The following is a 144,179-nucleotide window of genomic DNA, read 5'->3' on the forward strand; positions in this document are numbered from 1 at the left end:
ACCATGATTTCAAGGGGTTCTTGAGGGAGAATACTACCATCTCCTGAAACAGAAGCTATATACTAAAGAAGCAGAATGAGACATAACTTTTGGTCAAATTTGAATTTGTTTCATTTGATTATGAGTATATAATACAAGATTTTTGTTTCCAATTTGTGTAGAAAAATGTGAGGGAGAAGAAAATAAATGCATGATAATTTAAAAAAAAATAAGGAGAGGAATGGGGGATGTTAGCGAAAATAACAAATCACAGAAAAAGGGTATGTATTTGTTAGTGCTGAGGCTGTCTGTTCTTGGCCAGGGGTTCAAGGAAAATGTAACATTGAGAAGGTCAGAGCAAGGCTTTTTTCTAGCCTAAGAAAAATTAGGAATTCAGCACAAGGGGTCTGTGACATTACAGTGGGATCCAGCTTAGGCACAACAGCAGCACAAGCACTGGGGTATGAAGGCAGTGACAAAAATAGCAACAGTAAAAACAGCTTCTGGATCCTTCAATCCAGAGAGGAGGAATGATAACTATTGAAAATGAATTACAAGATAACTTTTACTAGCATTGGGTGCAATGAGGTATGCTATGGCAAGCCAATTTACTCATATCAAGTTCTGGGCCACAATTCTAGAGTCAGGAAGAGTACTTGCCATAAGAGGATATCTGGGTCCCATCCTGGGCAAAGACTGGTACATAGACCAGGAGAGCAGGGACCACACCTCTCCGTGGATCACCTTAAAAATTAGGAAGAACCAAAAACTACAAACCACTTGAACTAACTCTGAAAAGAGCAGCACAAAAGCCTGAAACTTTGCACAATTGCTCATACCCAAGATGAGCAGAGGCTAAATTTAACATAAAGTTAAATAGAACAAAGAGGCTAGAAAAATGAGCAAATCACAACAAAACAAAAACAACAATATGAAAAAAATAATTTGACCAACTTCTATGTTGGCAGTGGAGACAAAAACATAAAGTCAGAAGAAGAAAACAAAATGGAAGTGGCTAAAACCAAAGCCCCCAAATTAATGCTAATGAGATATAAATCAAACTATTCCTAGATGAGTTAAAGAAAGAGATGAGAGTGGTGGAGGAAAAATTGAAAAAAAAGAAATTAAATTGATTCAAGAAAACAGAAAAATTTTAAAAAGCTTGGTAAAAGAGACAAAAAAATACCAAAGAAAGAAATATATTTAAAAACACACACAACAACAACATCAACGAATAATAGATTTGGTCTAAAGTAAAAAAGGCACAAAAATTCAGTGAAGAAAAATATGCTTTTGAAAGCAGAATTGGTCAAATACAAGAGAGACATAAAACCTCATTGAAGAACTTGAAAGTAGTTAAACGGAAGCTAATTATATTATGAAGATCAAGAAATAATAAAAAACAGTAAGAGCAATATAAGAAGGGGTAAAGCAGTGTTCTAGTCCAGAATAATGTAGAGACACGTGAAGGAAAACTCTTCTTTCTTGAGTATAAGGAGAGAGTGCTGACCTAGCCTCAGTAGAACTTAGATGTAATATAGAGCAAGCCACAGGGGAAAGAGCACAATTGGTTCAGTCCAGCCTCAGTAGGGGAAGAGTGGAAACCAACTCTGAAGAAAAGGGAGTAGTGGGAGGAAAACCATTTGGAAAGAACTTTGCCCAGAGAGGTCCAACCTTGTGGGATTGGTCAGAACTCATATCAACCCAACTGAACTGTAAACCTCCACACATGAGGCAAACCAGGCTATTTTTGGAAAGTGTTCAAACTGGGACCAAGAAAACTGAGCTGACATCAAACATAGTACAAACACAGGCCAGCACTCCCTCTACTCTAGGAGTGTAGAATGGAAGTAAGCTTTAGTATATAGCCAAAATCAAGTGAGAAACTAATCACAAAATAAGTAAAAGGCACAGAAAAAGCCCATTTCAACAAGAGAAATGATCAAAATGTGACCTCAGAAGAAGCTAACATTACTAAAATGAAATGTATGAAGCCTCAAAGGAGAATATGCAAGGATGTCAAACTCAAAATGAACTTCAGGAAGGAGTTCCAAAAGAGGACAGAAAAATGAATAAGTGACTTACAATGAAAATTAGTAAAAATAATGATAGAAAAATTAACCACCTAGAATAAAAACTTACTAAAATAAATTCCTTTAAAAAAGAAATAAAATCAATCAGGAAAATACTCCTTACAAAAGGAAGTACAAAGCCTGAAAGAAGAAAATGACTCCCTAAAAATTAGAAATTAGCAAAAGGAACTTGATGACTTCATTAGAAAGTAGGGAACAATAAAAAATATTCAAATAAATGAAAAAAAAAAACAGAAGGTAATTTGAAATCTCTCTTTAGAAAAACAATGACCTGGAAAATAGATCTAAAAGGTATAATCTAAAAGCCATGACCAAAAATTAAAAAAAAAATGAATCTTGACACTACATTCAAGAAATTATCAGGAGAAACTGCCCTGATATTCTTGAACAAGAGAGGAAAATGGAAATTAAAATAATCCACCAATCACTTCCTAAAAGAAAGCCCAAATTTAAAAAAATCTCAGGATTATTATAGTTTCCAAGTCAAGGAGAAAATTCTACCAACATCCAGAAAAAAAAAATTAAACTGAGAAACCACAGTCAGGATATGTAAGACCTATCAGCTTCTCAATTAAGGAAATGGAATGTGTAGAATATCATTTTCAATAAGACAAGGGATCTAGAACTACAATAAAAAATCACCTACTCAGCAAAACTAAGGATAATACTCAAGGGGAAGAAATGAACATTTAATAAAATAAAAGAACAGAGGAAAGATTTTAAAACCAAGCAAGATCTGGGAAAAAAATCACAAAATGTAAAATCAATAATTTTGATTACAACAAATTAAAAAGGTTTTATACAAACAAAACCAATGCAACCAAAATTAGAAGGGAAGCAACAAATTGGGAAACAATCTTCATAACAAAAACCTCTGACTAAGGTCTAATTACTCAAATGTATAAAAAGCTAAATCAATTGTACAAAAAATCAAACCATTCTCCAATTGATAAAAGGGCAAAGGACATGAATAGGCAATTTTCAGTTAAAGAAATCAAACCTATTAATAAGCACATGAAAAAGTCTAAATCTCCTATAATCAGAGAGATGCAAATCGAAAAAAACTCTGAGGTACCATCTCACACCTAGCAGATTGGTTAACATGGCAGCAAAGGAAAGTAATGAATGCTGGAGGGGATGTGGCAAAGTAGGGACATTAATTCATTGTTGGTGGAGTTGTGAATTGATCCAACCATTCTGGAGGGTAATTTGGAACTATGCCCAAAGGGCAATAAAAGACTGTCTGCCTTTTGATCCAGCCATAGCATTGCTGGGTTTGTACCCCAAAGAGATAATAAGGAAAAAGTCTTGTACAAAAATATTCATAGCTGTGCTCTTTGAGGTGGCAAAAAACTGAAAAATAAGGGGATGCCTTTCAATTGGGGAATGGCTGAACAAATTTTGGTATATGTTGGTGATGGAATACTATTGTGTTCAAAGGAATAATAAACTGGAGGAATTCCATGTAAACTGGAACAACCTCCAGGAAGTGATGCAGAGTGAAGGGAGCAGAACCAGGAGAACATTGTACACAGAGACTGATACATTGTGGTACAATTGAATGTAATGAACTTCTCCATTAGTGGCAGTGCAATGATCCCAAACAACCTGGAGGGATCTACAAGAAAGAACACTATCCACATTCAGAGGAAAAACTGTGGGAGTAGAACCACAGAAGAAAAACAACTGCTTCAATACATGGGTCAATGGGAATATGGTTGGGGATGTAGACTCTAAATGAATATCCTAATGCAAATACCAACAACATGGAAATAGGTTTTGATCAAGGACACATGTAATACCCAGTGGAATTGCATGTCAGCTATGGGAAGGGTGGGGGAAGGGAAGTGAGGGAAAGAATATAATTCTTGTAACCAAGGAATAATGTTCTAAATTGATTAAATAAATAAATTTTAAAAAAAGGAAAAAAAATATGACTGTTCAAATGGAACTGGAGGGGAAGGACTAAAAAAATGTCATTTTTAAAAATTTTATGGGATAAAGGTACAAATTTTAGCTTGGCCCACATAAGATGATCTGAATGAAGAAAGGGCAGATTAGAGAAAAAGGGAAGGGTACTTTAAAGTTAATTTGCTTCTGTTTGTATAAGTAAATTTTTTCATGGTCACTTGGGATTTATCATATATTTTCATTTTTATTTAAGCATTCCATTTCTTTGCTTCCCAATCCCCTTCCCCTTAGTAGAGGGAAGGAGGTAGGGCAGAAGGGATTGAAGGAAGAAGGAAGGAAAGAAAAAAGGAAAGACTATAAAAAAAGTCTTCATTATAAATATTTATTGTCACGTTAAAGCAACTTCCCACATGGGCTATGACCGAAAATATATTGCTTCTTTCTGCATCTTGAGTCCATCATTTCTTTGGAAGATAGAATGCTTCATCTTGTATCCTTTGTTATTGTTGTTAGTTATTTCACTGATCAGAATTAGCTCTTTATAATTTTGTTTTAATAAGAAATTTTAAACATTTAAATTAATAAAATATTTTAAAAGGCTAAAAAAAAAATAGAACAGATATTCCTGATGAAATGACCAAAGCTAAAATAGACAATTTGAAGAGAGAATTTGACACTGAAGAAAGACATAAAAAATAAACAAAACAAAACCCCTCAAGTTAATCAGTAGGAATAAAACAATCATGTCCCTGGTGTGGGAAGGTGATAACTATAATACTCAAGATTTCTATGGTACAAGAGATTCCTACAGTATGTAGTATATTTAAAGTAACCAAGGGAAACAAAGAGGTTAAACTAATTATATAACCTGCATAGGAAAGTGATAAATAGAATAATTAAGATACTTATGGCACAAGAGATATTTAAGATATTTTAAGATGATAATGGAAAACAATGGGGTTAAACTGATTGCTAATAAGGATAATAACTAAGATGCTTAACATATCTATTATACTTCAAGGATCTAAGAAAAGTAGTTAGTATATTTAAGGATTTGAAGATATTTAAGAACTTCATCATTATTAGGGCAATGAATAGGAAAACATGTCAAAAGAGAATAGAGAGTAAATTGAATATGATGTGATGAAATAAAAAAAATCAAGTGATAAGAACGAAGACTACACTGAGTAAAAGAGGAAAAGAAAGTTTGGAGTGAATTATCTCACATGAGGAGGCATGTACAGTGGGTTTTTTTCCCCTCCTGATGCTCAAGGACCTGACTGCCACCATGAATGACATTGTAACCATCAAAACAAGGAAGTTTAGGAAAAATACAGTCTTTTTTAATGTAAATAAATGGTCATTGATCTTCTAATACCCAAGACTGAAATTTGAGAAAAACTGGCCAAGATGTACAAAACAACTGCAGATGTTATTTTTGTCTTTGGATTCAGAACCTATTTTGGTGTGGAAAAACAACAGACTTTGGCATGATCTATGATTCCCTTGACTATACAAAAAAAAAAAAAGTGAACCAAAGCACAGACTTGCAAGGCACAGCTTGTATGAGAAGAAAAAGACATCAAAAAGTCAGTGAAAGGAGCACAAGAACAGAATGAAGACAGTCAGGGGTACTGCAAAGGCAAACATTGATGCTTGCAAAAAAGGTTCGTGTTAGAGAAAGATGTATATTCATTCATTCAAGATTCAATGTCCTCAGCCACTCTGCAATTGCTCCACAGCTCCTGGGACCACACTGCATCAACAATATAGCTTTAATTCTATGGTCCTATGAAAATCAATATCTCAAAGATTTAATTCAGTTCAAGTCAATAAATATTAAAGACTCAGTATGATCAGGGGGAAAAAAGAATCAATATAGTAGAAGGAGGTTTGGCATAAATTGGGAATAGCAAATCAACTTAGGTATAGAAATCCATCTTATCCAATAGAGAAGTAAGAAAAGGATAGGGAATCATAAAAAAAAAGTTGTAGGACAGAAAAATGGAGGGAGAATATGGGGAGGTAGATAAATAGAAACAAAACCATTTGTGAAAAGGGAAAAGCTAAAAGGAGAGAAAAAGATAGACAGAGAAAATATGATGGAGAGAAACACACAGATAATAATCACAACTGTGAATGTGAATAGAATGAACTTACCCATAAAATGGAAGAGAATTATACAGTGGATTAAAAGACAGAATTCCATAATATATTGTTTACAAAATAAACGCATCATTTTTTAAAAAAGGAGATACATATATAGTAAAAGTAAAGGACGGGAGGAAAATCTATGCTTTAGCTAAAATTTTAAAAAAGCAGGGGTAACAACTATGATCTCAATCAAAACAAAAGTGAAAATTAATTTAAGAGATAAAGAAGGAAATTACATAAACAAAACCATATATGAGGGAGTAATATCAGTACTTCACATATATGTGCCAAATGTCATAGTATTTAAATTCCCAATGGATAAATTACATGATATAAAGAGGAAAGAAGCAATAAAACTTTATTAGTAGGCATCACTGCCCTTCCCCTCTCAGATTAGATAAATCAAACAAAAAAATAATTAAAAAGAATTTAAATAGGTGAACAAAATTTTAGAAAAGTTAGACTTGATAGGCCTTGGGGGGGGGGATTTTGGGAATAGAAAGGCATATACCATTTTTTTTTTCAAGAGTACATAAAACCTTCACAACTTGAGCATATCATAAGATATAAAAGTCTCAAACCAAATGCAAAAGAGCAGAAATATTAAATACATCCTTTTCAGACTGTAATGCTATAAAAATTACATTGAACAAATAGATCTGGAGGGAAAAAAGAATAGAAATTAATCAGAAATAAAATAACTGTATCTTAAATAATGAGTGAAAAAAAAATCATAAAAATAATCAATAATTTCATTAAACAAATTTGTAGTAAGGAGGCAAAATACCCAAAGTTTGTGGATGCAGCCAAAACAGTACTTGGGGGACAATTTATATCTCTAAATGTTCGCATCAATGAAATAGAGAAAGAGCAAAGCAATGAATTAGGTATGCAACTAAAAAAAAAAACAACCTAGAAAAATAATGAATCAAAAATCTCTAAACAGCAACTTAGAAATTCTGAAATGATAGTAAAAATTAATAAAATCTAAAGTAAAAAAGTCATTCAGCTAATCAATAATAAAAGGAGTTGTTTTGTTTTGTTTTTGAGGGCAATAAAATAGATAAATTTGGTTAGTATGATTAAAAAAAAAACAAGAAAACCAAATGATCTGAATTAAAAATAAAAAGTACAAAATTACAACCAGTGAAGAAAAAATTACAGCAATTATTAGGAGTTATTTTGATCAATTATATTCTAGTAAATCTGATAACCCAAGGAAAAAAGTGATTTTTTTCATTTATTCATTTAAAATATTTTCCTTGGTTACATGATTCATGATTTTCCCCACCCCTTTTCTCTCCCCTCTCCCTGAGCTGACAAGTAATTCCACTGGGTTATACATGTATCATTGTTCCAAATCTATTTCCATATTTTTAATAGATCTTTTAGTAATCTTTTAAATACAAAACCCCAATCATATCCCCATCAAACCACATGATCAATCATATGTTTTCCTGCTGCATTTCTACTCCCACAGTTCTTTTCTCTGGATGTGGAGAGCATTCTTTCTCATAAGTTCCTTGTTGTTGTCCTGGTCATTGCATTGCCACTAGTAGAAAAGTCTATTACATTTGATTGTCCCACAATTTTTCAGTCTCAGTATGCAATGTTCTCCTGGTTCTGCTCCTTTCACACCACACCAATTCCTGGAGGACTTTCCAGTTAACATAGAAATCCTCCAGTTCATCATTCTTTTTAGCACAATAGTATTCCATCACCGTCAGATACCACAATTTGTTCAGCCATTCCCCAATCAACTCCCTCATTTTCCAATTTTTTTGCCACCACAAAGAGCACAGCTATAATTATTTTTATACAAGTCTTTTTCCTCATTATCTCTTTAGGGCACAAAACTAGCAGTGCTATATGGTTGGATCAAAGGATAGGCATTCTTTTAAAGCCCTTTGGGCAAAATTCCAAATTGTCCTCCAGAATGGCTGGATTAATTCACAACTCCACCAGCAGTGTATTAGTGTCCCAATTTTGCCACATCCTCTCCAAAATTTATCACACTTCTTCACTGCCATATTGGCCAATTTGCTATCTATGAGGTGGTACTTCAGAATTGTTTTGATTCACATTCCTCTAATCAGGAGGAATTTAGAACACTTTTTCATGTGATTACTGATAGTTTTGATATCTTCATCTGAGAACTGCCTATTCATATCCCTTGACCATTTGTCAATTGGGGAAGAAATAAATGAATTTTTAAAGAAAAACGAATTGTCTGTATATTAACAAAAAAGGAACTAGAGGGGGCAGCTGGGTAGCTCAGTGGATTGAGAGCCAGGCCTAGAGATGGGAGGTCCTAGGTTCAAATCTGGCCTCAGACACTTCCCAGCTGTGTGACCCTGGGCAAGTCACTTGACCCCCATTGCCTAGCCCTTACCACTCTTCTGCCTTGGAGCCAATACACAGTATTGACTCCAAGACGGAAGGTAAGGGTTTAAAAAAAAAAAAGAAAAGAAAAGGAACTAGAATACTTAAGCTTATCTGAGAAAAACAAAATTGGACAAGTTATCAATGAATCCCTTAAGAAAAAAGCCCTAAATCCAGATGGAATCACAAGTGAATTTTACCAAACATTTATAGACCAATTAATTACTCTACTATCTAAATAATTTGGAAAAAATAGCTGATGAAGGATCTCTACAAAATTCCTTTTATGACATAAATATTATTGTGATACTTAAAATAGGAATAATAAAAACAGAGAAAGAAAACTATAGACTAATATTCCTAACAATGTTGGTATAAACATTGTAAATAAAATCATAGGAAAGAAATTACAGCAATGTATCACAGAGATCATGCACTATGACCAGGTGGGTTCCATACCAGAAAAACAGTGATTGTTCAATATAAGGACAATTATTAGCATAATTTACCATATTGATAGCAAAACCAACAGAAATCATATGATTATTTCAAAAGACAGAAAAAGCTTTAGACAAAATACAGCCATTCCTTTTAAAGACCCTAGAAGACATTGGAATAAATGGAACACTATTCAAAATGATAGCATATATCTAAAACCATTCATAAACATCTATTATGGGAATAAGCTAGAAGCCTTCCCAACAAGATCAGGAGTGAAATGAGGGCACACATAATTACCATTGCTATTTAATATTTTTTAAAAAAATTAAAAGGAGAAAGGAAGGAAGGAAGGAAGGAAGAAAGGAAGGAAGAAAGGAAGAAAGAAAAGAATGAAGGAAGAAAAGAAGAATGAAGGAAGAAAAAGAAAGGAAGGAAGGAAGGAAGGAAGGAAGGAAGGAAGGAAGGAAGGAACAAAGAGAAGAATTATTTATGGATATTCTTAATAAATGGCTGAACAAATTGTGGTATATGATGGTGATGGAATACTATTAGCTATAAGGAATGATGAACAGAATGATTTTCAGAAAGAGCTTGAAAGACCTCTTCATGGACTAATGTAGAGGCAAATAAGCAGAACAAGAACAACATTGTACACAGTAACAGCAATATTGTAGAATGATCAATTTGATAGACTTAGCTATTATCATTAATACAATGATTCAGGACAATTCTGAAGGGCTTATGAGAAAGAATGCTATCCATCTTTACAGAAAGAACTGTTAGAGTCAGAATGTGGAAAGAAGCATACAATATTTCAGTTGTTTATTTGGGTTTATATTTGGGGGTTTTGGTTTCATAAGAATCCTCAATCATGAAAAGGAACAACATATGATCTTATGGTTCAATGAGTATGTGATTGAGAATTTTGACTTTAAATAATCACTCTATTGCAGATATTAATCATATGGACATAGGTTTTGAACAATGAAACATGTATAACTCAGCAAAATTGCTCATCAGCTCAGGGAGGGGATAGGGAAGAAGGGAGGGAAAGAACATGAACCATGTAACCATGGAAAAATATTTTTAATTAACTAATTAAAAATAAAAGGGTAAAAAAGTGCATTCTCTTTGATCCAGAAACACCACTACTAGGTTTGTACCGTAAAGAAGTAATAATGAAAAATGTTTGTACAAAAATATTCATAGTCTCATTCTTTGTAGTGGCAAAAAAATGGAAAATGAGAGAGTGTCCCTCAATTGGGGAATGGCTGAACAAATTGTGGTATATGATGGTGATGGAATACTATTGCAGGATAAGGAATGATAAACTGCCTAATTTCCATAAGAGCTGGAAAAAACCTTCAAGAAATGATGCAGAACAAAATGAGCAGAATCAGGAGAACATTGTACACAGAAACAGAAACATTATGGGACAGTCATATGTAATTGACTTTGCTACTAATAGCAATGCAATGATCCAGGACAATCCCGAGGGACTTATGAGAAAAATTACTATCCACTTCCAGAGAAAGAACTGTGAGAGAAGGAATGCAGAAGGAAAATATTTGATTCATCACTTGTTTATATTCATATAGAATGTGGAGTTTTGGTTTTTAAAAGATTATTACAAAAATGAATAATATAGAAATAGATATTGAGTGATAATACATGTATAACCCAGTGGAACTGTTTGTCAGCTTTGGGAGGGAAGAGGGAAAGAGGGAGGGAAAGAACATGAATCATGTAACTATGGGAAAATATTTAAATAAAAAGGAAAAAAAAAGAAAATGAACAATATGGGAAAAAATAACTCTGAGGTACCATCTCTCACTTATCAGAAATGGAAAATCCTAGAAAGGATAGTGGAAAATAGGTCCAATGATGGATTTTTGATGCAGTATTGAAATTGTTCAAACATCATGAAGGACAATTTGGAACTATGCCCAGAGGACTATAAAACCATGCATATATCCACTAGGTCCATACACCAAAGAGCTTAAAGAAAAAGGAAAGTGACTTATGTAATTATATACATATATATAGATATATTGTATATTTACATATATATAGAGGGGGGGAGCCTTTTGTCATTGAAAAATATTGACAATCATTTGACCAATGGCTGAATGTGATTTGGAATATAATTTGGATGGAGTAATATTTTACTATAAGACATTATAAAGGAGTGGTTTCAGAAAAAAATACAATTCAAGACCTTTATGAACTGATGCAAAGTCAAGTAAGAATAAATAGGAGATTCCTGTGCACAGTAATAGCAATCTTGTGCTGGTGGTCAATTGTGCAAGACTTGGCTACTCTGATCAAAACAATGATCCAAGACAATCCAAAGGATTCATGGTGAGAAAACACTGTCCTTCTCTAGAGAGTGAACTCATTAACATGGAATTTTAAATTGAAGTAAATATTTCTTGCTTTTTTTTCTTCTTTATGGTTAGTATGGAAATATGTTTTGCAAGATTTCACATGTATAATCACTATCATTTTGCTTTCCATCTTAATGATTGGAGGAATGGTGATGAAGAAAGAGAGAAAGTACTACTCAAAATTTAAAAAATGCTAAAACAAATTAGGAGGGGACAAAACCAAATACACACACATGCACACATACAAGACAAATTTATACACAACCCAGTTAACATGCAGCTTAAGAATATTAAGATGGCTAATAGAAATATAAACTACCCAATGAAAACTCCAATGCAGTATTAGTGAAACACTGGCTTAATATTCCAGGGTAGCTCTATAAAGATTAATACTTCCTTGTCAAAGACAGAGAGGTAATGATAGATATTAACCCATATGACAAACCATCCAAAATGGGTGGGACATGCAAATCAAAACAACACTGAGGTACCACCTCAAACCTAGAAGTTTGGCCAATTAGATAGTGAAGAAAGATAATAAATGGTGGAGGGGTTGTAGCAAAATCAGGACACTAATGCACTGCTCATGGAGTTGTGGATTAATCCAGCATTCTGGAAGGCAATTTGGAACTATGCCCAATGGGCGCTAAAAGACTGTCTGCCCTTTGATCTATCCATGTGACTGCTGGGTTTATATCCCAAAGAGACAATAAGGAAAATACTTGTAAAAAATTATGTATAGCTATGCTCTTTGTGGTAGGAAAAAAATTGGAAAATGAAGGGCTGTCTCTTGACTGGGAAATGGCTGAACAAATTATGGTATATGACGATGATGGAATATTATTACTGTGCTGTAAGGAATGATGATTGGGAAGATTTCCATATGGATTGGGATAATCTCAGTGAGCTGATGCAGAGACGAAGGAGCAGAACCAGGAGAACATTGTATACAGAAAGTAAAACATTGTGGAAAAATCCAATGTAATGGCTGTTGCTGCTAGTAGCAATGCAGTAAGCCAGGACCCTGCTGAAGGACTTATGGGAAAGAACTCTAACCACATTGAGAGAAAGAACTATGGGAGTAGAAATGCAAAAGAAAGATATTACATCACTTATCACATGCTCTATACAAAATATGAATAATATGGAAATAGGTATCAAGTGAAAACATTTGTACAATCCATTGGAATTGCTTGTTGGCTCTGGGAGGAGGGAGGGAAAGCAAATAAATCATGGAAACATGGAAAAATAATTAAAAATAAAAATTAATTTAAAAAATTAATACTGGGACTGAAAGCAGGAGGTTTTTAAATTTTTTAATTGAAAGATTAATAGGAAAAATATGTGGAACAAACATCACTTCAGAAAAAAAAAAGAGTAAAGAATTGAAATAGCATGTATCTATACATGCCACTCAACTTGGTTTACTATTGCAGATTCAACCAAAATATCACAGTGGAGGTAATAAAATGGTTAAGATAAAATAGTTGAAACAAAAGGTCCTTTATTTGTGGCATCCACATAAATGTAATCCCACAATATACTGACAAAAATATCATAGAATTTCTAAGCAATACCTATGTATTTAGAGGGGGAAACTGGTTTATGATAGTAATATAATCCATTGCTAAATGAAATAATAGTTATGTCATCCTTGCCTAGGCATTGCATGGTATAGATTTTATAAAGGAATATTAGAAAATATATAGTGATATAATTTATATATATTATATACATATATTATATATAAAATATAAAAAATAAAAAAACAATAGTGATATAATAAATATCACTATAACTGGCAAAAAATAGCACCAAATGAATATCTAGAAACACAGTCATGTATCAAGAATTCTAAACCAGAACTCTCTATCAATTAAAACATTAGGCATACAACAATAACAGCATAGCAATTTGTCCCAAGATTGTTTGTATTTAAATGCCATAAAATATCATGATGATAAAATAATAATAAATGATTATCCCTATAAGCTCTTTAAAGTTTAAAAATTGATAAATTCTTTTTCATTTAATAAACACTTATTAAGTAACTAGTATGTGCCAGACATTACTTAGAGTACTGTTGTTTCTTGTTCTTTACTTGCCTCTGTATATGGGAGACTTTTTTCCCCCATCTTTCATTCCCTCTTTCCAAACTCTGCAGTAATAAATTCTCTTCTAAAGACAGTAGTACTTGGGTGAGTGAATAATTCATCAAGTGTGTAAATAGAATTACATCAAACCAATACAAGAAAATCTCTCTAGGTAGTCTCTGAGATAATTATCATTACTATTTAAGTTTTTGCAATGAATTTCACAGTGCTTACCGTGACTCTCAGTGTTTCCAGACAGTCTTTATAATCATTGGTGATTCAAAACTCAAGATCCATAACATCATTGAATTTAAAAAGGAGGGATACAACAGGAGAAGGAAAGGGGAAGGGGAAAAGAGAGAGAAGGAGGAAAGAAGATCAATTTATATGTTAGCTATTTGGATCAATCAATAGGGTAATTAGGTGAAACAGTGGATAGAGTGCCATCTTCCTGAGTTCAAATCCAGCCTCAGATACTTATGAGCTGCGTGCTCCTGAGCAAGTCACTTAATTCTATTTGCCCGTTTCCTCATCTGTGAAAACTGAACTCAAGGAAATACCCCTATTCAAGCATATTTGCCAAGAAAACCCCCCAAAAGGCCATGAAGAGATATTCATGACTGAAAAATGACTAAAACAGAATAGCTAAATAGATAGCTAGACAGATGTACATAGATATAGATATATACATATATTTAGTTAAAATATGTAATCTACACTGCAGAAATATATATAACTTTTTATACACCTTGCCTTAAAAGTCTTTCATTAAAAGGAAACACATATTATGATCACCTCAATTTATCCGTTCCAGTTTTAAGCACAGCTCTAACCCCAGTGCCCGTTTAATTTGATTTTGAGGTTGGGATAAAATGAAGCATTTGTGAAATCATTGAACAAAGAAGGTTTACTTTATCCAAACGTAAAAATAATTTAAAAAAAAAAGCAAGGATACAATGGCACTTAGCTTCTTTGAATGTGGCCTTTCCCATATCCATTTGAAAATGTCTTGGGTTAGTATTTTATCAGTGCATAGTGACTTATGTGATCTTAGGGAACTACAAGTTTGGGAGATGCAGAGTACATGAGTTTGAGGCCCCAATGTCAGGAAAGGAAGTTGGAGTCATTCAGATTCTATAAGGTTGGAAAGAAGACATGGAAAAATCCTGGTGCTAGCACATACCACACCTTCCTGGCAAGATCCAAAGGATCATCTAGAGGAACTTTCATCATTTAAATAAAAGGGAACTCACTCAATTATGGATAATATTAAAGGAGGAAAAAAGGCACTAGGGAAATAAAAATAAGAAACACAACAACAAAAACGTAGGAAGGACAAAAGCCAGAAATCATAAGCAACTGAATTCTCAAGGGTCAGTATGTCTTAATTCTTAAGCTAGTTTTTGAAAAAAGGAAATCTAAACTAATCAACTGACTTCCTCAGAATCTATGCCAAGGGGTATGAGTAGGGCAAAAGAGAGAGTTGTTGTGACTCAGAGAAATATATACCACTCTTGACTTCATTACTAAGTGCTTGCCCTGAACATCCCAAGACATTTCTGATTGGCAGTCACTGAGGAGGTGGACCAAGAGACCTCATCTCCCCCGCCTTACTTCATCTTGGGAAGAGATACATCTTTACTATGATCTGGAAGATGCCAAGACATTCTGCCAAATGGCTGGGTCAGCAGGGCTGCTTACCATACTTTTAATCAGGGTTCATCATTCTTCCCAACATGGCAGCTATAGCTTGTTATTTTAATTTTTCAAATGGGTCAAGTGGCTGCTCAGCAGAATCCTATCCTCCACAATCTTATTATCTTTCTAGAATCTAAATAAAAGAAGGGAGATCCCAACCCAGCTCCCTAGCCTAGGGGAAAAACTGTAACTCCAGGCTAGAATCAGATGGTTTTTCAGGGAGGAGTAAAGAGAAATTTATTTCACAATATATCTCAATTCAATATTAATTTTTCACACATTCCTTTTCAGTTTGGAAAGAGTAAGTATCAAAGTGCCATTGTCTCACTCATATATGATGGTGATGGCACATCTTTGAAGTTCCCACTTTGTCTCCTAAAACAAAATAGTGATGAGCCAGAGTAGTAGCTACGACATTGGAACCAGAGCAAAGATGTTATATTTTGTGTTTAGCCACAGATTCCGTCTCCTAATATAACTTGGTGATGAGAAGCAATAACACCTCTGGCATCATCAACAGTTCTTCCTGCATTAGAATTATATGTAGTAAAGTGAAAGAATAGGAAAGAATATAGTTTAGTTTTATGTGCTTCTTTAGAACCAAATGGAACCATCAGTTCACCAAGAATAATAGGATTCCTCAAGGGCCAGTTACTTATAAGAGGGAACCCACCAGACCAGGGGAGAGGCAGAGTGCCAGGGTTTAGGCTAGAGGCCTCATTCCCTGACTTAGTCAATACCTGTTTGAGAAATACCAGAGAAACTCAGGCAAATATGATTTCTAAAGTATTATTTTGATTTTAGCAATAGAAGCCTCTTGTTCTCTACCCATTTTTTTCTAGCGAAACTATCTTGTATCACCCAATCCATAATGAACAACTTTGGACAAAGGGTGATTTTTATAACCTTGTGTGATCTGTTCACAACTAGTACCCAGTAAGAGTTAAATAACTGCATTTCAAAAGCAGTATAATGGTTGTGGCTGCTCTGGGGAACTTGGAGCTCCAAAAACCCAACATTGTTTTATTCTAACCACTTTGGTTTATACCAAAGGCTCTGATTCTGATCTTTGTGGATAGAGATCTTTGGAAACATAGGCTTTACAAGGGCCATCAGGGTCCAAAAAGAAAGACTGCTTTATAGCTTGTTTTACATATTCTAGGACTGTAACCTGTTCTGGACCTCACTGGAAAGGAAGACCTGTCAGTGATTATATAAGTAGGGGCCATCAGATTATCCAGGTGGAATATAAGATTTTTTCAAAACCTAAAAAGTCCAATAAAAGTTTTGTGCTTCCTTCTTACATCATTGGGAAGCAAGTACTGGTAGCTTAGAAATCTTAGTAGCTAGAACCATATTGGCATGTGTGCCCTGGTGACATGGAGGGGGCTGTTCCATTCCCCCTCTCCATTGCACCTGAAGCCATTTTTGCTCTGCCCCTCTATCCAGCAGACCAATGCAAACACTTCCTCCCTCCACTCTCTGGAATAATGTGGGGGAGCTCACAGACATCTTGAAGGTTCAGTTTGGTCACACAATCTCTAAAAGGTTCACCAATGCTGACCTAAAATCTTCTGGACTTTCCCTGTCCATTGTATTTTCCAAAATTTGACTAAATGGCCTAAATTCACTATTTCTTAGGTTTGATTTCTCCCCTGCTCCCTTGACTTTCATATTGGCCACCATCAGATCTAGAACCTCTGCTACTTTAACTGTAAAAATTAAAATTAGATCTCAAATAAAAATATTATATTTAAGGAGGTTTATTAATGATCATTAGAAATTAAGGAATAAAGAGGATACAAAATAAAAACCAAGTGCCCATGGCTGATTAGCTATTTCAAAATCCCCACCTTACCATACCACCATGATTGCTGCATCATGCCAAAGAGGCAGAGCAGGACTAACCCTGGATATTTATTCTCTGTCGACAGGAATTACATGAGAGGAAGTCTGTGCGCTCTCGGGAAATGTAGCTCCCCTTTAGGGTAACAGATTTTCAATTATACACAACTTCATCTGGACCAATCAACATTATGCCATTAATTGTCATCATGAGGTAGTTAGATCACCAATCTAACTATGTCTCCTATATCCTTAGGAAAGGAAAACTCATTTAAATTTCTGCCCTCTATAATGTGGCAATATGAAGGAAAGTTCAGGTAGCCTTGAAGTAGGATTTAAAGATCTAATAAATTCCTTCCCAAGTGAAAACAAACTGATTCTAAAGGAACAATAGCAACAACAAAAAAATGGCAAAGTTGATACTGCCAACCCATTTATCTTAGGGTTAGTCTACATGGTTTACAACCATGACAAAATCAGGAATAGCTTTGAAGATAGGCATATCAGACTTTATGTAGCTATCTAAAGTTCACTTTAAGTTGTCAGGTCTTCCTCATAGTTAATACATAGTTATTGTAAAGGGATCTGGTATAAAGAATACACCAACCTCCTCCAACATCATCATTAGAAAAGACACGTCTTTCACTCCCCTGGGACTCATTATTATATGATGTTAAGTCTGGAAAGCTATAGTTAACACTCCAAGGCTTTCCATTTAGTTCTCTCTATAATAATATACCTAGAAGTTGCTGAAAAGATCCACACAAAAATTGAGCATATAACATTATTATTATTATTATTATTATTGTTATTGTTATAATAACTTGCCTTCTGTAACCTCCTTGAATGATCCATATGTGACAAGGGCTTTGGAGGATACTCATTTTTGAGTGACATGGAAGTGTCTTTAGTTCCCTGGTATTTAATTTCAGAATACAGTTTTATTAGCACCCTCGTGAACTACATCCTCCTGTTTTAGGGGCCATATCCAAAGCTCATTTTCAGAAATGGGATCATCATCATCTAACCACCTAGCATCTTTACCCATAATTGATGTGATTTCTCACATGAATATCTTCAGTCATATCTTCCCTATATGTGCAGACTTCATTCATTGGAATATAAGTTACTTGAGGATAGAAATTATCTTACTTTTTTTTGTTTTTACCCCCAGGTTTAGCATAGATCAGTGATGGTAAACTTATGACATATGTGCCAAAGACATTTCTCACTTCACCTGACTCTCACCCCTAGAGTTTGTTACTAGAAAGGCAGAAGGATGAACATTTTTCACATCCCTCTGCCCATCAGTCTAATGTGTAATAGTTACAGGGATTGTTGAGGATTTTGAAGAGGGACAGGAGATAAGGAAGATTTTGTAATGGGGAAATGAAGAGTTGAAGGAACAGAGGGAATATGGCTGCCAGTGAGGTAAAAGGAGATACTCCCTGCTGAAAGGCTATCTTTGAAAATTGGGTTTCCTAAAAAAATGGGCCACCTATGATAGCCTGAGGGGATGTCTTTTCTATTGATCGATGTGGAAGATATTCCAGAGCAGATAAGCACAGACTCTCCTGAGGGACAAGCTTCCCCCTGGACCAAGGTTGCCCAGCAGGGTTCCAATAAAGACCATCTATGGTTGAATGGCTGTTCTTAGGTTCAGCTCCCTCTAGGTCCCCCTGCAATGAAAGTCCTCTTATCTGACTGTGGTTATTTAAAACAAGTTTGGATTAGGAAGGTATCAGGGAAGAGGGAATCGGGATTTCCCTAGATTGGATTTGAGTCTCTCTCAGCTTTTGAGCTGAGACCAGGTCTCACAGGCTGGTGGAGGGTTTCTTTTATTCCTGTCTAAGCTAATCTGTGCTGGTTTTCTTAAGTTCAAAGCCTTTAGCAATAGACAGCAAGAGGAAGAAAAGATCCTGACTTTCAGAGCTGGTTGGGCCTGTCTCTTTGGGCTAACACCCCTAAAGACCGGCCTTACAGTTCAAACCACTCCCCTTTAATCCTTTTGTTCCATGACAGGGTCACAGGAATTCAGGTAGAGCTCACAGTTGGAAAAATCAGAGAAAGAGGCTCCTTCTAATCCAAGGGCCAGAAGAGAGAGAGTCATGAGACCAACTGTCCCTCTAAGTTCCCCTTCCCCCAACCTCATTCTTGTCAATATCTTCTCTCTAACATTCCAATTTCTGTTGGTTCCACCTGATTGGCAGAAAGTCCAAAACTTGTTTCAGTTTTCCTTTCCACAAATGGGAGCACACAGGAGGTAAGATGGCCAGCTCACAGAGCACTCAGGCCACTCCCCCCCTCCCCCCTCCCCCCCCCCCCCCCGCCCCTTAACCTGTGCTGAGGACATTTTTCACATCACCTGACCCTCTGCCTAGAAACCCAATGGGAGTGCTTCTTCCCTCCCCTGTCTGGGGTAAATTTGGTGGCTCACAGATGGCAGAGCTGGAGGGAAGTGGTGCACTTGGGTTACTCTCCTCCCCCTTTACCTGCACTGAAGACATTCCTTACTTTACCTACCCCTCCACCCAGTAGTATAATGGGAGAGCTTTCTCCCTTCCCTATGTGGGGTAAGAGGGGGGTTGGGATGGTGCTCAACACTTGGGGGGAGGTGGCATAGCACATGGTTTGGGGAGGGTGGGACATGACATGTGGTCTCTAAAAGGTTTGCCATTGGGGGCAACTGGGTGGCTCAGTGAATTGAGAGTCAGGCCTAGAGATGGGAGGTCCTTTATTCAAATCTGGCCTCAGACACTTCCTAGCTGCGTGATCCTGGGCAAGTCACTTAACCCCTAATTGCCTAGCCCTTCCTGATCTTCTGCTTTGGAACAAATACACAGTATTGATTCTAAGATTGAAGGTAAGGGCTTAAAAATAAACAAATGAATGAATGAATGAATGAATGAACAAACAAATAAAATATAAAAGTTTTGCCATCATGGGCATTGAGCCTGGAATATAATTAATACTTAATAAATGCCTTTTCAAGCATTTATTAATTCATTCAACAGGAGGGGAGTTCTAGTAGTTGGAGTATTAGAAAAGGCTTCTTGAATATTGTAGCTCCTGAATGGGTTCTTGAAGGAGATCAGAAAGTCTAAGGGGAAAAATAATTGAAGAAAAAATGCAATCCAGACATGGGTGAAAGCAGGTGAAAGGCACCTAGATTGTAGATGGAGTATTAGATGTTAGGAAATGTAAGGAAATGCCATGAGGACTGCTTTTCAGATTCCATCCTTGCTCAAGTAAACTGCCCATATCAATATCTCTCTAATCTGCTTCTACAGCCTTCAAAACTTCTTCCTCTAGATCCTTTGAAATAATCATGAGTGAATGTCATAGAACTGAAGACTGAGTCTCAGATTTTGTTTTCATTGTTTCTCTAGAAGCCTAAAATCTTTTTAAGATGGAAATTTGAACGATTAGATTAATACACTGAGGTCTTTTTAACAGGTACTTAAAGGACAAAAGTATGCCCAGAGGTGTCTGTCAAAGATATGCAATAACTGCTTTTCAAAGAAATTTCATGAAGAGTTTTACAATGAGCATGCAAAGTGTAGGGGCGATGAACAGTGTGCCAAAGTACACATTCACACAATAGGCATTAATAGTTCCTGAGGAACCATAAAGATCTATTGAGTGATAAATCCACCTTTTAAGTGTCTCACAAGCTGCCTGCTTAACTGTGGAAAATCTATGATAAACCACAGAAGAGTTCTGATCGGGCTAATAATGGGTAGTATAAAGAATATCTGGAAGCTTTTTGAGCCTAGTGAAAGGAATAGGCTGACCAGAATTCCTGAAGTGTACTTGCATCTTGATTCTCTATAGCAGTAATGGCAAACCTTTTAGAGACTGAGTGCCCAAACTGCAACCCTCATGCCACATGTGAGTTGCTGCCTTACACCAGACAGGAGAGTGAGAAAGTGCTCCCATTGGGCTGCTGGGCAGAGGGGTGGGTCATATGAGAAATGTCCTTAGGCACAGTGGAAAGAGGGAGGTGAACAGCCCAGCCCTGGGTCCTTCTGGCTTTCTAGTGATGAACTCTGGTGAGCTCTGTGCTGAGGTGAAGGCAGCCATGCCCAAGGAGAGGGCTCAGAGTGCCCTCTCTGGCATACATGCCATGGGTTCACCACCATGACTCTATTGTAATATGATTCTTTATGGACATATATATTCATATACGTTTATATGTTCATCATGAATGTCTACTGTTTAAAGAACTTTCATTCCCTTTTCATTTTAATCCATTGACATTTATTTACCAATTAAACTCACTCCTCACATTCCTTGAACCTGCATTTTTAAGGGCCAAGACACTTCTGAAACACCAAGGGATACAGCCAACATGACTGATTCTGCATATTGCATTGCATATTCAAAGTTTTCAACTCTCTGGAAAGGAAAAAGACATATTTACTTATTTGTAGTACCTCAAAAACTGAGGCTTTTTAATTATAATCATTACTATGAATGCTTTTGAGCATTATTCTTGTTTATGCTATTATGGTCATTGTATGTAGTGTTTTCTTGGCCTTCCTTTTTTCATACCACTTCATATAAATCTCAGGATTCTCTGAATTCCTCATATTCCTTATAAATAAATAAATAAATAAATATATATATATATATATATATATATATTTGGTGGGGGAGTAGTCTGGGAAAAGCTCTATAATTTCTTTAATGCAGTAAATTCTATTTATTCACTGATGTAACTCTTTAATTGCCATATCTAGAATATTTCAGAATGAGAAGTTAAGCTTTTATCTTCTTTACTCTTAACATCTGTCCTCTAACTCTTCCTTCTGTATAATTTCTTATTGTACAACAATATTCTGTTATATTCATTCTATACAATTTGGACTTTTCTTTATTTAAATATTATTTTTTGTTTTTATGTTACCTTCTTTTATAAATATATACTTTCCTCCTCTCATTACTAAGCACAGATTCCTTTGTAACAAAGATTTTTTTAAATTCAACAAAATTAATCAATATACAACCTTAGTCTTACTTCCACATTCTACTAATCTTAAATTTCTCCCTATCTACAAATTGTTTCTCTGATGCCTACAAACATACCCATGTACCCCTTCTTCCCTCTTCCCCCCAAAAAAAATCTCTCTTGAGCTATCATTCTATATTTCTCTTCCCTTCCTTGGCTAAATTCATCGAGAAAGACATTTGCAATCAGTGCTTACATTTCCTTTCTTTTCACTGGTTTCTTAACTTCCTACTTTTTGGCTTCCAAGTTTATCATTTAATTCTAACATCTTTCCAATATACCAAGACTTTCTTAACTGTCAAATTTGCATCTTTTTTGAGCATGAGCAAATGAGAGAATGGAAGTTTATCTGTCAGACATAAAGATAAGGGAAAAACTTAAGACCAAAGAAGACATACAGAAATTATGAGATATAAAATGAATAATTTTGATTATATTAAATTAAAGAGGTTTTGTACAAACAAAACCAATGCAATCAAGAATTGAAAGGAAATAACAAAATGGATGAAAATTTTACAGCAAATTTCTCTGATAAAGGTCTCATTTTTCAAATATATAAAGAACTAAGCCAAATTTATTTTTTTTATTAAAACCCTTACCTTCCATCTTGGAGCCAATACACAGTATGGCTCCAAGGCAGAAGAGTGGTAAGGGCTAGGCAATGGGGGGTCAAGTGACTTGCCCAGCATCGCACAGCTGGGAAGTGTCTGAAGCCAGATTTGAACCTAGGACCTCCTGTCTCTAGGCCTGGCTCACAATCCACTGAGCCACCCAGCTTCCCCCCCCTAAGCCAAATTTATAAGAACACAAATCATTCACAAACTGAAAAATGATAAAAGAATATGAACAATCAATTTTCAGATAATGAAATCAAAGCTCTTAATAGTCATAAAATATGTATAAAAGCACTATTGATTTGAGAAATGCAAATTATAACAACTCTGAGTTATTTATCTTATGCCTATCAGATTGGCTGATATGATAGTAAAGGAAAATGATAACTGTTGGAAAGGATGTGGCAAATGTGGAGGGGATACTAATGTTTTGCTGCTGGGCTCATGAACTGGTCAGATCATTTTGGATAATTTGGATCCATGCCAAAACTTCTATAAAACAGGGCAAACCCTTTGATTCAGTTATACCATTATTAGGTCTGTATCCCAAAGAAATAAAAATGTGAGGAAAGGGCCTTTTTTTGTACAAAAATATTTATAGTAGCCTCTTCTGGAGTGGTAGAGACATGGAAACTGAGGGAATGTTCATCATTTAGGGAATGGATGAGGAAATTGTAGTACATTATGGTGATGGAATACTATTTAAGAAATGGTGTATAGGACAATTTCAGGAAAAAAAAAAACAACTGGAAAGATCAACATGAATTAATGGAGAGTGAAATAAGCCGAACAGAGAGGACATTGTACATAGTTATAGCAATATTATACAATGATAAACTGTGAAAGACAGCTATTTTCTGCAATACAATGATCTAGGACAGTGATGGTGAACTTTTTAGAGACCAAGTACCCAAAATGCAATCCTCATGCCACATGTGAACTGCCTCCTTACCCCAGACAGGGGAGGAAGTGCTCGCATTAGGCTCGTGGGCAGAGAAGCGGATTATGTGAGAAATGTCCTGAGGTACATATGGAGGGGGGAAGGGAGCACTTCTCCTCTAGCATGGGTGCCATAGGTTTGCCAACACAGATCTAGGTCAGTTCTGAAGAATTTATAACAAAGAAGGCTATCCACATCCAGAGAAATAACTGTGGGTATCAGAATGCAAATAAAAGCATACTATTTTTTATTTTACTTTCTGTTTTTATTTGAGGGTTATGGTTTTAAATAATATTCTCTTACAATAATAACCAATGTGGGAATGTAGTTTGCATGACTATACATGTATAATGCAGATCAAATTGCTTACCATATCTGGGAGGGCAAAAGATAGGTAGGAAGGGGGACAAACAGATATTATAATTTTGGGAAACATATGTTGAAAATTATTATTACATATAATTGGGAAAATATGCTTAATTAAACAATAAAAATAAAATAAAAACCTGCATCCTTTTTGACCTGACTATAGATTTTGGTACTATTATAATTACCCTTCTTGATAGTCTTCTTTTTAGTTTGTTTGCTTTTTTTTATGACACAGATTCTCTTCTTATCCAAATATTCCTTTTCAGTCTTCTTTGCTGGATATCCAGTGTTTGTTAATGATAGCTGTCCTGTGCTCTATCCTGAGTCACATTTTTTTCTTCGTCTATTTGGTTTTGCTTGGTGATCTCATAAGCTCCTATGAATTAAATTATTGACTATGTAGATGAGATAATTTTCAGAACTTACCCTCTTTACCTTCAGTTTTGCATATCCCACTTTTTATTGGAAATTTCAAACTGGATTTCCCATAGTATTCTTAAATTCAATGAATTAAAAACTGAAATTAGCTATCCCTACCCCCTGCCCTGTACTCCAACTCTTCCATTTTCTAACTTTCTAATTACTCTCAAGGGAACCACTATTGTCGAAGTTACCTGTTATCATAACTTTTGTAATCATATTTCAGTCTTCCTTCTCTCTTACCTCCTTTATCAAATGAATTGCCAAGTTCTTTTGATTCTCCCTTCATTGCATCTCTTTATATCCTTTCTTTTCTCTTCTCACTTAGCCATGATCTAATAGAAGTTTTTATCACTTTACATCTAGACAAAATCCTATAACAGCCTCCAACTTATCTCCCTGCCTTATGTCTCTTCCACTCAATTTCATTCTCTATTTTTCAGCGATTTAAAAACTATATTTAATTTTTAAAAGAATATATACATATAGGTAAAACAATGAATTTTTTTGACAAAACAAATGAATTTTTAACAAAACAAGTGAATTTTTAACCAAACAAATGAATTTTTAACCCCCCCCCCCAATGTTCAATTTTTGTGCATCCAGGTTTTTCTCTCAGGAACTCCTGGAATGGTGTGACATCTCCATGTGGTCTCTGCAGGCATCTTCATCTGGATTCTGGGAGGCAGCAAATCTCTTTCGCTAAAATAACTTAAACTTTTTTTCATATGAAATAAAAACACATTTCCCCCTGAGGAGGATATCAAGAAAAACAAGGAAATCATACAGGGAAATATGTCTGAGGCATGAGGAATATGAATGACTGCCAGTTAAAATCATCAGAAAAATAGCACAAAAAATGCCAAATAACTATAGGATGAAATTTCTAAACATCCAATCCTAAATTTTATATGAAAAAATTCTAAATTATAAAAAACACAAAATTACAACAGGACTGTGAATAGTGCCCAATTAAAGTAATCCATATCCAATATCATACACTTACCCACTCAGCATCCAGGACCACAGTCAACTACAAGAAAGTTAGGGAAAGGGACTAGATTTTTATTCCTTGGTCTGATATATTTCTTCTTTTCTTGTTTCTTCTTTCATTGTTTCTTCTCAGGGATAGAATATGGAGACAGAAGAGCCAATTATTAGGTGCTTGATATAAATTTCACAAGGAATATGGTACAAGGAGTCCTGTATCTTAACATGTTAAGAGCCTCAACCTCGAGTCTCACACTAGGTTCAAGTCCTTTTTTTTAATTGGTATAGAAGTTTCAACAAGTCTCAGCAATCCTAGCAGGTTTCTCTATTTGAGCCTTTTGACACCGTTTGTCTTTTGCCTTTTGTCTTTTGACACCATTCAGGTTAAATATGTAGTTCTGTGGCACTGTGTAGATATCCATGCTTCTTTGGCACTGTAGATCAGGTTTGTGCTCCTTCTTTGTTCCCATTTCTTTGAATCAGACATATTGTGAACCTTAAAAATTCTCGGACCCTACTTCATAAAGTTTGGTTAAGATCATTCCCCATTTTAAACAATGAAGGAACTTAGATCAGGAATGTGAGACCTCTACTTAGATCAGGAATGTGAGAACTCTACTCCACCCTTACTTAAGCATACTTTAGGGGAAGATAAAGTTGTAAACTCTTTGCTGAACAATGAAAAGTACTTAAACCCATACTTATAATAAGGCAAAAAACTCTTAAGCTGTGTCTATTTTTAGATCTAATACAAAAGGGTGCTAAGTACCTATAAAGGTCAAGCAACTTGTGAATTTAGAAGGAGCAAAGAGGTGAGAAACTTACTCAGAGGTTTTCTGGTGTGAACTTAATCAAAAATTTAAGCCTTCTTAGGTGTGAACTAAGAATGGACTGTCCTTTGGAAAACGTCTACTGTGATTGGTAGATATGAGAACTTAGGGGAAGTGACATAGGAGAAAATTCCCTTTAAAAGGAGATGAGAAACTGAGTCTGAGGGCAGTCTCAGAAGGACTCTCTCGCTGGAGCTCCCTCTGAGGAGACTCTGTCCCTCTGGACTCTCTCTCTCGGGACTATCTCAGAAGTACTCTCTCTGGAGATGGCAGCTGGCCAAAGCTGAGCTAGTCTCTCTCTGAACACTAGAATCTTGCTTGGGACAAATCTTGTGGTGAGTGGATAAAAAACTGACTGATCTCTCTCTCTCTCTCTCTCTCTCTCTCTCTCTCTCTCTCTCTCTCTCTCTCTCTCTCTCTCTCACCTCTTCCTTAATTTTATATTAATTAAAATTTCTATAAAACTCAGCTGACTTGGGTATATTTTAATAATTGGGAATTTTCCCCTGGTGACCACATTATATATTGATTTAAAAACAAGACACTGTCTTGAAACCATAGTTTCTACAGTCACAATTTAAGGCAACCACTCTATTATCTGCCTCAGTTTATGTCTTCCATTATTTCATTTATTACAATATGCACTATGTCCCATAATATTTAAATACTAATGGTAGTTTCAGTAGACTAAGGCTTTTTGGGCAGGTGGTTACAGCTAGAACTAATGGACATAGGAAACCTATATTAGTGTAATAATATAGAATAATCTAGAATCTTTCAATTTAGATACATGACATGTGCTTGAGAAAATTTAAATTGTAGCTACAATTATTTAAAAATTTGCTAAAATTCAAATATATATATCTGCTATGATCAGTGACAATCAAAAAAAAATTCTTACAATCAATGTCATTTAAGGAGGGGTAGAATATAAAGGATCTTACCCAAGAGTATAGATGCATTTCCTCTTAACTTAGCCATGGTCTACAGTGTGAGTGCAAATGAGGTATAAAACGAATAATACATTGAAAAAAAATACAAAAATTTCCACAAAAAGGCACAAAATACAAATCAAGTCAATACGGGTTACTAATATAGTTTTTCTGCAAGGTAATATAGGTACAAAGAAAATACCAAATACAAGTTTTCCAAATACAAGTTGTTATGGACTTCCATAAAGGCACAAATCTAGGGTCAAATACAGAATGGCACAAATAAAGTAAGGGGTAGACAGGTTCTTCTAACAATTCCTGGAAGTATTCCTGTTATTCTGACAGTTGTTGTTCTTGAAATTATTGTTTCTATAGTTGTTGTTCCTGAAATCATTATTAGTATTATTATTATTCTAGTAGGTATTATTTCTGATTGCCTGGAATAGATTTGTACAATTCATTTTTATGTGGCCCTTCTTACAGAAGTGGCAGGTCAAAGATCAAAAATTAGATTCTCAGAGAAGTGCAAATTCTATTGGTGGAGTATCTTGTCCTCTTTGCTGTTTATTTTATCATATAAAGATTTCAGATCCTTTTACGTTATGTCCAATAAATCATTAGTTTCTGCTGTTTTCTCTGCATATCCTTTTGAGACATTTACAGCAGTCCTCAACTCTCTGGCCATTTTGAACAATGTGTTTTAAAATAGTCTTGGACCACTCTGCAAGAATTATTAACACATTGACACCATATTTGTCTCAATATCCTTTTTGGTAGAAAGGTCTAGATCCAGGTACCAACCTCCCAGCTCAATGAACCAATCCAAAAGTTGGGAGAGTGTTTTGTCATCATATTGTGTAAATTGGTCAAATTTTGTTCAAGTATCTGGTCTTTCAGCACATTCTCACATTGCCTTGGTAATGGATTTCCTAGTATTGTTTAATTTTAAGTATTCTGTGTAAACATTATAGTCCCAATGAGGATCTTATGATGTTATTCCTCTCACATTCTTGAAGTAATTTTTCAACATCCTTATAAGAAGGATCTATTGCAAGAAAATATCGGCCATCTTTTTCATTATAGCAATTGGTTTGTCTTCAAAGCTAGGCTAATCACTTAAATTCTTTTATATCCTTTGGTGTGAAAGGAGTTTGTTGCCTTAAGTTTACCACATCCCCAGTTCATCCTATTGTGGGCTCTTCCCTTAAGGGCAAAAGATAATCAGAGGAATAAGTCTGTGGTCTTGGTTTCTACAGGTAGGAACCATTATGGTAGGAGTACAAGGTTTTCTCGGTATTGGGATTGGTCGTGCACTGGGAGAAGAGACAAGTGAGGACGGGGCATTGGGAGAGGGAGCAGAGAAGTCAGGAGAAGGAGCAGGGGAGGGAGGGTTGGCCAGGAGGAGCACAACATGAGACAGGAGTTTCTCCATCTGAGACATATGAGAAGGGTCCATCTCTATTTCCGGAGAAATAGGATCTTCTCTCAGTAACTTGGGAACAGGTTCACAAAAATTTGAGTTAGAATTAGACAGTTCAATAGGATTCTCTTTTTTCACTGGGCCATGCAAGTAGTGTTTGAAATTTTCCAGTTGAATTTGTACTGCTGCTTGTATTTTTTATTGTATTTTCCGATTTGCAGCCTTTTGTGTCTTAATATTAAAAATTAGGAAAAGAAGCTTTCCTAGCAGCATTAGGAAAAGCAGGCAATCAGAAACCTTCAAAGTTTCCAGTTTTGCAAAAGCTAAAATGCTTTCTTGTAGGGTAACAATCGTGTTGCATTCATTTATTTAACTGTCTATTTATTTGTAATGGTGTAGTAATTGTTTTTTTGCTATATATATTTTATTGGTACTTCCCTCCAGTGGCATAAAGGCAGCCCTGCAACTCAGCAGAAAGGGGGGAAAAACTTAGAGCTCAGTGTTGGCCTCTAGTGGCAAGAAGAGCAAATTGGTAATGGGGGATGGGTGTTGGAAAGGGAATTGTGGGTAAAGGGGTGGAGTTATGGCACTGCAGGGTGGGAACCAGAATGGAGGAAGGGGGTGGAGTTAAAGCACTCTAGGGTACCTTGCTCTAAAGGTAAGTTGTTTTTTTTTAGGTTTGGGTTTACATTATTGTCTATTTAAAGGTACTTTTGTCCCAGAGGGAGAGGAGCTAGACAGTTAAAGTTGGAGGCAGTCAGGGAGATTTTTTTTTTTTTTTAAGCAGGCCGGGGTGGGCAGGACAGGGAGAGACACTTGAATTTTTTTCATTCCTGGACCCCTGCTGGGTCCTTTAGTCATAGGAGGATTAGGGTACGGCTTCTGGGCTGAGTGTAGGGGCAAAGAATACCAGGAACTCTTGTTGAGGCAGAGGAGCCTGGCAGTGGTTGAAATTGCTTAGTAGGGAAAGGGACCCCTGTTGGGCTGGGTTTTTGGGGAAGTTTTACCTAAAGACTGTGAGGCAGAGCAGCAAGCAGGTTGAGAAGACTGTAGCATCAGCTCCTTCTGTAGATGAGAATATTGGAGGGAAAAGGTAGGGAAATTGACAAGGTTTTTCTTTTTTCTTATAATGATGCTAGGGAATTAAATTAAATCAAGCCAGACTCTAGGGATAGTTAGATAGGTGTATTTGGGTCAGGAAAATAAAGGTTTGGGAAAGTTAGAGAAACTGTGATCTCCAACCCAGGGGTAAAAGCGTCTCAAGGAAAAAGACACTTCTCCAGAAAAGGGCCAAAACCCATGCTTCTCTCTACTTTTATATCTTCTCAGACACCTCCCACAAAGGAAGTGGGAGGTGTCTGAGGAAGCTGAGATAGAGAGTTCAGAGCCATTTTAAAACACACAGTTACAAGTAAAGCATTTTTTAACCTTCTTCTTTTATAATTTTTGAGTTTCAAATTTCCTTCTTCCTATCCTACTGGATGAGGCAAGCCCTTTGATATAGATTATATCTGTGTAGTAACACACACAAAAAAATCCATATTAGCCATGTTGCAAAAGAGAAAACATTTAAGAAGTAGATTTTTAAAAGAAAAAATGAAACTAAAAAAGTATCATTGAATCTGCTTTCATATTTAGTCATTCTTTTTCAAGAAGTGGATATAATTTTTCATTATATGTCTTTTAGAATTAACTTGTATTATTGCATTGGTAAGATTAGCTAAGTCAGTCACAGTTGATCATCATACAATATTAATGTTACTGTGTTCAATGATCTCTTGGGGTTGCTCATTTCACTTTGCATCAGTTCATATAAGTTTTCCCAGTTTTTTCTGAAAGCATCTTGCTCACCATTTCTTATTATTCCACCACATTCATATACTTCAATTTGTTAAGTCATTCTCTAACTGATGGTCATCTCTTACATTTCCAATGTCTAGCTACTAAAAATAAAAACAAACTGCTGTGAGTATTTTTGTTCACATACGACCTTTCCCTTTGTCTTTGACCTCTTTTGCATACACAACTAGTAATAGTAATAGTAATACTGAGTCAAAGGGTATACATAGTTTTATAGCCCTTTGGAAAAATTCTAAATTTGTTCTTCATAACAGTTGGATCAGTTCATAACTCCAACAATAATAGTATATTAGTGTATTGATTTTTCCACATCCTTTCTAACATTTGCCAATTTTTTATTCTCTCGTTAGCCAATCTCATAGGTTTGAGATGGTACCTCAGAGTTCTTTTAATTTGAATTTCTCTAATCAATAGTGATTTAGAGTTTTTTTCACATGACTACAGATAGTTTTGTTTCCTTCTGAAAATTGCCTGTTCATATTCTTAGCCTCTTTATTAATAGGGGAATGACTCACATTCTTATAATTTTGAGTTAAGTCTTCATATAGTTGAGAAAGGAGGTCCTTATGAGAGAAACTTAATGTATCTTTCCCGGTTTCCTATTTTCCTTTGAAAATTGGCAACATTTACTTTGTTCATGCAAAAACTTTTAAACAATTCAATACAATGGCACACTGGAATACTAGACCTGAAGACAGAAAGACTCATCTTATTGAGTTGAAATTTGGCCTTAGACACTTCCTTTGTAACAGAGTATGAGAACTGGTGTTGTGAGGCCATTTTCCTTTTTACCCCCCCTTTTTTTTTACTGATTCCCTGGATAGTCTTGATCTTTTGTTTTTCCAGATTAATTTTATGATTTTTTCTAACTCTTTAAAATCACTTTTTGTAGTTTATTTGTTATGGCACTGAATAAGTAAATGAATTTAGGTAAAATAAACATATTTATTATATTGACTCATGGTCCCTTGAACAATAAATATGTCTATAATTGTTTAGATATGAATTGAATTGTGTGAAACTTGTGTTTTGTAATTGGTCTATCCTGGGTTAGTCTTGGAAGGCAAACTCTGAAATATTTTCTATTGTCTGTACTTATTTTAAATGTAATTTCTCTTTGCATTTCCTTTTGGGGCAGTTAGGTAGTAGAGTGGATAGAGTGTCAGGCCTGAAATCTTGAAGACTCCCCCTGTTGAGTTCAATCTGTCCTGAGCCACTTTCTAGTTGTGTAACTCTGGAGATGTCACTTAACCCTACTTGCTTCAATTCCTCATTTATAAAATGTTCTGGAAAAAGAAATGGCAAATGATCATAGTAACTTTGCCAAGAAAAGTCCAAATTAGTTAAAAAGAGTCAGGCACAACTACAGTGAATGAACAACAACCACACTCATTTGCTCATGGACTTATGTGGATTTATTTTATATTCTGGAAATTTGCTGATGTTGCTGATTATTTCAAGTAGTTCTTAGTTGATTTTCTACAGTTCTCTAAGTATACCATCTTATCAGTAGCAAGGAGTGATAACTTTGTTTCCTCATTGCCTCATTTTTATCCTTTCAATTTTTTCTTGTCTTATTATTTTTGCTAGAATTTCTAGTATAATGTTTAATAATAGTGATGATAATGGACATCTTTCCTTCACCTCATATTTTTGTCATAGCTTGTATTTATATTGCGTATCATTTAAGTATTAACATTTTTATTAACTTTTACTCATTCATATGCTTTCTAGGGATTTTAATAGGACTGACTCTTATTTTATCAAAAGATTTTTCTGTAACTATTGAGATAATGGTATAATTTTATTGGTTTTGTTATTGATAGGGTCAATTAATGCTCATAGTTTTCCTAATATTGTAGCAACTCTGCATTCTTAGTATAAATTCCATCTAACAACAATGTGTGATATTCCTGATATATTGCTATAATATTCTTGCTAGTATTTTAGTTAAAATATTTGTATTAATATTAATTAAGGGAATTAGCCTATAGTTTTTTCTCAGTTTTTGCTTTTATCTGGTTAAATTATTAGTACCATATTGGTTTCAGAGAAGGAATTTGATATCATTCTGTATTTCCCTATTTTTCCAAAGAGTTTATATAGTATTTGATTTAATTATTCTTTAGTAGAATTCACTTATGAATGTATTAAATCTTGGTAATTTTTTTCTTAGTGAGCAAATTTATAATTGGATTAATTAATTTTTTAAAGAAAGGTCTACTTACTCTGTTTTCTCTTTTGTTAAAATTGGTCAATTTATATATCTGTAAATATTTATCCATTTCACTTAGGATTTTAGATTTATTGGCAAATAAATGGGCAAAATAGCTCCTAATAATTGCTTCATATTTCCTTTTATTGGTGGTAAAAGTATTCCTTTTTAGATGATATCTCCTATTTTTAAAAAATCAACACAAAACAAAAACTTGCTGTAGAAAATGGTTCCCTAAAGAAAGGAAATAGAATATCTCAAACAAGAAAATAACTCCTTAAGAAAGGAAGTAAAAAAAAGCCACCAAGAAGAAAATGGCTCCCTAAAAATTAATAGAAGCTAATGACTTTAGGTTTAGATAGCAGAAAACAATTTTAAAAATTTGAAATAGAAGAAAATATGAACTACATCACTTGAAACACAACAGATCACAAAAATAGATTCAGGAAAGATTGTCTAAGAATCATGGACTACCAGAAAGTCATGATAAAAAAAAAAAACCTAGAAAGAAATTACGGAAAAACTGCCCCGATGTTTTTGACAAGAAATAAAAATAGAAGTTGAAAGAATCCACCACTAACTTCCTGAAAGAAATCCCAAATTTAAAAAATCTCATGATTATCATAGCCAAATTCCAGAACTCCAAAGTCAAGGAGAAAATACTACAAACACCAAAAAAAAACAACCCGAAAACAAAAAAGCACAATTCAAACATGGTGGAACCAAAGTGCAAGGGGTAAATTTAGGGTTGAGACTGAATATATATATATATATATATATATATATATATATATATATATATATATATATATATATTTTTTTTTTAGTTGGTTGCCAGGGATTTTAAATTCTAAATCCTAATGAAATACTCAAGTCAGAATGGAACTTTATGGTTGTTTGTTTACAATACAAGGAACAAATTAAGAAAGAGAGAGAGAGAGAGGGAAAAGATCTGTGCCAGCCTGGTCTGAGCCAGGCATGAGTTCAAAGGCCTCAGCCAAGGGTTCTCTCTAGAAAAACCAAGGAAAAAAAGGAGTCCCAAGAGATGGACCTTTCCAGAGGCTATTGCCTCCAGGAAAAGCCAAGGAAAAGGGGATTCAGCCTTATAACTCACCATGTGATCATCTAAAAGGAAAGCAGTCTGTGGTCTCCCCCACAATCTCCTCCAGAGTCGAGTTCCACAGCCAAATCCCTCTCACGGGAAGTGACACAAAATATAAAGGCAGTTCTTTACATCACATCCTGTGTCTTAAATGTACCAATGGTGGCTTAGACTTGGCTTTGGACAGTCCAAGGGTTAGTCAATTATTTCAGATTTGTCACTTGCTAGCACACACGAGTCATAGACCTTCCTCCCCCACACTTAATCCTTAAGTGGGGGTATATACATTCCTGGTTGTTTGAATTCCAAAGACTAAGCAGGGTGGAGTAAAACTAAAATTCACAATAGTCAGGTTTATAAAGTACTTAGAAGCTTCAGGAACAGAAGGTGTAAAATACGATATTCCACAAGAGAAAGGATCTAGGCCTATAACCAAAAATCACCTGTGAGCAAATTTGAGGCCATTACTCCAAGGGAAGAAATGGACATTTAATAAAATAAAAGACTTGGGGGTATTTCTGACAAAAGAGTCAGATCTATAAAGAAAATATAATGAGCAAATTTGACACTCAAGAGAGGCATGAAAGGGTATAAAGATTAATGTTAATAATTAATAACTAGGAAAAATGTTCCCAATACTGTTGACATGTGCTTCAAATATAAAAAGGAGAAAAAATAAAAACTCAAATGCTATATTGCACATGCAAGGAAAAACAATAATAAAAACGTGTTATAAAAATTAAAAATACATAGCTTACAATCAGTGACACACTATGTCAGATAAGAAAGGTAGAATACAAAGGATCCTCACTAAAAAAGGTCCATTTCCTTTTTTACTTGGCCATTAATCACAATATGGGTACATTTATGATTTTCAGAATAAAGCAGTAATACAGTAAATGATGTACATTCAAAGAAGTACCAAAGACCCCAAAATTCACAGTATGCCAGTTAATTACATTAGCAAATAAAGCCACTATAACATTTCATATAAATTGCCATATGACAAAAAAAATCTATGAACTGATGGACATTTGTCATAATTTTTATAGATGTAGCAAATCTTTCAACCTTGGCAAATATATTTTTAAACAAAGTAAAACTTAGTTGGGTCCAGAACATTACTAAGAAATCTAGATTGTTCTGGTGGAAGTAAATTAAACTGAAGGGTTTTTGCAGGAGCTCTTTTTGGCTTCTTGCTTCATAGAAACACCTTGGTAGGAACATTTTTGGTTTCTCTACCTTTAATACAACATTCTTTATAATATAGATATTTTAAAAATCATCCATTCAGAAACCACTAGTTAATTAAAATTATTTCTGAACACCCCTTAGAATTACCATTTAAGTTCTTAGCTCATGAAATTCTCCAAAGGTTGCATACAATTTAATCAGTTTTGTTGAAATCCATCCATCATCATCTATGAGACAATTTTAAAAAAGCAAAAAAGGCTTTTTAAGGCAACATGTGATCTTTAATGGATCTAGGTTTGAGTATGGGCTTATACAATATTTTCTTCTTCACTAGAGGTAAAGTTACAAATTAAAGATCGATATAGGCAAAGCATAGTAGTTTTAAATGATTCAGTATTACAGAAAGATCTCAATTAGATTGATACAGATTAACTTAAAAAATTTAAACATTTAAGCAATCAGTAAATACAATAATAGAAACAAGTGAGAAGGTACAGGTGGGCAGTGCAGTCAAAATCCTTTTTAACAATTTCAATAGATTTGTTCTATATTATAGGAGGAGAATAAACTCAAAATATTTAGCAATAAACTTCAAGATCTCTTAAAGTTTCCTGTCTCTCCCCCTGTATTTGTTATCCATTTAGATTTCTTTTGTCAGAGCTCTGAAGTTTCTGATAGAAGCACTGGGCAGAATCTCCACTCTACATGTTAAGAGTAGATAAGACTTTTAGAACTTTGTAAAAATATTTCCATTTGGTTTGTAGTTTAAGCAGCCTAAATTGTGGCATATTCTTGAGGAGAAGGAAATAAAGTGGGAAATCTCCAATGAAAATAAAAAATTCCCAGTAAAAGAATTAAGCAGATCCAAACAGCACTTTTTAGTTCTACCAACTCAAACTGTTGTTTCAGAGTTTCAAGCATACTTTTCAATAACATTTTCCCAGAGAGATACTGAATGGAAAAATGGCTAATACAGGCTCCCACTTGGAAGGGGAAAGGGATCAAAGGATTGGGAGGTCTCACGGAATGGCAGGCTGCCAGCTGGGTCAGGATGCTAACAGTCACAGAGCAGTGGCCCTGATATAGTGAAGGCAGGAGGGCTGGAGCACAGGGAGACCTGACCATTGACTGTCTGTGAATGGGCAAACTTATTATCTTTACTGCAAGGATATCTGCTCAAAATATCTGAGAATTTGTATCCCAAAGTGGTCAACCATAAATGTAAAGATTAAAATTAATAATCAATAACTAAGAATTTTATTTTAAATTTTTTATTAATAATAACTAATGTAAAAGGAAATACCTGAACTCAGCCTGGTCATGTGAAAAAGAGAGTGTGGGAGGAGTTACATACAGTTAAATACCAGTAACTTGAACTTGCCAACATGGAGACACAGGAGAGATGATAGGGAATTTTGGGGAATGAAGTCAAAGGTTCAAAATCTCCATTTATACAAAGGTAAACAGAAAACAAAACAAAAAATGATCAAGCGAATAAGTGGGCTTAAACTAATTGCATCTTTGTATAGGAAAAATGATAATAGGATACTTAGGATTTCTATTGTATAGGAGATACCTAAAGTACTTCATCTGCTTAATACAACCAAGAGAAACAATGGAATTAAACTGATTCTGTTCCTTCTATGAGAAATAACTAGAACATTTCAAATATTTATCATATAAAATATTTGAATTATTTTAGATATTTTAAGATAGTAAAGGATAATAATGGGGTTAAACTAGCAAGAAGGTGATAACTAAGATGATTAAGATATCCTTGATTCTTTGAGTAGTAAGATATCTAAAGTACTTTGAATACTTATGGCACTAAAAATATTTCAGAATTTTCATACTATATTAGGGCAGTAAATATGAGCATAAATAAAGAGTACAGAGAGTAAACTGAGTAATATTGGATGATGGAAAACAATTTACAAAATTAAGCTACTACTGTATGCTATGAACTAGTTTAGGTGCTAAAGATACAAGTACAGAAAATGAAATTTAGTCCCAATGAGCACATATTTTAATGTCAAGAGAAACCAAGGAAAGCATATAGCACATATAAATAGATTCACAGAGAAAAGGAAGGCATGGATAATTTGTAACTTATATCATTGTAGAGAATTCATACATTAAGGACATTACAATACCATTTGACTATTATTTTCAAATACTAATAGAAATGAAATACAGTACAAAGCACATTGACTTGGAAATCAGCAGACTAATTCTTCCATTAACCTGTTTTATGATCTTCATAAAGAAATTTGATCTGTCTAGGTGAAGTATGAATTAGTTCAAGACCTCTGATTAACTGGAGATTGTCTTCAGTATTAGAAATAGATTTTAAAAGTGTGAAAAAATAACTTTCCAAGCTTTTTAATACTAGAGGAAGTATAGGACAGCTAAGAATTTAGTAATTTACATGAAGTATTAGCTTCAGTGAACTACCATCTAGCCAGAGTGCTTTGAAGATTGATTAGAGATTGTTTGGTAGTATCTTTGAGTACAACTTTTGTAATTTTAACAAATATGTAGAAGTAGTCATACAACTGAAATATATCATTTTATTAAATACTATGCTTAGCTAGGTATTCGATTTGGTAACAGAGTTGGACTTAAAGTCAGGGAGATCTAAGTTCAATTATTAGACACTTAACCTTCAGACACTTAGCAGTGGAATGACTGGACAAGTTTTTTAAATTCTTACCTAATCAGTTTCCTGATATATAAATTGAGAAGGATTTAGATTTAATAAGAATAAATTTTGTTAGAATAAAATGAGCTCGTACTTTGTTTTTATTTTTTTTATTTTGAGTTCCTTATTCTCTCCCTTATCTTCTCCCCCCACCTGAGATATCAAATAATATGATGAGAATTAGCACTTTAAAGTATTTTACAAACCTTAAGGTACTATACAAATAAAAGCTATTATTAAATTTTATTAAATATTAAATTCTTTTAAATTTGATATCAATATCATTTTAAAGTGGAATTCCAAATATGGAAAGAATATTAGAAATCATTTAATCTAATTACAACTTAATGCTAATTAATTTTCTATTTGAATTTGAATTTTAGAAAGTAACAGAGAAAGAAAAGATATAGTGTATGACTACACATATTTATAAGGTAATGTGAAAGGGAGAAAGAATAGAAAAGGCCTTAAGACTATTCTTTTTTTAAGAGTACTGAGAGACTGACTACAACAAGTGAAGAGAGTGAATTAAGAGTCTAAAAATGCTTTCTGGAGTCTAAAATTAGTAGTAATTTTCACTGATTTATTCATTTTTATAGATCATGACACTGAGGACTAGAGAGGTTAAATATTTGGCAGAAGGATCAAAAATTAGAAGTTTCAAGAAATAAACCACACTAGAAAGGATATAAATAAGGACAGAGGTGCTATGGTGTTGAATATAAATAGACTGAGGAAACCCCAGGTTAATTCTGAAGATAAAGTTAAATTAATTGGAGGCCGTTTCTTTTTATTAAAGCAGAATAATAAAGACATGCTTAATTTTTGCATTTTAAATTCATTCCTCTTTCATATCATCTGCATGTCTTTTTCATTACAAAAGAAAACTGACAATGAATAATAGCCTTTAGAAGTCTTAATTTGAAATCATTTTATAAAATTATATTTGCTTTCACATTTGGGAAGCACATAATAGGGGTTTTTTCCCCCCTACATTGTTCCTTTTGCCATAACCTCTTTCATAGAAAATGCAGAGGTAGTCTTTTGGGTTATAATTTATGTGTATTATGCAGATATTATTTTATTCTGTAAAGTAGGATATAGTGGCCCAGGAATAGTCACAGTGCTCCAAAACAAACCCCAAATGTGCTACCTTCAATTTGTTAAAAATAAAGTTGCACAAATTCTTATTTTTCCTTTTTGGGAAAAAATACAGCATCAACAACAAAAAAACAGGAACAAAACTTAACAATGAACCAAGAATGTAATCAGAAATCCAAAATTCCAGTCTTTGCAATCAGACTAGTGGAAGACTTGGCATCCTTATGATATTTTTCACTTTCCAAATTATTTCCTTTTTTCCGACAATTATAAATGTCAGTGAACTATTACTACAAGTGTTGGCAATGAGTGCCCCTAAATATGTTATCTAATGCTTCTGGGTTATTATTTATATTTATTGTTTGTGTTGCTTTATTTATCTTAAGCCCAGTGCTTATTTTTATTATCTGTTCTTTTCATCTCTCTCTTATTTGGAGCCATGCTTATTCTTTATAATTTAGAAACTATTCACTTTTGGTTGTTTTATTATTGTTATTGTTAATGTTTTTTCTTTCTATTAACAAATGTTTGTTTTTGATGATGATAACCATCTGCATCTATGGTCCAGGACCAGATTGCCTGAAGGACATAGAAATGTATTATGGTCTCTACCAACAACCACATTCAGTAAAAGGCCTTGTAGACTCTATCTCTCAGCTATAGAGTCATTATATTTTATATTCATAATGTTTAAATAAATGAGAGTATTCCTTCATATCCATGAAGTGAGAGATCCAGGTTGCTAGGAGATATTTAAATGTTTTTCTCCTGAAATTTTGGGATTTTCATTTTGAGAATCATTATTACAAAATTCTATTACTCTTATCTTAAACACTATCTTATTGGCATCAAACAAAAGTTGTTTGGACATTTGTACAATCCATACTTAAACACAAATTCTCTCAACAATATTTAGTCTAGCCGTTCCTTAAAGATATAAAGGATAAAGAATTATAATTTCCTAAAGGAGACTGATTTACTCAATTTTTAAAGTCTGGATCTGAATGCTTGGCCTTAAGTAGATCTGATAATGTTAATACTTAATTTTTCTGTAAATGTTTAATTATATTTTCCCCAATTACATATTAAAACATTCTTTAATATTTGTTTTCAAGATTTTGAGTTTCAAAATTTCTTCAGCCTTTCTTTTGCTCCCCTCCTTTAACTGAGAAAGCAATTTGATATAGTTGTGTATTTTCTGCCATGTAAAACATATTTCCGTATTTGCTATGCTATGAAAGGAAATGCAGACCAATTAAACCAAAAAATGAAAAATGAAGTTTAAAAAGTATGCTTCAGTCTATATTCAACCTCTATCAGTTCTTTCTTTGGAGATGGATAGTATTTTTCATTGTATGTACTTTTAAAAATAGCTTAATTGCCAAGAATAACATTCACAGTTGATCATTGTACAATATATTGTTACTGTGTACACTTTTCTCTAGGTTCTGCTCACTTCATTTTGCTTCAGTTCATATTAGTCTATTTTTCTCTAAAAGTGCCCTATTCTTCATTTCTCTTTTTTAAATTTTCATTTAAAATAGTTTTCCATGGTTACATGATTTATTATCCACTCACTTTTTCATTCCCCCTCCCAGAGCTGACAGGCAGTTCCAATGGGTTATACATGTATCATTGTTCAAAACCTATTTGCATGTTATTCATATTTGTAGTAGCATGATCTGTTAACATCAAAACCCCAATCATATCCCCATTGCACTAAGTGGTAGACCATATATTTTTCTAATGCATTTCTGGTTCCACAGTTCTTTCTCTGGATGTAGATAGCATTCTTCCTCATAAATTCTTCTGGGTTGTCCTGGATCATTGCATTGGTACTGGTAGAAAAGTCCATTGCATTTGATTGTACCACAGTGTATTAGTTTCTGTGTACAAAGTTTTCCTGATTCTGCTCCTTTCACTCTGCATCAATTCCTGGAATTCTTTCCAGTTCATGTGAAATTCCTTCAGTTCATTATTCCTTTTAGCACAATAGTATTCCATCACCAACATATACCACAAATTATTCAGCCATTTCCCAGTTAATGAACACCTCCTCGTTTTCCAAATTTTGCCACCACAAAGAATGAGGCTATGAATATTTTTGTACAAGCCTTTTTCTTTATTATTTCTTTGGGGTAAAAACCCAACAATGGTATGAGTGGATCAAAGGACAGGCATTCATTTAAAGCCCTTTGTACATAGTCCCAAATTTCCCTCCAAAATGGTTGGACCAATTTACAACTCCACCAGCAAGGCTATAATGTCCCAACTTTGCCACATCCCCTCCAACATTTATCACCTTCCTTTGCTGTCATATGGGCCAAACTGCAAGATGTGAGGTGATACCCCAGAGTTGTTTTAACTTGCATTTCTTCAATCAGGAAGAAATTAGAACGCTTTTTCATGTGCTTATTGATAGTTTTTATTTCATTCTGTGAAAACTGTCTATTCATGTCCCTTGACCATTTGTTGATTGGGGAATGACTTGATTTTTTTTTTGTAAATTTGACTTAGTTCCTCATATGTTTTGGAAATTAAACCTTTATCAGAGAGTTTTGTTATAAAAATGCTCTTTAAAAAAAAGCTTTCTCAGTTTGTTGCTTTCCTTCTAACTTTGGTTGCATTTGTTTGGTTTGTACAAAACCTTTTTAATTTGATATAATCAAAATCATTCATTTTATATTTTGCAATGTTCTCTATATATTGCTTGGTCTTAAATTCCTTTTTCCACAGATCTAACAGGTATATTGATCTATGTTCACCCAATTTCCTTATGATTTTACTCTTTATAGTTAAGTCATTTACTCATTTTGAATTTATCTTGATATAGGGTATAAGATGTTGATCTAAACCTAATTTTCCCCATATTCTTTTCCAATTTTCCTAGCAGTTTTTATCAAATACTGAGATCTTGTCCCCAAAACTGGGGTAGTTAGGTTTGTGTTTGTTTTGGCAGATAGATTCCTAAATATTTTATATTGTCTAGAGTCATTTTAGATGGAGTTTCTCATTCTAACTCCTGCTGCTGAGTTGGAAACATATTGAAATTTTAATGATTGCTGTGGGTTTATTTTGTGCCTTGCAATTTTATTAAAGTTGTTAATTATTTCATCTAGCCCTTTTGTTGATTTTCTAGGGTTCTATAAGTATACCATCATATTATCTGCAAAGAGTGAGAATTTAGTGTCACTAAACATGTTGGCTAACATGATAGCAAAGGAAAGTAATGAATGCTGGAGAGGATGAGGCAAAGTCAGGACATTAATGCATTGCTGGTGGAGTTGTGAATTAATCCAACCATTCTGAAGGACAATTTGGAACTCTGCCCAAAGGGCACTAAAAGACTGTCTGCCCTTTGATCCAGCCATAGCCCTGCTGGGTTTATACCCCAAAGAGATAATAAGGAAAAAGACTTGTACAAGAATATTTATAGCTACACTCTTTGTGGTGGCAAAAAGTTGGAAAATGAGGGGGTGTCCATAGATTGGAGAATGGCTGAAAAATTGTGGTATCTGTTGGTGATGGAATACTATTGTGCTCAAAGGAATAATGAACTGGAGGAATTCCATGGGAACTGGAATGACCTCCAGGAATTGATGCAGAGTGAAAGGAGCAGAACCAGGAGAACATTATATACAGAGACTGATAAACTGTGGTGCAGTCGAAAGTAATGGACTTCTCCATTAGTGGCAATACAGTGATCCTTAACAACTCCGAGGGATTTACAAGAAAGAGCACTATCCACATTCAGAGGAAAAACTGTGGGAGCAAAAACACAGAAGAAAAACAACTGCTTGATTACATGGGTCAATGGGAATATGATTGGGGATGGACTCCAAATGATACATGTAATACTGTAATTATCAACGACATGAAAAATATTTTTGACCAAAGACACATATAAAATACAGTGGAATTGTGTGTCAGTTTCGAGAAGAGGTGGGGTGAGAGGAGGGAAAGAATATGATTCTTGTAACCAAGGAATAATGTTCTAAATTGACTAATTAAATAAAACATAAAAAAAGGGAGTGACAACTTCCTGAGTTGAATTCTACTCACAGTTCTTTCTTTCCTTGGAGCGGAGACTAGTGGAGAATCTGTTGACTGAACCTGAGATGTGGTGAGTGAAAGACTGACTCCTTTCACATTGGATTTTCTGAAGAGATCAGCCTCAGGAGAGACTTCCCCAGGTTCTAGGCTTTGGGGAAACCTAAGTACTAACTCTCCCTGCCCTGGTTGAGCCAGGGGCCAGGAGTCAATTACTTAGTGTTGAGGCTAGATATTTTACCCTATTCTGTCTCTGATTTTCTTACTTTACTCGTTTCTATATTTTGTAAATAAATTGTAAATAAATCCCTTTTGGAATAAATTAATTTCCTGGAGCCCCTGTTTTAAAAATAATTCAATTCAACATTTTTATATAATAATCCCCTTTTTCCCTTTACATGGTAAGATTGCCCCTTTCATCTCTGATACTGTTCATTTGATTTTCTTCTTTATTTTTTTTATTAGATTGAATAGTACTTTTATCTATTTTATTTGTTTTTTTCAAAGTACCAGCTCCTAGACTTATTATTAGGTCAATAATTTTTTTTTTACTTTTAATTTGAATTAATTTACCATTTAATTTTTAGGATTTCCAATTGAGTTTTTATCCGGGGATTTTTAATTTTTTCTTTTTCTAATTTTTTAAGTTTCAAGCCTAATTCATTGATCTCCACCCTCTCTAGTAGTAGTCTCTTGGTAACCGAGGATGACTATTGTCTTTGTGTGTTTTCATCTGTGGTGTATAGATGAGTGTGCACAAAGACAGTTGTGCGTGAAGGAGATTTAAGTGGAAAAGTCGATGCACAGAGACAGTCCCACTCTCTCGGCTTTGGAAGCCTGGGTCCAATGGCACAAAAAATCATTACACCTGGAGACTTCCTCAGCTGCATTGGATGGCCATGTTGTCCTTTGTGCTCCAACATGCCCTAAGCACTCCACAGTGCTTTGCTGCTTCACCATCTCAGCCTTTGAACCTTCTTATTGGTTTCTTCCGTCTGTTCAGCTGAAGCAGTCTTCACATGCTGGGTGAGCAAAGCCTTGGTTCACCAGGGGTCTACTACCCGATGGCTACCCTCACAAGGTTTAGCCGGCCTGTCGAAGCTGTTGCCCGGGGTATGGCCTCTGCCGCATGCTAGCAGCTACTAGGAGCCACAAGTGAGAGTGGGGTGTCAGGTAAGGGTCAGAGGCTGGAGAGCTGCCCTAAGAGGGCACAACAAGCCCTCCATACCAGAGATACTACCCCTCCCTGAGCACCCCATACACTCCTCCACCCTCTCCATTTTCTTAGTATAGGCAAACAGTGATATAAAATTTCCCCTGTTTTTTGTGTTGACTGTATCCCATAGATTTTGATCTGATGTCTCCTCATTGTCATTCTTTTTAATGAATTTGATAATTATTTCTATGATTTCTTCTTTGACAGGCCTGTTTTTAAAAAATAATAATTTATTTAGTCAGTTTAGAACATTATTCCTTGGTTACAAGAATCATATTATTTCCCTCCCTCTACTCCCCCCACCATTCCTGTAGCCAACATGCAATTCCACTGGGTATTACATGTGTCCTTGATCAGAACCCATTTCCATGTTGTTGGTGTTTGCACTAGGATGTTCATTTAGAGTCTACATCCCCAACCACATCCCCTTGACCCCATGTAATCAAGCAGTTGTTTTTCTTCAGTGTTTCTACTCCCACAGTTTTTCCTCTGAATGTGGATAGTGTTTTTTCTCATAGATCCCTCCAAGTTATTCAGAATCACTGCATTTCTACTAATGGAGAAGTCCATTACAATTCTATTTTACCACAGTGTATCAGTCTCTTTTTTTTCCATTGTTCTCCTGGTTCTGCTTGTTTCATTCCGCATCACTTCCTGGAGGTTGTTCCAGTCCCCATGGAATTCCTCCACTTTATTATTCCTTTGAGCACAATAATATTCCATCACCAACATATAACACAATTTGTTCAGACATTCCCTAATTGAAGGGCATCCCCTCATTTTCCAACTTTTTGCCACCACAAAGAGTGCAGCTATAAATATTCTTGTACAAGTCTTTTTCCTTATTATCTCTTTGGGGTATAAACTCAGCAGTGCTAAGGCTGGATCAAAGGGTAGACAGTCTTTTTAGCACCCTATGGGCAGAGTTCCAAATTGCCCTCCAGAATGGCTGGATTAATTCACAACTCCACCAGCAATGCATTAATGTACTGACTTTGCCACATCCCCTCCAGTATTCATTACTTTCCATTGCTGTCATGTTAGCCAATCTGCTAGGTGTGAGGTGATACCTCAGAGTTGTTTTGATTTGTATCTCTCTGATTATAAGACATTTAGAACACTTTTTCAGGTGCTTATTAATAGTTTTGATTTTTTAAACTGAAAATTGCCTATTGATGTCCCTTGTACATTTATCGATTAGAGAATGGCTTGATTTTTTGTACAATTGTACAATTTTGTACAATTGGTTTAGCTTTTGTTATGTAGATGGTTTCCCAATTTGTTGCTTCTCTTCTCATTTTGGTTGCATTAGTTTTGTTTGTACAAAACCTTTTTAAATTGATGTAATTAAAATTATTGATTTTACATTTTGTGATTTTTTTTTCTAGCTCTTTCTTAGTTTTAAAGTCTTTCCTTTTCCACAGATCTGACATGTATACTATTCTGTGTTCACCTAATTTGCTTATAGTTTCCTTTTTTATATTCAAGTCATTCACCCATTCTGAGTTTATCTTGGTGTAGGGTATGAGATGTTGATCCAAACCTAATCTCTCCCATATTGTCTTCCAATTTTCCCAGCAGTTTTTATCAAATAGTGGGTTTTGGTCCCAAAGCTAGATCTTTGGGCCTATCATAGACGCTCTTGCTGAGGTCACTTAACCCAAGTCTATTCCACTGATCCTCCTTTCTGTCTCTTAGCCAGTACCAAATTGTTTTGGTGACCACTGCTTTATAGTATAGTTTGAGATCTGGGACTGCAAGTCCTCCTTCCTTAGCATTTTTTTTTCATGATTTCCCTGGATATTCTTGATCTTTTGTTCTTCCAAATAAACTTTGTTATGTTTTTTTTTTTTTAATTCAGTAAAAAAGTTTTTTGATAGTTCAATGGGCATGGCTCTAAATAAGTAAATAAGTTTGGGTAGGATTGTCATTTTTATTCTAATAGCTTGTCCTACCCATGAGCAATCAATGTTTTTCCAATTGTTTAGATCTATTTTTAATTGTGTGGAGAGTATTTTGTAGTTGTGTTCATATAGTTCCTGTGTTTGTCTTAGCAGATAGATTCCTAAGTATTTTATATTGTCTAAGGTGATTTTAAATGGCATTTTTCTTTCTAATTCTTGCTGCTGAGATGTGTTGTAAATATATAGAAATGCTGATGACTTGTGTGGGTTTATTTTGTATCCTACAGCTTTGATAAAGTTGTTCATTATCTTGACTAGCTTTTTGGTTGATTCTTTAGGTATTGTTAAGTAGACCATCATATCATCTGCAAAGAGTGATAGCTTGGTCTCCTCCTTTCCTATTTTAATACCTTCAATTTCTTTTTCTTCTCTAATTGCTACAGCTAATGTTTCTAGTACAATGTTAAATAACAGAGGTGATAATGGGCATTCTTGTTTCACTCTTGATCTTATTGGGAAGGCTGGTAGTTTGTCTTCATTGCATTTGATGTTTGCTGATGGTTTTAGATTTATACTATTCATTATTTTTAGGAAAGGCCCTTCTATTCTTATGCTTTCTAGTGTTTTCAATAGGAATGAGTGTTGTGTTTTGTCAAAGGCTTTTCCTGCATCTATTGAGATAATCATGTGATTTTTGTCGGTTTGCTTATTAATATAGTCAATTATGTGGGTTTTCCTAATATTTGACCTGTTTTGAAGAAATAGATTATTTAATTTCCAATTAACTTTAAATTTGCCTTTCCATGGACCCTTGTTAATTATAATTCTTACCTCATTATAATCTAAAAATGTGGAATTTATTATTTCTGCTTTTCTGCATTTGTTTACAATATTTCTATGGCCTATTTCTTGGTCGATCTTTGTATATCTCCCATGTAGTACTGAGAAGAAGGTATATTCCTTTTTATCCCTGTTCAGTTTTCTCCAGATATCTATTAACTCAAATTTTTCTAGTATTTCATTTACTTCCCTTAGTTCTTTCTCATTTATTTTTTGTTTTGATTTATCTAGTTCTGAGAGGGGAAGGTTAAGATCTCCAGTTAGTATGGTTTTACTATGTATTTCTTCCTTGAGCTCCTTCAATTTTTCCTTTAGATATCTAGATGCTATACCATTTGGGGCATAGATGTTGAGTAATGATATTACTTAATTATATTACCTTTTAAAAATTTCCTTCCTTCTCTCTTTTAATCAGAAAAATTTCTACTTTGGCTTTGTTTGGTATCATTATTGCTACAGATGATGCATAATATATTCTGCTTCACCCTTTTACCTTGAATCTGTGTGTGTCATCCTGTCTCAAATGTGTTTCTTGTAAACAACATAGAGTAGGAGTCTAGTTTTTAATCCACTCTGCTATCTGCTTCCATTTAATGGGTAAGTTCCTGCAATTCACATTAAGCTTTATGATTACTAACTATGTATTCCCCTCCATCTTATTATCCCCTCTATTGCTTATCCTGCTCTATTTCTTCTCACCAGTATTTTAATTTTTGTCATCCCTTTATTCCCTCTCCCTTCTTTTACCCGCCCCCCTTTGTTCTTGTTCTTCTTCTGCTTCTTTTTATAAGGTAGAATTCTATGCCCCACTAAGTATACTTCTTTTTCCATCTCTGAGCCAGTTACAAAGAGAGTAATGTTTAAGCATTGTGCACCAATACCCTTATTCTTCCCTTTCTGTACTGATTTTTCTCCCCTCTTTATGTTATATATTTTGTTCCATTCTATGTCTCCTTTCCCTTTTCTCTCAGTGCAACCCTTTCAGCCCTTGATTGATTTTTACATGTCATACATACATGTACATATCATAACATATATATACATCATTCCATATTATCATATTTACATATACATAATATCATCATATACATATTATCATAATCAGCTTACTTTTCTACCCTCTTTCTGAGTAAATTCCTTCTATTTTCTCTACTACTTAGAGTAATTTTTGAGAGTTAGAGAAATCCTTTTTCCATGTGGACATATAAACATTTTTCCCTTAATGATTCCCTTAAATTTTCCCTTTCTTATTTCCCTTTCTGGTCTTCTCTTGTGTCTCATATTTGACTTTCAAATTTTTTTATTTAGGTCTGTCTTATTCCTTAGGAATGCTTGGAAATCTTCTATTTTATTGAATGACCATTTATTTCCCTGAAAGAGTATACTCAGTTTTGCTCCAGGTGACTGGGTTGTAAATCTAAATCTTTTGCCTTTCTGCATATCATATTCTATGCATTCAGATCCTTAAATGTAGAAGTTGCTAGGTCCTGAGTGATCCTGATTAAAGCTCCATGGTATTTGAATGTTTTATTTATGGCTTCTTAAAGTAATTTACTTTGCTTGGTGGCTCTTGAATTTCGCTATGACATTCCTGGAAGTTGTCAATTGAGGATGTCTTTTTGGAGTTGATCTGCGAATTCTTTCAATTTCAATTTTATTTTCTTGTTCAAGGATCTCTGGGCAGTTTTCTTTGATTATATCTTATAATATTATATCCAAGTTTTTTTTCTTCATCTCAGCTTTCAGGTAATACAATAATTTTCAGATTGTCTCTCCTAGACCTGCTTTCTATATCAGTTGTTTTATTCAATAAGATATTTGAAGTTTTCCTCTGTTTTTTCATTCCTTTGCTTCTACTTCATCGTTTTTTTGATTTCTCATGAAATTATTAGTTTCTAGATGGTTAATTCTGATTTTTAAGGCCTGGCTTTCCTCTGTCAGTTTTTGGTTCTCCTCTTTAAATTGGCTTATTTCTTTTTGCATCACTTTCATTTCTCTTCCCCACTTTTTCTCCACCTCTCTTAATTGGTTTTTGAAGTCTTTTTTGAGTTCTTCCAGAATATGTATCCAATTCATATTTTTCTTTTGGACTTTGGATGCGTTTCCTTTGTTTTCACTGTCCCCTTCTGTGTCTTTATCTTGCTCTTTGTCTCCATAAAAAGTCTTTAGAATTATGTGCTTTTTTGATTATTTTCTCATTTTCCCCATATAATTATTGGTAAATTCTTTATTATGGGGAGTTGAGGTACCCTCTTGAACTTCCGTCCTTCCTTAATATTATTTTTTACTTATTTTCTGGGTTGTTACTAGTTTACCAAATGGTCTGAGGGCTGAGAGCTCTGAGAATCCCTTCCCCCTGATGATTCAATTAACCCTTGAGATGCTGATAGCTTAATAACTTTTCTCAGGCTTGAGTATAAGCTTTTGATCTCAGTCTGAACTTGATCAGGCCAAAGGATGACCTTGATTCAATCAGGCACACTCTTTATTACCCTGTCCTGGAGCTCTACCCTTAGTTTTGGGCAAAAAGATCCTGGAGACCTCCCCTGAGAACTGTGTCTTTACCCCAAACCATGGATTATGTGCTCATTCCAAGCCCAGAGTGGGATTCCTGGGTTTGTGTTCTGGGTCCACAAGGAATCAGCACCTTCAGTCCAGATTGGCTTGGACTGGGACTCCAGACTTCTCCACAGGTTTGCAATTTCATGGGGTATTAGTTGGCTTGGCCCATTACTTCACAACAGGATCTCAGGTTCTGACTTAGCTTGAGCTGAAGTTTGGAACTTGTGACAGCAGATGTGTGGAGAGGTGGGGGGTGTTGTTTGTTCTTTGCTTGCTCTATTTTCACTCTTATGCCTCCTGCTAGCTCCACTCCCCTCCCACCCTAGTTCCCCAGATGATCTCCACCTACCTTTTGGGTTTTTCTTTTTCAAAGGTTGTTTCCTTCAGTCTTTGTTGGTTATTTCACTCCTGAATTTGTTTTGTGGTGATATTTTACTCTTGGTCGGGGAGGATTTTAGTGGTGAAAAGTGAGCTGCTGCCCTAGTTACTCTTCCATCTTGGCTCAACTCCTGGAACTCTGTCATTTTTTAAAATAATACAATAGTATTCAATCACAATCATATACCACAGCTTGTTTGGCTATTCCCCAATTGATAGGTATTCCTTTAATTTCTAATACTTTTCGACCAAAGAAGAGTCACTATGAATGTTTTTATTCATATGGGCTAATTTCCTTTTTGGAAGTCTATTTGGGATATAGACTGAAAGGGAATTTTTAATCCCTTTATTTTACATTAATCAATTAAGAACTTAGTCACTAACAAAGAAAGTTTAATCCTTAACAGACCACAAGCACTGACCCCCACCTACAGTGCTAGGCAAATTGATTCCTGAGATATGATGAGGAGAGCTGATAGGTGGAGAAAACTATATATAAGCAGGAGCCTGAGAGAGATTCAGGGTCTTCATTCTTGCATGAATTCTTGTAGGCCTTTAGCCTAGGGTGCATGAGCTCTGGTGGGATTCTTGGTGGTTTTGGCCTCGTGTGCACTGAAGGTTCTAGGTGATTTTTCATCATCTTTGGCTATTTGGATTTTGACTTCCTGATCTAGACTTTTGATTCTGGTGAGGTTCAAAGTCAGATTTGAATTTATTGTCTATAAATGGTTACCATGACAATTCTTTATTTTTTTTGTCAAACCAAATTTTAATTATTACAAGACCTAGTAGCAGGGTAAATCGGGTTAAAGAGTATGCATAGTTTTATAACCCTGTGTGCATAGTTCCAAATTGCTCTAAAGAATGGTTAACTGAATCCACAATTCCAATAATAATGTTTAATGGCCTGATTTTCCCACATTCCCTCCAACATTTGTCATTTTCTTTTTCTGTCACATTAACCAATTTGCTAAGTGTGAAGTGATACATAAGATTTGTTTCAATTTGTATTTCTCTAATCAATAGTGATTTAGAGCATCTTTTCATATAACTGGAGATAGTTTCAGTTTCTATACCAAAAAAATACATGTTCATAACCTTTGACTATTAATCAATTTGCAAATGTCTTGTATTCTTAAAACTTTGACTTGTTTCTCTATGTATTTGGGAAATAAGGCTTTTATCAGAGAAATTTGCTGTATCTTTTTGCAGTTATGATTACTGTGCATTTAATTATCATATCTGTCTCTCCTTTCACTGTGTCCTTCCTCAAAAATATTTGCTTTTGGGTACTGACTCCCCAATCCACCCTCCCATCTATTAGTCCCTCCTCCTACTTTCCTGTAGGGTAAAATAGATTTCTATACCAAACCGAGTGTATTATTTCCTGTTTAAGCCAATTCCAATGAGAGTAAATTTCAAACTGTTTCTTTTCCACTCCATCACATCTTCCTTTCCACTGTAGAAGCTCTTTTCCACTTCTGTTATGTGAGACAATTTACTTTATTCTACCTCTCCCTTCCACCTTCTCCCAGAAGTCATTTTTCTCACTCATTTTTTTCTTTTGGAATATCAATCCATTATAGTCAATTAATACCTATGCCTTTTATCTTCTTCGTACTACCTTCTACCTACCTAGTAATGGTAAAGTTCTTGGGAATTACTGGTATCCTCATCCCATGTAGGAATATAAACATTTTGACCTTATTTAACTCCTTATTATTTTTCTTTCCTATTAACCTTTTTTATACTTCTCTTGAATCTTTTATTTGAAAGTCAGATTTTTCTATTCACCTCTGTCCTTTTCATCAGGAATGCTTGAAAGTCCTCTATTTTAATAAATCCATATTTTTCTCTTGAAAAATCATAATCAGCTTTGATAGAGGATTCTTGTTTATAATCCTGATTTTTTTTGTCATCTGAAATATCATGTTCCATAACTTCCAATACTCTAATGCTAAATCTTTTGTTATCCTGACTTTAAATTGTTACTCTCTGGATGCTTGCTACATTTCCTCCTTGACCTGGGAACTCTGGAATTTGGCTATAATATTTCTTGGATTTTTCATTTCATTGAGTTCTTCCAGTTTCTATTTTATGCTCTAGTTCTAGATATTAGAAAAGTTTTCCTGGATAATTTCTTTAAAATTTATATCTAGATATTTTTATAAAATTATGGCTTTCAGTTAGTCTTGTAATTCTTATATTGATGCTTCTCAATCTGTTTTCCAAGTTCATTGTTTTTCCAATGAGATATATCACATTGTCTTCTTCTTCTTTTTTTTTTTCATTTTTTGGTGTTAAATTTTTTTGATGCCTCATAAAGCTTCCAGTTGCATTATATTGAATGTTCTGAAATTATTTTCTTTAGCTTCCCATTTACTCATTTCTAATTGTTAAATAATTATCTTCTGTGATCTTTCATACCAGTTTTCCATTTGGCCATTTCTGCTTTTTCTTCAGTTTTGTTGGTTTTTTTTTGCTCCTTTTTTTATATGTTGCCTCTTTATTTCATTAATTTCTCTCATCACACACTTCTTTCCCAATTTTTCCTCTATATCTTATTTGATATTTTAAAATTATTTTTGAGCTCTTCCAGAATATATATATATATATATATATATATACACATATAAAATTGGTCACAGACTCCTATGTATATACATAATATATATGATTTTTTTTTTGCCATCTGTGATCAATTCACTTGCTTTCATTGAAGCTTAGCATATAGCTCTTCTAATTTTGGTGTCCTCTTTTGATTTTGAGATTTTTTTTCCTGTCATGATTATAACCTCTTTGTGTATTTTTGTTCTCTCTTTTTTGGGGCACAATTTTTACCCTGTTACTTGATTTCTAACTTTATGTTTGAGTTTGGTTCTGCTCTTGTGGTAGAGGGGTACATTTTTCCTAGTTTCTGCTTTTTTTTTCTTAGTGCAGCTGTTTTCAGAGTTGTCCTATATGCAAGTTTTTGTTTTTTCCATAATAGTATGCTGTCCAGGCCTGTACTCTAGTGTGGGAGTGAACACGTGTACTCTTTTCTACCTTGGAACTAGGACCACAGCCCCCCTTCCACTGTGGCCACATGCTCTAATGTGGTAGTGTAAAGATTGGATTTAAGTCTCCCCTGATTATAACAATGAAGATACTTAGCGCTTTCTTGATTGTGAAGATTGAATTGTAATCCCCTATCTATTTGTTGATCTAATCCCCAGCACAGTACTTGAAGTTGAATGGGAAGATCTGCCCATGTTATATCTGATCCCCAAGGGTGTAAATCTCCCATTTAATCATGAGGTGGGAAGTGTGTGACCCACGTGTGCAATAGTGAATAACAAATTGGAATTGACTAACTGCTTTCTGGGCAGTCCTAGAGCAGAGCTTCAGCTGTGATTGGTAGATGTGGAATTAGGGGAAATAATGCAAGAAAAAAAAAAAAAACCTTTAAAAGAAAGAGGCAAGGGCCTGAATGGGGGTTGGTCTTCTGGGAGTTTGAAAGAGACACACTTGGAGTGGAGCCTGCTAGAGTTGAGGCTGATAAAGAATCTGTTGATTGAACTGTCATGGTGAGTGTAAAGGCTGACTTCCTTTCCTTGGCCACCTTTCCCCTGGCTGGGACCTTAGAATTGCTACCTGGCTGAGAGGAAGCTCTCTCTCTTTCTCTCTCTCTCTCTCTCTCTCTCTCTCTCTCTCTCTCTCTCTCTCTCTCTCTCTCTCTCTCTCTCTCTCTCTCTCTCTCTTTCTCTCCCCTTTTCTTCTCTTTCTCTCTTCCTTAATACCTTTCCTCTATTGTAAAATAAACTACCATAAATTCCATTTGACTTTAGTAATTGATTTTGGGATTTAGAAATTAAATCCCTGGCAACCAATTAAATATATTCAGTCCAACCATAAAATTAACAGTAGTCTTCCTCCTCACTCTGGGATTGGGTCCTAGAACTATTCTGAACTTAATGCTGGGAAAGGGTCTTTTCTAATTTCCTTCTGACCAGTTGTCTGACCCTTACATTCTGTGGGCATAGAGCTCCAGAAGCTGCTATTTATGATTCACTCCCCTTTTACCCCATCATCCAAAGTTTGTTACTAGCTTGCTCTGATACAACCTGTATAAAACTATTCCACTCATCCCTGTGAGACAAACTTTTCTTACAGAAGTTTCAAGTTGTAGTGGGGAGGAAAATTGTTTCACTCCATCTTTTTTTGTGGGTTCTGCCACCCCAGAATTCATTCTGAAACATTATCTCAAAGCTGTTTGGGGGGGAATTTGGGAAAAGTCAAGGGAAGGGCTGCCTTAATTCCACCAATTTGACTCCACCCAAGTGCTTAATTTATTTTGAGGGAATTACTAATGCTCTCTTAGATGAGCCATTATCTACAAAAAATTCAGTGCTAAGGTCCAATTCCCTTTCCAAAATGTGGCAACAGACTGACACTGACCTGTTTTGCATCAAAGTAAATTAAATTTTTTAAAAAGGATGTAAATTTTTTACTTAAAATTTTCATTAAAATGTCATGGCAGATTTATTGTTGTGTACCACTTAAAAAACCAATGTGCTAATCTTCTGAATGTAGAAAATTACAAATAATGCATGCTAAACCAAATTACTTTCCCAGTTTTTCACTATATGTATATAAAAGACACAGCATAAATAATTCCAGGGGTTAATCATTGTTTCACTTATCATGTTTTCCAAGTATTAATTCTAGCTATAAAAGCAGATGATTTAGAGGGCTGCCTCAATTAAGTAAAGAGGATAATACAACTAAAATAATATTTTCTCATATTTAGAATAAGGTCCCTTGACATCCACTAGGTTGTGCCAAGGCCATATCATAGAAATAGTCTCATCCTAGCCTGATAAAACCATGTTGTGGTCCCATTACAAATGCTATTTTTCATATTAAGTCTTGGTCAGATAATCTGACCTGGCTTTGCTTTGAAAAGAGAGTTAATCAGGAGAAATGAAAAGGATGAAATATGTCTCTTTGCACATTCAATACTCTATGTATGTAGCAATATATGATATTAATTCTATGTCTAGCAACAACTGTGGTTAACTCCATATCTATGATTATGAACAGTTTGGAAGAAAGATGTTTTTGTGTGCTTATTTCTATAATCCTATTAATTTGGACATTATATATAAGAGAAAACTTCACAGGTTTGAGCTTAAATAAAATGGCATGGAAATAACCATTCTCTCTCCTCACCCTCACACATAGGACATATACATATATGTGATACATATGTATTTACATATAAACATATATACCTGAGTATACATTTGATGTAAAGGTAATATCCCCTTTTGTAGTTGAAGTGTTTGATTTATAGAAAAAACGTGGGGCTGGAGTTGCATGAGAAAAATAAGAAATGGAGTCCTTGTTTAGACAGTTTGGAAAGCAGAAATGAGAAAAAAAAAGACACCTCAATTAAAAAAAATGCCTCATTGAAAGAAAAGATAGTTGAAGCATTTTGTTTCTCAGAATTTTGCTTTATATTCTGTTGTTCAGTCCTTGAGGTTATTAGCTAAAACTATCTTATGTAGAACAATGTGACAATTAATGGCCAATTGTTTTTTATTATCATTTGTATTTCTTGTGGCTTATGTGCCAGATATTGTGATTTTTTTACCTGAATATAGAAATATGCCTTACACCCATAGATCTTGTTTGCAACCAGCGTGAGGGAAAAGAGAGGAGAGGAGAAGAAAAAGGAAAGGAAAAGTGCCAATACCAGGTGAGTGAAGAACAACAGACTTTTGAGTACTAACTGCATCCCTAATATAGAAGAGAAAAGGGAAAAATAAGGTCATTGGATATTTGTAGTTTACAAAAAAAGAACAGATATCAGGTTCTTTGTCAAGAAGATGAAGCTGTACACTTTGAAAAGAAAATAAGGACTCACCCAAGGATTGATCTTGTGTTCCCAAAGCTATTCTCTAGTTAGAGATCATCCAGTAAGATTTCAAAGAAAGGAAGAAGAGTGGTGTTTTGTGACAATCTGCTGAGGTACACAAAAGCATCCCCTCTACCCATTTTTTAACCTGATAACAATAATAGAACAGCATGATACCTACCTGGGTAATACATCCATGACATGCCAGAGTATGCCTCATGCCCCTCACCCAAGATCTTCCAAACAGGAAAACTACTACTCATTTTTGATGGGAACAAATAAGAATTTGAAGCAAAAAAAAAGAAAGAAAGAAAATCACTCACAGAGCATTGATAAAAATGACAAAATGCTAGGCAAGAATCTAAAGAATTTATAGACATAAGTGGCATTTTCATCACTGCTGAACATCAAAGTCAGGGATTTTGTAGGGGGAAGAAAATTTTAATAAATGAACAACTTCTTGATATCTCAGGATGGAATATGAAATTTTGGAACATGGAAATGTAGAAATAATAGCCTTTTCATTAGGAATTTAAGCATTCTGTTGTGTACGAATTCATAAGAATTATCTCATAGGATCTTACAAATCTAAACAAAAGGAATTTAAATGGAAAAGAAGTAGGAAGACAGACATATCCACTGGACTACATACCTTGGGAAGTAATTACACTGAGAGAGAACAAAAGAGACATCTAGAAATTCATAGGAAACCCAATTCAAGAAAATATCCATTAATGAACCTTAAGCTCCCAGACTTCTACAAAGTTATAAACAAAGTGTAGGGAGCAAGCAAAATGAAGTAGTGAGGAGAGATCTATCATGCATATAACTTAAAAGGGTGTGATTTATTCAAAAGAAATCTACTAGATAAAAGTAGATTGTGTTTCCTAGTAAGAAAGATACTCATTTGCAGAAATTCAGGAACCCGACCATCACAGAGCGCATTTAAGTAAAGATCATTAGAGAGAAAAATAAAATGGATATTGTATGCCAGCCACCACCTGGACAAAAAGTGGAAGCATTTAAGGAGTCTGGAAAATAGATCACAAGCCTGGCACAGAGACACACTGTAATAGTTATGGGGTATTTAAATTACCTAGACATCTGCTGGAGTTCTCTCTGTGCCAAAAGCAAAGTATCTAATAATTTCTTGACTCGCTTTAATGATGACTTCATCTTTCAGAATGTGAAGGATCCAATAAAATGAATTTCTGTTTTGGATCTCATTCTTGGCAACAATGGGGAAAATGTTTGCATAGGTATCATAACAAAAATAATATTTGGCATATTGTGGAGGTGGGTTTATATGTGATTTTATCTAAGTGTGATTCATAGTTAGTGTGTCTAGTATGTAGCATATAGTCAGACCCAATCACAAGAGATGTTTTGAATGAGGTTTAAGCTTATTCTTAAAGGGAGCTAAGAAAATCTTAGGGGCAGAAATGAGGAGGAAAGTGTTTCTGTTAAAGGGAACAGTCAGTGCAAAGGCAAGGGGGCAAAAGATGGAGTGTTATATGCAAAGGACAGCAATTCCCTAACACTGGTATAAAATTATTTTATTGATTCAAATCAGCAACTTGTGGTTTTAAAGAATTATAGAGACCAGTGGGAAAAATTGATTTCCTGATGGCACACAGTTATTATGGATCAACAGCAAAACTGGAACACAGGTTTTTCTAACTCCGTAGCTGGTGATTCGTCATTTTCTGACAGTGCTTGTTCAGGGATACTTAAGGAAGATATGCCAAAAGAAGCAGTAATCTCAAAGAGCCAGTGTGGCTTCTTAAAGAACAAGTTGGTCTCGTCTAAACTAAGCTCCATTTTGACAAATTGGTTAGATTGGTGGAATACAGAATTACTTAAGATGTAGGTTATTTAGATTTAAGGAAATCACTTTATAAAGTATGTCATTTAATTCTTGGGTAAATGGAGAGATGTGAGTCAAGGATAATATAATTAACAAGAGTTGGAAGTAGCTGAAAGTTTGAAGTAGCCAAACCCACATAGTAATAATTAGTGTTTTTAAGTCATTTTGGAAGGAGGTCTCCGTTGTAGTGTCCTTTGACCTGTTTTTGACCTCTAATGTTTCACTTTTTGAAAATTAAGGCACATAGAGCATTTTTTTTTCAATTTGACAGATTATTTATGAAAGGGACCACTATCACACTAGATAGTAAAATCATGATATAAAATGAAAAGCTAGAATATAGGACCAAATTCAACTAAGTAAAATATACTAGAGGTAAATATTAAGATTTGTATAGAAGCAAAAACTCAATTCAACTTCAAAAACATTAGGTGGAAAAAGTCTGGCTCTATAGGATGGTATCTAGAGGGAGAAAGAATCAACAGTGTCAAATGACAGCCATGAAAGCTAGTGAAAACTTAGAATACATTAATAGATACATTGTATCCAGGATGAAGTCACTACACTGTCATGATCAAATCACCTCTAAACTATGGTTGTCAATTCTTGGCACCAAATATTAAAGGAGTAAACTATGAAGCGTTGACTTTCTAGGACTGTTGTAGTTGGGAGTCTTATTCAGGTCTACACTTATGAGAAATCAATATATTTACTGATTAGCATTATTTTAAAATTTACTCTGTAATTGCCCAGCCAATCTCATAATTTACTTTGTCTCTCCTTCCCCTATTCCTGACTTTCTGGACTTTAGAACCATTTCCCATTTACTGCTATCTCATCCAGGTCCTTTTGTCAGCTCCTCAGGCATCCCTGCCCTGGAACAGTGCTTTAAGACTATGATCCACTCACAATTGGATATTTCTCCATAAATTCTGCCTCACACCTTCTGCCATTGGTGAGTTTCTCTGCAACCCTCCATTTTGTGGAAAGGTCAAGCCAGTCTGCCTTCCCTCTCCACTAGACTCTGTTCCAGACATTCTGGACTTCAAATCCTTGTCTCTCTGCCAAGTTATCTTCCAATTCATCTGTTATTTCTACAGAGGGTGCCTTTCCTTCTCCCAGAAAGATATATTTAAAACCACATTGTCATGCTTGATATCAGAATGATTGTTGCCATTTTTTTTTTGCCAAATCTTATCAGTTTTATCTTCATATCACTTCTTAAATGTATCTCCTTCTTTTTTCTAATTCAGGTTCTCATCACTTCTCACTTGAACTGTTGAGACAACTTTATAATTGTTTTACCTCATTGCTCCTTTCTCTCCCCTTCTCCCAATCCACCCTCCTATCAACTGTTAATGTTTTTCTTAAACTTTTAGTCTGACTCTGTGACATTTCTCCCCATCATACTTAGGAAAGTCCCCTAGCTTTTTGTTACCTCTTTGATTGATTATAGATAAAGACCTCTATTAATCATTCAAGGTACTTTGGAACATATTCTTTTCCTACCCATTCGAATCTTTGTATATATATATATATTTGTATATTCAAATCGCTCCATACATTTTTCTCTTGAGCCCTGCTACCTACTTGCTTCCTTTGCACACAACATCTCTCACCTCTGGACTTTTGCACTATCTCCTTTGCCAAGATAATTTTTCTTTCTATTTTGCTTCTTACATTCTTTAGTGCTCTTTAGGAATCAGCCTAATTCCCACCTGAAACTTGATTCACAATTAGGCCTGGCTATATTATTTCTAAATATTCAGAATAAGTAACATTCTAATTATGGCCTCTGTTCCTCTGATCTATTCTTCACATTCCCTGGATTTAAAAGAGTTTTGACTCCTTAGTATTTGTCTTCTCCTAGGATTTTCCTATATGGATCTTCTTCATACTCCACACTTAGACTCAGTGCGATGCTTACATTCTAGTGAGCATAATCTCTGGATGTTCTAACTTGACAAGATTGATTTGACTCCTCATTATGACATTCTCTGTGTTAGTTATCCAACCTAACATCATGCTACCTGCAAATCTGATATTCATGGAATCTTTTCCTTTATTGAGGTCACTAAGAAACTTGTTAATGAAATAGAACAAAGCATGTGTCCCCCCAGTACTCCACTAGAAACCCCTACCAAGTTTACCACTTTAAAGAAATAATGCATCAACATACTATTCAACTAGGATTAGTTATTTAATTTAGAGATCAAACCCCACCTCATTTCTTACCTGGTTAAACTACTTAGGGATTTTTCTGACTGATTTCTACACTCCACCCACTCCCAAACAGATGCCTTGTCTTCTTCCTTGAATTTTTAAGCTTTATTTTATTTTTTATTCTTAAGTATAACCTAATTATATTGTGATTTTCTTAAGAAAGGGTCTTTGTTCATATTTTTATTCCCAGTTCTTAATAAAGTGCTTAGCAAAAATTAAGCAAAAGCTTAATAAGTATGTAATGAATTGAATTATGCTGTAAAACAGAGTTCCAAAGAATGGACTGAAAGAAAGACAACTTTAAGTTGTGAGGATGGAACTGGAAATAGGCACATGAAGAGAATTTTCAAAAAAAGGTAGATTTGGTAGCATTGAAGAGAAGGCCCCAGAAGGTACCCTTAAGAGCAAGGAAAATAGAGTTAACCTTTTTAAATCTTGATTCTCTCATCTGTAAAATGTGATAATACTACTGTAGTAGTACTTCATGGAGTAGTTGTAAGGTTTGGAAGGCACAATCTACTCAAAGTATTTTGCAAACTTCATAGCACCATAAAGAGAAATAACAGCAACTATCATATATGATGAAAACAAATTATAATTTTGTCCACAATTTAGTTCCAACCATCTTTTCAAAGTTCTATTTCATCTCTTCACTGATTTGATGATCTAGCTCAAGTTGGATTAGTGCTTAGTTCTCTTAATTCATTGTTCCAAATCCAACTCTTAATATTTGTAGAAGCCATCTATAATATCTGAAATATATTATCTCCTTATCCTCACCTCTTAGAATCTTTTCCTTTCTTTTTTTTTTTTGAAAAAATTATTTAGTTAATTTAGAACATTATTCCTTGGTTACAAGAATCATATTATTTCCCTCCCTCCCCTCCACCCACCATTCCTGCAACCGATGCACAATTTCATTGGGTTTTACATTTGTCCTTGATCAGAACCTATTTCCATGTTGTTGGTGTTGGCATTAGGATGTTCATTTAGAGAATATGTCCCCAACTGTACCCCCTCGAGCCATGTAATCAAGCAGTTGTTTTTTTCCTTGGTGTTTTTATTCCCACAGATCTTCCTCTGAATGTGGAAAGTGTTCTTTCTCGTAAATCCCTCCGGGTTGTTCAGAATCACTGTATTGCCACTAATGGAAAAGTCTATTACAGAATCTTTTCCTTTCTTCAAAGTACAACTGACATACTACCTCCTCTATTTTCCTTTCCTGATCTTCCCATCACCTGTGCTTAACTCTAAATTACCCTCCTCAAATTAACCATATTTACTTATCTCTATACATTGTAATTTCCTCACCAGCAGAAAATATTTTATTTTTATCTTTTATCACCATAACCAATCCCAGTATCTTCTTCCTTCATGTATGTTTATTCAATTGTTGAATTTCACTGCCCTTGTCCTGTGGTTAAGAAACATATTCTCAGTTTCTCTTTCTGATTTTGGTCTCATCATAGTCCCTTCTGGAGCACTAGAATCTGAAAGATACATAGCCACCAATACCTTATTACACACACACACACACACACACACACACACACACACACACACACACACACACACAGATATGTTTCATTCCTTTCCATTTTCCTTTTCTGAGGACAAACCAGATAGTGTTTGTTATATATATAATTATAATCAGCCACTCATTATCTCATGTCTGTAGTACAATGATAGTGTCTGAACTTTTATACCCATATGTAGGCTAAAATTCTAAAACTTTCTAAATTTCTATAATTGCCTTTAAAGTACTGCAAGATGTATCTTCCTAAATCAGTGACCGATGAGGTCAAGGGAGTGATCATGACTAGAAATTAAAAAGGGCATTGCTGTTTCCAGTATCCCAATATTGACTTTCCCAACAGCTTCTAACACTTCAGCTGTGTGGACTCAGTTGGCAAGATCCAACACGAAGATGATTTGGCACTTTCCGTGTGGTAGGAGATAACATTTCTCAGGGCAATACCAATTTGCTTCTTTTCAAAAACAGAGAACAAGAGCTATGATTGCATGGAGACCAATAAATGAAAGACTACTGACAAAATGATTTAATACTGGCCGTGTAAAGTGTCAATTATTAAATGTTTCATACCCAGTGATAAGGACAGGAAAAGATGAATTACCACTTCAGTGACACATTAGAAAATACACTCAGCTGAGATGAGGAACCTGAATTGTCAAGTTAGAAATGACCCCATTAGAGTAGAAAGAATCATTGGAAAAAGAGAAACCACGAACACCATGAGTTACTTTGAATGACAGTGTGAGAGGTTATCCTTGCTGTTCTGGCAGATTTAGTGCAGAACTCATCAGGTATTCTGATATCACACACCTAGAAGATGACATGAAAGTTGTCTGGTGGTCTCTGACACCAAACATTTCTTCCTTACAGTTGTGGGAGAGCCAAATCCAGTCTTCACCAGAGTAAGTGGCACTCTGAGCCTCAACTCCACTCAAGCTAGACGCGGAAGCCTCATCAGGTCATCGCTGTGACCCTAAGTTATAAAAGGCTATGATCAGAGTGAAAATTTTGCTGCAAGGAGTGATAGATTTTTCTACTGTATTGGCATCTTCTGATAGCTCCACTGCTAAGCTGGAAAGAGGTCAGGGATATTGTATGCAAAGTAAGTTCACATAAAGTAAGCATCTGTTAACTCTTTCCTCCCTTGCACTCTTCTCCCAATGTTGTGAGTCAATGCCGAATTTTAAAACATTTTAAGGGATAAGATAAATTTCTCTATAAAAATCATGCCATTTTCTATGTGAGTGTATTTCATATGACAGAGCAAAACGGTTTCATTGAAATTCTTCCTAGACCATAACCTATTCCCATGTGAACTAACACATTTCCCTGCTATTAAATACCTGACTCATTATTTCACCTGAGCTCTATGGAAACAGTAATATATACTTTTGGAAGGATGAGGCATGTATATGTTATTTCTTTTGACCCCCAGCACCCAACACAAGAACAGGCTCATAACTGGGATAAATAAATGCTTCACAAATTGACCTTAAACGAGTCATTGTAAATCTTACAACTTTATAGGTTTTGCCTAAAATTGAAAAAATAATAGTCCTTTTTTCTTTTTTTTACTAAAACTCATTAAAAAAATAAAACCTCACAAGTAAAATGTAGGCAAAACAAAAAGTATAAACATAATGTGAACAGCAAAAGTCTTTTAGTGTGCTTTCCCCCTACCCCCCTTTTCTTTCTCCAGGGCAAGGAGTCCTTGCAAAGAAGATACCTTCAGCTACCTAAATCAAAAATTGCCTGTGAATATAATATACATATGTATTTCCTTGTATTCAATACAGTTTAGCACATCTCCCTTTCGTTTCCTCCGGGAACAATAAGCCTGTCACATCTTAAGGTATTTTAAAATGGGTCCTGTTAGTCTACCCTATTAAATAGCAGCCATATTTCATTTTAGTGTATTTCAGTGATAGCTCTACATATCTTGGTCAACAATTCATTATGAAAAAGAGACTTAGAATATGTCTCCTTGTTCATTTGACAGCACAATATATCACATTGCTGCATTGTATTATGGAAAGTCAAAAAATATGGAGCTTGAATCTAATTCATTTTTCCCTGTATCTTTAGGCAGGGAACCAGAGGCACAGTGTAAGCACAGCAATGAAGTTCTGCCTTTCTGACCATTTAGCACCTCTAAAACTATCCTCAAATATTCTGAGAAAAATGTTGACTTTTGATAAATGAGAATTCTTCCCCAATTCACAGAAAGAAGCAGTTACATGTCGGGTAAATACAGTTCCTTACATTACAGATTTGTACAACCCTGATCCCTGATCATATTAAGGAATATTTTATTATTTGTATGGTTTAAGTTTACAGTGATCAATATTACATTTTAGGATCTTTTCTGAATAGCAACTCTTTTTTTCCTATCCTAATTTTATTTTTAACTAATTAACTTAACTAACTAATTATGTTTCCAAACCAATTTCTAAATTTCAAACTAAATTTCATTTAGCACATTACATTTGGTATAATATTAATTGATCAATATTACAGGACAAACAGTATGAGCAAATAGGGGAGACCAGAAAAAGCTGTTCATAGACAATTGTGCAGGAATTAACTCTAAAGGTAGGGATTTAAAAAGTCAGAAATAAGGAAGTCCAGGTATATGGAAAAGAGCCTATACAATGTTGGGAAGAAGGTAATAAAATATAAATTTACAACAGGATTGGTTCGTGTGTGTGTGGGAGAGAATATATAAATGAGTATAATACACAGCAAATCTTGCAATATAGAAAATAGGTTGGAGCTATTAATGAAGTGTTTCACTTATGAAGTGTCAAATTGAATAGTTTTTGTTTTGTTTTAGTGGTGATAGGGAGTCAGAGAAGATTCTTAAGCAAAGGGAGTAACATAAGTAAACTTGTAATATGGGGATATTCCTTTTGCAGTTTTGTGTAGGATGATTGAAAGATGGAGCGTTTTCTTTTTGCTTAAAATATAATCCCAACTCAAAGTTGTTAAGTATTAGTTTTTATTACAGCATCATATTGAGAATCAGGAATAATCATAGATGCTATTAAGTCAAATCTCCTCATTTTATCACTGAGAAAACAGGCCCAAAGAGGTTAAATGATTTATATATAGTCTTATAAAGTACATTTCTAATGCAGGATTTGAAATTCAACTCAATGAACATTTATTAAGTACTTATTCTCTGTAGGTGTGCTAAGAGCAGAAGATACTAATAAGCAAAAGGGAGAGAGACTACCTTTTCCCTCAAGGAGCTCAAAATTCAAAGGTATAAGACAATTCACAAAAGATAGAAGAAAAGCAGTTTGGGACAGTGTTAGTGTGCTTGGGTGGGGGATTAGATTAGGAAATATGATGAAAAATGGAGAAATTCCTGGAAATCCCAAGCCCTCCATAAAGGAAGGAACCAAGTGGCACAGCGATTAGACTACCAGGTCTGGAGTCAGGAAGACCCATCTTCTTAAGTTAAAGTCTATCTTAAGACACTAAATAGCTATGTGACCTAGGGCAAGTCACATAACCTATTTGATTCCATTTCTTCATCTATAAAATGACTCCCTTATCTTTGCCAAGAAAACCTCAAATGGGGTGAAGAAGAATCCAAGACTACTGGAAGAATTCAACAATTGTATACACTGATGTTGGAGCTGTGAAATAATACAACCATTATGGATAGCAATCTGGAACCATGTCGAAAGGGTCATAAAACTGTACTATTCCTTTGACCCAATAAAATAGTTATTAGAACTGTATCTCAAGAGATGGGAAAATGACCTATTTGTATAAAATATTTATAGCAGCTTTTTTTTTTTTTGTGGTGGCAAAGAACTAGAACTGAAAGGATATCCATCAATTTGGGGAATAGATCAATTAGATGGTTATATAGATCAAATAGATGATTATAAAAGAATACTATTGTGCCATAACAAATGATGAACAGAATAATCTCTCTCTCTCTCTGTCTCTTGCACACGTGTGCGTGTGCACACACACACATAAAAAAAAAACCTAGAAACACTTATATGAAGAGATGTAAAGTGACATGAGTAGAACCAGGAAAACACTATTTATATTAACAATGATAATCTACATTGAACAACTGTAAATGACAACAGTTATCTGCAGTACAAAGTTCCAGGACCATTGCAAGAGATTCATGACAAAAAAGGCTAACTAACATCATAAAAGGAACTAATGGAGTCTGAATGCAGACTGAAGCATACCATTTTTTATGGTATTTCTTCCATGAAATTTTCTCTAGTATAAGTATGTGTCTTCTTTCACAACATGATGAACACAGAAATTTGTATTGCATGATAACACATGTATTTTATATGTGTATATATATATATATATATAAATATGTAATGTTATCTGCCATCATGGGAAGGGAGATATGATGGGAAAGAGGAAGAGAACATGAATTAAGAAATGAAAATTCATGATAAATTGCATAAACATGGAACCGTGGAAACCATTATAAAAAACAACTAATAGTTAAGTAGGTTTTGAGTATGAAAAGTTGAGTCAATTTGCATGGTGATCAGATTTCAAGTGATCAGCTTATCTTGAATGGAGGCATGCTATTCCATGGAGTGGAAGCCAGCAGTCATGAAGCCATGATCCCATGGAAATAGAGTCATGATTTCCTGATCCCAAATCTAGGACTCTTAGAGATTCAAAATAGCTGTCTCCTAGCAGTTTTGTGTTGAAGATCTCTAATTGATAAAATGTGACTTGGCTCTAGTGAACAAAATTACTAGAAAGCCATACTTAAAGGGTTACTTTCAGCAATAAATAGCTATTCATTGTGGACCAGATCCCACAATGCAAGTGAGATTTTTAAAAGTGGCCCCCAAATTGGACCTACCTTTTGAATGCAATGAAAAGTTCTTCTCATTCCCTTGGACTATTGACCTATAGGATTCGATTTTCTAAGGCCTCTGAAATATATATGGTTCTGAAATAAGGCTCTTTTCAGGATGAGTTTTTAATACGTAGTTGGCTACAATGTATTATGGGACAGGGATTGACATAGTACAGATACCAAGTGGTAGAACAAAATCGAATTATGAAAATTGTGATTGAGTCATCAAAGTCATTTGTACAATTTTGCAGAAAAGGGAATGGATTAAATCTCAATTAATTCAGTAGAATAATAATAGGCCTTTTTTTATAAGACTAGGCTTAAGCTGCTTGATGGAAGCAAAACATAAGGAAGCATAGCAATAGTTGTAAAGTTTTATAATTTCAGAAAAACAATGGACTGTGGCAGCAATCAAAATTTATGATTAACAAGAATTTATCCCCTGGTACCTTCATTCTGCATTCACACTTAATCCTTGGAAATAATATGAAAACGTAACTATAGTATTCTTAAGGAAATAGAAATTAAAGCAGAATTAGGGAGATGACTAAAAGAGACACTTAGAGGACATCTGTAAAATATTTATTTTTCACCTTCCAATGTTATTCTTTAAATGGATTCAATAAGAACTGTAGTAGAACCCAGAAATAAAGAGAGGGCTAAATGAAGTAGGATGCAGAAAACCCAGAAGTTTCAGGGGACAAATGAAGGATTCCCCAAAACTGGTCTGTCCAGAAAAGATTATCCCTGATGACCACCAATAATGGGATAAAGATGGTATGCATGTTTCAAAACATATGTTTCACCCTTCTGAAATCTGCCTATCTCCTGATAAACAGATAAACAACTTCTTCAACTTATAGCCCTTCCCCCAGTCACCTGCCCTTGCCAGTCACAATGTCATCCTCAGGCCCCTCCTCTCCAATGTTACCCATCCTTGAGGTAAATCAACCTCAAGCAAAGCCTTCCCAAAGTCAATAGTTACCACCTCCAACCACCCCCCCAGTCACCTAAAAATAGCATGTCTTCTGCCCCCCCCTTGTTTGTCAAGCATTCAACCTTTTCTTAAAATTAATTTTAAAAACTCCATTTTTTGTTTCATTAGGCAGGCAGACTCCCACTGGGGAGCTGCCTCCCAGCTATCAGTCTCCCTAAAGAGCTTTTTTAATTTTATTGGGGCACCTTTGTAATTCTTTAGATGGGAATCCTAACAAATTGGGAAAGATCTCCCCATAACTTGGAGTGATAAGAGATAAAGCATCAGAAGTCAGATCCTACTACTCTTAGTTTTCCCTTTAACTCATTGAACTAGTCATTTGACATTCCCATTTTAAAATATGTATCTATTTCATAGCCTCATACAATAACATGTATAAGATTTTTATTTCATTTTTTTTTCTTGCTATTAGGGAGACAAATGGAATGTTGTATGGAGTGAATTGAGAAGAGAATTGTTGACTGGAAAAATAACAAAAGTCTCCAAACTATTCCTTCTTCTCTTGTTATGGGGTTTGGATGTGTACCCCTGGGGTTCAGGAAGGATACCTTTTGCAAGAATGTAAGACTCCAAAACTTAGCTTAAAAACAAGAGAAATTTATCAATTTAGGAAGTAATGTTGAGAATGGCCAGGAGGATAACAAGATGGGACAGCAAGATGGGGAGCAGTTCCTGGGAGGACAGCATGAAATGAAAGGCTGTTCCTCCATGAGGACAGCATGGATGGAAAAGCTGTCCCCCAGATGACATCAGTTCTGGGGATTTTATACTCTTTACAACAGATGCTATGTCCTGGTGTGGATGTGACTTAGAGAGTGGTAAGCCCTCAGGCATTTGGTGGGATGGGGTGGTCATCTGACTGGGATCTGCCTGGAGGCATAAAGATTCATCTCTTTGTCCATCTTAAATTAAGAGGACAATCAAAGAGGATAAACATCTCAGGACCCTAAGGGGGTCATTGGGTGTTTCTATATTCAGAGTCATGGGGATACAAAGGCAAGGGAGTTTCCCTGATAATAGTTTGCCTGGGTTTCTGGAGGTACAGTGCCCATGTCACTCTAAGCTAGATTATTAAAAGATCTGTATGCTACAAACAGTGAAATATGTTACCATTCCCATTCCAAGTCAAGGCCAATTCAGCCTCATATGACTTCTATATAGAATGACCAGGACTATGAATAATTCACATCCTTTTCCTTTTATTCCTACATATCTTTCTTCTACTTATCTTCCTCTGATTTTATTTCCAGAAAAGAACAAACACTTGAATCCATATTTCAGAGAAGACCCATAATTATTTATATTTTTAATCTAGTCCCATAATGGAGCTCTAGATAATCAGTGAGAAGGTGATCAAGTGTTACTTATGCCAACATGGAATCTAGTAATCCCAAACTTGTGACCTACTGAGATCTGATGAACCCCAAGTTTCAGGACTGTGAATGTTAAAAACTGTAAATGCCAAAATGTAAAGTTTTTGGCTAAAACTGTAATTATAATTTTAGTGTTTTGACTTAAAATCTAAAATAAGTGGTCGCCATGGAAAATTCCCAAATATGAAAATACCCATGTCAGCTGGGATTTTATGAAGATTTTAATTAATATAAGTGAAGAAATTAAGGGGGAGAGAGAGAGAGAGAGAGAGAGAGAGAGAGAGAGAGAGAGAGAGAGAGAGAGAGAGAGAGAGAGAGAGAGAGAGAAAGAGAATAGCCAAGCAGTAGAAAAGGGACTAGGCCAAAAGGGCCTATGCCTGAGCCTAAGGGAGAGTAAGTCAATCTTTATCACTCACCACAAGATCGTCTCCAAGCAAGCTCCAGTCCTCACTTCAACTCTGAACTCCAACTAACTCCAACTCTGAACTCCCACTCAAATTCTATAATCCCCTTCCTTTTAAAGAAATTTTCTCTTATGTCACCTCCCCTAAATTTTCACGTCCACCAATCACAGTAGACACTTTTTCCCAGGACTGCCCATTCTTAGTTCTCATCTGCTTTTGTTCTCACCTTCTCTGGTTAGATTAAATTCTCTGAGTTCTTCACACCTCTTTTTTTAAGCTTGCCTTTTGTAAGTTGCTTAACCTTTCAGGTACTAATTTAACCTTTATAGGTACTTAGAACCCTTTTGTATTAGATTTTAAAATAGACCTAGCTTAAGGTTCTAGCTTTACTATAAGTATGAGTTAGGGACTTTTCATTTTTCAATCAGGAGTTTGCAACTTTATCTTCCCCTAATGCACTGTCTGAGTAGGGTGGAGTAATTTTAAAAGTTCTCAAAACATTCCTGATCAAGTACCTCCATTGTTAAAAATGGGGAATAGCTTAATCATATCTTCAAAAGTAGAGTCTGAGTAGTTTTAAGATTCACAGGACTAGCTTATAGGTTGGAGACCCCAAAGCTTATACTTCTTTTCTTTTCCCATGGATATCTACCCTAAAGGGAATCCAAGGCTGGCAGTTTCAGGTTTGAGTGGGAGACCCTCAGGGGAATGATAATCCTAGTTGGGTGAAATAAGCATATGCTAAGGACCCTCTTTGTTTTAGGTACTCTCCCCTATTGTATCAGAACCTTTCCCAAGAAGATCCACACCTGGGCAGGAACCATCTTTTAGTATCCATTATAATTAGCCCTTTCACTTATACCCTAGCCTGTAGCTATGATTCCTTTCTCAAGCTGGATTGTATCCTGTCAGTGTATTTTTGAACACTCCCATTTTCTTTGTAGCTATAGTGATGTCAGTCATCTTTCCCTGGTCTCTCCAAATGGTATATAGGTTTCCCAAATTCTTTTGTTCATCAGAGCCCATCTTGAGCAGTGGCACTCCCAGGTGTCAGTGACCAGGGGGGCCAGAGTTCAATCCTTGGACTTTGTGCAGCATCTTTGCTGTCAAGGCCTGCTAGAACTGAACCCCTTTTGCCCTTGATTAAAGAGTGATTTTGACTATTTAATAGTTCTGTGTTTTTTCCAGTTGACAATTGTAAATTGGAGATCCCAAAGTTTGTACTTGTTCTCTGTTCCCCTGAGAATCCACCTTGAAGGGAATCTCAAGCTAGCAATTTCAAACTGAATAATGGACCCTGGGGTGTAAAAATATTATTATTTAAATTACAAAGTTTAAATTTCTTTTAGAAGAATTTTAGGTAAAGAAAGATGATACCTCTCTGAATCCACAAACTGAACTGTTGGAGAAGACACCATGAAGAAGCCTCCAGACCACAAGCTGCACAAGAATGAACCTTGGGTGTGGTTGATTGAACATTTATTTGTATGTATACTTCCATGCCAGAAAGGGGAATGCCCCCTAACTGGCTTTTTGTCAATGCGTCCAGCAGTTATTGGTTTTGTTCTTCTCCTCATCCTCAAATTATTGTAATCTTTAATTTGATTATGTTTTCATGATCCTTTTTGGGGAAACCTTTCCCAATAAGAATCAAATGGAGAAATGTAAAAATGGACTTGAATCCAGGACTTCAATCCGCAGAGGTCCTTGGTCCACTTTCCCAGAATGCTTTGTAATATCACTGAATTCTCACCTAGGCCAAGATCGAGATGGGGTATTTAACCTGAATAAGGCTTTTGCAGCTTTTTCCTGTTTCTGCTTGCAAGCAGACGCAGCTCTTTTCATAATGTAGATGAGGATGTCTGGGCCCCTGGGCCTAAGCACGTGCTTTCTAATCCTGTATTTTCTTTAATCCTTAATCTTCAATAAACCTCATAAAAATATAATACTCCTTGCAGAGAGAAACTAATTTCTACCTGCCTCAGCTTCCCCTAAATTTTAATCTTTATAGGGGTAAATGACAATCCTAGTTAGGTGGGACTAAGCATAAGCTAAGTGACTTTTTTTGCTTTAAAAGCTTCCCCATTATACCACATCCCCCTTTCTAGGATTGAACCTTCAAGAAGGTACTGCTAGCCTGAGATTCCCTCTAGGATGGATTCTCACAGGAACATGGAAGAAGTACAAACTTTGGGGTCTCCAATTTACAATCTAGTCCTAAAACTTGGGGTTCATCAGATCTTATGAAGTTACAAGTTTGGGGTTTCTAGACTCCATGTTGATACTTCCTACCTGAGGCCTTTTCTTAATCACTCATATTGCTAATGTCTTCTTTAATACAATTACTTTATATTTAATCTGCATCTTTTTATCATATATGTGCCATTTTGTCCTGTTGAAAGGTAAAGCCCTTGAGAAGAAAGAACTCTTCTTTCCTTTCCTCTATCTCCCCAGTGCCAGCACAGGGAGAACACTTTTTTAATTGTTTACTGAATAAATGGATAAATGAATGAATTTATATCATTAGAGGGTATAAGTAAGATAAAAATCAATCAGTAGCTTGTATTTTTCTTTGTTGTTCCATATTTGAAGTTGGTTTTGTTAAAGGCAATGAAAGGTATGACTGCATCCAACCTGAGAGGCCAGAAGACTTACTATGGTGTTATAGAAGCAATGAATCACTGCCTGCAGAGTGAAGTGGGTGGGTGGCTTTTGTGAAAGAGAAGTGTTTAATTTGGAAATAACAAAACTACTAAAGTAGTCAGAATAAAAAAAAACAAGTCTTTAATCAGGAAAGAGATAGGTCCAGTAATCTACTGCTACAACAGAGCTCAGTGCCAAAAACCACTCAGGGTCAACACCCTGGAATGCAGGTGCTAAATGATTTCTCTAACAAACAGTAGAACTTGGGGAACTTATATACATTTGGGGAAACCAAGGACAGGAATTTTGAATGATTGGCATTATCATGGCTACAAGGAAATGAGAAGCTGAGGACAAGACTATCAAGGAGAAGCTGATACTTTATAATGGAAACAAAAGGGAAAGATCCAGCCAAGGATGGGGCTGCCGGGGAGAGGAATTTGGGAGAAACTACTAGGACAAAAGGGTACTTAACACCTGATTAGGTCTACCTTTAAATCTATTGTTCTGTCTGAAATGGGTGAGTCTAGAACTTCCCTTGGGGTGAGTTCTCAGGGTACAGGGGCAGACTTGGGGTCTCCATATTTCATTTTTACAGAAGAAAACTTTAATCAATGCACCTATACTTCCTGGAGTGTCTTGTGATTATGAAAAAAGGCATTTTCACCCTCCTCCCAATTATAATACTATACAAGTTTGTGAAAGTATCACTGAAGACAAAATGTTCAGGGAAATAATTTTCCATTTATGTGAAATGAAACATTTTCTTATTTGACACAATTGATGCCAGAGGCAAGATGATCAGGAAGAAAATCCAGTAATAAAATAATGAATAATAATGTTAAAATTAAAATGAACTTTAACCAAAGAAACTGTTCTCTCACAGCCAGTTAATATCACATATATGTAAATATGGACTATAAAAATGACTAAATTCTCTGGTTCTAAGTTTTCTAGCAGGAAGTAACTTTCCACCCTTCCTTTCACACATGTAAGATTTCAAATGGTTGAGGTTGTAAACTGTAGTGAGTTAAAATAGTGGAAGACTTAAATTGTGATAAATATAAGAGAGGGTGAGTAAATTTGACCGCAGAAAATATGTTTCACTACAGTGTCTTGGTTTTAAATCAAATATAAGGTGGTTGCCAGGGAAATATTCCCAATTATTCAAATACCCAAGTCAACTGGGTTTTATAGAGATTTTAATTAATACAAATGTGGAATTAAAGAAAAGAGACAAAGAGAGAAAAAGGAAATAAGTTTGAAGGGCCTTAAGCCAACATGGCCTAGACCTGAGTCTTAAGAGAGAGAGATCAGTCAGTCAGTCTTTTATCACTCACCACAAGGTCTGTCTAAGCAAGGATTCTAGTGACACCAGGCCAGCTCCATCTCAGCTGACTTCATCAGAGAGAGTTCCAGCCAGAGTCCTCCTCAAAGAGCCTTCCAGCCAGAGACTGTTTCAAAGGGCCTCTCTCCAGAGCCTCCAGAGGGACAGAGTCCCCTCAGAGGAGCTCCAGCAAGACCTCCTTAGAGATTGTCCTCCAAGAGCTTCCCTTCTCCAGAGCCTCTCTCAAGAGATTCTTCCCAAGGGATCCTCATAAGAGCTTTCTCCAAAAGGATTGCCTCCTCAAGAGATTCTGCTTTTTCTTATATAAGGGTTTTTCTCCTATGTCACCTCCCCTAAGTCCTTACATCTACCAATCACTGTAGACATTTTCCAAAGGACAAATCATTCTAAAAACACTGCTGGGTCAACTTAATCCCCTCAGTAAGTCTGAACCAGAGAAAACACAGCTGAGTCGACTAATCCCCTCAAGAGAAAACCTCTAAGTAAATTTTCACCTCTTTGCTCCTGGCAAGTTTACAAGTTGCCCGACCTTTATAGGTACCTAGCAACCCATTGTATCAATTCTAAAAACAGGCATGGCTCAAAGAACTCCTTGCCTCACTATAAGCATGGGTCCAAGTACTTTCATTGTTTAGCAAGGAGTTTTCTCCCCTAAAGCAGTCTTAAGTACGGGTGGAGTAGAGGTCCTCCCATTTCTGATCCTGGCGAGTTCTCACAGTCAAAATGGGGAATGTTCCTAGTAGGGAATTGTTCCAATTGAGAATTCCCCAATGGGGAAATTTTTAACATTCACAAGTCTGAGAAATTTCAAGATTTACACACACACACACACAAATACTTCTTTTTTTTAGAAGCAACTTTTCTCTTGGGGCCTGTCTCCATCTCCCTCATAGCTAATAGGTAATGAATAATCTTTCAAGGTCTAGTATGGCATTTCTTTTAAATTTATATTAAGAAACTTAGAGCCTTATTAAGTTTTTCTCCCTTAAGAATTTGCTAGTCTTATTTTACTGGTATTGCCATTTAAATCAGGATTCATTTAATATTGTTCCATTTTTAAATGGACTACATTATAATCAAATGAGGTTAAGTTCAGACATGACTGTTCCCAAATGAATTTTTATCCACAGCCAGATAAAATTGTTCCAAACTGCAACTTTGTATTAAGAGACTCCATAATCAGGGATATATTTATTTTGGTTTATTAACGAATTTCACCATTGCTGTCCATTCAAAGTTTTTTTGTTAACTCATCCTTCTTCCTTTACCAGAGGTGCATCTTAAACAAGCAAACCAAAAACAGTGTCCTTTCCTTGAATATTAGTAACTTCCATGTTTATGATTTAATTTTATTATTTATTATTATTTATAATTTATTTTTAGTTACTCATTTTAATTATTTATTGTGTTTATTATTTAATTTCCAAAGATAATTGTTCCCAAGAATCAGACCACAAGAGTGAAATTTGGGGACAAAGAGAGTTTGATTCACTCCTTACAGGTTGGATGGTTTGTTACCTTCTCATCATTAATTTATAATATTTCATATTGATGATAATCAATGACCATGCAACATACCTGCATCATGCATTCCAAATTTAATCCCTAAACTCCCATTCTTCATCACAACATTCTAATAGACTAATACTGATTTTATACATAATACCACCACTCTGCCAAATGTCTTTAATTCTATCATGGTTGCTACTTGTCCCCCAGTTTCACATCCCAGTTCCTCCTCCATTGTCCTACATTAAAGTCCATTCAGCTGACAAATTCCTTCAATGATACATTCAATCACTCAATGAGATGTTCCATTTTCCCCACTGATATGGCTATCACACTTATTCCTGTCTTCATCGCTACCCTGAACTATTGTAAAAGACTACTAAATGATTTCCACTTGCCTTTTGATGTTTTCCCTTTCTGTCATTGTCAAAGTGGATGAAATAATCTTTTCAAAGAACAAATGTGTCCAGGTCATTTAACAAGAAAGAAAGAAAGAAAGGGGGGGGGAGGGAGGGAGGGCGGGAAGAGGGTAGGAAGAGAGGGAGGAAGAAAGAAAGAAAGAAAGAAAAGAAGGGAAAAGAAAAGAAAAAAGAAAAGAAAAGAAAAGAAAAACAGCCTTTCAGTGACTTCCTAATCTCCTTCACAGACTGTCTCCAATCTAAATTGCTGGACTTACTTCCCATTCTTCCTCTTCCTTGAACAAACAAATATTTGCTAATCATTCTTTTATTGTCATTTGATATACATGTGCTAGAGATTCAACGAAAGAAAGAAAGAAAAAAGGAAGTGAAAATATAGTCCCAGCTTTTACATTAAAATTTGAAGACAACATGCAGACTACTATGCAGTACAAGATAGATATAAAAGAGAAATAATCTTAGATGCAAAGGACTAGCAGTATGAGGGTTGGAGAGAGATTTTAACAATGCTGTTTTGCAAAAAAATAGGTTTTGAGCTTATTTCTAAAGGAAGCCAGATTGTTCAAGAGGCAGGGGAATGGAGAAAGAAAAGAAATGGAGCAATAGCAAGTAGGCAATAACTCTCAAATGGGAGTCAAGGATAACAAGGATTGAAAAGTAGCAAGGATCTGATCATATTGTCTATGTTCCAACAAATCTATTGTACTAATTAATATTTGACTAGATAGTTTTCCTGCAGCATCTGTGAATATGCCTGAGAGATCTCCAAGGCATGGAGAAATCATTTCCTTTTTAATTCAACCTCTGAAAATCCCTAACTTCAAGTCTTAGTTCAAGGAAAAACTCTTCCACAAAGATTTTCCTTATCTCCACAATTATTATAGCTGTCTTCTTCCTCAAATCATCTTGTATTTACTAACCTATGTACCTAATGCTAACTAAGAAGTTACTATTAAGTATTCAGAGATATGGCCAAAAATATGTTCAAGTGGTGAATATATATTTATCTGTACATACATACACACACACATATATATGTATATGTATTTGTATAACAATTCACTTTTTTTACTTCTAAATGTGACCCAAGAAGACTTGCATTAGAAACTTGAATTGATTATGAGATTCATGACAAGTCACTTAATATCTCTGAGCTTCAATTTATTCTTTTCTAAAATGGGAATAATATTTGTACCTCATAGCTTTTGTCAGGATCAAATGACATAATATATTTTAAGGACTTTGCAAATGTTAAAATTTCATTTATATAGAGGGAGGGAGAGAGGAGAAAAAAAAGACAGTAAAAATATAACAAAAGGAAGAATATACTTGATTTAAAGGAGAGATTTCTATGAAGTATGGTAGTCCTAAGAAGTGATGAATCTCTCAAACATGAGGAAATGGAAAGGCCTTTTGAAGCAAATGGCACTAAAACTAGATATTGGTAGAATGGTAGGATTGAAGTGTGTCAAAGTACAGTGAGAAAAATTTCAATTAGATAATTAAAAGGTTTGAACAAAGCTAAAAAGAGTAAGAAGTGTGAGTATGACTAGTTTCTTGGGGCTAGAGTGGAAAGGATATTTAGAGAAGCACAAATTCTACTTTCTGAAAAAAGTCTTTCATGATACCCTACTCCTTTGTTGGTGAACCTATGGCACATTTGCTGGAGGGGGTCAAGTAATGAGATTTTGATCTGGGGAATGGCATAACCTGAGCTTTGGTTTAGGTATATAAATATGAAACAGATACTTAGGATGGATTAAAGGAAGAATCAAACGGAGGGCAAGTTAAAGATACTTCATATGCTTCCGCTATGTCACAGATCAAGAGGACTCAGAAAAGGAGATCGATTGTGCCTTTAGGGAATACAATATCTATATAGAGTTTCAGATAGAAACCAGATCTAAGAGTTCAAGGAAATATTAGAAAATGTCAGTAAATTATTTCTAAACATTTTTCAGTAAATTGAAAAATAGATCCATAATATAGGGAGAGTTAGACTTGAGGAGACAACTCAATGTGAGAAGAGGAACAGTGGAATAGTCTTTGGGGGACAGTCATGCTTTTATTTTTAGAAGGATGACAAGGAAGCAAGAAGTTAAAAGAGTAATCAGAGACAAAAGAGCAAAATTTAAAGATAGCAATATTACAGAAAATAAGGAAAGGTTTTGGAAATTAAGAGATTATTGGTCATCTTGGTGAGTGAAATTTTATCAGTGTAAGAATACAAATTGCAAGTATCTGAGGAGAGAACAGGTAGTGATGAAATAAGGGAAATGTATACTATTATTTCCAGAAAAATATCAATGAAGGGGACAGAAAAGAAAAGATGGTAATGAGGGGATATTAAGATCAAAGGAAGGATTATTTAACTTTGTTAATATAAGACATGTGAAAATGTTTGTTTTTAGTTGTGTCCAACTCTTCCAGACTCCATTTGGGTTTTTATTGGTAAAAATAATGGGATGGTTTGTTATTTCCTAACTCATTTTGTAGATGAGGATCTGAGGTAAACAGAGTAAAGTGACTTGCTCAGGTGTAATAACTAACTGTTTGAGGGCAGATCTAAACTCAGGAAGATGAATCTTCCTTAGTCTTGGTCCAGCACTCTATCCATTTTACCACTTAGCTGCCTCAACACATTTGTGGTAAGAGCTAATAGGCACAGAGAGATTTAATGTGAATGAAAAACAGGAAATGATAAATGGTACAATCTCCCAGAATTACTATGGAATAATAGGACCAAAGAAATGTCATATTTTGCCTCCTTCTTTGCTGAGTACTTTTTTATGTCTCAAAAATTAAGATTTTTCTTTTCAAGCTTCTGAGATGATAAAAGAGTGAAGAAGGAAGTGAAATTGTCTGTTTTGAGAATAGTCTTGAATAGAGAGGAACGAAACAGTCGCTGTAGGGAATATGAGAAGTTAATGATGAATAAAAAAGATGATTCTTCAGTGGTTCATGCCTAGTTGAAGTTTAGATAAAATGAATTTATTGTGGACTCAGTAAGTATTGATTCATGAATTTCTTATAGCTTTGTCAAATGTTTAGGCAGTTATGAGATGAAAAAGTATGTGGTATTGGGGCTGAGTGAGACCAATATAGGAATACAAGAATAAGAGAAAGAGTGATTAGAGAGTAGGGAACAAGATACAGTTGAGTAAGATTAGAACAAAGGTGAGAGATTGAGAAAACATACTTAGAATCTAAGGCAGCGGTTCTCAACCTCTTAATTTGTAGCAATGAGAATACATAATGCATATCAGGTATTTACACTCTGAATCATAACTGTAGCAAAATTACAGTTTTGAAGTAGCCACTAAAATAATTTTTTGGTTTGGGGTCACTGCAACATGAGAAACTGTATTGCGGGGTCATGGCATTAGAAAGGTTGAGAACCACTGCTCTAATGAGAAAGCAGTTTGATGTGAATAGGAAGGTAAAGCTAATGATGTTGTAAACCTTAAAATTTCTTAGACTTATGAATGTTGGAAATTTCACCATTGGGAAATTTCATACTTGGAAAAAATTTACTACTGATAGTAAGAACTCTATTGGAATGTGAACCTCATTGGCATGGGAGGATCCTTCTCCTCCCTTCTTAAGACTACTTTAGGACAGAAACCTTTTGCTGAACAATGGAAAGGGCTTTGACCTAAGCTTAAGCATAGAACAGGAAGTTCTTTGAGCCATGATTGATTTTAGAATTGATACAATAGAGATACTTGGAATGACAGAACCAGGTCTTGGAAAATACAATCTGCACCCTACTTAGAGTAACACGATTTAGGAAGGGCAGCAAGATCAAGATTTAATTATTTGAGAATATGACCTTCAACAGACATGCACAGACCTCTGGGCGGTTCTGGGTTAAGCTAGAGCCACCATTGGCACAGGGGAGACATCGACAGTGATTGGTAGATGTGAGAACTGAGGGGAGGGAACTTAGATTTTTGGCTTTAAGATAGCGGGGTCTGAGGACAGAGGGAGGAGAGTTTTTTTGCTCTGAGAGGAGGAGGTTTTGCTCTGAAGGAGGCTGAGAGGAGAGAGCTCCTGGAGAGGTCTTGAAGGAGGCTGTGGAAGGAGAACTCAGGAGGAGTCAGGAGGAGAAGGCTCTGGAAACATTTCTTGAAAGGAGGCTCTCTTGAAGGTGGAGCCTGAGGTTGGCATGAGAAGCCTTACCTAGAGAGATCTTGGGTGAGTGATAAAACCAACTGACTGATTTATTCATTCTTATTCCTTTCTTTCTTTCTCTCTTTTTCTATTGATTAATCAGTGTATTATAAATTAAATTTCTCTATAAAACCCAGTTGGCTTGGACATATTCATAAATTGGGAATATATTCCCTGGCGACCATCTTATATTTATATAAAACCAAGACACAGTAGAAAATATATTTCACTGGTCATAATTGTTATATATTTCCCTTGCTCCCAAAACATTTTAATTATCACAATGTAGAGTGACTCTGGGTTTACTCTCCCAATACTTACATGTATCAGCAGGTGAGGTTCTTAGAGTTAGGTTGACTGCCTCTTATAAAGGGGAAAAAGGGTTTATTTTTAAGAGTTGGACTGGGTTATTTAAGAGTGTGGTTGCCAGGAATTTAATTAATTTCAAAGAGATTTATTTACAAAATGTAGAAAAAGTGAAGTAAGAAATGAGAGAGGGGATAAGGTAAGATATCTGGCCTAAATGCTAAGTAATTTACTCCTGGCCCCTAGGCAGGGAGAGTTAGTTCTTAGCCAAAGGGACCTGGGCCCTTGTAGCTGAGGCCCTGGGGATACAAGGAGCCTCTCTCAAGAGTATAGGTTTATCCTGAGACTAGTTTCTCCAGACAATCCAGCAGTTAAGAGTCAGTTTTTTCACTCACCACATGTCAATCCAGTCAGGAACAGGGTCTCAGGTCCAGTCAGCAGGGTCTCAGTCTGGTCAGTACTCCAAAGAATGAAGAATTTTTTTCCACAGGAAGTAACAGCTCCTTTTAAAGAATTTGCTCTTGTGTCACTTCCTGTGCCTCCCTCTAATTCCACATCTACCAATCACAGTTGAATTCCTGCTCTAGGACTGCCCAGGAGGCATTTAGTTGATTCTGATTTGTCACCCACTATCACACATGTGGGTCACAGACCTCCCACTTCATGATTAAGTGGGATGTTTGCACTTTTGGTGATTAAAATCTAAAAATAGATAGGGGTTACAATTTAATCTTCACAATCAGGGGAGAGTTAAGTATTTTCATTGTTATTTTCATTGTTATAATCAGGGGAGAGTCAAATTTGATCTTCATACTTTCGATCTAAGATTTCTAAAGAATCTCTGAGGGAAAAGATTGATTCTTTATTTTGCTATTGCCTTGATGCCTCCTTGTGGTGCATGTTCCCCAGTGTTGTTATTTACAAAGGATTGGTGCCTATGTTTCATTTCACTAATGGCCTGATAAGATATGGATGATATTATTACAATTCTAATTTTGTATGGTATGTATCTATAAAAAAATAGACTTGAATATAGGACTACAATCCCCACAAACCTTTGCTCCACTTCCCCAGAATGCCTTGTAATCTCACCTGGGCCGAGATCGAGAAGGTATTTAAGCTGATTCAAAGGCTTTTGAGGGCACTTGGACTTCCGTTTTGGGGCAGGCGTGGCTTTTTTTCATAATGTAGGTGAGGTAGTGTCTAGGCCACTCTATGGCCTGGACACGTATTTCTTACCCTGTATTTTCTTTAATCCTTAATCTTCAATAAACCTCTAAAAATATAATAATCCTTGCAGAGAGAAACTAATTTCTACCTGCCTCAGTCTCCCCTTCTCCATATATCTCCAGTCTCCCCTAAATTTTAATCTTTACATATCTAAGGGTCATTTATTTATTTTCCCCCTTCATGTTTGGGGTTTCAGTTCCATGATAGATTCATTGTTTCTTTCTTTCTTTCTTTTTTTTTTGCCAGTACAGGGAAGAGTGGTGTAGAAGTCATTTCATCTATAATTGTTTAAAAAATTAAGGATTCTATTCTTATAGCATCCACAAAAAAATAATCTACTCAAGAGATACAAATAAAATATTACATGTATTTATACTTTACCATTGTAAGGAGTAAAAATTAAGGATTTTTGACTGAATATATCATGCCAGTGGACACCAGGGATTATTTGAATCCCAATAAAATACTCAAGTTAGTTTGGAATGTTTATGGTGGTTTAATTACAATAGAGGGAAGAAATTAAGAAGAAGAGAGAGAAAAGAGAATTTAAACTGTTGCAGACCAGGCTGAGCCAGGCAGGATTTCAGAGGCCTTGACCAAGGGGCCTTCTCAATCTAGCTCGGCTACCAGTTACAAAACCTCCTCTGAGATGAGGGATCTCCTAGGAGGATAGCGTTTTAGGAGGTAAAGGAAAAAGGAATCAGTCACCTCATCAAGGACACTAAGGGAAGATGCCTCACCTAACCCACACTACAGATCTTCTCCCAGCCACGTCACTGCCAAATCACCATGACACCCAGCACGCTGCCACAAGTCACACGATCCAGAGAGGAGAGTGACATCTCCGCAAGAGAGGGCCCAAGAGAGAAAGTAACGTGAAATATATAGACCATTCTTTACATCACTTCCTGCATCTCACATTTACCAATGGTAGCTTAAGCTTAACTTAGGACAGCCCGGGGGGTCTGTCAGTTATTTCTTATTTGTCACTTGCTAGCACATGGCGGTCATAGGCCATCCTTTTCAACACTTAATCCTTAAGTAGGGGTGTATACATTCCTGGTTGCTAGGATTTTTAATCAGGGTGGAGAAAACCTAAAATTCATACCATGTGAAGCATCAATTTTATGAGAATATATGTTTAGCATTGTACTCAGTAACAGCAATATTATATGATGATCAAGTGTGAAAACTTGATTAAACTCAACAATGCAATGATCTGGGACAATTCTGAAAGTCTTATGATATTGAATGCTATCCACCTCCAGAGAAAGAACTGTGAAATTAGGTGGATATGGATCAAAGTATACTATCTATCAAATTAATACACTTTTACACTTTTATTTGGGTTTTGGTTTTGTATGAGTATGCTTATACAACAATGAATGAGTATGCTTTTTACAACATGGAAGTGTGTTTTGCATGAAAATACATGTATGGCTCAGATCAAATGACTTACTATCTCTGAACTGGGGAAGGGATTGGAGGAAACGAGGTGGCTTGGATCTTATAATTTTGGAAAATGTGTTGAAAATTATGATTACATATGACTGGGAAATAAAATCTCTTTGAATTAAGAAAAAGAATATATGTTCAGAAATAATGAATAGGTCTTGTGATAAAAATGTGTTTAAAATGAAACTAATTTTGCTTGGCTTTGATGATTATAGAAATCTTTTAGGGATGTTAATTTGGGTTGTCCCAATTAATGAAACAAAAATGGCCCAAAGAAATGTAAACAGTTCCTTTCCCTTCTGTATAAATTTGATTATAAGAAAGTCAGTCAAAATCACTTAAAATACTGTGCATTTCTAACCTCCTGCCATGCAGTACTATACTCATATATTTGTAAAATGTCAAAAGAGTAAATAAATCTGATGAAAAATAAAGCACAAATCTATTTTAGTCACAATCTAATGAATAAAATTGTACAATGTGAAGTGGTGAAGACTGTCTATAAGCAGTATAGTTAAATCTTAATTATTCAACTCCAGGAAGGTAAATAGAGGAAGTCTAGGTACCATGTATATTTAACTTTAAATTTTGTTCATATAGATATAGATGTGTGTGTGTGTATATACACATATATATGATATAGATTCAGATGATATAGATGTAGAGATCTAAAGAGAAAGATGATATAGATTTAAATGAAGATATATAGATCTATATTAGATATAGGTGATATAGGAGACAAATGTAGATGATGATCTAGATACAGAGAATAGAGACAGAGGTGATAAAGACTTAGATAAAAGTATTTAGATGTAGACAGAACAGATGATATAGATATGGGTGGGGATATATAGATTTTATTTATATGCATGTAGGTCATGATAGAGATTTGGATATAGATGTAGATATAGATAAAAAGTTTACCAAGTATAGTGAAGATCTATCACGTTTGCCTCCAAAATTATAGGGGTTTTTTGTTTGTTCACTTGTTTTTATCCCTAGATCTTGGAACATAGCCTGAATTGGAATTTTAATGTTAATCTGTACCTCCTTTTTTGGCACTCACCAAGACAACTTTTGGATTTTTAAACTGGACAATATTTTGTCTTAATACTGAAGCTACAAAGTGCTTCTTCCCCTTTTGCTACATAAAGGTGAAGACAAGTTTTTTCTTTATCTGCAAACAGGACTTTTGGATAGTGAAGTGACTTAGTAAACTAGAAAAAAGTCAGACAGAGTAAAGAGGACATATTCCCTGTCCAGAAGACCTGCCTATTTTCTGGAGTGAGGTCAAAGTCCTCCAGTCAGAGTCTTTGGAAAGGGATACCATGAAGAGCATAAACTGAAGTTTGTGGGGAGGAAATAGGCCTTTTTCCCTTTGGAATCCTGGACTGAATAGGTACGCTGTTGGACTTAGGGCTGGGACCAGTTTGCCAGGGAATGGAGACAAATAAGGAAGCTGCTCGCCACACATCATGGCTCTAGCCCAATTATAAATTATAAATAAATACAATCTCCGGAAAGTTTTAATTAAAATGAAAAAAAGGAAATCCTTGGTTCATTATCTTTGCTATCCTTATTCTCTATTCTTTGACGAAGTCAGAGAATTATTTTTTAGACTGATACACAGTAGTAGCTAATTTGAAGTTCTGTATTTCTGCCTTCTCTTAGTAGGTAAATTGATTTTTTTCTTTTATATCAGACAAAACAAAGGGAAAAGAAAGGAAAATATAGTGAAATAGGTAAATATAAGATATTTTAATAGGTAGGAACCATGGATAAGTAGAAAGAACTTGAGTTTGGACTTCATTTCCAAGATTGCTCCTGAATACCTGAGAGATAGTGATCAAACTACTTACCATTCCTGGGCCCAAATTTTGTTAATTTGTAATAAAAGGGTTATACCAGGCAGCTTCTAAATTACTTGTAAGTTCTAGATCAATGATCCTATATGGTCCTGTGACCTTGGTTTAGTCACCATCTTTTGGGTTTCAAATTCCTCATTTCTAAAATGAGATAGTAGACAAGATAATCAATAATATCCCTTCCAACTACAAATTGTATTCCTAATTCTAATGATAATTTAAAAGTAAAATTAATGACAAATAATTTCTACTGAACTGTAAGCAAATTAAACATCAGATATTATAAAAGTGAAAATCTAGAATTTGAAACTTCTTCAGAATTGAACTAATGAAAATCATGTTTTCTGTAGTATTTTAAAAAGCACTAGATATGGAGTTATAAGAAATAGGTTTGTTTGGTTACTCTTCATTTTCCACTAGTTTCTCTGCTTGGTTTTGTCTCCACCAACATCTTTCTTCCCCTAGGATAAATTCATCACAAGTTGTATTATCATAAAACATTGCTTCAGCTTTGGTACTCAACCTTTATTCATAGTACCCCCAGTTGTCTCTACCTTCTGATTAGGGAGCTGGAACAAAACAACCGCCCCCTTTAGAGTGTTCACAATTTCCGGCCATATTTTCATTTTACATTGCCTGCTCCTCTAGGGCAGGAACTCTGGGTTCCCTGTGTTGCTCAACTACATTTATAGATTCCTGGATTACTTTCTTCTAGAAGAAGATTGTAAGCTTTTTGCGGGAAAGAACTATTTTGTTTCCTAACCACTTAGTACAGTGTTTGACCCATTATAAGAAATTAGTAAATGTTTATTTGACTTTTGACCATTGGTTCTTTCACTTATTTTTTGTGTAATACTGAGTAAAACACTTCCCTCAATTCATGCTTAGTTTCATTATCTTTTAAGAACATCTATGAGGATGTGGTCATGATTTAGCTCCACATTGATTTTTTTTTTTTTAAGACAGAGAAGAGATAATAAAACCTCAGCTCAAACTTTTTGCACTACAGTGATAGATGAATATGCCTGCTTTGGTAGTTTGGGGATGGATTAAGCTATTGGAAAAGCATTCATTCAATTGAAGCACTGTATGTATGTGAAATTCTACAGTTAATATATCATTAAATAATGTGGTATGCCTGATTTATAGGTGCAATATACTACATAGAACACCATAATAAATGGTTTCACAAAAATATACTATTAAAATTTTTGTTCTGATCAGTCTTTTTGAGTTTTAACATAAAAGGAACAGAAGCATCTTTTTATTTCTTATAACATTTTGGCAAGATACATACCCCAAATCTCTCTGACTTTTTGTATAATTTGTAAGTTATCCAAAGGAGTTTTTAAGAACTTTTTCCATTGTGATAGCAATAATAACATGAAAGATTTGCTTGCACAGGCCCCCAAATATGTGTTCTGCTTTTTGTCAAATGAAAGCCATATTTAATTTCTTAATACATGAATTTGTCAATTGAGGAATAGTAACTTTGGGAAAAAACACAAAAATATTAAGTAGTCAGAAAAAACAGGTCTTTAATCAGAAGAGGAGGGATCTCCACAGTCATGTGCCCCAAACCACACAGAGCTGAAGGTCCTGGCACTCTGGCAAACAGTATCCCTGGGAGTATCACCATGCTAGATGATAGCCACAAAGCACCATAGAATTTGGGGAACTTACATACCTGTTATCGAACTGGGGACAGAGGAGTATGGTTGATTGACTTTACAATGGCCATAAAGAAATAAGAAGTTCAAGATAGGATTATCAGGGAGAGGCTGATGCTTTACAATGGACACAAAAGGGAAAGATCCAGCAAAGGGCTGGACTTACTTGGGAAAAGGACTTTGCTACAATGGGAGGACAATCCTTCTTGGGGATGTTCTGATCTCATGTTGTTACAAATTTGTGGTTTCTAGATTTCAAGTTGACAAAATGATGGGCATTAAATGTTGAAAAGGAAGATATCCCTTGTCAACTTGAAAACACCCAAGTTAAGTTAACTTGAAAGCTGAAGATCCTCCCAGAGGAAAATCCCAGCTCAGGAGTTTCAGACTAACTCTAGACCTTAAAGTACCTTTTGGTAGAGCTAGAAGACTCAGTCAGATGTTAAATACCCTTTTGTCCTAGTAGATTGTGTCAAAGCCCCTTCTCAACTAGCCCAGCTCTTGGAATACTTTCCTTTTTGTGTCCATTGTAAAGCATTCAGCCTCTCCCTGATAATCCTGTCTAGAACTCCTCATTTCTTTGTAGCCATTGTAAATCTAATCAATCATATTCTGCACTTTTCCCCAGGTTTTGTGGTTCCTTGTAGCTATCAGTAAGGGTGGTGATTTCTCCCAGGAATACTGTCCCTAGAGTCCCAGGGTATAGACTCTGTAAAAGTTTTTGGCACTGAGCTCTGGATATGGCTAAAACATTGGACCTATCCCTTTCCTGATTTAAGACTTGGTTTTCCTGACTACTTTTGTAGTTCTGTATTATTTCCAAGTTAAAATCCTATAGTACTAGAAATGCTAGCTATAGGAGCAAGACAAAAAAAAATGAAGAAATAAAAATAGGCAATGAGAAAACAAACCTATCACTCTTAGTAGATGATATGATGGTATACTTAGAGAACCTTAAAGAATCAACTAGAATTTAATCAAAACAATAACTTCAGCTAAGTTTCAGAATATAAAATAAAACATGAATCATCAATATTTCTATATACTACGAACAAAACACAACAGTAAAAGATAGAAAGAGAAATTCAATTTAAAATAATGACAGACAATATGAAACACTGGGAATCTACCATCAAGACAAATGCAGAGATTATATGAATAAAGTTATAAAAGATTTTTCACAGAAAGATAGATTTGAACAACTGGATAAATAGTAATTGCTCATGGGTACAAGCCAAAATAATAAAAATGACAATACTACCTAAGTTAATTTACCTATTCAGTGCCATACCTACCAAAATACTAAGAAAATTAATATTAGATTATCTTATTTAATGGCCAATATTTCTATGTGATCCATCCTTTTCCTAATTCTGAAACACCTCACTTCTAAAAGATAGGCAGTTTCTGAAGGGTGTGATTAAGGGAATTATTTCCAGCTCCCAAGGCATCTGCTTACCAAGGAGACTGGGGATCTTAGCTTTTGTGTACCTTGTAAGCAGAAGACAGCTTATGCTAAGATCTACCCCCAGTGACTCTTGTGTTATTGACCCTCCTAATCAACGTTTGAAATGGCATAATCTAAAAAAATAATGAAAGCCAGTATAAATCTTATTGAGATGGTTTAGTAGTAGTAGTAGTAGTCTCTCGGTAACCAAGGATGATGATTGTCTTTGTGCATTTTCATCTATGATAGATGAGTGTGCACAAAGATACTTGTGCGTGAAGGAGATTTAAGTGGAAGAGTTGATGCACAGAGACAGTCCCACTCTCTTGGCGTTGGAAGCCTGGGTCCAGTGGCACGAAAAGTCGTTACACCTGGAGACTTATTATATATATATATAGCCTAGATTGGGGTAGGGAAGGGTCAAGCTGTCTCTTGTGCAGCATATAACATTCTTTGAGTTTCAGAGGGTGTAATCAGTCATAACTGAAGGTCAATCCACCTATCAATCAGGGTTGACTTACCTTTGTCAAGGCAGGTCCCAATGAAGTACACTCAGGTCAATGAGAAGAAAGGTCCTAAGACCATCAGATGAGATCTTTGGTAACTAAGAGAGAGAAAAATAACCTCAAATTATTGATTACTACTAGTCCAATTAATATATTAATGGTGCTTGAAATGTTGTCTCTTGGAATTTGTATTCTGACAATCCCTTTTAACAGAGATAGGGACACATGAGAGCAACCAGAAACCATTGGTCATGTAAGTTAGCAGTGAATAGAAAATGACTTTTAAATTTCCTGGTAAATTCTCCAATCTGGCCAACTAGACGTTTGAAAAGTTGCTATTTTTTAATCATAAGGATATTTTATTTTGCCAATTGCCTGTAATGCCAATTTTCCAAATAAGTTTTCTGAAGTTAAGCAAACTAAATTGTCTCTCCACCATCTTCCCTCCAAGAGATGATAAACAAGTTGATCTGGGTTATACATATATTATCCTGTAAAACACATTTCCATATTGTTCATTTTTGTAAGAGAAAATAAATATAGAGCCCCAAATGCCCAAATAAGAATACAATTAAACTATGGTAAAAAATACTATGCTTTGATCTGCATTTTGACTCCAACAGCTCTTTCTCTGTAGTGGATAGCATTCTTTGTCATAAGTCCTTTATAATTATCCTAGATCACTGTATTGCTAAGAGTAGTTAAGTCTTTCACAAATGAGCATTCTACATTATTGTTTTTACTGTGCTTCATCCCTGATCTTATTGGGAAAGCTAACTTATCCCCATTACAGATAAGATTTGCTGATGATTTTAGATACATACATATTATTTAAAGTAAAGATCCACTTATTCCTAGGTTTCAAGTGTGTATGTGTTTTCTAATAGGAATGGGTGTTGTATTTTGTTGAAGACTTTTTCTGCATCTTTTATGATAATCATGTGATTTCTGCTAGATTCTTTTTTTTTATTGAAATGGCCAACTATCCTACCTTGTCATAGTGAATACTTATGATATATTACTGTAGTGTCTTTCTAGTATTTTGCTTAAGATTTTTTCATCAATAGTCATTAAAGAAATTGGTCTGTAATTTTCTTTCTCTGTTTTTGGTCTTCCAGGGTTAAAGAGCAACACCACAAAAAATTTTGGTAGAATTCCTTCTTTGTCAACTTAGCCAAATATTTTATATAGTATTGGGATTCATTATTCTTTAAATGTTTGATAAATTTCATTTGTGAATCCATCTGGCCCTGGGGATTTTTTCTTGGGGAGTTCATTGATGGCTTGTTCAATTTCTTTTCCTGAAGTGGGATTATTTAACTATTCCATTTCCTCTTTTATTAAGCTGGGCAATTTATATTTTTTATATTCATCTACATCATCTGGACAGTCTGATTTATTGCCATATAATTGTTCAAAATAGTTCCTAATGACTGCTTTAATTTCCAATTCACTGGTTGGTGAATTCATCCAATTGAGTTTTTATATTAGTAATTTGATTTTCTTTTCACTTTTTAAATTAAGTTAAGTAACACCATACTAATTGTTTTTTTATAAAGCCAACTTTTAATCTTACTTATTTAATTTTACTTATTAATTCAAAGTTCCTATACTTTTAATGTTATTAATTTCTCCTTTAATTTTTAGCCTTTCAAATTTAATCTTTTATTGAGGATTTTTAATTTTTTCTTTTTCATTAATCTCTTAGTTCTTTATTTAATTGGTGTAATCTTAAAAAATATGTAGTAAAGATAATTAGTTTTTTGGATATAACCTATGAATTTAGATATGTTGTTTCCTCATTGTCATTGTTTTTAATGAAATAGTTTATATAATTTGTTCTTTATATAATTTGTTCATTCTAAAGAATTAGAGTATTCAGTTTCTAATTAATTTTTTTATGATTTTAATGGATCTGATTGAAGGTATAATTTTATGACATCATGATCTAAAAATAATAAAATTATTATTTCTCCTCTGTATTTGATTGTGACATTTTTTTTAAATCCCTTACCTTCTGTCTTAGAACCAATACCGTATATTGGTTCCAAGGCAGAAGAGTGGTAAGGCAATGGGAGTTAAGTGACTTGCCCGGGGTCATACAGCTAAGAAGTGTCTGAGGCCATATTTGAACCTAGGACCTTTCATCTCTAGACCTGGCTCTTAATCCACTGAGCTATCCAGCTGCCCCCTGATTGTGAAGTTTTTATGCTTTAGTACATGTTTGTGTTGTATGTGTGTGTGTGTGTGTGTATGTATGTGTATAGATGCCATGTACTGCTGAAAAGAACATATATTCCTTTTATCTTTGTTCAATTTTCTCCAGAGATCTATCAAATCTATCTCTTATAAAATTTCATTTACTTCCTTTACTTCTTTCTTTCTTTTTTTCTTTTTGGTTAGATTAATCTCTTTCTGTGAGGGGCAAGTTGAAGTCTCTCACTAGTCTAGTTGTACTATTTTCTCCTGAAGTTTTTTTTTTTTTTAATTTGTACTTTTAAAATATTGAGGCTATGTCATTTGGCACATATATATTTAATATTGATATTACTGCATTGTCCACAGTATCTTTTTTCAAGATGTAATTTTCTTCCTTATGTCTTTTAATTTGATCTATTTTTGCTTTAACTTTATCTGAGATCATGATTGCTACTCCTGCTTTTTTTATTTCAGCTAAAGCACAATAGGGTTTGCTCTATCCCCTTACCTTCATCCTGTGTGTGGCTCCCTGCCTCAAATGTGTTTCTTGTAAAGAATATATCAAGACAAGATGGTGGCTTTGTAGCAGTGGTAGCTGAAACCACTCTGAGAATCCTCAGAAAACAACCTTAAAATAGCACATCAAAATGATAGGATTCACAAAACCAATAACAAGATGGAGTAAGAGAGTTCTCCTTTGGAAAACAACTCGAAAGGTAGGCAGAGAGAATTGATTTTATTGGGATAAATTGGAATCAGAAGTAAAACTGCACATTGAGGAGTTTAAGCCACCCCACACACATACTGCACCATGTTCTGAGCCAGGGATTACGCCAACTTCTGGATCCCAGGAGCCTTCTGTGAATCTTAAAACTGCTCAAACTCTACCTTCAAACATTTGGTTAAGGCTATTCCCATTTAAACAATGGAGGTACTTGATCAGGAATGTATTGGGAACTTTAAAATTACTCCACCTATACTTAGGCATACTTTAGGGGAAGATAAAGTTGTAAACTTGTTCCTGAGCAATGAAAAAGTACTTAACTCATACTTATAGTGAGGCCCCAATCCTTACACTAGGTCTATTTTTAGATCTAATACAAAAGGGTGCTAAGTACGTATGAAGGTCAAATTAATCACTAAAAAGGTCAGGCAACTTGCAAGGGACAACTTTAGCAAAGAGGTGTGCAATACTCAGAAGTATTAGTCCACTCAGAGAAGGTGATAACAAGATGTGAATTAAGGATGGTCAGTCCTTTGGAAAACATCTACTGTGACTGGTAGATGTGAAAATTTAGGGGAGGTGACAGGAGAAAATTCTCTTTAAAAGGAGGTCAGAGGCCTCTGGACTTAGTTCCACTTAGGAAGCTGAATTTGAGGTCTTTCAGTGGCTGAACTTAGTTGATCTCAGGAGCTGAACTGGAGGGTACCTCTGAACACTAGAGTTTTGCTTGGGACAATCTTGTGGTGAGTGATTAAAGACTGACTTAGTTTTCTCTCTTAAAAGAAAGGCCTAGGACTTCCGGGTAATCATGGCTGCAATCTAGACGCGGCACGTTTCCTCTCCCCAGCACCGAACGAAATAGACTACATCAAAGGAGCATAAAATCACCTTTGGAGGAACAGAAGGACTCCCCAGTACCCCACAGAGGCAAAGGTACGTGGGGCTTGAACATTTCCACACTAAAATAAGAAGGAAAAGCTTGCACAGAAAAGTGAACTGAGCCGCCCTTCCCCCACCACACCTCCCCCACTAAACCAGAGTGAGCTACCTGAGCGCTCACCGGGACAGCGAGTGAGTGGGGAGCGTCTCTGTCTGGGGGGGCACTCCAGGGTCCTTGGGATCTGGGGACTGCCAGGAAAAAACGTCTCAGGGCGCTTTCACTGGAGAAGCCAGCGGACTTCGGGCGGGCTGCGCTGAACAAGGCGCACGGATTATCTGGGCGGAGCTGAATACCTGGGCTCGGAGGCTGGGAAGAACTAGTCTGAAGCAACCTAAATTCACAGAAAAACCACTCTTATAACCCAGACCCCAGACCAAAAAGGAAAGGGAAATAAAACCACCAAAGGGATGGCTCACATGGCCCAAAATCAAGCCTCCAGGAAGAAGGGGAAAAAAGTGACTATTGAAAACTTTTATGGTGGAAGTACCCAAGGGAAAGAGGAGAATGAAGAGGAAATCCAAAAAAATTCAGAACACGCCTCCCAAAATGGAAACTATCAACAAGCTCTGGAAGATCTCAAACTGGAACTTATCCAAAAGATGGAAACCTTCTGGAAAGAAAAATGGGAGAAAGAGATCAGCTGTCTGACAGATAAGACTGCTCAATTGGAAAAAGAACTCGAAGCATCCAATACAAGGGCAGACAAGGCTGAAAAGCAAATCCAGTCCCTAATGACCAGAATTAAGGACCTCGAAGAAAGTGAGATGATAAAACAGCAAGAATCAATAAAGCAAACCCAAACAATTAATGAATTGGAAGAAAACAGAAAATATCTCACTGAGAAGGTCACGGACCTGGAGAACAGAGGAAGACGAGAAAATCTCCGTATCATCGGTCTCCCAGAAAAACCAGAGGTAAACAACAAATTGGATTTTATTCTAGAGGAGATTATAAAAGAAAATTGCCCCCACGTTCTGGAGCAAGGGGGCAAAATAGAAATAGAAAGGATTCATAGAACACCTTCTATACTAAATCCCCAAAAGACAACGCCTAGGAATGTAATTGCCAAATTCAAGAGCTTCCAAGTAAAGGAGAAAATCCTACAAGAAGCCAAGAAGAAGAGCTTCAGATATAAGGGGGCTCCCATAAGGATCACACACGACTTAGCGGCTAACACACTAAGAGACCGCAAAGCATGGAACACGATATTTAGAAAGGCAAGAGAGCTGGGTCTCCAACCAAGAATCAACTACCCAGCAAAACTGACTATATACTTCCAGGGGAAAGTATGGGCATTCAACAAGATAGAAGATTTCCAAGCATTTGCTAAGAAAAGACCAGAGCTCTGTGGAAAGTTCGATATCCAAGCACAGAAAGCAAGAGAAACATGAAAAGGTAAATATGAAAGAAAGGGAAAAGGAGATAAATCTTATCTTTCTCTTTAAGTCAAACTCTCTTCTATAAGGACTACATTTACATCTAATTATATATATTAATATGTGGGGAAAATGTTTTGTGTAACTCTCATAAATTGTATCATCATAAGAGTAGTTAGAAGAAACATGCATAGGGAAAGATTGGGGAATTAAGAAGATTTGGGGAAAGTTGGGGCAAAAAAAGGAAAAGGGAGGGGGGAACCGTGATAATACTAAGATTAACTTCAAGAAATAGGGGGGGAATCAATAGAATAAACTTTCCCATATAAAGATACACATGGGAAGGGGAGGGGAAGAACTCTCATATGAGAAGGAGAGGAAGAGAGCGTGAAGTGGAAGTACTTAAACCTTACTCTCAGTGAAATCAAATCTGAGAGGGAAGAACATCTAGATCCACTGGGATCCTGAATTCTATCTTATCCATTAGGGCAAGAAAGAAAGGAAAATTAAGGAGGGGGAGGGGGGAGAGAGCACAAAAAGGGAGGGAAGGAGAGGGGGGAGGGGAAGGGAGCATAAAAAGGGAGGGGCTAGAAAGGGAAGCATCTCAAGGGAGGGGACTAGGGGGACTGACCTAAAGTAAATCACTGGTTCAAAAGGAGAAAGCTAAAGAAGAAAGGTCAGAACTAGGGGAAGACATCAAAATGCCAGCGAATCCACAAATAACAATCATAACTTTGAACGTGAATGGGATGAACTCACCCATAAAACGCAGACAAATAGCAGATTGGATTAGAACACAAAACCCTACCATATGTTGTCTTCAAGAAACACATATGAGACGGGTTGACACTCACAAGGTTAGAATTAAAGGTTGGAGTAAGACCTTTTGGGCCTCAACCGATAGAAAGAAGGCAGGAGTTGCAATCATGATATCTGACAAAGCCAAAGTACAAATAGACCTGATCAAAAGGGACAGGGAAGGTAAATATATTCTGCTAAAAGGAAGTATAGACAATGAGGAAATATCACTAATCAACATGTATGCACCAAATGGTATAGCATCCAAATTTTTAATAGAGAAACTAGGAGAATTGAAGGAGGAATTAGACAGTAAAACCATATTAGTGGGAGACTTGAACCAACCACTATCAAATTTAGATAAATCAAATCAAAAAATAAATAAGAAAGAGGTAAAAGAGGTGAATGAAATCTTAGAAAAATTAGAATTAATAGACATATGGAGAAAAATAAATAGGGACAAAAAAGAATACACCTTCTTTTCAGCACCACATGGCACATTCACAAAAATAGATCATACACTAGGTCATAGAAACATGGCACTTAAATGCAGAAAAGCAGAAATATTAACTGCAGCCTTTTCAGATCACAAGGCAATTAAAATATTGATCGGCAAGGGTACATGGAGACCCAAATCAAAAATTAATTGGAAATTAAATAACATGATACTCCAAAATCAGATAGTTAGAGAAGAAATCATAGAAACAATTAACAATTTCGTTGAAGAAAATGACAACGGCGAAACATCCTTTCAAACCTTATGGGATGCAGCCAAGGCAGTACTTAGAGGAAAATTCATATCCCTGAGTGCATATATTAACAAATTAGGGAGGACAGAGACCAAGGAATTGGAAATGCAAATCAAAAAACTTGAGAATGAACAAATTAAAAACCCCCAGAAGAAAACCATACTAGAGATCCTAAAAATTAAGGGAGAAATTAATAAAATAGAAAGTGACAGAACTATTGAGCTAATAAACAAGACTAGAAGCTGGTACTTTGAAAAAACAGACAAAATAGACAAAGTACTGGTTAATTTAATTAAAAAAAGGAAAGAAGAAAGGCAAATTAATAGCATCAAGGATGAAAAGGGGGATCTCACCTCAAATGAAGAGGAAATTAAGGCAATCATTAAAAACTACTTTGCCCAACTATATGGCAATAAATTTACCAATCTAGGTGATATGGATGAATATTTACAAAAATATAAATTGCCTAGACTAACAGAAGAAGAAATAGTTTTCTTAAATAATCCCATATCAGAAATTGAAATCCATCAAGCCATCAAAGAACTGCCTAAGAAAAAATCCCCAGGGCCTGATGGATTCACCAGTGAATTCTATCAAACATTCAGAGAACAGTTAACCCCAATATTATACAAACTATTCGACATAATAAGCAAAGAGGGAGTCCTACCAAACTCCTTTTATGACACAAGCATGGTACTAATTCCAAAGCCAGGCAGGCCAAAAACAGAGAAAGAAAACTATAGGCCAATCTCCCTAATGAATATAGATGCAAAAATCTTAAATAGGATACTAGCAAAAAGACTCCAGCAAGTGATTAGAAGGGTCATCCACCATGATCAAGTAGGATTCATACCAGGGATGCAGGGCTGGTTCAACATTAGGAAAACTATCCACATAATTGACCACATCAACAAGCAAACCAACAAGAATCACATGATTATCTCAATAGATGCAGAAAAAGCCTTTGATAAAATACAACACCCATTCCTACTAAAAACACTAGAAAGCATAGGAATAGAAGGGTCATTCCTAAAAATAATAAACAGTATATATCTAAAACCATCAGCTAATATCATCTGCAATGGGGATAAACTAAATCCATTCCCATTAAGATCAGGAGTGAAACAAGGATGCCCATTATCACCTCTATTATTTGACATTGTATTAGAAACACTAGCAGTAGCAATTAGAGAAGAAAAAGAAATTGAAGGCATCAAAATAGGCAAGGAGGAGACCAAATTATCACTCTTTGCAGATGACATGATGGTCTACTTAAAGAATCCTAGAGATTCAACCAAAAAGCTAATTGAAATAATCAACAACTTTAGCAAAGTTGCAGGATACAAAATAAACCCACATAAGTCATCAGCATTTCTATATAATTCCAACACAGCTCAGCAGCAAGAACTAGAAAGAGAAATCCCATTCAAAATTACCCAAGACAAAATAAAATACTTAGGAATCTATCTCCCGAGACAAACACAGGATCTATATGAACACAACTACAAAACACTTTCCACACAACTAAAACTAGACTTGAACAATTGGAAGAACATTAACTGCTCATGGGTAGGACGAGCCAATATAATAAAAATGACCATCCTACCCAAACTCATCTATCTATTTAGTGCCATACCCATGGAACTCCCAAAAATTTTTTTTACTGATTTAGAAAAAAACATAACAAAGTTCATTTGGAAAAACAAAAGATCAAGGATACCCAGGGAATTAATGAAAAAAAATACAAAGGAAGGGGGTCTTGCAGTCCCAGATCTCAGACTATATTATAAAGCAGCGGTCATCAAAACAATTTGGTACTGGCTAAGAGACAGAAAGGAGGATCAGTGGAATAGACTGGGGGCAAGCAACCTCAGCAAGACAGTATATGACAAACCCAAAGATCCCAGCTTTTGGGACAAAAATCCACTATTTCATAAAAACTGTTGGGAAAATTGGAGGACAGTGTGGGAAAGATTAGGCTTAGATCAACACCTCACACCCTACACCAAGATAAATTCAAAATGGATGAATGACTTGAACATAAAGAAGGAAACTATAAGAAAACTAGGCGAACACAGAATAGTATACATGTCAGACCTTTGGGAAGGGAAATACTTCAAAACCAAGCAAGAATTAGAAAGAATTACAAAATGCAAAATAAATAATCTGGATTACATCAAATTAAAAAGTTTTTGTACAAACAAAACCAATGTAACCAAAATCAGAAGGGTAGCAACAAATTGGGAAACAATCTTCATAAAAACCTCTGACAAGGGTTTAATTACTAAAATTTATAAAGAACTAAATCAATTGTACAAAAAATCAAGCCATTCTCCAATTGACAAATGGGCAAGGGACATGAACAGGCAATTCTCAGCCAAAGAAATCAAAACTATTAATAAGCACATGAAAAAGTGCTCTACATCTCTTATAATCAGAGAGATGCAAATCAAAACAACTCTGAGGTATCATCTCACACCTAGCAGATTGGCTAACATGACAGCTATGCAAAGTAATGAATGCTGGAGGGGATGTGGCAAAGTGGGGACATTAATTCATTGCTGGTGGAGTTGTGAATTGATCCAACCATTCTGGAGGGCAATTTGGAACTATGCCCAAAGGGCGATAAAAGACTGTCTGCCCTTTGATCCAGCCATAGCACTGCTGGGCTTGTACCCCAAAGAGATAATGGACAAAAAGACTTGTACAAAAATATTCATAGCTGCGCTCTTTGTGGTGGCCAAAAATTGGAAAATGAGGGGATGCCCCTCAATTGGGGAATGGCTGAACAAATTGTGGTATATGTTGGTGATGGAATATTATTGTGCTAAAAGGAATAATAAAGTGGAGGAATTCCATGTGAACTGGAACAACCTCCAGGAAGTGATGCAGAGCGAAAGGAGCAGAACCAGGAAAACATTATACACAGAGACTGATACATTGTGGTACAATCGAAGGTGATGGACTTCTCCATAAGTATCAATGCAATTTCCCTGAACAATCTGCAGGGATCTAAAAAAAAATACTACCCACAAGCAGAGGATAAACTGTGGGAGTAAAAACACCGCTGAAAAGCAACTGCTCGACCACAGGGTTGGAGGAGATAAGACTGAGGAGAGACTCTAAATGAACACTATAATGCAAACTCCAACAACAGGGAAATGGGTTCGAGTCAAGAACACATGTGATAACCAGTGGAATCATGCGTCGGCTATGGGAGAGGGAAAGGCGGGGGGGGGGGGAGGGGAGGAAAAGAAAACGATCTTTGTTTCCAGTGAATAATGTATGAAAACGACCAAATAAAATAATATTAAAATTAAAAAAAAAAAAAAAAAAAAAGAAAGGCCTAGGCCATAGGCCTAGTCCCTAGCCTTCCTATTATTTCCTCTTACTCTGTCTCTCTCCCTTTCTTTAATTCCTTCATTTGTATTGATTAAAATCTCCATAAAACCCAACTGACTTGGGTATTTCATATTTGGGAATTTTTCCCATGGTGACCACTTATTTTTGATTTAAATCAAGGCACTAAAAATTATCTTTATGCTTTTGGCAATTCAAAGTCTTGAACCCATGTTTTTGTGGTCACAGTTTATGGCAACCACTCTTTTGTCTGTAACACTTCCTAAGCCAATAGCAGAGGCCCCACACTTTCCCCTTGAGGTCCCAAACTCTGCCACCAGCCCATAGTGAGGCCCCAAATTCCACAGCGATTAGACTTTTCAAGCCTGCAGTGAAGATCATAGACCCAGGGAAAAATCATTTAAGGTGATGAGTCATGCAAGCCATCAGCAGAGGAGGCAGAATCAGCAGTTTTCAGAAATCCTAATCCATATACAAAAAAAAAGGCTAGGAAAATGAACAAACAACATATGAAACATCTAAGTATAGAAAATTTCAATGGCAACAAAGAACAAAGTACAAATTCAGCATGGGGAATGTATAAATGGAGATTTTGAACCCTAGACTTCTTTCCCCAGAAGTCCTTGGTATTTCCTAGAATTCCCTATAATCTCTCCTGAGTCTCCACATTGGTGAGATCATGTTTGTGGTATTTAACTGGCAATAACACCTCCCACATCCTTTCTTCCTTTGCAATGATGTAGCAAGTATGATGGTAAACTAAGCACAGTGATTTTGGATGGGCTAATCAGCTATGGGCATATGGTCTTTGTTTTCTATCTTCTTTATTCCTTGATTTCTAATGATCCTTAATAAACCTCATAAAATATAATATTTTTATTGTTAGAAATATAAATTTAATTTTTATAAAAGGTGAGATCAAAGTAACCACCTGCAAAAATTCAAAGAAAAATGAGAATTCAAAGAAAAAAGTATTGGAAGGAACTCAAAAAATAATTCAAAAACTGAATAAGAAGTGCAAGAAAATGGAGAAAAAGACATGAATAATGCAAAAAGAGAATAGCTTAAAAATCAAAATTGGTCAACTAGAAAAAGGCAAAAAAAAAATTCATTGAAGAAAAGAGTGCCATAAAAAGTAGAATGGACAAATGGAAAAGGAGGATCAAAAGATCATGGAAGATATTAAAATCTTGAAAAATTAGAAGTGGGCAAATAGCTAATGACTTAATGAGACATTAAGAATCACTAAAAGAAAAGGAGAAAAATGAAAAATAGAAGAAAATATGAAATATCTCATTAAAAATCAACTGATTTGGAAAACAGATCCAGGAGAGACAATTTAAGAATTATTGACCAACTGTAATTCATGACCACCACCCCCCCCCCTAAAAAATCTTGGACATAATATAAGAAATTATACAATAAAACTGCCCTAGTATTCTTGAATAGGAAGTTAAAATAGACATTTAAACAATTCATACATCAACTCCCAGTAATATTATAACTATATTCAAGAGCTGGTTCAGAACCTTGAGCAGTAGGTGAGGAATGGGCTGCTTATATTCCTTGTTGCATGGCTTTGCTTCTGGTTGCTTCAGGCTGATCTCTCTCTCTCTCCATGAAATAGATGCTCTTTACATAATTTCCAAGTTGTTTTCTGCAAAACAGTTATTTCACTTTGTCCTCTTGTTAGTTCTGTCACTCCAGTATTTGTTTTGAGGCATTGTTTTAAGGTTTAAGAGGATTCTCAGATTGCTTCCAGCTTTCAGTGCTACTCTGAAATCTTGGCTATCTTGTCTCTGCCCACCCCCACCACTTGCTATTGATAAATCAAAATTTAGCCTTCTGTAAATGAGAGAAAAAAAGTGTAAAAATCATTGTTACAACATTGTATCTTTGGGAACAAAAATATTTATTTTATAGAACAAATACTGAAAAAAACTATCTTGAAAAATAATTATTCTTTTAAAATAACTATATTTTAATAGTTATTTCTATGTTAATCAATTTTTGGAAAGTATTTTTGGTTAAGACTAGTGAAATTATTTACATGAACATTTCAATAGAATCACAATAGGTATGTATATATTCACATATATGGAGGGCATTTACATATATAAATGTCCTACATATAAGTGAGGATCATGATCCTTTTGGAGAGAAATAAAATTTTTAGAGATTCTCTAACGTATTTTTTTTCTTGAGTAGAATTGAATTTTTGGAATTTTTGATTATAATTATAGAATTTAGGTTGCTATGATTAAGATAAAGAATAATTCCATGCACACATATATTTAATATACTTACCAAAGTCCTGAGTTTGAATAGTAAATAAGGCTTTAGATATAATATTAACATTTCTTTCACATTAAGTGAAGTAATTTTTGTCATTTACTGTTTCCTTTATTTTCTTAAAATACTCTCTGTTGCTTTATATGATGATCAATTTATAAAACTTGAATAAGGATTAGGAGCAACTGATGAAATTTGTTGGCACTCATAAATTTTCCTTGTCATAATGACATATTTTTGAAGGCTTTTCATGTACCATTTTTATGTGTTCTGCTTTCAGAAATCAGCCTTGTTAGTTTTCTTGTGTAACAGTTTTTTTTTTTAAATTGAAGCTATTTGTATACCAGATAGTTATTTTTATCTACATAAAAGCTTTTTGTCCCATTTATGTATTTTGCATAATTCTACTGAAAGGGTTCTTTCCAAATCTGCCAGTGTGACTCACTTTTGTTTAAAGCATCTGGAGAAACAGCTGTCCAAGTGTCTTTCTTTGATTACCCCTTCTGCTCTCCCCCTTTCTCACATTCTTTTCCTTGCTTCCCATCCCTTTTCTGCATCAATATGTATATTGTTAAAGATCAAATCAGTGTGTAATTTCTCTTTCATAGTAGGAGTTAATGACCACATGGAACACAATATCAGAAAGCATCAGAATTACCAAAAACCATACAGTAAATCCAGCATAAACCCAAACTGAACTTGAATACCCTCTAAATTATATCCAACATTTGATTTTTGGATGGCTCTAATTTTGAGGATGGGTTCTTTACAAGAATCTCTTTTTGACTTCTACTCATTGCTACGAGTCCTTCTCCATTTGGAACCAAACAAGATCATCTTAATATATCAATTAAGTTAGATCTCTTTGATTATTACCATATGTCAGACAAGAAAAACAATGCTTTAAGAGATTCCGAGTGGCCCAAAATAGGAAGATGAATGGTCCGTTAAGGATGTTCTAGTCTTATCATATCTGGATGATTATAGAAGTGTAAAGGAGAGGTCAATCAGGAAAAAAATTTGGACTTCATGAATATATTAACTGATCAAAAAAGTTAGGAAAGTATAAATTGACAAATATAAATTGAAGATTAGAGGAAATGATAAAATAATTATTTTCAAGGATATGATAATCTTTCATTTAAAAAACAAAAACAAAAAACAAAAAATCAGGAATTAAACTTTTTCTCCTGGGCAGTGAAAAGTTTTGTCATAGATGGAAATGTCTAAGAGGAAAATTGAGATTTAGAAATAAGGAAAATTATTTAGAGTTTTATAAATGTCAAATATGATACATGAAAAGGTGTTGGGTTTCCTCATGAAAAGGTATTGGGTTTCCTCTCATTACTGGGTTTCAAGCACATGCTAAATATTCACTTTTCAAATATGTTGAGGAGAGGATCCTTTTAGAAATTATTATTATTATTAAAATATAGTGTTATTCAACTGAGTCAAAATCATCATATCTAATAACTTTCATATTGCTGTATTCAAGAAATATACATGGAACTACATATAGTACAGTTTAGGAAAAGAGTTATCTTTTCTCTTACATTGAAAAAAAATATTCAAGCAGGTTAGATATTTCAGTCTCTTTAGTGAGAAGAGGGGAGAAAGGAAAACATATACTCATAGTTAAGATAACACTTCACCAGTGTGTGAAAATGGAAGTTTTCTGAGTTTACAATATAGAATTGATAAAACTTAACAAGTAATTATGCCCTCCCCAAAAGTAGAGAATTAGCTAAAAAATAATGCTAAAAGCTCAACAAAGAAAATAGTTTTAAGAATAGCTCTATTTCAGTTGACAGAGTTGTGCTCTCCAAAATTCACTTCCCAATGTTAAAATAAATTCTCAAAATGAATTCTTTAGTGGTATAATCAATAGAAGGTTCAGTGAAAATTTATTTTCTTTTATTTAAATTTATTCCTTTTTTTAACTCTTCCTTTTTTATTTGTTGATATAATTTAAAAAATCATGTTCTGACATTTTACAATCTATGTTCTCTACCTCCTTCTCTATCTTCCCTCCTCCCCAAGATAGTATTCAATATGATATGGGTTATACATGTGATATCATACATTACATCAAAAAGATTTTCTATTTCATGACAACTTGGAAGGTTGGGGAGGAAAGGTCTATCTCACTGGAGTGAGGAAGAAATGCAGTCCAGGAAATGTGATACAAGCATAGGTCAAGCTTGGAAATGCATTAGAAGACCTTTGGGGCAAAAGAATCAGGAGCAGTGGCAATTTGTGGATTTCCTCACTTACAGACAGTAAAGTGTTAAGAAAGTTTGTCAAATTGAGATTATAAGAATGTTTTGCTTGTTTTAAGAGAAGGGATCTGTGGCATTAGTCATATGTATTCCTAGGTCCCAATCTTGAGGTTAGGAGAAAGACTAGGAAAAATTCTGATAGTGCTTGTAATTCCAGGGCAGAGACAAGTACTTGTGGTTACTCAGAGAAAAAAGAAAAGGCCTGGAGAGCAGTAAGCATACATACTCCTAACCTCTACTTAGATCCTACTACCTTGAGAGAATTGAGAGTTTTCAGGCTCTGAGAGCTAGCTCTGAAAATAGTATAAACAATCTGAAGCTTCAGATAATGCCACCTCAACCCTTGGAGCAGAATTCAACTTATATATAAATTTAAAAGTCAGAAAAACAATCTGGAAAATGAGCAAAAAACCAAACCAACAAAAAGTAACTGACCATAAAAAAAAGTTACTCCATTGACAGGGTAGATCAAAATACAAATTTGAAAGAAGTAAAAAAAATCAAAGCACTTATATGCAAAGTCTCAAAGACAAATGTGAATTGGTCCCATAACGTGTGAAAGTTCAGAAATATTTTTCATTAAATAAGAGAGGGAAAAGAAAAATTAGGAAAAGAAATGAAAGTAATATAAGAAAAACATGAAAAAAAGCAAAGAGATTGGTAAAAGAAGCAAAAAAAATACTGATGGAAATAATGCCTTAAAAAACAGAATAGTTTAATGAGTAAAGAGGCACACACACACATACACACACACACATACAAAACAACAATAAAAAGAACTACTTAAAAATAGAATTGGCCACAAAGAAAACCAGGTCAAAATTCAAAAAATAGAACTCATTAAAAAATAGACTTGGTCAAATGGAAAAAGAGATACAAAAGTTTGATGTAGAAAATATTTTTTTAAATGAAGCTAATGGACGATTATGGCTTTATGAGAAATCAAGAAACAAAACAAAGTCAAAAATTTTTTTCAAAAATGGAGACAATATGAAACATTTCATTGGAGAAACAACTGACCTGGAAAGCAGATCTAGGAGAGACAGTTTAAGACTTACTGAACCACCAAAAGGCATGATTAAAAAATAAAAAAAGAGCCTAGGCATCACATATTTAGAAATTTATCAAGGAAAACTGCCCTGATTTATGGAACCAGGATATAAATTAGAAATTGAAAGAATCTACTAATAATCTCCTTAAAGAAATTCCACATTGAAAAATCCTAAAAATATTTTACTCAAATTCCAGAGCACCCTGGTCAAGGAGAAAATATGATAAGAATCCAAAAAGAAACAATTCAAATGTCATGGAGGAGCCATAGTCAGGACTATATGTAATCTAGAAGTTTCTACTTTTAGAGGATAGAAGAATTTGGAATATGATATTCCAGAAATGAAAGAAGCTAGGACAAAAACCAAAAATATCCTACCTAATTAAACTGAGTATAATTTTTCAGAGGAGAAGGGATGTTTATTGAAATGAAGGATTTTTGAGCATGTGTGATGAAAAGAACAAAAATGAATAGAAAATCTAATTTCCAAATACAAGATTCAAGAGAATCATAAAATGGAAAACTAGAAAAGGAAATCAAAGAAGATTCATTAATGTCAAGAAGCTTGCATTCCTCTGTGGGAAGATGGTATTTGTAACTCCTAATTACCTTATTATTGGGTCAGTTAGAAAGTGTATATATATACAGAGGGCATGATAGTGTATTGACTAAGTTGAGATGATTTTTAAAAAGTAAAATTTAAGGTTGACAAATTGGGATCTGCTCAAAATAATGATGAAGGGAGTAAGAATGTTGGGGGAAATTCTCTCACCTAAGAGAGGTATAAAAGGAAGAATTTTTACATTGGAGAGGAAGATGGGAATGTAGGCAACACTTGAACCTTACAGACACAAATTGATATAGAAATCTGCTTTATCCCAAAGGGAAGAGGGAAGGGAAAGGGATTAGAGAAGGAAAGAGCTAATAGAAGGGAAGATTGTTGGGGAAAGCAGAGGTCAGAAGTAAAACACTTTTGAGAACAGGGTAAAAGGAGAGAGAAAATGATATATGGAGGAGAAAAGGCATGATTGAGGTTAATGCACAGTTAGTAAAAATAACTGTGAATGTGAATGGGATAAGTTCACTCATAAAACAGAAGCAAATAGCAGGGTGTAATAAAAATGAGAATCCTACAATGTTATTTACACAAAAAATAATTGAAGCAGAAGGACACCATACAAATTCAATAAAAATAAGATGTTAGAACAAAATATATTAATCTTTAGCTGAAGTAGGAAAAAAAAAAAGCTGGGGTAACAATCATGACCTCTGACAAGTAAAAACAAAAATAGAACTCAATAAAAGAGTTTAGGAGGGAAATTAAATTTTTCTAAAAATACAAGTCAGTGAAATAACATCAGTTCTAAATATATATAAATCCAAAATCTTAAAGATAAAGTTAAATAAAAGGAGGAAACAAACAACATAATTACACTACTGGGAGACCTTATGATTTTCCTCTCAAAATTAGATAATTCTAAATACGAAATAAGCTAGGAAGAAGTTAAATGACAAAACGAACTTTGGAAAAATTAGCTATAACAGATATCTGGAGAAAGATGAATGAAAATAGAAAGGAATATACCCTTTCCTCAGAGATATATAGTACTTACATGAAAAAAAAATGACCATGTATTAGGGCACAAAAACCTTGCAATCAAATGGAGGAAATCATTTTTAGATTATAATGCAATAAAATTATATTTTATAAAGGGCTGTACAAATATATAAATATATATATATATGTACATACCTGTATATATATGTTCCTATATATAGAACACTAAGTAATCTAATCCTAAAGAATGAGTATTCAATAATAAATCAAAGAAATGATAAATTATTTAATTAAAAAGAATGATAACAATGAGAGAATATATCAAAATTTAGGGGATGCATCCAGGAGAATAAAACTCCCATTTCCCATTGATTCAGTTATCGATAACCACAGAAAATAAAATGGATTCATGGTAGGTAGAGTTGCAAAAAGTTGTTAGCCTCGCTTTTTCTTCCACTTATCAGACTAATGACAAAACAAAAGTTAGGATTACTGATGACCCAGTTGCAGATGACTGTGAAATCATCCATGTGATTCCAAGCTCTCAATGCTCTACATCATTAGCTTCTGCCACCTTCATAGCTATTAGAACAAATTATTCTGGTTCACTCATTGCACCCAGGAAGTCTTCATATGATTGAGATAAACAATTCCTTCCCCAACTCACTGATGGGTTTGTGGTCAATTAGCTATCCTCAACTTACCTGGTGTAGCCATTACACATTCTATAGCTTTTTGGAGTCACAAGTGAAAGGGGAGTGCCAGGTGGATACTACATGTGTGCCAGTAACCCTGAAAAGAATTCAGTAGGCCCTCACATCAGAGGTGTTTTTTCTTCTTGAACACCTATATACACCAAGGAGAGAGAAGACAGTTCTATATAATAATGTACAATGAGCTTTATTATTATTGTATTTAATGTTATCAATGTCTTACTACATATTTATCTGTTCAATTTTATTAAGCACATATATGTATAAGAAAATTATGTTATATATGTGGTCTTCAAATATTTCATCATATCCATGGTTTTGTCCATCAGAGGTTGCTCTTGGAAATGATCTCCCATGAATATGAGGCCCTCTTTCACTTAGGGGAAGATATATATATATATATATATATATATACATTTATATCAATAAAATAGAAAAAGAGCAGATTATTGAGTTGGGTATAAAACTAAAAACACTAGAGAAGAAGAACTTCCCTCTTAAACACAATATTGGAAATTGTGAAAAAGGAGAGATTAATAAAAATTTAAAGTAAGAAAAACACTCAACTAGTAAATAAGATTGGAAGCTGGTTTATGGGAGAAAAAAAGCAAGTTAATCCATTGAATAATTTGATTAAAATAAGAAAACCAAATCATAAGAAACAAAAATAAAAAGGATAAATTCACCACTAATTATGATAAAATTAAAACAATTACTTGACGTTATTCTGCCAAAGTATATGCCCACAAACCTAAAAATCTAAATCAAATGGCTGAATATTTACATAAATATAAGTGGCCCATATTAATAGAACAGGAAATGCAATATTTAGAGACCTATTTTAGAGAAATAAATTGAATAAACCATCAATGACCGACCTAAGAATAAATCTCTAGGACCAGATGGAATTATATGTGAATTCTACAAAACATTTGAAGAACCATTTATAACAATCCTATATACACTATTTGGAAATATAAGCAAAATGGAGTCTTACTAGATTCCTTTTATCACACTAATATAGTTCTGAAAACTTAACCTGGAAGAGGAAAAACAGAGAAAAACAAACAAACTATAGATTGGTTTCATTAATGGATATTGATGTTAAATATAGCTAGGAGATTATAGAAATATATTATAAAGATCATATACTATGGCTGGGGGGATTTATACCAGAAGTATATAGCTTGTTCAATATTATGAAAGCTATCACAAAAAAATGATCATATCAATAACAAAACCAACAGAAATCCTCTGACTATCTAAATCTATTGACAAAATATAGCACTCATATCTTCTAAAAACACTAGAGAACAAAGGAATAAGTGGGAGATTTCCATAAAATTATAAGTAGCATCTATTTACCACAATCAGAAAACATTGTTTTTAATGGGAATAAGCTAAAAGCCTTCCCAATAATATCCAGAATGAAGCAAGAATGCACATTATCACCACTATTATTAAATATTGTTCTAGAAGAGCTAGCTATTATAATAAAATCAGAAAAAGTGAAGGAAATAGAATTGGTAATGAGGAGTCAAAACTGTCTCTCTTTTCAGATGAAATAATTGTATGCATGGAGAATCTTAGAGAATCAACTAAAATCTATTTGAAATAATTAAGATCTTTTGCAAAATTACAGATTTTAAAAGAAAACCCACATGAATATTCATCATTTCTATATATTACTAACAATGACCAACAGTAAGAGATAGTGAAATTCCATTTTAAAATAATCATAGACATTATAAAATACTTGGTAGTTTTTCTGCCAAGATCAATTCAAGACCTACATGAACACAATTAGAAAGCACATTGGTCCGATAAAAGTCAAATCTAAACAAATGCAAAACAACATATGAATAGATCATGCATGTAGGATGGGGCAAACTAATAATAATAATTGTATCTATTTTTTTATTAAGTACCATGACAATCAAACTACCAAAAATTATTTTGTAGAGTAAAAGTATATAACAAAATTCATCTGTAAGAACAAAAGATCGGGAATATCAAGGGGATAAAAAACATCATAAAGGGAGGTAGCTTAGCAATACCAAATCTCAAATTGTATTACAAAGTGGTAATGATAAAAACAATCTGGTACTGACTAGGAGATGAGTAGTGGATCAGTGGAATGGATTAAGTACCCAATACACATTAGTAAACGACCATAGTAATATAGTGTTTTATAAAGCCAAAGATTTATGTTTTGGGGACAAGAAATAGCTATTTGACAAAAACTGTTGAGAAAACTGGAAAGCAGTTTGGCAGATGCCAGATATAGACCAACATATTACACCATATGCCAGTATAAGATCTAAATGAGTACATGATTTATGCATAAACAAATTAGAAGAGCATGGAATAGTTTACCTTTCAGAACTATGGATAAGAGAAGAATTTTTGATCAAACAAGAGAGAGGGAGCATTATGGAACAAAATCAATAGTTTTGATTACATGAAATTAAAAAGGCTTAATTTTAATCAGGATCAGAAGGAAACAATTAAAAATATTTTTCTGATAAAGGCCTTTCTGCTCAAATATATAAAGAACTATGCCAAATTTATAAAAATGCAAGTCATTCTCCAACTGATAAATGGCCAATGGATATAAACAGCAGTTTTCAGATGAAGAAATACAATCTCTCTTTTTTCTTTTACTATTTCTTTTATTTTTATTTCTCCAGATCATTCAAATTTTTACAATTTATTTTAGTTTTTAAAAAATATCACACATGTGACATGACAATTGTACACTACATATGATTTGTTATAAATGTAATAAATTATACTAAATGTACTAATCCAAGAGAAATAAATTCTTATATTAGGTATATTAAAAAAATCTATGTCTTATTCCTTTTTTTTTCATTTCATCCACTATTTCCCCCTCCAGTGAATTTTATATGTATTAACATATACATATATCCTGTCAACTGTGTTTATGGAACCCCACGTTTGCCCCTGTTCTTTAGGCACTTGCCTTAAGGGAAGTCCCAAACTGCCCTTGTCTTAGACTGAATAATAGACCACCAAGCATCCATTAAGTATTTTGAAATCCTGAATAGGAGTGATAGAAATACTCAAATCTCAATCACACTTATTGTTTTAGAAGTTTCTTCCATTGTATTTTAGGCTACTCCCTAGCACCCTAGCCTCTGACTACAACCTCTTTCCCAGGCCTGCTTGTAACCAGGCACTGTGTGTTTTATGTCTTATATTCCCCAAAATGTATATGACTCCAAATTTTTTTGCTCCCTGGAAAATCTCCTTTAGCAATATGTTTTCCCAGAGACATTATTCCCAGAGTCCCAGAGCTTTGACTCTGTGTTGTGGCTGAATCTTGAGCTTTGTCTCTGTTGTCCTGACTAAATACTTGTTCTTTCTGTGTTAATAGTTATGTGTTTTTCAAAGTTGAAAATAGTTACATTTGTTATATTTTAAAATTTTGATATAAATCACTATTGATTAGTGAAAGCTACATAAAAACAATTCTGAGGTACCACCTCTTGTTAATCAGATTAGCCTCCATGACAAAAAGGGAAAATGATAAATGGATAGAATCTAGAGGGTAATTCTGGCCTCGGACACTTCCCAGCTGCATGCCCTGGGCAAGTCACTTGACCCCCATTGCCTAGCCCTTACCACTCTTCTGCCTTGGAGCCAATACACAGTATTGACTCCAAGATGGAAGGTAAGAGTTTAAAAAAAAAAAGAATCTAGAGGGTAAGTGGAAAAATTGGGACATTAGTACACTATTGTTGTATACATATCTGAGGATTATCCAAGATACACAGCGGATTTAAATATGACCTCAAAACAGCTCCCATAACATTAAAGGAAAAAAAATAATAAGAGCTAATATTTATCAAATACTAAGTTACATGCACTGTGCTAATTGCTTTATAATTATTATCTCAAGTGATCTTCACAATAAATTGGAAGGTAGATGCTATTATGATTCACTTTTTATAGATGTAGAAACCGAGGCATAATTTAAATGACTTTCCCCTCAATTAAAAAATTATTAGCCCAAGTAACACTGAATATGAGAAAAAGCAAAAATAAAAATGCGTTATATCAATAAGGACTAACAAGAATGTTATATTATGATAAAAAGTAAGAACAGTTTACCAACAGTAAAGTTATATACACTAGTGATAAACCATCTAAACTCAAAAGGGAAAAAAAATAACTGAATTGCAAAAAAGAGAGGTAATAACATCAATGAAAAAATGCTATATCATAATCCTTTTAATGAGATAAAAATAATTTTAACATCTAAAAAGGGAAGGATATTAATAACCCAGTAAATGTATTAGGTTGGATATGAACTTATGTCTTTCCGACTCCAGGCACTTAGCACTCTATCCATTAAGCCATCTAAAAAAATTAAATTAAAGAGAAAGTCATTATGGATGGCTGAGTCACACTGATATAGCAAAACGATACTAAACAACTATACTACAAATTTAGTTATTTACTAAACAAACTATGGATGGAACTTCCAAAGAAATATTATGACCTTTAAGGCTTTCCTCTAAAAGCCAACCCCAAACCAAAAATAAAATGCAGTAAAAACCAGACTTTTTTTTAAAAGAGCAATAGATAAGGTGTAGGGAAAGGTGAGAGGACCTTCAACAGTCATTTCTGGTGGAGAGATTAAAGAAATTTACAAATAAGAAAAATTATAATAGAAAAAATAAATACTACACGTTAAAAGAATGTTACAATAAAAGTATAGAAGAAGAAAAAAAGCAACTTGACATCAATTATAAAAAGAATCATAAAAAATTAGAATAAATTGACTACAAGGACTTACAGCATAGATAAGAAGCCCATTAAGAAATGAAAAAACATATGAAAGAAAATATAAATACTGTAATAGTTAAAATATGGTCAACTTAAGGAAAAAGTTCCAAGCACAGTGTAAGAGTTAAAATTTAGGCCAAACTGAGGCAGGGTAGAAATTAGTTTCTCTCTGTAAGGAGTATTATATTTTTAGAGGTTTATTAAAGGTTAAGGATTAAAGAAAATTACAGAATAAGAAAGCATGTGTCTAGGCCCAGAGAGGCCTAGACACAACCTCACCTACATTATGAAAAGAGACGCGTTTGCTTGGAAGCGGCAACAGGAAAGAGAAGAGACCCCGCCTACGGCGAAGACCCTTTAAATCACACCTTGCTCTCGGCCCAGGTGAGAATTTAGTGAGATTACAAAGCATTCTGGGGAAGTGGAGCAAGAAATTCTGGGGATTGAAGTCCTGGATTCAAGTCTCCATTTTTACAACAGTCAATTCATTAATAAAACATGAATTTACCAATAAATAGCATCCCAGCTTCCTTAAGAAAACTTAAGAACCCATAGCTCTTTTTTACAGTTTTGGGAAGCGTAGAAGAAAAAGCAGGACTTTGTAGATTGAAAATAAGTTATAAATGGTTAAAGGAACTTGACTTCATGAATAGTGAAATAATTATGACTAGTTATAGAACTAAGTTATAGGGGATAATATAACAGGTTGGAAATTCATAATGATGAACTAGCAACTGAAGAACCAGCTCCCAAACCCCTTCTTTCCCCTCTCTGACCCCTAACCCCAGGAGTCCCTGTCCCTCCCCCTCCTAACATATGCCAGGAGCCATAATGACCCCAACCCCAGGAGCTCTTGTCCCTCCCCCTCCTGACATATGCCAGGAAATGATAACACCTCAGCCCCAGGAGTTCCTGTTCACTCCCCCCACCCCAGGAATTCCTCTGCACTCCCCCTACCACAAAAGTTTATAAAAAGCCTGCAGACCCCAGACTCAGGGCCAGCCACTTTTAGAGAGCTGAGCCAAAACTGCAGTTTGTTAATAAATCCCTCTTTTGTGTTATATTGTTGGTTATCGTTTCATCTTTGGGATCAATTCACCAGGCTCTTCATTTGGCGGGATCCCATGAAGGAAACAGTATGAGCAATAGACGGAGGGGACCCCTGTCCCAGGGCAACTCAGGTTGATGGGATCCAGAACACATCACATCTCGGTGGAGGACAGTAGGGTCTGGTAAGGTATTGAATGAATGGGCGGAGAATGTTGTGTGAGAGTGTTGGGGTAAGGTCTCCTGAGTAATCAACATATGGCTAAGTGGCTCACCACTGGTCATTGGCCTGGAGTGTGATGGCCTATTGCCAAGTCGGACTAATCCAGGAGAACTGCCCACCTATTTCTGAGTGTGGACCTGGAAAGTACAGTTTCCATTTCCCGGGAGGGGGTAGGTCAGAAATCCTGGGAAGCATGTGGATGAAGACTGTGACACCCCTCTTGGCTACCTTCACCTAAGGATCCCTGACTCCTTCTACCTTGGATGGGCTGTGGGAAGGATCCCTAGGACTCAACTCTCTTAAGCAGGGTATGCTGGCCAGTTGATTTTAGTCAACTTTATTTGGGGTGGTTACTGGCCCCCTGGTTGCAATTTGGGGTGGTTAGAGGCCCCCCATTGGAAATAGGAAACCCAGTGGATGCACTGGAGGAAGGGGGTGTGGCACCAGGGAAAGTCTGCCCACACAGCTTTATTGTTGGGACCACTCACCCCTAGCCCTTTGGGGTGAGTAGAGGAGCACATCCAGCCCAACATTCATATTCGTTGTGTCTGTCTTGACTGTTCAGTCCATCATGTATTGGCCTGTCTGCTTTTGTGTTGAGAAAAATTGGCTCTAAATAGCTTGAAAAAAACCTAATTTCTAATTAATGTTGAATGACCATGTTACACCTTCAATAAGCAAGAGGCACGGCCTATCCATGGTACCCTAAAATTGTAATGCCATCCTCTACTTGGGTCGTGGCTATGCTGGACTTCTCCCTTTTTCAGTCTGGGAAGCTTCAGGTGTGGAGTGGCTACCAAGCCTGAGGTCTGAGCCAGATAGGGACTAGCCAACCCAATTAAGACAAAGGGATAAGTTTCCTCACAGGTCCCTCCTGTTGGGAAGAGATCAAATCTAAGCAACCTGAGCAAAAATTCATTTGGGTTTTTTTGTTTGTTTGTTTTCTTTCATGTTAAATAGCTGAGCACCATCAAGGGGTAAAAATAAGGAAATTGACTTCTTGATACCCTAAAGTCTAACACCAGGTGACAATTGGACATATTTTGCAGGAAAGAGGGCATAATATGGACAGAAGCCCCTTACTCTTTGCTTAGATTTTTAGGCAAGGGCCCACCGAGAAATCCAGGCAGAGATGACTTAAAAAAAAAAAAAAGCAGACAACCAGGAAGCTATCAGTTCATTGATCAGATCTACCTTCCTCCTCTGCTGCAGGGAGAATGAGGGTTTATTCTGAACAGAAAGTCAACTGGTGAGATACCCCTATTTTGGGGATGTTTCTGTTTATCACAGTCTCATCTCTATGAATTCTTAAATTGGACACTAACAAAAAGGAAAATGGGGGGGTTGCAAGATTGAACTTCCCACAATCAAAAATCCTCAGCAGAGGTCAAAAGCAAATATCTATTCAATGATTTCTTCCTCTTTCTTTATTTGGATGGGCCCCAGGAGGAGAGAAAAAAGAGAAAAATTCAGAGCAGAAAAGGGAGATTTTTACTCCACAGTTAGAGGCACTTTTTACTTAAGATTAATTCTAAGGTTTGATGCATGTAACTTGGGAGGATAGCTAATGATTATTATATGGTTCAAATGTAATTTCATGTATTGTGGTAATTGTTTGTCAGTTAAATGTGAAATGTTAGCCAGATTTTGTTGAGCACAACAAAACTCATGGTTAAAAGTTTGTTTTGTTAGATCTTTCAATGCATAATGGTTTCAGTGAATTTGAGAATTGCCTAAATGTGATTGATAGCCAGCCTGACACAGAGAGGGAATGCTTTATTCTATGAGGACAGAAATTGTACTGGCTACTTTATAGATGTAAAAGCCATCCGGGAAAAGTTGTTATGTTGTTGAGAAGAACTTATTCTAGAATTTAGACTTGGGACTTCTTAAAATCATATGTTATTTTAATGTATGTGCTGTCAGAACTAGCAACAAGAAATCATATGGCACATAAGAAGTTATTAAAGTGCTTAATCTGTGCATGGGATTTAATAATACAGGTACTAAGATTTTGGTATTTTGCAAAAGAAGGAATTTCTAAACAGTGTTGTCTTTGACTAAGGTTATATGAATTGTTTCCCACCTAAATAGGTTAAGGGTATATGATATGAAAACTGTATGTCCTTAACAAGACAAATTTGACCAACCCTGAAATCAAGAAGGGCTTGTCATGAGGATTAAATATAATTCAGTATAGTACCTTTTCTCTACTTAAAATAATGATAAAGAGGAGAAGCCAGAAGAAATAATGAAGTAGTCCCAATAAGAGAAGATGATGAACTTGAAGTAGGTAAAGCAGATCAATCCCTTCCTACATTTTTTTTTAGGAAACAGACCCAGCCCCCTAAGGACTTCAAGCAGTTTATGCAGGCTGCAGACTAGATTCTAATTAGGTTAAGAGTGAGAATTAGGAAGGTCAGGAAACAAAAGGAACTTCAGGAATATCAAAGAGGTCAGGATGGAATGCAAGGTAACCTATAGCTAACTAGGGATAAGTGATTAAGTACATTTGGAAGTAAACAACCCCAGAATTACCTGAGGATTGTCCACTCATCACTGACCTCACATAACTGTGTTTGTGATAAGGTTTGTTTGATTGTCAAATCAGAACCTGTATGTGAAAGGAAATAACTTTGAATCTTGTAACTTATATGAGCTATCCTATAATGTCAGTCTGATACAGCTTCCAGTAGGAAAGGCTGTCCCAGCTGGTAGATTCTTTATTAATCAATAAATAATGGTTCTAATAATTGAATTTTTGGGGTGTCTGGACTCATTTTATGAAGTGCCCCACTTCAGTAAGAGTAATGGATAGAGATACTAGTTGATACTCTGAATTCTAGTGTGAAATAGATACAACAAATTATAAATTTGAATAATGTTGATGGAATTTAATCAGGTATGTAACAATGTTTTGAGCTAAAAGAAAACTAAACTGGAGGTTCTATTCTACTTTAGGCAGAACTTTGAGAGGAGTGCAGGTAAATGCTTTGAACTTCAGTTTGGTGACACACTGAAAGATTCTAAAGGACTTAATCAAAGTTATTTGGAAGTTGTGGAGTTCAAACTAAAATCCACTTAGAGTAAATTATTATGAAGGGGGTTTGATACATAAATCAAGCCAATCAGCCTTAGGATAAATTGTTCAGAAGCTATTAACCCCTTCTTTGCACACAGGAAGGAGAAAGAAGTGTTTATAATTGTTCCACAGTGATTCTTAGGGACTGAAATAGGGACCTCACAGAGTTGACAACCATTGTGTGATATAACTTAAAAATTAGCATATTTTAATTGTATATTTGGGAGGTTTTAAGATACTCAAGCAAGCAAACATTGTCAGCCATGTCTGCCCAAGTAGCTAGTTTGAAACTGTGGAATCTTAATGTAAACATTCCATGTCCAGAATTATAAAATGAGTTGAGTGATATGTAATTGATAGTTACCTCACATGAATTTTGGGAATATGTTGATTGATATTTTGATTATATTTTGATCTGTATAAAGATATAGGTTGCAAACAATAGCCAAGGAGTGGGTAGGACATTAAAAATGGCATATATGTGAAAAATGCTTGCTCAGAATTTTATGATTGTTATGTGAGTTGCTGCTAAAACATGTGTTTTAAGTATTGTTTGGATGTAAACAAAAGCTCATTGTAAACCTGACTGTACCATTGATTTTGTTCAATACTCAGTGGTAACCTCAGTTTACCAATTTGTTCTATGAACTGAAATTTATAATTGATGAGCACTATGCTAACGATGCAGTGGTTCAATGATGTAATCCTTTAAATCAGAATTCTTTTGGGTTACTGATTAGCAATTGAAGTGATACCAGGGGAAGGTTTGTTTGACTTAAGCAAGTCAGAGAAGGTGGGAAGGCATGAAGAAAGGGACTTTGATCTAAAGCCCATAAAGCTTGAGTATGGGGTTTTGTAAAGGAAGAATGGAAGTTGTGTTCTGCTTTATAAGCAGAGGGGTTTTGAAGGAAGAGAGAGAGAGAGAGAGAGAGAGAGAGAGAGAGAGAGAGAGAGAGAGAGAGAGAGAGAGAGAGAGAGAGAGAGAACATATTACTATGGAGCTACTCAATTCAGCACTCATGTTCTCTATTTCAGGTTTTGTGACTAAAGTGCGATATGTAAATTATTGCCAAAATATGTAAGAATAACTGTTATAATATAGACTCATAGGCTTTAAGGAATCCTTAGAGAGGGCAAATGGTCAGAAAAGCTTGTTTGAGGTATATGGTAATTCTTATTTGCTGATAAACAGAACTTCTTTCAGCTGAAATGGGTGAGACTTGTTTTTTAAGGAAAAAGGCTTCTGGGATCAAATGGTGACAAAGTATTCTAAGGCGAGAGAATGTCCTGGGATGGTTACAGAGACATATTCTGGGCTCACCCGTGAATGGACCTTTTCTGACCATCTAGGCTGTTATTCCTTGAGTGATACAATGATGGCGGATCCAGTGATAGCTTTGGCCTGTACGTGAAGCCCTCACTATGTGTCCCTTGGGACATGAGGAAACTTTTCCCCTGTTGGGCCTTTTCCTATGTGACAAATTCCCATAATCAGCACATAATGAAAATTATAAAATTAAAGTTTCCATTTCCCCAAACAACCTAATAGGTTAATAATTGAAAATTCTTAAATTGTTAGGGAACATACTTTGAGAAGTAGGTGAAGTTTATTAATAGATAGCTTGTATTTGTAGCCTTAATTTTCCACAGTTGAAGTTTGGATCTTGAGCTTGGAAATATAGCTCAAATCTTTTTTAATTTCCCCCAGAATCTGGGGTAAAGAAATCCATCTGAAAAATATTGTTACTCAAGTGTTTATAGATGCTTATAGTTAATGTGTACTTTGCAAAAGGGTATTCTTTAACAGAAATACATACCAACCCTGCAAACAACTCAGGAATCAGATTTCCTAAAGGAATCTATTCCTATCAAAAGATAATTTCTGAAGGAGTCTGTTGGCTACGATACCCAAATGCAAATGTGTAATATCAATTACTATTGTATTAATTTTCTCTGTTTCTATCTGATATTCTAGTTTTTGCTCCAGGCCTGGGGCACAACTTCTATCTTAGGGGCTGACTCTCCCCCTTGTGAACTGTCTGCCAATGGGGGAAGCAGTTGCTAGACATCCTTCAGATTTCCAAAGCAGGTCTCCACCTACCTAGGTCCCAGTCATTCACTGAGAGACCTTGTGTCCACAGCCTTTCCCCCCCGTTCAAGTTTTGGCTAAGCCCCTGTGGGATATGTGGACCTTGCATTTGTAACCTTGTCACTTCTCTAGTTGCTTCTAGGGTAGAAGCACTTCTGGGAGTCACAAAAATGCCCCTGTAACCTTGGCAAGTATTCTAGCCTGAACCCCTGGACATTGCCTACAGCCAATACCTCTCACCTCTCTCCTGACAATAGGCAGGGACAGCTCTACAACCATTCTCAGCTCTGATGAAGCTACAGAAAACTGAGACCATCACCCCTTTACCTTACATATTTGGAGAGGAGGGAGATGACAAAGGCATTGTAACCCAGAAACTTGGGCAGACTATTGTCAGGAAAATTCTTATGCTCCCTTGCATCCTCATGACTCCTAGCCTAAATATTCTTTGGTTTTATGCTGATCATCAGGGGCTAGTTCCATTCATTCTTAATTGCCTAGTAGCCTTAGTCAAGGATCGCATTAATACTGTCCAGCTATGGTCCTTCACCAGCAATATCAAACTCCGACTCCTACTGACTTATGGTCTCATGAGGAAGATTCCTCATGTACAGTAGAAGAAGTGGGGAATGAAGAGCCAGCTCCCAAACCCCTTCCTTCCTCTCCCTGACCCCTAACCCTAGGAGTTCTTGTCCCTCCCCCTCCTGACATATGCCAGGAAATGATAACACCTCAGCCCCAGGAGTTCCTGTTCACTCCCCCCACCCCAGGAATTCCTCTGCACTCCCCCTACCATAAAAGTGTATAAAAAGCCTGCGGACCCCAGACTCAGGGCCAGCCACTTTTAGAGAGCTGCACCAAAACTGCAGTTTGCTAATAAATCCCTCTTTTGTGTTACATTGTTGGTTATCATTTCATATTTGGGATCAATTCACCGGGCACTTCACAACAACCCCCTCCTTTCCTCCAAGAAAAATTCATTGTTTGAGTCTACTTGAAAAGTTAGAGTTAGGGGAACAGACTTCTTTAGATAAAATACCAGATATCCTTGAAGGATAGCTTGGTGGTGTAAAGATACCAGAGCAGACTCTCTAGTGTCCACCTCCATCCTCCAAGGATAATAGATTTCGTTTAGGCAAGAATAAAACAATGATTAGCAGGAAAAGTGACTTTCTAAACTTAACTCATTACAGGTTCTCTGAATTGCTGAACTAAATTCAGGCCAAGAGTCATGTCTTAGACACTTACAGGACAAAATGACTCATTGTACATAGGATCAATTAAAAATAAAGAATCAGGCTGCCTATTTCAGTACTATATTTAGAGACCTTGAGGGAAACATATGGAGAATGAACAACTTAAAATAAAAACTCAAAAACCTCTGACAAACAAAATAGAGGAAGAGAATTAAATAGAAAATCAAGGACACAGAAAGGAATGCAAGAATAAATTGAAATGTCTGAAAAATGGACATACATGAACAAAGGGTTTGATAATTTATAGCAATCTGGTTTTGGAAGCAGAATATAGAAAAATTAAGAAATTTTAGACAGAAAATATCATTCTAAAATTGTTTAAATTGATGACCTGAATAAACTATTTGGTCTCTCTAAGTCTTACTTTCTTCTTTAAGTGTAAAATGGATACATTGTGTATATACAAACCTTCCTCAGAGCATTATTATTTATTAATTATGGAATTTATGAAATAATATTTTTCACATTCTACAGATGTTTTTAATGTTTTTTATCTGCATTATACATGTATTAGCACATCAAATATATTCCTATATGATTAACTTTTATAAAAGAATAATCTTATAAAATCCAAATCCCCAAATAACAACACAAATTAAATGAAAAATAGTCATCTTTGATCTGCATCCTGACTCCAACAGTTCTTCCTCTGTAGGTGGATAGTATTTTTTTCATAAGCTCCTTAAAATTGTCCTGGTTATTTTTATTGCTAATAATAGCTTAGTCTTTCACAATTGATCATTCCACAATATTGCTGTTACTTCATACATTGTTCTTGTTCTACTCATTTCTCTTTTCATTAGTTCATGTAGGACTTTCCAGCTCTTTCTTAAATCATTCTGTTCATCATATTTTATAGAACAATAACATTCCATCATCATCATATTACACAATTTTTTCAGTCATTTCCCAATTGATGGATATCTCCTTAATTTCCAATTCTTTGCCACCACAAAAGAACTGAAACAAATAATTTTATACAAGAATGTCCTTTCCCCATTTTTGTGGGGATCTCTTTAGGATACTGGCCAATAGTTGTATTATTGGAACAAAGATTGTGCATTGCTTTATAGCCCTTTGAGCATAGTTCCAAAATGCCCCCCAGAATGGTTAGATCAGTTCACAACTCCACTAACAATGCATTAGTGAACCAATTATGCTGAATCCCCTCCAAAATTTATCAATTTCCTTTACTGTCATATTAGGCACTCTCATAGGTGTGAAGTGGTTCCTCAGAGTTTTGTTTTTTAGATTTGCATTTATCTAATCAAGAGTGATTTAGAATTTTTCATATGATTATTGATAACTTTGATTTCTTCATTTAAAAACTGTTCATATTCTTTGACCATTTGTCTTTTGGGAAATGCCTTGTATTATTATAAATTTGACTAATTTCTCACAAAGATTAACTCCTTATACTCACTGAAATTTCCTCAAATAAGTAAGCATTCAAGTTTATGCCAGAAGACTTTTAGTGATGAGGAATCTAATATTGAGACCCTAACATTTTGTGAAACAGAAAGATTATCACATGAAAGAATTATAGTTCTAAAGTTAAATAGTATGATCTTCAGTTTCTAGAACAATTTCATTTTTCTTTGTGTTACTCTAAATGGTTCTATTTTTCTATCTAAAACATACTAGGCAATTTTTGAGAATTTGACTTCTCTGGAATTTATTAAAGAAAAATACTTTATATCTTAATCACAGAGGTTTCTTATATGGAAGTGTATACTTTTGAACAATCAGTGTTCCATTTTTGGAATATTATAGATAATTTGCATATCATACAATGATTGGTTGAAGGATATGATGGTGATATCTAGAGGGGGAAGAAAAAAAAGAGTACATAATAGCTACTTAGTGTAGTGCCCAGAATTTTAACCAAAAAATAAAATGAGAGCCTTTCTCTAAACATATCTTTTATTAATAGTGGTATGCTATCTATTAATAAAGGAGAGATTAATGGTGTGCCTCCATTTGAGTAAACAAGGGCCAGCAATGTTGTCTTTTATGCCAAGTTGTGTCTTCCTTCTGTGGACCCTGACAGTATACATCATTTGGTTGTCTCCAGACTTTCCCATTTGATGAATATTTTAACGAGGTGGTGTTAGAGTTCTTAGCACCTCCTCTTTTACTTCTTCCTCAGGAAAGAAAAGACTACTTCTGACATAGATCCCTATCACTTCACTACAGTTAGGGAAATGGCTTTCATATGTGACTGATATGCCCTCCTTGGCACTTAAGAATTAGAATGTTATCTGCTTTATGAAACCCAGTTTCCTCTAGCAATCTTTGACCAGAAATCAATCCTTCCCTGGCTAAAATCACTTTATTATAGACCTGCTCTATTCAGATCTTGATAAGGCTAAAAAGGAAGGACAAAAATTTTAGTTGTGGTTTTTGTTTATAGGATAAACAAAAATTAAAAATCCCTTCCCAGAAAAATGCCTTTGTGGGAGCTAAGAGTAATTATCCCTTGAGGAACTGTCTGACCTTTAGGGTTTGAAGACTAAAAAATGGATGGATTCACATAGAAATATTGGGAATAATAAAATCCCACAATAATTTTTCACACATTTAGTGTTTTAAGGACAGTCATGTGCAGAAAATTGAGTTGTTCTTGGCTCTAAAATGTAGAACTAGCAACAAAAAGATACATATTTTTAATGACTTCTCCTAGCATTTGTGAGGGTCTCTTCAGCTGGGTTTTAAGGAGATTATCAATTGTAAAAGACTCTCCATATATCAGAATAGGGAAATTTGTAATCTTGTCAATGCCATATTAATTAAATTGTTAACAGAAATTAAAAATTCTACATTGCCTATTTGTACTTTGTTCTCAAATTTAGGGAAGGCCTTACAAAGTTTTGTCCTTTTTTATATGATCTTAACTTTTGTTCAGTCCTCAGGTTTTATTGCACCATCTTGGTGCATTTTGATATTTAAATCACTACTACCTGTCTTTGGAAGGAAGTTCTAAGAGACTTTTCTTATTTATTTAAATTTCATTTCTTTGCTTTAAACACACTTGGAGACAATCCAACAGTTTCTCTTTGCCAATGAAATCTATTCATTTCTCTCCTTAGCATTCAAATGTCATTTAAAAAAATATTTTGTTTGCTGAATTTTTTAACATATTTGTAAAAAGCAGATATTCATAGTGATACCAAATGAATAAAAAAATTAGGACACTATTTTTGATCAAGGGAAAAATATTCATTTTGGGTGGCATAGGGTCCCCTGGATACCTCAAGTTTCTAGAGGAATCTCAGGTCAAAAGAGTACATGAGGCATTCCTTGATCCTGGACCCCAGGAATGCTAGTGGTGGAAGAAAGTTGACTCTGCTGACAACTGCACTGTGAAAGAGAATTCTTTATTCTCTTTGTCTATTTTGAGTTAATCAATCAAGAAACCCCTACTTAACACTTTGTTAGCCACCCAGTGAGAGAATTCACAAGTTGTTTACTTATAGAGCTGCACTCTTTTATCACAATCAGTCAGAAACTTGTGAATCCTTTGATAAGAGTTTACAACGTCAGAGGATGATAGGTGGATGCCACAAACACTGCCCTGCTGGGCAGTGCTAGGCAATTTGGAAACTGTGATTGGCCCCTATGAATAGGGGAAGGGACAGGAGGTGACATGGAAAAAGGACCATAAAAAGTCCAAAACTCATGTCCTTGGGACTTCTCCTTCGTACTCTTTTTCTTCCTCATAAATAAAAGCTGCTAACAGTTTTTTTTTTTCTGGCTTGGGTGTAATATTTTGAATTTGTGACCACAACATTGAATTTGTAACTCTCTTATTTAGTTGAAACCCCAATTTAACCCTTACAGCATAAACAAAGGTTTCCCCTGAGATACATTTCCTTCTGTTTTAGATGAATTTCCCCCAGTTTTATGATGAGGGTTTAAGCAGAGATGTATGTTTTCTGTTTGCACTTCAGATATCATTAGATTCTCAGATACGGAACTCACTTTATGATCAGGGGTTAATATGTCATAAACAATATATACCTGTGCTTCTACCCAGACACCAAGGCACCTCACATGGGAATATCCCCTAATCTTCCTTGTTTGTCACCCTCCCCACCTTCCTTTCTGGGTCATATCCCATAATCTTTGTTCCTTTAAGATATAAAAATCCTTCTCCCAAGAGGAGGCACACTTCGCCTGCACCTGCCTCCTGCTCATTCACTCTCTAAGTTCTATTTTTTAAGATTTGTCCAAGCCTGGTAATTCTTTAAGTGGATTCCCTTCCAAAGCAGAAAATATTGAGTTCTCTCACAACAAGAATCATCTGTCTCCATACAGACTCCATATAAACATAAGGGAATAGTAAAGACATAAAATGTCACAGGTCTAGACTAAGTGTCATCAAATAAGGTAAGTAAAACAGCTCATTTTTCAGTAAATTATCTTTTTCAAGAAAATAATAACCCTTTATATTGATTCCTTTTATGGAAACATATTTCAGTGTATGTAGTCAAATCTAGCCACTCATCTGCCTCATAAATATTAATTTGTAGCTAATTAGTCTTTTAAAAAATTGTGCTACACATGTCTGGCCCATCAAAGCATACATGCTAATTATAAGTAAAAGCATCTTCCTTGTCTTCATAAGAAAATGATAGTTTAATCTTAGGACTGTCACTTCTCATTGAAAACGATGGTGTCTGACAGCATTGTGTCAAAGGGAGCTTGTCAGTGTAGGGTACTTCAAAGACTTTCAGGTTCCTAATTGACAAAACAATAAAACAAAGAGACAATCAGTAGCTAAGTGAATAGCTCCATTTGTGTGCTTTTCAGTTGGGGCTCTCAACACTACAGAAAACCATTGCATTCCAATGGTAATTTATACTCTTCAAATGGACAAAATCTTCAGTCACTGGCCCAGACACTGTCTTTTGATTACTCTCTATATGCAAAATTATCACATGGTATATCAGAGTAATAACATGATATGATTTTAATAACTTAATTACTCGAACTTAATTACCAATAGATGTAAAAAAGAATAAATTATCATACTATGTTTTTCTGTCTATAGCATGTGTTCAAATGCTCTACCTCTATGAGGAAAGAGACCTGGATTTTTATAAAATATAATTGAAAACAAAAGAGTCTTGACTAATGCCAACAAGTTGGACTTTTTTTTTTTAAACCCTTACCTTCCATCTTGGAATCAATACTGTGTATTGGCCCCAAGGCAGAAGAATGGTAAGGGCTAGGCAATGGGGGTCAAGTGACTTGCCCAAGGTCACACAGCTGTGAAGTGTCTGAGGCCAGATTTGAACCCAGGACCTCCTGTCTCTAGGCCTGGCTCTCCAACCACTGAGATACCCAGCTGCCCCCTAAGTTGGATTTTTTTATATCAAACATCACTTGGATTCCTAAAGCTACCAAATGGTGATTTGGAGCAAGGGTAAGCAAAAGGTTTTGCTCTAGGAGCTAGTGAAGGGGGTCAGGGAACTGGGTGATTTTTCTTCTCAAGACATGTATTATGTATTCATCTATGTAGTTGTCTTGTCTGAGACTTCTTGATTGACCTACTATCCAAAAAGTTGTTGGAAAGCTGGAAGCATTTTGAAGGGGAGAAAGTTTTATGAGTGAAGGGAGATTTATCTGTGACTATTTTGAAATTTCATAAAAGTATTTACAGTTTGCTGAAAATCAGCTTGCAGATTCTAGAATCACTTTTTTCCATTATTTTAAAGACAGCTAAATTGGATCAAATTTCTCTGTTTTCCCCATCTCTTGTCTCTCCCTATAGTCAGACTCCCACCAAGCTGTATATGGGCATGACTGACAATGCACATTCAAGAAGAGCACTCTGCTAAAATTATTATTATTTTTACTATATTATTAAAACAATGGTGTCTGAAGCACATTGGATTTGAATTAAAAAACAACAAAAACAAACGTGTATTCAAGTCTTATTTCTAACAATTTATTATAAACTGTGTGACCTTGGACAAATCATTTGCCAAACTTCTATTTTCTCATCTGTAAAATTAGGACAAAAGCATGTGCCTTAGCTACTTACAGAGATATCACACAAATAGATAATATGTGAAGCATAATGTAAATATAAATGTCAAATGTATATCCACAAACCTCTGGATTTGCATATAAAGGGAATGGATTATAGTTGAGAGAGGATTAGCTGGAAACAGAAACACAAAGGTTCAAATCCTGTTCTTAACATATTCTGGTTTTGTGAATCTGGGTAATTCGTTTATATGACTTGAACCTGTGATTCCACTTGAATAGGGAGTTCTTGAGAAGCAGACTTTTCTCCTCTGCTGCAGATGAGCAGATGCCTTTAATGTGTAGCCTTAGAAAGCTTCTTTGGTCTCTATCAGGTCAAATCATTTGTCAGGACCATAAGTCAATAGTTTCAGGAGCATGATGTGATCTACCTTTCTTATTCTGAGGCCCCTTCTCTGAGTCTTTACATCATAATGCTATATTTAAAAAAAAAGACTTTAGCACACACATATATACTAGTCAGAGAATATACAAAGTTTTATTGTTTTGCCTTTCTTTTTGTTTTTTTGAAAGGACTATTAATGATACAGCCTAATAATGAGTAAAAATGCATCATTTCCTTTATTTAGCTTGATACACTTTTTTTTACAAACACATACACAAATATATACATAAATGGATGTATATATACCTAAATATATATGTGCAGATATACATACACACACACATACATATAGCCTGGGTATGCAAAATAAAAAAAATAACTTATTTTTGCGATAATGATGCTAAAGAATGTTATCTTCTTTTAAGGTCTATTTTGCTCTTTACTGAGCCTTATCCTATTGGGTATTACTCTCTAGTGCTCACTAACAGGTCATAGGATCTCTGCTCTTCTCAAATCTTTGTTTTAGCTTTTCTTTAACTGCTTCAGGGACACTCAATACTCTCTGTATTACCTACCCCTTATGCATCCTGTGGTTAATAAGTTTCTCTTCTGCAGAGGAAAGCAACAGGTTTTTTTTCAGCCAACTCTTTCAACCAACAACTATGGAGATTTATCATGCAGTGGTTATGGAGCTCCTTCCTTCATGTAGGTGCTAAAAAAGGGTATAGATGTTCGATTTAATATTTCTGCTCTTTGAATTATTCTTTTTTTCTAATTTGTTCTTTATTGTCTTCTCTGAGTACTTCATGTCAAACTTTATCCAAATTGCAGTCAGAGATCTATTTTGGTTCCAAGGGTTTTTCATCAAATCCCCAGCCTCTCATATCGCCTCCCTCCAGGCAAGGCTGTGGTCTCCTGAATGGAACTAGAGTGTAATAGTGGAACTGTCTCCCTGTACCAGTCTTGTCGTTTGACAACGGTTAGCTGTTGGAAGAAAGCTAATACTATTGCTGATATTTATTACACTCCTCATTTCTCCTCCCCAGAAACAAATCCTAGCATGGCCACTCTAGCTGGTCTTTCCACATGCAGATATGATCACCGCTGTGGGGGGTAGAGGTGTACCCCTGGGGTTCGGGAAGGATATCTTTCACTAGAATGCAAGACTCTGAAACTTAGCTTAAAACTAAAGAGAGAGATTTATTTATTTGTAATGTTAAATTTTTTGGCCAGCAAGACAACATGAGTGGAACAATCTTGGAGGTTGCTCCCAGAAAGCCTCCATTCTGGGGTTTATATATTCTTCTACAGCAGTGAGGACTTGACTCTGGAGCAAGGGGTTCAGGGGAGGAGTTTAGATGGAGGGCATGGGGGTGGTTCTCCTGATCTGGAGGATGAATGAATGAGATGTGTCTCTTTTTCCATCTCAATTCAATGGGCAACAAAAGGATGGTAATCTCCAAGGTCTGGTGTTTTGGGAGGACCTAAGGGAGTAGAGGAATTTCCCTGATAATAGTTTGCCCAAGTTTCTGGAGGTTCAATGCCCATGCCAATCACATTGAAATATACTCTCTCTTAATACTGTCAAAAGCTAGCAAAATCACCATTTCTAGGCTTATTTCTGCCCTCAAATACTTTAAAATGACCATTCCCCCCCACCCCCAGTCCTTCTAGAAAAAATACAAATTGGCATTTAGGTATCTTCAAAATTGGGTCCCATCCATATTTTTAGACTTATTTCACAAACTCCTCTTCTTGAACTTTACTTTACATTTCAGACAAAGTAGACTTCTGTGTGTTCCAAAGAATCAAAATCACATCTCCTGCCTTTTCTAGTGCATCCTCAAAGGCTATCTCCCTTGTCTAGAATAGAATCATTTTGATCTTTGGCTCTTTAAGCATTTATGAAATTCCTACTGTCCATGAGGCACAATATTTGAGTGCTTACATATGTGCAAAAATTTGCATCAGTGAGGATGCAAAGATAAAAGGAAAAATATTTCAGACCTATTAAGCTTAGATTCTTGGTCAGGCAGCTATCTCTAATGTCTGTAAAGTTAACTGAGTAGAAGAGAATCTGAAGACAGAATGAGATATAAGAGAAAAAGTGTTAAGGAAAGACTCATCATAAAGTAGTGCTTCAAGGAATCTTAAGGAATTCAAAAAGTAGAAGAGAAGAAGGAGTATATTCCTGACATGGGGAAAAGTCTGTGTCTAATCAGGAAGATAGAAGTTGAAAAACCAAATTTAGGAAAAAAAAAACAAGGAGTTGAGTCTGTTTGGAAGATGGAATGCATAAAGGTGATCTGAAATAATTTTTAAACTATAGTCTGAGCTTTCTGTGGAAGAGTGAAAGATTTAAAATCCCAATTTAAGAATTTTGTGTTTTAGAAGAGAGGCAATGAAGAGTTGCTGATGTTTCTTGAGAATGCCCATGTGTGTGCTAGAGGATGATTATTTAACCAGCTGTGAACAGGTGAGACTGAATAAGGGAGAGATAGAAAAATGAAGATACCAATGAGAAGGATGAAACTGCAATAGCCCAAGTGACAAACATATGATGAGAGCCAAAATTAGAATACTGACCATACCAGTGGAATTAAGAAAAAAGATTTGGAAAATTCTATGAAGATAGATTTGACCAAGACTTCTTTATTTTTTAAATAAGATAGATATAGGGCATCACTTCATTAGATTTATTTGTATATAAATTAGGTCTCCTTCATTCTCTTTACTATTTTTATTAGAATATGATAAGATACTAATGGGCAGAAGCTTTATATGCTGTCTTTTTATATCCCAAACTAGTCACCACTTTGAACAGAGTGACAACTTAATTAATGTCTGTGGAATTCAAGTTCATAGTAAACTAAAAAAAAAGCATTTTCACAGCTGATAGACATCAATTTATCTCAGAAAAGTAGTTTTGTACTTCACAGACTAAGACAATTTCAGGAAGAGCACAGTTCTATTACTGTACATTCTTATCCTCAACCAGATGTCAACTAATTCTTGCTAAAATATTGATAAAGGCTTGATGTGTAACCCCCTTTGGTGTATATGGATATGTTACTGGAGGTTCTTTCAAAACAATTTTAATTAATTCATTTGGCATCTAATTTTTGAATATTTACTGTATATTTTTCAATAAAGAGGATATGTAGATTAGTAAGTACCAATTTGCCTAAGAAAAGCAAGTCTTCTTTACCTAGAGCTTCCTACCCTGTGGAGATTGCAGGTTTGGATAAAAATGAAAAAGTAATATTTATTACAATATACAATAGCAATATTCACATACACTTTTGGACCTATAAAATGGAACATATTTAATGCAACATATTTAAACAAAATAGCTTGTACAATATTAACAAAAGTAGAACTTGTATATATTTTGTAATTAATACTATTGTGCCATAAGGAAGGATGAACAAGAAGATCCTGCTCTGGAATGATACAAAATGAAGTGATCAGAACCAGGAGAATATTGGACACAGTAAGATCAATAATGCATGATGATCAGATGTAAATGACAACTTTTATCAGGGATGTAAGGATAGGACGACTCCAAGGGACTTATGATGAAAAAAGGTTGCCACCACCACCAAAATAATTGATGACTGAAGCATGCCATTCTTTATTTATCTCCTCCATGAATTTTTCTTTAGTGTAAGCAATAAATGTCTTCTTTCACAACATGAGGAACATAGAAAAATGTATTGTATTATATTCATATATATACATATATATATACACATAGATAAAACCTACCATTTCTAGGAGGGATAAAAGTAAAAGGAATGGAAGAATATAGATCCCATAATGTCATTGGTTATTAAGAATTATATCAATGCAATTTTTAAATTAAAAAACTGATTCTATAAAAGAAGAACCAATTAGATGGCTAAGTTGGACAGATTTGTTTATGGAAATGGAGAGGTTTATTATGGTGATTTAAAACCAGGTCTTTGCCACAAAAAAGTACAAAAGAATCATCTTTGTTGAGAATAGACTTGGTGAACAATGCAGATTATTCAAGCAAATGGTAGAAATTATGCAATATATCACAGCATGTTGTAAATATTTTGTACCTTTCAGTTACCTCACAAGACAAAAGATGTGTAATAAAAGCTCAATATTTTTCCTGTTCTGAGAAAGGCAAAATCCCTATACAACAAATAAGATTACGGGTCTAACCTGCAATGTCATTTATTTATAGTACTCTCAGGTAAGAAACTATATTAATGTACATCCTCTTCTCTCCAATGTATAATCATAGAGATGTACTCAGAGCACTGATAAGTGAAATGAATTGGCCAGGGTCAAATGACCAATATAAATCTGATTGTGGACTTGAACACAAGTCTTCCTGCTTTCAATGCCAGTTTGCTATCTCTTATGAACATTATCTTTATACTTTAAATGCTTACCTTAAAATAGCCTATATAACTGAGACAACCAATTGGGCCACTATTGCAGATTGAAATGTTGTCCTCAGTTGTCTAGAAAAAAATGTCGATTCATAAAAACTTTAGGATAGTATTTGCAGTTGAAGCAACTTCTTCAAATATTCAGAATCTCAGAGCTACATGAAATTAAAAAAAAATAGATTGTTACATAGAAGGAGAGATCATAACCATGTGGGATTAGGAGAAGATACATCATATCTGTCTAGTTTCCTAGTGGAGTGGGTACAAGGATACTTTCAATGAGTTGACAAACGATAAAATTGCATCCTAATACATTTATTCAACTACAAAAAAAGCAATTATTCTATACACCTATAAATAGTATATGTGGAACATTAGACATTAAAATTATCAAGATAGCAACTTGTTTTAGGATATTTAGGTGTGTATTCTTTATAAAAGATGAGAAGAAAACAATTATAATAATTCACATTTATATTTTAAGTTAAAATATATAAAATGCTTTTCATATAATATCAGCATACCAAAAATCTTCAAGGAGCCAGTGAATGAATCCTAAGTAGTAGAACTTCATATAAACTGAAGATAAGTATTTAGGGGAAGATGAGTCTTTCCAGAATTCATCAAATCAGATAGCTAGGTGGCCACCTATTTGTTCATCTAACTTTGATAACCATAGAATCTGCTCAGTTTTTCTATCATCCATACATGAAGCTTTGTGCTACACTGTAGATTCATCTATCTCAATTTACTTGGGAATTAATTCATTTAATTAAATAAATTTAAGGAGAAAGGAACCTAGTGAGGCCATTTAATCTAGCTCCATTATTTTATAGAAAAGGCTCAAAGAACTTAAGTGATTTACCTAGAGATACATAACTAAGTTATCATCAGACAGAGTCTGCTTTTCCTCTCTCCTTCATATCAGTGGCTCAATTTCAGTCTATACAGAGTCTAAGAGATGAAATTCACATGCTAAAATTCCCCTTCATTGATCCAGATATTTATAGAGAAGAAACTTTTTTCTAAGCCACTCTTTCCTCCTCTGTAAAATGGATATGTCAATACTTACATTACCTACATCACAATGCTATTTTGATGTAGACCTCAAAACACTATGTGAATCTGAGTTATTCTTTTGGAAGTTAATGAAATGAAATCTCCTGTATCCTAACACATGCTTCCACCACTGCAGTTGTCCCCTAGCAGGATAAATAAATGGGTCAAGAATTGATGAATGTAGACTATGTATTGTAAGACTTAGTATGGAACAAATGAAGTAGACATAAAAATTCATTATGGACTTACACACTGGAATGAATGTATCTATTCTTGTGGACTGATGCACACAGATATCTTAGCAATTGTTTTCTGGTGTGAATCCTACAATATCTGCACCTTAATTGTTTTCCATTTTACCATTTGTAACTTGGTTTACCATCATTCTTCTCATTATTCTACTTTGTTACAAGATATTTGCCAATACGATAGTACCAGAAGGAAAAAAATAAACAAGTGGGAATTGTTTGAAACTGTTATCTAATGGCCTGAAATACTTAATTACTTATTAGATAAGCGACACATTTCTTAAAATATAGCTAGGGAGGTGTATTGGGTTTTTAATAGATTAACTCTAGGTCAATACTATATATCATTGCTGTAGATTTGATCAAGTTTGGGACCTTGGAACTTACAGTATCTTTAAAGTGTTTAATTTGCCAGGAAATAACATAATAGTAAATAGAGAAATTGGCTAAGCGATCCAAAAGCATCATTATTAGTCCTGAAATTTAAATCTAGGAGACAGAAATGAACAGGGAAAATAGTCTCTTTCTGAGCAACATGAGAACTGTATGGCCATACATGAGTTAAAATCGTAAAAAATAAACAGAGTGACCTTATGAACCATCTTCATAGTATTTTTTTAAATGGCCATTTTGAACTTTGAAATGCTTTTTTGTTTATGTTTGGCCAGTTGTAGTGAGGATTAAATGAAATAACATGAGCAAAGCATTTTATAAAGTATTCAATCAATACTATAGATGTTAGCCATCATCATTATGATTTTTATTATAATAAATTTTTCAATCTTACATGTCAATAAATTAAAAAAAATTGTTTTCTGATATTCTGTAATCCATGTCCTCTCCTTCCCTCCCATGTCTACTCCCTCCCCCAAAAAGGCAGGTGATATGATAATAGGTTATGCATATATACTTATATATATTTCCATGGTTGTTATGTTCTAAAAAGAGGCACATATTGCTTATAGTAGAGAAAAATTCATGAAGGATATAAACTAAAGAATGGTATATTTCAATTTGCATTTGGACTCTTTCTGTTATCTTCTATCGTTATCAGTCTCTTAGGATTGTCCTGGATCTTTGCCTTGTTGATAATAGTTAAGTCATTCACACTTGATTATCAGACATTATTGTTGTTAATGTCTATATCATCATAATTATTATCAATTTTGTAATGATGATGAAGTCTCATCAGTAATTGTATCTACAAGTTGGGCAAAGCTCCTACCAGGGAGACCCCTAGAAGTCAAATAGAAATTGGGGAATATTAAGGATTATTCTGAACAAACCTCTAAAGTGCCACGATATACCTGAAAAATAAAGTATACTAGGGGTTTAGTTTGGTGACTCAATGGATTGAGGCTAGGCCTAGAGATAGTAGGTCCTGGGTTCAAATGTGACCTCAGACACTGCCTAGCTGTGTGACCAAGGGCAAGTCAATTAACCCTCCATTGCTTAGCCCTTGCTGCTCCTTGGTCTTACACAATATTGATTCTAAGACAGAAGTTAAGGGTTTTTTAAAAAAAGAAAGTATACTCATTATTGCAGTTATATTATAATTATTAGGGAAAACAAACTAGAATGAATATGAATATAGGAGGGAAAATTACTTCCTTCGAATCAAGTTTCATTTTATTTTATCTCAGTAAAAATTTTCTCTGTAAATCAGACTTGTGAGGCATTCACAGGAAATCAGCTTTTCTTTTTTATTTTGTTTGCATCAGATAAACAATCATCTTCATGACCCACCTAAAAAGGGAACTCAGGAATACTCATAGATTGTAACCAAATGAATGACTAGGCCGATTTAGGATTATTTGATATAATAGACTATTACATTATTCTGAATCACAGGATGAATTTAGCAAATAGTGCACATTATTATCTTATTTCTAGTCAGAGTATCACAGAATTTGAATGGATTGAATATGCATTCTTTTGATATGTATTTCTAGTTGCAGGCTCAGAAATAAGATTGTAGTCTTTTTTCTGTTCATTTTTAAAATCTTTCCTAATGCTATTTAGATGAATAATATAAATGCAATTTAGGGCATTTGCTCTCCTGCCAAGATATAGTAAGTTCAATGAAATTTTATATCTTTTATCTGACTATAGATTTTGTTGAAAGAGGAAGAAAAGAAAATTTGGATTCCCAAACAAAACAAACTAAAACCCTCAAAGAAAACCATATAGATTTTTTAAAATGAAAACTACTACTAAGGTTCAAACTGATTTTGAGTTTATTTTATTCTAATCTAGTGGGACAAACTTGATTTTATACTATTTCATCTTAGCCAATTATTGCTGATGAAATGTAATCTTTTTCTCTCAGGTACTCTGTTCTGCAGCTAATTTTCAGGATTCCCTGTAAATTAACACCTCTTTAAACCTTTCAAATCTTAAAATCCTAGAAAAAATTCTAAGAAGCATTTACAGGTATCCCCATAGTAGTGAAAATTCTATAAAAAGGAAACACTCTTGAGGTAAATATTATTTTGTGACTTATCACCCTAAATTTTCAGCTCAAGAATCATTATGTCCAAGTTCCTTGTTTTACACAGAAGGAAATAGAGGCCCAGAGAGGTAAAGTCAAGTATATGTCAAAGTTTTCATTTAAAGTCTTTTATTTTTTTCATTCCTCCTTGTCCTCCAAAATTTTCTACTCTTGTGCTCTTTCACAAACTATAGACTTTTGGTGAAATCTCAATTTTATTATTAGTTTTTTCAATGTAATTTAAGTATTTCAAATTAGTTTAACTATTTTTTTGGGAGAAATGGCTGATTTCAGGCTGGCTATACATCAACAAAATATGGAAAGAACCATCGTTAAAGTGATGGGAAAATATATGAGCAAACAATTTTTTTTTTTTTTTTTTTTTAGCTTTTTCACATTTATTGCCCAGATACGTTTAAAAAGTTCATCCTTTAATGTAATATGGCAATAGCCCTAATACATCTGTAAACAGAATATTACTAAAAAAGATTTAAATTGGCATGTAAAATACTATGATTATGAATGCATGAAATTATTTAATTTTAAAGCATCTTAACATAACCATGTATAACTATGTACAAAACATACATAAATCTCAATTTAAAACATCTGAAAGAGGTAATTCCAAATCACACAAGACATAATAAATATAGAGCTTGCTTTGTTAAAAATCTACATTGTACATTCAAGTAGAGGCAAAACTTCCAATGCCAGTTACACTTGGGACAAAATTAAACATTTACAATAATTGGTTTCCTAAAAGTGCTACTTTTATTCTGCAAAAAGGAAATGCTCCTTCTAGTGCTTCGATTTCTATCCAAAATGTCTCTACATTCTTTTATTCACAGAACCATATGCTTCTGTTACTAAAAATCCAAAGCTTTTATGTTGTTTTCAACAGGTAACATTTCAGTTCTTTGGAGAACAGAGGGGAGTGAGAACCAACAACTCGGACGACAACCTTTCTTAAAACAAGGAAGTATAATCAAGTTCATGCCACTGGGCATCTCGGATGCACTCGCGTAGCCACGCCGCCACAGGAAGCCCTCGGCGTGCTCTGCGGGGGAGTGCGCACAAGTCAAGGGCGTGAAGCCGAGCAGCCCCCTCCCGCGAGCCCCGTCGACGCCATGCTCCATGTCTGGCCTGTACACCCCCTTTCAATCTGACATGGTTTAGTGTCTTCTGTAGCTGCATTCAGTCGACTGCTTGAACTGTGGGGAAGCCCGTTAGCATCGCTAGGTAGCGTTTACTTCGATTTGAACTTCCTTTCCAAGATGAACTCAACCCTCCGACCATCTTCCCAGGCCAGTTCACCAGCGGGCTGGGTGGAGGCAGGCGGGCAGGGCGGCGGCCCTCCGGTGGTGTCGCAGCAGCCCCGGCATGCTGCTGTCTCTTCCGCTGAACGGGGACCCGCCGATGGGAGGCCGAGCTGGCTGCAAGCTGTCCACAGAGGCTGGGGCTCCCCAGAAAAGCACTTTACATTCTCCAGGGCATCACATGAAGCAGCATCACCATTTCTAGTGCTCGACTCAGGTCATCCAGAAACACAGGAAAGTTTTCTCTTTATTTGAACTAAAAGGACTGACCCACTGAAGTCTTTGGTAAGTCTAACACTTCACCTAAATATCCTACAATACTTTTCAACAGAAAGTTTTTATTATAAAGTTATCAGCAACAGTCTAGAACATTTCTCTTCAGACTTAATTTTGGCTTTCTTAGATATTATTTATAAATGGCATAGAAGAACGAGCCTTGTATTTGGAACTGGAAGATATGAGTTCAAATCCTGCCTCTGCTCCTACCAGGATCTCTCCAGCATTCAGTGTCATGCAGTAAAATGAGGTATTTAGGCTGGGGGTTCTCTAAGGTCCCTCTCTCAGTTCCACACTCTACGACACAGTCTTTAAAGAAGCGCCAAGGCTCCAAATACAAAGGAGGGGACAAGGGGGGAACAGGGCAGCTAGGTAGCAACAGTGGATAGAGGCCTGGAGTCAAAAGGACTTGGGTTCAAATCTGGCTTCAAACACTTTCCATTTACATGACCCTGGGCAAGTCACTTAACCCTATGTGCTTAAAGTTAGTACTAAGGCAGAAAGTTTTGTTTCGTTTTTTTTTTTAAAAGGGCCACCTAGGGGGCAGCTGGGTAGTTCAGTGGATTGAGAGCCAGGCCCAGAGATGGGAGGTCCCAGATTCAAATGTGGCTTCAGACACTTCCTAGCTGTTATGACCCTGGGCAAGTCACTTCACCCCCATTGCCTAGCCCTTAGTGCTCTTCTGCCTTGAAACCAACATATATAGCATTGGTATGGGATTAAAAATAATAATAATAATAATTAAAATGGGCCATCTTTATGATTAACACTAACTTCTTAATCTGCCAATAAATATTACAACAAATACACAATTGGACCTCCCTGAGATACTGTCCTTGAGCTCCATGACATGGTAAATTAAATCACCTTAAGGATTTTTTTAGGTCATTCAATAATGGGATGCCACACACAAGAAGATTTAAGACACTTTAAGAAGTAAAGTTATATTAAAATTGCAGTATAGTTCCATTTTATAAATTCTTTTTACAATCTTATTCTAAAAAACTACTTTTTATGATTTTGTCCTAATTTCATAGGCCCCTAAGTATGAAAGAAGGGAGTAATATCCATTTCACATTTTTTTCATTATGTTGGCTTTCAGAATAGCCAGAAGAAATATTATGTCTTTTCTTTGTGATGTGAACAATACTAATCAAACTCGGAGATAATTTTGAAGGAGGCTAAGTAAGCCGCCAATCCTGTTTTGTTGTTGTAATAAAATTTAAAATTTCCCACTAAAGGGAAGCCTTTAATTTTAAATTAAGTAAAACTATGCTTAACAACAACAATGGCTACACAGTTCCTATTGGTCTCTCCAGACAGAAGAGAATTCCAAAAACCTAATCTCTGGGCTCATGTTATTTCCATTTTGACTGATAATCAGTTGCATTTCCACTTACTTTAAATTCTTATTTTGTATTTAGTTAAGATCAAACAAATATTAAAAGAAAATTTTAAGTCTTAAAGACTGTCTTCCTCAAATTACCAATTTCCATTTTTATGATAACTGACTGAAGCCTCATGTTTTTGCTAACATTTTGAGCAAGCATTTTCCATTTTTCCCATTTGTAACTGCACTTTTTAGGTTCTTTTAGAATCTCACTTTTTAAAAAAAAAATTATCAAAAAATACTAAGAGCTCTTTCCCTCCCCCACCCCACTGGTATTTCTTCTTTTAAAGAAAGCCGCCAGTCAATCCCCTCACTCCTTATTTAGGAGGAGACTGCTCTCACTCAGATCCCCTCTTCCCTTCAATCAGAATGCTCCCCACAGCACCCTAGTTTCTGTTCAGAGTGGTTTGTACCCCACACTCACCTCTTTTCTAAGGCTCAGGACATAGCAGTCAGCTTTCTCCCTAGTACCAATTTCTACCAGCAGTTGTCTCTGCTACAACTTCCCTACCTTCTCTTTTGCTTTGATCATTCTTTCCCTCTAGCATATATCAGGCATTTTCTTACCAGTCCATTGGGAAAAAGTCCAACCCAAAGCATAGTAAATGAAGTCAAAGAACAAACAGAATGAAAATCTTAAAAAGTATCTTAGGTTGAGATAAGGGGAAAAGGTAGGGAAATCTAAAATTACACATCATCCTCAGACTGACTCTTCTTCACCAAGCAAATTTAGTAGATTGATGTATGTTCCTTGTCTTCCTATTTTCTGATATATGTTGAACTGTCTGGAAAAGTTCTGAAGTAGAAGGGGAAGCAGGAAGAGATTTAGTGATTTTAGATGTGCATACTGAAGGCTCGGAGTGCAGTGTTAGATTGTCCTGATCAGAACTTTCTGAGAAGGCACTTTGAGGTTTCCCATTTTCTGAGTTCTTATGGTCAAAGGAAGTCATGGTTAAAAACTGTTGCTTTAGCCAACCAGCTCGGTCTTCTTCAAAGGCCTGTCTCTCTAGTCCTAGTCGGATAGCAGCTTCAGTAAAACTCCGTCTTTCTTTATCAAAGTTCTTTTTTTGTTCTTTAAATAAGGCCCATTCTTCTTCAAGACGCTCTTTTTCTTCCAGTAAATAACAATCTTGTAATAATGAGGAGGTGTCATCATCACATGCAGTGAACTGCTGCTGTAAAAGCTGTTGCTGAGTCTGGATCATTTCTTTACACTGCTGAATTTCCAACTCCAGTTTTTCAGTTTCTTGCTCATGATCCTGTCTTGAGATAACTTCTTCATCCTTAAAGCCTCTTAAATGCACCCTTGATACTTGATTATCAAGTTTTTCAACATGACTTTTCAAAATCCGCCACTGTTTCCTAATGCTATTAGTAAGTTGCTCTCTCACAGTTTCACAAGAGAGTTCCCACATATTTTCTTTACTTAGTTCTGAAGTATCTTCTTCAACATCTGACAGTACAGTCCCTGAACTGTCTTCAGCTTTTTCTTTAGGTTTTTGCTTTTGTGGTGTCAAAAGAGAAATCATTTCCTTTTTCATTTGCTGAAGGACTTTCTTGAGTTCAGCATTTTCTAATAGAATTTGCTTCTGGCGTTGTTCATAGTCACTCAACAGAATTTTATACATTTCTTCTTCATTCCTAGCTTCAGTTTTGCCAGTTCTCCAAGCACCTCTCTTTCCATCTGCTCTCCCTACACAATTTAAAATATCCATAGCTGTTTTTTTATCCTTTTTATTCATAACAAGTTGATGAAGACGTTCCTTTAGCTTGTTATATTCACGTTCTTTTCTCTTCATATCATGATTATACTGAGTTGCCCGACTCGAAATGATATTCTGTAATTTTTGTACCTCATCCTTCTCATTTTTAAGTAACTGGTGCAAATTTCTGTTCTTGCCTTGTAGCTGTCTGTCTCTCTCCTGAAGCCCAATCATTTCCCTCCTAGATGTTTCTAGTTGTTCCTTCAGCTTGGAATAGCAGTTCTGTAGATGGTCCATATCACTTCCCAGTTTCAAATTCTGCGATTCCACATTTTCCTGAGCTAGGAGGTTCTTTCGATGAAGTACAAGTAGTTCATGGATACAATTTAAAACTGCAACTATATTTAAGTCTCTTTTAACCTCTTTACCTTTGGACTCTTCATATAATGAAGGAAAACCTAAAGTAGTCAGCTCCTGATCAAGATAGGATATACTCTGGTCAACATTCTCTTCTGTGCAGAAAGCCCTGAAAAAATTGTGCACATTCTTTGCCAAAGGTAGTGAAGCACACAGAATTTGCTGTGAGTATAAACTTGAAGGAGACATATTAGCTTCTGAGGTAAACTGAGAAATATTTTTGCTTTCTGATGAAGGGATTGGCACTGTAATAGTCCTCCAATCTCCCATAGCAACCAAGACAGCCAGGAGACCTGAGTGACTGGCTCAGCAATGAAGCATTCAGCCCAACTGCTCTCAGTCATCTATGTAGGCATCATCTGTGAACCTGGTCTTAGAAATTCAAAAAAGATGTCTCCACAGTAGTCCCGTCATGGCCCCCCCCATGGGCGGGGGGGGGGGTTGGGGGCTCCTCGCCTTAAGACCACCAGACTCCCCTCAGCAGCAACAATCCCCAACTGCCAGGCCCAAGAAAGAGGCGCCTGAGGCTGAGCAAACAATTTTTTGCTGAAGAAATCAAAGCCATGTAAAAGTATATGAAAAAAAGCTTTAAATCACTGCTGATTAGAGAAATGTAAACTAAAACAATTTGGAAATATCAACTTATACCCATCAGTTTGGCTAAAATGACAAAAGGACAAAATGACAAATGTTGAAAGAGATGTGGGAAAATGGTGGAGTTGTGAATTTACTCAATCATTTCAGACAGCAATTTGGAATTCTACTAAGAGAGTTATAAAACTCTGTAGACCCTTAGACCCAGCAATGACAATGAGAGGTCTGTTTCCTAATGTGATCAGATAAAAAGGAAAATAATTTATATGTTCCAAAATATTTCTAGTAGCTCTTTTTGTGGTGGTAAAGAACTGGAATTTGATGTCCATGAATTGGAGAATGGCTAAAAAAATGTGGCATATGACTGTGATGGAATGCTACTGCACCAAAAGAAATGATGAGCTGGCTAGTTGTCAAAAAACAAAAACAAAAACAACAGTTGGGAAAAAATACTAGATGGGATAATGAATAATTAAATGAAAAGAACTGAAAGTATATCATACACAGCTACATATTTAATTCTTGAAGAATAAACTTCTATTTATTTGCATATGGTTTGCAAATAAATTTTATTTATTTATTTATTTTCAGAGAGAGAACTATATGGTAGAAACATGAAAGATAATTTACAGGAACATATATGTCTCTCCTGTGCTGTGGGGTGGATGGGAAGGGACTAGGATATTTCTGGATAAATTCTATTAATAATAATAATAAATTTTTAAAAGGTACATATAGAACAAGAAAAATATGATAAGAAAAAACTGGAAATCTCTCCAATAGTATACCTCAGTAGGCATGAGCAATATTAATTGATGTGATACAGAATTTTGGTCAAAATTGTTCTCTAAACCATTTTTTCATTGTGCATACAGACAATAGCTTATCTTCTAAAAGAATCTGTATCTATTTCTTCTGTAGGCAAAATTATCTTGGAGGGAAAAAGAATAGTTTTGGGTAATTTTTAGTTGTTAATTTAAAATGGATATTAAAACTTTTCATTGCTGTTTCAAGTGCTTATTTGAAGTTTAAAAATGGAGTGAAAGTATATGAAAATCTAAAAAGTTGAGGATTGGGGATTTTAAAACTGAATTTGTCCTGAATAAGATGAGTAAATTCAATGTCATACAATATTGGACCAGAAAGTATTCCTTACAAGGAACCTGAACCAGCAACTATTTATAAGCCTATAACAGTTTTTAACTGACAGTTTCCTTAGCATATTGCAATAATGAGTACATATTTGAAATCATTAATATAGCCAAATCAGAGGACCTAGAAAAACAATTTAGAAGGGATCTTGGATATAAAAGTTATTCTCTCGTATTATACTTTAGGAATATGAGACTGTGAGAACTCAAGAGAATACCCCAGGTTCATCGAACAGCAACCACCCAATCTGGGAGTCAAATCATCTATTACTAAAGATATTATTCTTTGGTTATTTTTATTTCCTATAAAGTTCTTAATTTTTTTAAAGCTAGTGTGGGGATAAATGTGAATAAAGTCAAGTCAATATGTTGCTTTTTTTTTTTTGGATGTTGGACTCTAAGATTATCTTGGATATGTCTTCAGTTTTAAAATTCTCATATTTAACATGTATAGATGAAATGAAATAAGCAATATGATCCAATTTAGGGTATTTAGGTGAGTAAAATATTCTTTCACTTGAATCTTGCCATCAAACCTCATCTTACTATAGATGTGACTGAGGATTCTTGAAGATTATGCTGGCAGAGCAAAAACTCTGGCAGGTCCTATGTTTCCTCAAACTTTTGTGCCTCATTAGATGATCAATCCAGCTATGATTAAAGAAATTTGTCAAAGAAGTCTGGCTACTTGGAAATTTTTTTGTGATTTATTTATTTTTTTAGTCACAGCAATTCATGAACCTTGCAAAAGAAGACCTGAAACAAATATAGTTCACAGTATCAAATAGATAACCATGGTGACAGAAATTCGTGGCACTTTGAAATATTGACAAATGTAATATGACATAAAATTTGTATATGTGTTATATGTATTTCCATGTTCATCATGTGAAAGAAGACACATATCATTTGCACTAGAGAAACATTCATGAGGAAATAAAGTGAAAACTGGTATAATTCAATATGCATTTAGATTCCATCAGTTCCTTCTTTGGTGGTTAGCCTTTTGCATCATGAGTCCATTGGAGTTGTCCTGGATCCTTGAATTGCTGTTAATAGTTTAAATCATTCTTAGTTAATAACTGCACATTATTGTTACTGCAAACAATGTTTTCCAGGTTCTGCTTTGTCTCACTTCATATAAGTTTTTCTAGTTTTTTTTTTTTTAATGATCTTCTTGTTTGTCATTTCTTATGGCACTATAGTATTCCATTACAATCATAGACCACAACATTTTCAGCCATTTCCCAATTGATGCACATCCCTTAAATTTCCAGGTCTTTGCCACCACATAAAGAGCTCCTGTAAATATTTGTATAAGTGGGTCCTTTCCCTCTGTCTTTGATCTCTTTGGGATTTGGACCTAGTAGTATATTGACATATGTATTAATAGAAATCAAGGGTAGTGAAAGTTGTGGCCACATTAATTTCCAATTAACTTTACTATGTCAGAAGAGTTCTTGTATATTTCCAGTTTTTGTTAACAAAGCAAATGGATAGTTTAATTAAATAATGATCAGAAATATGAAAAGGAATGGAATCAAACTATTATATAGCTTTTGTAGCTGATGAATGGAACAACTGGAAAAAGCAGTTTAAAATGTCAGTTATGTTTCTAAGTAAGAAAATTAATAAAACCAAAGTCCAAAGCCCAAGATGGATTGGAAATACTGTTCCATTAGAAGTACCCAAAGATATAGGGTGATCTTGCTGAGTATATATGTTCTTGTCAACTGGTATCTTAAAAGGTTGATATGAACTAGCATTTTACATTGAGCTGCATTTCTTTAAAAAGCTTAAGTTGTTTTCTCTTTGATACTGGATTGAAGTTACTTCAATAAGTGACAGCCCCTGTGGCTGTCATAGTCTTTTCCTTTCCTGAAGGCATTATTAATAAAGAGATGGCAATGGTTACTAGCCTCTTTTCTATTAAATAAGATAGCAATGTCAGCTACTTTTCCTGAGGCCAATGATTTTTTACTTACAGACTTAGATTACAATATGGCTTCTGCTTCCATCTGTTTCCCTTTCAAAGGTTACTTCACAGTAAGTTCACCACTTGCTGCTCTCTGTACCTTATATTGATATGGCAATCATGTTGTTAGACTTAATAAGAAGTGTGATGGATAAATTTCCCTTTATCTTTCTCTGTTCAAATGTAATTAGTTATTATTCTTTATTATATTATTTAAAATCTATGACAAAAAAGCTTTGAAAATATGTTCACAAGCATGGGCATGGGATATATGTGCACACATAATATGTTTTTCTTCTCTCACATTATGAACATACTAAAAATTAAATATTTGGTAGTATAATAATAATCATTATTATTACTATTGGACCTAGCTTAGATGAGAAGGAAGGCTTACTGGATAGAGGGCCATTTTTTGGAATTTAGAAGATGTCTTCAAGCCTTTCTAGTTATGTGAGCAAAGACAAAATGAGTTCTTCAACCAACTCTCAAACACTATGAATCCTAAGAGATTTGGTGTTACACATTGTGCTTAGGATTTTCCACACTAGAATTTCTTTTTACATATGAAATCAAAGGTCTTGATCAGATAAAGCTTTAGATAGATTACCATTCAGATTTAATAGCATTAAAATGCTTTTTAAATATTTGAAGTACCCTGGGACATTTGGTCCATTTAGTATATCAAGTTAAAGCTATAAACCTTCATAACAAAACTTTCTAACAAAGGTTTGATTTCCCAAATATATGAGGAACTAAGGAAAATTTACCAAAAAATAACTCATTCCCCAATCTACAAATGGTCAAGGGATATTAATAGGAAGTTTTCAGATGAAGAAATCAAAACCATCAATAATCACATGAAAAAGTGTTCTAAATATCTCCTGATTAGAGAAATGCAAATATAAAACAACTCTGAGGTTCCACCTTATACCTAGCTGGCTGGCAAATATGGCAGCAAAGGAAAGTAATAAATGTTGGAGAGGATGTGCCAAAATTGGGACATTAATGCATTGCCTGTAGAGTTGTAAATAGATCCAATCATTCTGGATGGCAATTTGATATTATGCCCAAAGGGCTTTAAAAGACTGTCTGCCCTTTGATCTAGCCATAGCACTGCTGGGTTTGTACTCCCAAAAGATAATAAGTAAAAAGACATGTACAAAAATATTTATAGCTGTGCTCTTTGTGGTAGCAAAAAATTGGAAAATGAGGGGGTGTCCCTCGATTGGAGAATTGCTGAACAAATTGTTGTATCTGATAGTGATGGAATACTATAGTTCTGAAAGGAATGATGAACTGGAGGAATTCTATGTCAACTGGAACGACCTCCAGGAATTGATGCAGAGTGAAATGAGCAGAATAAGGAGAACATTGTACATAGAGATGGAGACACAGTGGTACAATCAAATATGACAGACTTTTCTACTAGTAGCAATGGAATGAGCCAGGGTAATTCAGAGGAACTTATGAGAAAGAATGCTATCGACATCCAGAGAAAGAACTGTAAATGCAAAAGAAAAAAAAACATATCACTGATTACATGGTTTGATGGGAATATGATTGCAGTTTTGGCATTACATGATCACTCTATTGCAAATATGAATAATGTGGAAATAGGTTTTGAATAATGATACATGTATAATCCAGTGGAATTGCTTGTGAGCTCTGGGAGGGGGGAGAGAAGAGAGATGGGAAAAATCATTAATCATATAACTGTGGAAAAATATTCTAAACAAATAATTTTTTAAAAAATATAAACTTTCATCTGAATATTTGGCACACACACATACACACACACACAGACACACACACACACACACAGACACACACACACACACACACACACACACACATATATATATAAACCAGACTTAGAGAAAGACTACCTAACCAGAAAGACCAAATGTGTAGTAGCAACCATTGCATTGACCATCATTATTCCCTTCTGGATAGTCCTTGTCTTTGTGGTAGTTTTTTGGTCAGTAAGTATTTATTGAAAACTTATGAGTTGGGTATGTGGTAAGCACTGGACTCATTTTTTACTAAAGAAAGAAAAAGGAGGTGTAAAAAGAAGTCCTTCCTCTTAAGAACTTCATAGTCTATAAAATTTCTCCCATATCTCCTTGCATTCTCATCTCACCCAAATTTGAAATTTTTAAATATATTTTACAACTAAAAATCCTTTACCTGTTTTTTTTTTAATTTTATAGTATTTTATTTGATCATTTCCATGCATTATTCATTAAAGACAAAGATCATTTTCTTTTCCTCCCCCCTCACCCCCCGTAGCCAACGCGTGATTCCACTGGGTATCACATGTGTTCTTGATTCGAACCCATTGCCATGTTGTTAATATGTGCATTAGAGTGTTCGTTTAGTGTCTCTCCTCTGTCATGTCCCCTCAGCCACTGTAGTCAGGCAGTTGCTTTTCCTCGGTGTTTCCACTCCCTCAGTTTGTCCTCTGCTTATGGATAGTGTTTTTTCTCCTAGATCCCTGCAGATTGTTCAGGGGCATTACACCGCCACTAATGGAGAAGTCCATTACGTTCGATTATACCACAGTGTGTTTGTCTCTGTGTACAATGTTCTCCTGGTTCTGCTCCTCTCGCTCTGCATCACTTCCTGGAGGTCGTTCCAGTCTCCATGGAATTCCTCCACTTTATTATTCCTTTGAGCACAATAGTATTCCATCACCAACATATACCACAATTTGCTCAGCCATTCCCCAATTGAAGGGCATCCCCTCATTTTCCAGTTTTTGGCCACCACAAAGAGCGCAGCTATGAATATTTTTGTACAAGTCTTTTTGTCCATTGTCTCTTTGGGGTACAGACC

General features: G+C 35.1%; 1 protein-coding gene, 1 long non-coding RNA gene and 1 pseudogene across 2 annotated transcripts; 2 read left to right on the top strand and 1 right to left on the bottom strand.

Annotated features, from left to right (window-relative positions):
- Window positions 1-5,271: 5,271 nt before the first annotated feature.
- LOC100618825 (40S ribosomal protein S24-like) lies at window positions 5,272-5,661 on the top strand (annotated as a pseudogene).
- Window positions 5,662-29,090: 23,429 nt separating this feature from the next.
- Window positions 29,091-63,390, top strand: LOC103100678 (uncharacterized). Its single transcript, XR_008912882.1, has 3 exons — window positions 29,091-29,167; window positions 55,299-55,372; window positions 62,026-63,390. It is a non-coding gene; the product is annotated as an uncharacterized LOC103100678 (long non-coding RNA).
- Window positions 63,391-136,129: 72,739 nt separating this feature from the next.
- LOC130455060 (afadin- and alpha-actinin-binding protein-like) lies at window positions 136,130-138,148 on the bottom strand. The gene has a single exon (XM_056802680.1). The coding sequence runs from the start codon at window positions 137,889-137,891 to the stop codon at window positions 136,218-136,220; it is 1,674 nt and encodes a 557-aa protein (XP_056658658.1). The 5' UTR covers window positions 137,892-138,148; the 3' UTR covers window positions 136,130-136,217.
- Between the last annotated feature and the right edge of the window lie 6,031 nt (window positions 138,149-144,179).

The sequence above is a fragment of the Monodelphis domestica genome, chromosome 6 (assembly GCF_027887165.1).
Source record: "Monodelphis domestica isolate mMonDom1 chromosome 6, mMonDom1.pri, whole genome shotgun sequence".
Classification (NCBI taxonomy): Eukaryota; Metazoa; Chordata; class Mammalia; order Didelphimorphia; family Didelphidae; genus Monodelphis; species Monodelphis domestica.

Bases quoted from the DNA above. Each gene is read 5' to 3' on its own strand.
- LOC130455060 (XM_056802680.1), bottom strand. From the start codon at position 137,891: ATGGGAGATTGGAGGACTATTACAGTGCCAATCCCTTCATCAGAAAGC.